Here is a 121,896-nt window from a genome sequence, read left to right as displayed (position 1 = left end):
ATTCTGTGTGGAAAACTGGTCAATCTGTGTGAAACGGTTCTGGGAGACCAAGTCCCTGCAAACATATGGTCAACCCTGGAATGAGTTGAATTCCACACCATAAACTGGTCAACCTGCTTGGAATGGGTCTAGGAGGCTAAGTTTGCATGGTCAACATGTTGACCATGGAAGACCAGTTCTGGGAGACCAAGTCTGCACAGACCACTCTTCGACCCTGGTGGAGCAGGTCCAAGAAACCAATTCCACTCAGAGAAATGGTCAACCCAGGCAGACCATGTCCAGGGGACCAAGAATGGGCTGAAAACTGGTTCACCCATGCAGACTGGGTCTGGGAGAACAAGACCACATGGACAACTGGTCAACACCCTTAGACCAGGTCTGAGAGACCAAAACCGCAAGGACAACTGGGCAACCCTGGCAGACCAGGTCCTAGAAACCAATTCCGTGGGCAGAATTGGTCAACCTGTGTGGAACGGGTCCTGGAGACCAAGTCTGCATGGGCAACTGGTCAACCCTGGCTTCCCAGTTCTGGAAGAAAAATTCCATGCTAATAACTGGTCGACCTGTGCAGACTGGGTCAAGGAGACCAAGTCCATGCAGACAGCTGTTCAACCCTGGCAGAGAGGATCTGAGAGACCAAATCCATGTGGAGGACTGGTCGACCTATGTGGTCCGGGTCTGGGAGACCAAGAACAGGCAGACAAATGGTAGACCCCGCAGACAGGGTACTGGAGCCAATGTCACAGCAGACAACTCATCAACCCTTGCGAATCACGTCTGAGAGACCAGGTCCTGTGGCCAACTGTTTGACCCATGTGGACTGGATCCAGGAGGTCAAGAATGCTCAGACAACTGGACAACCCCATCAACTGGGTCCAGGAGACCAAGCTTGTCTGGACAACTGGTCAACCCATGAGGACTGGGTCCAGGAACCATGACCACATGAATAACTGGTTGAACCTACAAAGTCAGTTCTGGGAGAGCAAGTCCACATGGACAACTGAACGACCCCCATGAACCGAGTCTTAGAAATCAAGTCCAAGCAGAAAACTAGTCAACACCTACAGAGTGGGTCTAGGAGTCCATGTCCACATATGAAAATGCCTTCTATTCATAGGTGGGGGAATGTTGCACATAACAAGCTAGGGGGATAATCGCCTCAGGCCAGTCTCACAAAATACAAAACAAGAGGCTGGAAGCTTTATACTTGCAAAGTGTATTCTACTCAGTGAACAAACACCAGCCCAAATGGTGCTTTGCTTCGGAAAGCAACGCTTGGCTTTTTCCTACCTAGACCTCTGTCATGACTAGGGCATAGTTCCGCTCACTTGCCAAATGCTGTCTACAGTAGCTGTTTGCAAGGGACTTCAGCAGCTTGAAACACACTCAGATTGAATTCTCCATTCTGAGAAGCCTGATTTGGTATGAAAATACCTTCTTTTCGCAAGAGGGGTAAAGCAAAAAAAAGCAAGCTAGGGCAATAATTGCCTGATGGCAATCTCACAAATAACACAAAACACGAGACTGGAATCTTCTCACTTGCAAAGTATATTTTAATCACTGAATGAACACCAGCTCCAATGGTGGTTTGCTCCAGAAAGAAACTCTTGCCTTTTTCCAACCTAGACCTCTGTTACAACTAGGTATATTGATGTGCTCCACTGCCAAATTCTGTGTGCAGTAGGTGTGTGCAAGGGGCTTCAGTAGATTTAAATACCCCCAGACGTGTTCTATTTTCTGGAGAAGCATGAATTGGTATGAAAGTGCCTTCTTTTCACAAGCAGGCAAAAATCTGCACATAGCCACCTATGGCAATAATCGCCTGAGGGCAATCTCACAAATGACAAAATACAAGAGGCTGGAAGCTTCCTATTTGCAAAGTATATTCTACTCAGTGAACAAACACTAGCCCAATGGCAGTTTGCTCCAAAAAGCACCCTTGCCATTTACCCACCAAGTTGTCTGTCATAACTAGGGAGATTGATCCATTTCCCTGCAAAATGCTCTTTCTGCATTAGGTCTTTGCCAGGGTTTTGAGCAGCTTGAAACACACTAGAATGTGTTCTCCTTTCTGGAGAATACTGATTTGGTATGAAAATACCTTCTTTTCCCATTTGGGGAAATGATGAACCTAGCGAGCTAAGATGATAATCAACTGATAGCAACCTGACAAATGACACAAAAGAAGAGGCTAAAAGATTCCTTCTTGCAAAGTATATTCTACTCAAGGAACAAACAGCAGCCCCAATGGTTGTCTGCCCCTTAAAGGAACCCTTGCATTTTTCCCACTGAGGATTCTGTGATAATAATCTTGATAGATGCCCTGTCTGCACTAGGTGTTTGCAAGGGGCTTCAGTAGCTTGAAACATATTCAGAGTGTGTTATCTTTCCAGAGAAGCCTGATTTGGTATGAAAATGCCTTCTTTTCACAAGCAGGGTAAAGCTGCACATAGCAAGCTAGGGGATAATTGACTGATAGCAATCTCACAATTGTACAATGCAAGAGGCTGGAAGGTTCCTACTTGCAAAGTATATTTTATTCAGTCAACAAACACCAGCTCCAAAGATGGTTATCTCTGGAAAGCAACCCTTGCCTTATTCCCACCTAGACCTCTGTTATAACTAGGACATTTGATCTGCTCCCCTGCCAAATGTTCTGTTTGTGCTAGGTGTATGCAAGGGGTTTCAGGATCTTGAACCATACCCAGAACTTTTTCTTTTTTGGGAGAACTATGATTTGCTACGAAAATACCTTCCTTTCACTAGTGGGGAAAAGCTGCACATTGTGAGCTAGGACAATCACCTGACTGCAATCTGAGAAAATTCACAAAACAAGAGGCTTGAACCTTTCTACTTACAAAGTATATACTATTCAGTGAAAGAATGCCAGCACAAATGGTTCTTTGCTCTGGAAAGCGACCCTTGCGTTTTTCCCACCTAGGCCTCTGTTATAACTAAGGCGATGGACATGCTCCACAGACAAAAGCTCTGTTTGCCCTAGGTATTTGCAAGGGGCTTCTGCAGCTTGCAACATTCAGATAGTTTTCTCCTTTCTGGAGAGACCTTATTTAGGATGAGGCACCTTCTTTTCAGAAGAGGGGATAAGCAGGAGGTAGCAAAATAGGGCAATAATTGCCTGATGGTAATCTCACAAATGACACAAAACAGGAGGCTGGAAGCTTCCTACTTCCCAAGTATTTTGTACTCACTGAATGAACACCAGCCCCAGTGGTGCTTTGCTCCAGAAAGAAACACTTGCCTATTTGTCCAGGACTGTGTGGTAATTAGGGCAAATGAGCTGCTCCACTGCCAAAGGCTCTGTTTGCACTGGTTGCTTACAGGAGGTTTCAGTAGCTTGAAACCTGCTCGAAAATGGTTCTTCTTCATGGAGAAGCCCGATTTGCTATAAAATGCCTTCTTTTCACAAGTGCGAAAAGCAGCACTTATCAAGCTTGGGCGATAATCCCCTGATGGCAATCTCACAAACTCCAAAAAAGAAGAGTCTGGAAGCTTCCTACATGCAAAGTATAGTGTAGTCAGTGAACAAACACCAGCCCCAATTAGGGTTTTCTCCGGAAAGGAACCCTTGCCTTTTTGCCACCTAGGCTTGTGTTATACATAGGGTGAATTAGCTCCTCCACTGCCAAATGCTCTGTGTGCACCCTTCTTTATGGGAGGTTTCAGTAGCTTGAAACCCACTCAAAACATATTCTCCTTTGTGGGGAAGCCTGATTTGCTATGAAAATGCCTTTTTTTTTTTTTCACAAGCAGGGAAAAGCAGCACCTAGGGAGCTAGGCTTTTAATAACCACCTGATGGTAATCTCACAGACTCCACAAAACATAGGCTGGCAGCTTCCTACTTGCGAAGTATATTATGCTTAGTGAATGAACATCAGCCCCAACAGTGCTTAGCTCCAGAAAGCAACCCTTGCCTTCTTCACAACTAGGTCTTTTGTATACCTAAGGCAAATGAGCCACTACACTGCCAAATTCCCTGTGTGCACTGTTCATTACAAGAAATTTCTGTATATTGAAATCCACTTGACCGTGTTCTCTTTTGTGCAGAAACATGAATTGCTACGAAAATGCCTTCATTTCACAAGTGGGGAAAAGCAGCACATAGCGAGCTTGGGTGATAACTGCCTGAGGGCAATCTCCCAAACTGCAAAAACAAGAGGCTGGAAGCTTCCCAGTAGTATATTGTATTCAGTGAACAAACACCAGTCACAATGGGGGTTTGCTCTGGAAACAACACTTTTCTTTTTCCCACCTGAGCCTACCTTATAACTATGGCAAAGGAGCTGCTCCACTGCCAAAGGCTCTTTATGTACTGGTTATTTACAGGAGGTTTCAGTAGCTTGAAACCCATCTTATATGTGTTCTCCTTTGTGGAGAAGCCTGATAAGTTATGAAAATACCTTCTTTTCACAAGTGGGAAAAAGCCACATATAGCAGGCTAGGGTGATAACTGCCTGAATTCAATCACAGAAACTCCACAAAACAAGAGGTTGGAAGCTTCCTACTCACAAAGCGTATTATACTCAGTGAAGGAACACCAGCTCCAATGGTAGATTGCTCCGGAAAGCAACCCTTGCCTTTTTGCCACCAAATGAGCGGAGTGGCAAATGAGCCACTCCACTGCCAAATCCTCTGTGTGCACTGGTTGTTTACAGGATGTTTCAGTAGCTTGAAACACACTCAAAAAGTTTTCTCATTCTTGGAGAAGCCTGAATTGCTCTGAAAATGCTCTCTTTCCACAAGCAGTGAAAAGCAGCACATAGTGAGTTAGGGTGAATATCTCCTGATGGCAATCTCAGAAACTCTGCAAAACAAGAGGTTGGAAGCTTCCTAATTCCAAAGTATTTGGTACTCAGTGACCAAACACCAGAACCAATGGTGGTTAGCTGCCGAAAGCAACCCTTCCCTATTTCCCGTATAGGCCTTTGTTATATTTAGTGCAAATGAGCCACTCCATTGCCAAATGCTCTGTGTGTACAGGTTGTTTACAGGAGGTTTCGTAGCTTTAAACTCATTTGAAATGTGTTCTCTTTGTGGGGAAGCCTGGTTGGTTATGAAAATGCCTTTTTTTCACAAGCAGTGAAAAACAGAACATAGCAAGCAGATATCAATCACACAAACTCCACAAAAGAAGTGTCTGGAAGCTTCCTACTTGCAGTGTATACTGTACTCAGTGAACAAACACCAGCCCCTAGGTTTGTTTGCTCCAGAAAGCAACACTTGCGTTTTTCCACAAATGCCTGTGTTACACATAGAGTGAATGATCCATTCCGCTGCCAAATGTTCTGTGTGTATTAGTTGTTCACAGGTTTCAGTAGCTTGCAACTCACTCAAAAAGTGTTCTCCTTTGTGGAGAAACCTGATTTGCTATGAAAAGCGGGAAAAGCAGCACTCATCAAGCTTGGGCAATAATTCCCTGATGTCAATCTCACAAACTTCAAAAACCAAGAGGCTGGAAGATTCCTACTACACAAAGTATGTTGTACGCAGTGAACGAACACCAGCCCCAATGGTGATTTGCTCCGGAAAGTAACCCTTGCCTTCTTTCCAACCTAGGGCTATGATATACCTAGGGCAAAGGTCCCGCTTCACTGCCAAATGCTCTGTGTGCACTTATTGATTACAGGAGGATTCCCTAGCTTGAATCCCACTCAAAAGCTGTTGTCCTTTTTAGAGACACTCGATTTGCTGTGAAAAAGCCTTCTTTTCAGAAGTGGAGAAAAACAGCACGTAGGGAGGTAGGGTGATAACTGCCTCATGACAATCTCACAAAGGCCAGAAAACAAGGTGCTAGAAGCTTCCTACTTGCCAAATATATTGTACTTGGTGAACGAACATCAGCCCCAATGGTGGTTTGCTTTGGATAGCAACCCTTGCCTTTTTTCCCACCTTGGCCTGTGTTATACCAAGGTCAAATGAGACTCAGCACAGGCAAACTCTCTGTGTGCACTGCTTGTTTGCAAGTGTCTTCAGAGGCTTAAAACCAACTCAAATGTATTCTCGTTTGTGGAGAAGTCTGATTTGGCATGAAAATGCCTTCTTTTCAGAAGGGCGGAGAATCAGAACATGGGCAATAATCACTTGATGGAAATCTCACCAACTCCACACTACAAGATGCTGGAAGCTTCCTACTTGAAAAGTATATTGTACTCAGTGAACGAACACCAGCCCCAATGGTGGTTTGCTTCGGAATGCAACCCTTGCCTTTTTCCCACCTAGGCCTCTGTTATACCATTGTGTTGTATGCAATCCCTATCAAGTTACAGGACATTTTTCACAGAACTACAGCAGAGTCCAAAAATTTATATGGAAGCATCAAAAACCCAGAATTGCCAAAGCAATCCTGAGGAACAAGAACCAAGCCGGATGTGTAACTCTTCTAGACTTCAGACAATAATACAAAGCTACAGAAATGAATAATGTATGACACTGGTACCAAAACCGACCTACATATCAATGGAACAGAACAGAGATCCCAGAAAGAAACCCAGACAACTACAGTCAATTAATATTCAACAAAGAAGGCAAGAATATATAATGTGCAAAACACAGTCTTTTCAGCAAGTGCTGCTTGGCAAACTAGACAGCTGCATGTAAATCAATGAAACTAGAACACACCCTCACACCATGAACAAAAATAAACTCAAAATAGTTCAAAGACTTAAACATAAGTCAAGACACAATAAAACTCCTAGAAGAGAACCTAGGCAAGACATTCTCTGACATCAACCATATAAATATCTTCTCCCAAATCAATAGAAATAAAAACAAAAATAGGAATTCCCATCATGGCTCACTGGAAACAAATGTGACTAGTACCCACGAGGATGCAGGTTCAATCCCTGGCCTCACTCAGTTAAGGATCTGGTGTTGTAGTAAGCTATGGTGTAGGTTGAAGATGTGGCACGGATCACACTTTGCTGCAGCTGTGGTGTAGGCTGGCAACTACAGCTCCAATTCAACTCCTAGCTGGGAAACTCCATATGCTGCAGGTGCAACCCTAAAAAGACCAAAAAACATAAATAAAAAAATTTTTAAAAAGAAATAAAAACAAAAATATACCAATGGGACCTAATCAAACTTACAAGCTTTTTGCACAGCAAAGGAAATCATTTTTTTAAAATGAACAGAATGATAGAAAATAGTTTCAAATGATACAACTGACAAGGGCTTAATCTCTAAAATATACAAACAACTTATACAACTCAAGAGCAGAAAAAGAAGCAATCCAATTGAAAAACGGGCAGAAGAAAATCATGGACTTGGAGAATAGACTTGTGGCTGCCCGGGGGGAGAGGGAGGGAGTAGGAGGGATTGGGAGCTTGGGGTTATCAGATGCAAATTATTGCTCTTGGAATGGATGTACAATGAGATCCTGCTGTGTAGCACTGAGAACTATGTCTAGATATTTACATCACAACAGAAAAATGGGAGGAAAGAGAATGCATACATGTATGTGTAACTTGGTCCCCATGCTGTACAACAGAAAAAAAAAAAAAAAAAAGAATGAGGAAACCAAAAAACAAAACAACAAAAAAATGGGCAGAAGACCTGAATAGACATTTCACCAAAGATGATATACAGAGACTCTCATACTAAGTGAAGTAAGCCAGAAAGAGAAAGACAAATATGATATGGTATCAGTTATATCTGGAATCTAATATACAGCACAAATGAACCTTTCTTCAGAAAATAAAAAAACTCATGGTTTGGAGAACAGACTCATGATTGCCAAGGATGAGGGGGAGGGAGTGGGATGAACGGGGAGTTTGGGGTTAATAGATGCAAACCTGCCTTTGGAGTGGATAAGCAATGAGATTCTGCTGTATAGCACAGGGAACTATATCTAGTCACTTGAGATGGAACTTGATGGAGGATAATGTGAGAAAAAGAATGTGTATGTATATGTATATGTATGACTGGGTCGCTTTGCTGCACAGCAGAAATTGACAGAACAATGTAAATGAAGTAGAATAGAAAAAATAAAAACCTAAAAAAGAAAGTGAAGGAATGGAAAATATATTTCATTCAAATGGAAATGACAAGAAAGTATCTCAATAATAATGTCAGATGAAATAGACTTTAAAACAAAGGCCATTAAGAAAGATAGAGAAGGAGATTATTTCATGATTAAAGGTTCAATTCAAGGTGAGGACATTACACTCATCAATATATATGCTCCTGGAGTTCCCATTGTGGCTCAGTGGAAAACAATCTGACTAGTATCCATGAGGATGCAGGTTCAACCCCTGGCCTTGCTCAGTGGGTTGAGGATCTGACATTGTCCTGAGCTATGGTATAGGTTGCAGACACAGCTTGTATCTGGTGTTTCTGTAGCTGTGGCATAGGCCAGTGGCCACAGCTCCGACTTGACCCCTAGCCTGGGAATCTCCACATGCCATGGGTTTGGCCCTAAAAAGACAAAAAAAAAAAAATCCTCCTAATATAGGAGCACCCAATAACACACAACAAATACTAAAAGACATAAAAGGAGAAACTATGGGAATACAATAAGAGTAGAAGACTTTGGAGTTCCCATTGTGGCTCAGTGGTAAAGAACCCAACTAGTATCCATGAGGATGTAGGTTCAATTCCTGGCCTTGCTCAGTGGGTTAAGGATCCTGCACTGCTGTGGCTTTGGCGTAGGCCATCAGCTGCAGCTCTGGTTCAACCCCTAGCCTGGGAATTTCCATATTCTGCAGGTGCAGCACTAAAAAAAGCAAAAAAAAAAAATGAGTAGGAGACTTACACACCACTCACAGCCATGGACAGATGTTCTAAACAATAAATCAATAAGGCAACAGAGATTCTAAGTGACACAATAGAACAGTTAGAATTAATTGATATTTCCAGGACGTTATATCCAAAAGAACCAGGGAGTTCCCATTGTGGCTCAGTGGTTAATGAACCTGGCTAGCATCCATGAGCTCACAGGTCCAATCCCTGGCTTCGCTCAGGGGATTAAGGATCTGGCCTTGCCGTGAGCTGTGGTGTAGGTCACAGAGGCAGCTCAGGTCCTGAGTTGTTATGGCTCTGGCATAGGCCAGCAGCTACAGCTCCAACTGGACCCCTAGCCTGGGAACCTACATATGCCACAGGTGCAGCCCTAAAAAGACAAAAACAAAAATAAATAAATAAATAGATAACAAAAAAAAGAATATACATTCTTTTCAAGTGCACAAAGAACATTCTCTATGACTGACCACACACTGGGTCACATAACTAATCTCAATAAATTTAAGAGTTTAGACATTATTTCAAGCATCTTCTTTGACCACAATGGTATGAAACTAGAAATCAACTATAGGAAAAGAAATGAGAAAAAAAAAATACTGATTATATGGAGACTAAACAACATGCTACTAAAAATCCAATGGCTTAGAGTTTCTGCTGTGGCCTGGCACAGTGGGTTAAGGATCTGGCATTGCTACAGTTGCAGCATAGGTCATGGCTTAGATCTGATCCCCGGCCTGGGAACTCCATATGCCTATGGGAGGCCAAAAGAGAAAGAAAGAAAACTAATGGGTCAAAAAGATGTGAAAAAAATTTTTTTAAATAGCCTAAGGCAAAAAACAATGAAAATGCAACCATTGAAAATCTATGGGATGCCATAGATTTCTTAAGCAATTCTTAGAGGGAGATTCAAAGGCCTTCCTAAAAAAAAAAAGAAAGAAAGAAAGAAAGAAAAACCTCAAATGACCCAATCTACCACCTAAAAGAATTCAAAAAAGAAGAACAAACAAAAGCTAAAGTAGGCAGATGAAAGGAAAACATAAAGCTCAGAGAAGAAATCAATAAAATAGATTTTAAAAAAATAGGGGAGTTCCCACTGTGGTTCAGAAGGTTAAGAAACTGACTAGTATACATAATGATGTAGGTTCATTCCCTGGCCTTGCTCAATATATTAAGGAACCGGCATTGCCACAAGCTGCAGTGTAGGTCTCAGATGTGGCTAGGATAATTATATGCCAAGAAATTTGACAACCTAGAAGAAATGGAAAACTTTTTAGAAACAAACAGCTCACCAAAATCGGAGCTTCAGCTCCGATTAGACCCCTAGCCTGGGAGCCTCCATATGCCACGGGTGCAGCCCTAGAAAAGACAAAAAAAAAATTCTTAGATCAAGAAGAGATAGATCATTTGAACAGATCATCACTAGAAATAAAATTGAATATGCAATAATTTAAAAAAAAATCCCTACACACAGAAGTCCAAGACCAGATGGCTTCACAGGTGAATTCTATCAAACATACAAAGAACTTATACCCATTCTTCTTAGACTCTTCCAAAAGACTGAAAAAGAAGGAACACTCTCAAAGACATTTTATGAAGCCACAATCACCCTAATACCAAAACCAAAGATACCACTAAATAAAAAAATCATAGGAGTTCCCATTATGGCGCAGTGGAAATGAATCTGACTAGGAACCATGAGGTTGCAGGTTCGATCCCTGGCCTTGCTTAGTGGGTTAAGGATCCGGCATTGCTGTGACCTGTGGTGTAGGTTGCAGACTCGGCTCAGATCTAGTGTTGCTGTGGCTCTGGCATAGGCTGGCGGCTTCAGCTCCGATTAGACCCCTAGCCTGGGAACCTCCATATGCCACAGGTGCAGCCCTAGAAAAGACAAAAAAAAAAAATTCTCAACAAAATATTAGCAAACAGAATCCAACAACACATCAAAAAGATCATACACCATGACCAAGTGGGCTTCATTCCAAGATCACAAGGATGGTTCAACATACGCAAATCAAGGTAATACACCACAGTAACAAAAGAAAAGTAAAAAAATACATGATCATCTCAATACATTCAGAAAAAGCATTTGACAAAATTCAACATCCATTGATGATAAAATAAAAACTCTTACCAAAGTGGGTATAGAAGGAACATACCTCAACATAATAAGTCATTCATGATAAACTAACAGCAAATATGCTCAATGGAGAGATGCTGAAAGCCTTCACACTAAAATCTGGAATAAGACAAGGATGCCAACTCTCACCACTTTTATTCAACACAGTGTTGGAAGTCCTAGCCACAGCAATCCAACAGAGAAAGAAATAAAACGTATCCAGATTGGATGAGAAGATGTAAAATTGTCACTCTACGCAGATGACATGGTACTGTATGTGAAAAACCCTAAGAACTCCACACAAAAACTACTTGAACTGATCAACAAATTCAGCAAAGTAGCAGCATGCAAGATTAACATTCAGAAATTGGTTGCATTTCCATATACTAACAAGGAAATATTAGAAAATTAATATTTAAAAATAGCTTTTAAAATCACACCCCCGGGAGTTCCTGTCGTGGTGCAGTGGTTAACAAATCCGACTAGGAACCATGAGGTTGCGGGTTCGGTCCCTGCCCTTGCTCAGTGGGTTAATGATCCGGCGTTGCCATGAGCTGTGGTGTAGGTTGCAGACGCGGCTCAGATCCCGTGTTGCTGTGGCCCTGGCGTAGGCCAGTGGCTACAGTTCCGATTTGACCCCTAGCCTGGGAACCTCCATATGCCGCAGGAGTGGCCCAAAGAAATAGCAAAAAGACCAAAAAAAAAAAAAAATCACACCCCCGAAAATTAAATATCTAGGAATAAACCTGACCAAGGAGCTGAAAGACTTGCATCCTGAGAACTACAAAACATTATTCAAGGAAATTAAAGAGGACTCAAAGAAATGGAAAGATATTCCATGCTCCTGGGTTGGAAGAATTAATATTGTTAAAATGGCCATACTACCCAAGCAATCTATACACTTACTGCAATCCCTATTAAATTACACATGATATTTTTCACAGAACTAGAACAATAAATCCAAAAATCTACATGCAGCCATAAAAGACCCAGAATTGCCAAAGCAATCCTGAGGGAAAAAAAACAAAGCAGGACATATAACTCCCAGACTTTAGATGCTCTTACAAAGCTACAGTAATCAAAACAGTGTGATATTGGTACGAAAAACAGACATACAGATCAATGAAACAGAAATAGAGAGCCCCAAAATAAACCCAGACAACTACAGTCAATTAATCTTTGACAAAGGAGGCAATATATAAAATGGGGAGTTCCCACTGTGACACAATGGGATTGGCAGCAACTCTGCAGACCCAGGACCCAGGATCCATCCCCATTCCAGCACAGTGAGTTAAAGGATCTGTTGTTGCTGCAGTGTAGGTTGTAACTGATCCCTGGTCCAGGAACTTCCATATGCCACAGGGTGTCCAAAAATGTGTTCAAAAATACTATATATACATAGTTCAAAAATACTATACACACACACACACACACACACACACACACACACACACACACATATATATGGTAAAAATACAACCTACAGAACGGGAGAAAATCGCTGTAAACAATGCAACTGGGAGGTTCCCGTCATGGCACAGTGGAAATGAATCTGACGGAACCATGAAGTTGCGGGTTCGATCCCTGGCCTTGCTCAGTGGGTTAAGGATCTGGAGTTGCCGCAAGCTGTGGTGTGGTGGTAGATGTGGCTCAGATCTAGTGTTGTTGTGGCTGTGGCATACAGCTCCAATTGGACCTCTAGCCTGGGAACTTCCATATGCCACGGGTGTGGCTCTAAACAGACAAAAAGGAAAAAACAAAACAAAACAAAGCAACTGACAAGGTCTTAATCTCAAAAATATACCAAAACTCATACAACTCAACAACAAAAATGCAAACAACCTAAGTGAAAAATAGGCAGAAGACCTAAAAAGTTTTGTTTTGTTTTGTTTTTTGCTTTTTAGGGCCACACCTGTGGCATAAGGAGGTTCCCAGGCTAGGGGTCTAATCAGAGCTACAACTGCTGACCTATGCCAGAGCCATAGCAACGCCAGATCTGAGCCACATCTGTGACCTACACCATAGCTCACAGTGACGGCAGATCCTTAATCCACTGAGTGAGGCCAGGGATCAAACCTGAAACCTCATCATTCTTAGTTGGATTCGCTGTGCCACAACAGGAACTCCTAAAAAGACATCTCTCCAAAGAAGACACATGAATAGCCAGTAGGCACATGAAAAGATACTCAACATCATTAATTATTAGAGAAATTCAAATCAAAACTACAGTGAGGTAACACCCCACACCAGTCAGAATGGCCATCATTAGTAAGTCTATAGGAGTTCCAATAGAGGCTCAGCAGGTTAAGAACCCAACTAGTTTACATGAGGATATGGTTTTGATCTCTGGCCTCACTTCATGGGTTAAGGATCTGCCATTGCTGTGACATGGGCGTAGTTTGCAGACATGGCTCAGATCCCCCACTGCTGTGGCACAGGCCAGCAGCTGTAGCTCCAATTCAACCCCCTGGCCTGGGAACTTCCATATGCTGCAGGTGCAGCCCTAAAAGGGAAAAAAAATCTACCAATAACAAATGCTAAAGAGGGTTTGGAGAAAAGAGAACCCTCCTACACTTTTGGCAGAAATGTAAATTGGTACAACCACTATGGAAAATCATATGGACATTCCTCAGAAAATTAAATATAGAACTACCATATGATGTAGCAATCCTACTCCTGGGCATATTATCTGGACAAAATTAAAAAATATACATGCACCCCTACGTTTGCTGCAGCACTATTCACAATAGCCAAGACTTGGAAACAACCTAAATGTCTGTCAACAGATGACTGGATTAAGAAGATAGTGTGTGTGTGTGTGTATATATATATATATATATATATATATATATATACACAATGGAATACTACTCAGCCATAAAAAAGAACAAAATAAGGCTTTTTGCAACAAATGGATACAACTAGAGATAATCATACTAAGTGAAGGAAGTCAGAAAGAGAAGGACAAATACCATATGATATCACTTATATGTGGAATCTAAACTACAGCATAAATGAACCTTTACAAAACAGACTCACAGATATAGAGAACAGACTTGTGGTGCCAAGGAGGAGAGGGGAGAGAGGGGGATGGACTGGGAGTCTGGGGTTAGCAGATGAAAACTATTACATTTAGAATGGATAAACAACAAGGTTCTAATGTATATCCAATCTCCTGGGATAGACCATGATAGAAAATATTTTAAAAAAACAAAAAAAAAGAATGCAAAAAAGAGAGACACTACTGACAGAGTCAAAAGGAAAACCAAGAGAATGGTAGAAAATATTTCCAAATCACTTATCTGATAAGGGATTCATATCCAGATTATATAGAGAACCCCTAAAACAACAAAAACAACAACAAAAACCTGATTCAAAAATGGGCATTAGGAGTTCCTGTCGTGGTTCAGCAGAAAGGAATCTGACTAGCATCCATGAGGACATATGTTCGATCCCTTGCCTTGCTCGGAGGGTTGAGGATCTGGTGCAGCCATGAGCCATGGTGTAGGTCACAGATGCGGTTCGGATCCTGTGTTGCTGTGGCTGTGATGTAGGCCAGGGACTACAGCTTCAATTGACCCCTAGCCTGGGAACTTCCATATGCCGCAGGTGCGGCTCTAAAAAGACCAGAAAAGGGGGGGGAGCATCATATAGAAATAAAAAGAAAGCAAAAACAAACAAAAGAAAAATATGGGCATCACATCCACCTCACAAAAATGAGCAAAGAACTTAAATAGACATTTATCCAAAAAAGGTGAAATGAATGGCCAATAAGCAGATGAAAAGATGCTTAGTATCAGTAATCATTAGAGAAGTGCAAATCAAAATTACAATGGTATAAGTTCACACGCATTAGGATGGCTACTGTAAAAATAACCAGAAAACAAAGTGTTGAATGAAGATGCAGAGAATCTGGAACACTTGTGCACCATCTGTGGCACCGTTCAATGGCAAAGTCACTTTCGAAAACAGTATGTAAGCGCCTCAAAGAAATTAAGAATAGAATTACCGTATGACCCAGCAACTCCACTTTTGGGTATACACCCAAAAGAATTAAAAGGAGAGTCTCAAAGAGATATTTGTAAATCCGTGTTCACAGCAGCATTAGCCACAAGAGCTAAAACATAAAAACAACCCAGGTGCCTACCAGCCAATGGACGGATAAGCAAAATGTGGGATATACACACACAATGGAATATTGGGCCTAAAAAGGAAGGATGTCACGCTAAGTGAAATAAACCAGTCACAAAAAACAAAACACTGCATGAGTTCACTTATATGAGGTACTTAGGGTAGTCAAAATCACATAGACAGACAGAAGGGATAATGGTGGTTGCCAGGGGGTGGGGAGAAAGGAGAACCGCAAGTTACTGTTTGGTAGGCATAGATTTTCAGATTTACAAGATGAAAAGAGGCGGGAGTGGATGGTGGTGATGGCTATACAACAATATGAATATATTTCATGCCATTGAACTGTACAGAGAAAAATGGTTTAGTAAATATGTGTGTGTGTGTGTGTGTATATATATATGTAATTTCTCTCTCTCTTTTTTTTTTTTTCTTTTTAGGGCCACACCTGCAGCATATGGAAGTTCCCAGGCTAGGGGTCAAATCAGAGCTGCAGCTGCCAGCCTATACCACAGCCACAGCAACATGGGATCCAAGCCACGTCTCAAGCTACACCATAGCTCACAGCAACGCCGGATCCTTAACCCACCGAGAGAGGCCAGGGATCGAACCTGCGACCTCATGGATGCTAGTCAGACTTGTCAACCGCTGAGCCACGACGGGACCTCCAATATTATGTATATTTTAACTCAATAAAAAAAGAAAAAAATTACTATCAACGAGAGAATATATACCTTGAGATATAGGCAGACAATGGAACGCCATATAACTGTAATAATAAATGAACTGCAGGACGCCGTAGATGAATCATACAGTGTTGATGAGAAAACAAGACATGGAAGAACATATACGGAACTAGTCCCTTTATCTCAAGTTCAAAAGCAGACAAATTAGACTGCATAAAGATGCATACCAGGAATGGTACCATTCAAAATGAAACCAGGTGAGTGAGTAACAAAATAAGATGATTTCTAGCAGTTCCCTGTCACGAAACATGTTTCTACAATATTTTCTTAGCTTCTTTACTGAAAAATCCCATCATCCTGCTTTACTTTATCCCACCTTCCAGCTTGAAAAACAGTCACAGTGCTGGTAAATGACTTAAAGCTTAAGAACAAAGACCTAAAGGCATAAGCTATTCATAGGGTAAGCTGAATGAGGACATAATGCGTTGGTCTAGGCATGCTGGACCTGTGCAGATTGGCACGCCATTTGCACAAGCATGATATGTCCTCTAAGGAATAAGAGAAAGAGGAACCTCATGGCCAAGTGGTTCACAAGCAGTCTCCCGTTGGCAGAATATGCATTAGCAGAGAACCAAGGTGCAAACCTAAGCACAGTGAGGATTCTCTGGAATGCTATGCATAGATAGCTAACTCAAATGCTGATGATTGTTATGTGCCTAAAGGTCAGAGTAAAAGCTTAACCTTTTACCAGCTAAGTGACTTTTAAAATAATAAAAGAACTTACACAATAATAAACAAACCCTATATCAAAAATAATAGTAATAATAAACAAACCCTATATCCTCCACCCATAGCCCCCTCCACACTTGAGGAGCACAATAAAAGAGCACAATAAAAGCAGTGTGGTTTCTTGAGGCGGTGCTCTTGGCCCCTGAGACCTTGCTTAAGAAAATGTCTCTGTGTCTTGTTTTAACTTTTTTTCCTTAGGTTTCACAGCACCCATTCTTCAGCCCCATCCTGTTGAGCTGGTCTCAGTTCCCCATCTTGGCACTACCTCGAAATCCCCCCAGGGTGGGGTCAGGTGGGGCAGCTTTCACATCTGCCCGTGTCTAATTCTGATTTCACCCATGTCTGCGATGCTGGCCTTAGGCATCCATTGCCAAATCTCCAGGGGCTTCTAATTTGAGGACCAAGTCGAGGACACTGCTCTAAGTTGGAGCAAGAGGGCTGTGATGGGGAGGGAGGGGCAAAGACGAGGCCTCTGGAGAGCAGGCTCTGGTTTTCCTTGACCTGGGCAGGAGTTTCACAGACGTTAGCTTTCTTCTTCTTTACTGCCCATTGATTTCATGCCCTTATTTACATACGTCGGCTCTTCTCTTTCTCCACAGTGAACACGTAGGTGTTCCAGGGCCCACAGCTCACAGTCCTGACTTGGAGTTGCTTATCTACAAGTACTCCACACGGCAGGGCCGATCCAAGCTGGTCGTGTCCTTGTGGCCAAGCTGTCCATATTTACCTAAAGGGAAATGAACCCTTTGCTATCCTCTCCACAGGGCCATGGCCTTCGGCCCCAGGAAGGAAAACCAGCCTATCCACTGAAGTGTGGGGCTTAAGCCACCACGCTGCTAGTGTCTGCCCTGTGAATTCAGGAGACCAGAAACACAGAGCCCCAGGACCAGGCAATCCCCCAGGTCCCCAAGAGGCAATGCTCCTCCAGGCTCCCCAGCCCAAAGCTCAGATGCTCCGAGCAGAGCTTTTCATGCGATCTTTTGCTCTACCCAGTGCCAGACCAAAAGAGGTCTCCTCAATGCTAGAGAAACATTCCCTTAAGAAATAATACTTTTTCAGAAAGGTAGGTGGAAAGTAATGATATCTCCTATTTCTCTCTTGTCTGGTCTGTACCCTTCTGAGTGTGCCTAGACCCCTTCCAGAGAAGGGAACAGGCAGCTTTTCAGTCCCTGTCTTCCCAGTGGTTTGTCAGGCCGAGGGCATATGCTTCCACTGGTCTGCATGGCTCTTGTCACCTGCCCTCTGCTCCCGGGTCTTTTCTCTCCTTAGTTGAAGCATCACAAAAAGCAAGTCCTTTACTTACCCCAGCCCCAGGTGTAGAGCTCGCCGGTTCCTGTAACCAAAAGGACAGTAAGGGGCTGTTGCCCCTGCTCTTCGATAAGTCATTTGTCCTGCCCGGCCTGCCACAACCCACAGCCAGCACTTTACAGTTGTCATGAGATTCGCTTTGCATAGCACAACACATCCTCTTTTTTTTTTTTTTTTTTGGTTTTTTTAGGGCTCCACCTGAGGCACATGGAGGTTCCCAGGCGAGGGGTCAAATCAGAGCTACAGCTGCCGGCCTACACCACAGACACAGCAACGCAGGATCCAAGCCGCATCTGCGACCTACACCACAGCTCAAGGCAATACCTCATCCTTAGTCTACTGAGTGAGGCCGGAGATGGAACCTGAGTCCTCATGGATACTAATAGGGATTGTTACCTTGGCACTACGACGGGAACTCCTCCTCTCTCTTTTTGACAGCTATCTAGTTGCATTTGATGTGGCAGAGGATCCAGACTGAAAAGCTTCTCCTTGCTCTACACCTCATGGTTCCTAGTTGGCTGATTGGCCTGCAACTTGCAGCTACTACGTTCAGGAGCCTTAGAAGCAGGGCAGGGTGGGGCAGGCCCTGCTGTCAGAAGAAAGATAGGCAAACACGAGCCTCCCTCCAGAAAGAAGAACCTTCGAGGACTGATGGGCTGGGGAGCCACTGTTAAAGCCACATGGGGGTGTAGTCAGTGAGGCAGCTACTCAGTACATGCCAAAGACACCTAAAATGGTAGTTTTTATGACGTTCCCATGTGGTGCTGTGGGTTAAGCATTTGCATTGTCGTAGGTGAGGCACAGGTCAAAACTGTGGCGAAGGTGTGATCCCTGGCCAGGAACTTCCACATGCTGTGAATGTGGCAGAAAAAAAATGGTCGTTTTTTAGGCAATCGCCACCCTTTTCTGCAGCTACTAGCCAGAGAGTTGGGGTGAAGGGACCTCTGGACCATCCTGAACCAGCCTACCCAGCCCCACTCACTTGTCACCACCGCTGTGTGCCGGGATCCACAGCTGGCCTTGACCGCATCTGAGCCGAGGGGGAGATCCAGCAGGGCCGGGAAGGGCTGGACAGCTATGAAGGGGGCGGGGCCTCCATCCTCACCCTCTGTGGCTCTCTTTGCTTCAGAACCATCTTCGTTCAGTCCTGGGGCTTCAGAGAAGCAGTAAGAGTGATGAGGATAACGATGGTGAACACTCACTGAGCACCGATCTAAACCTCATTCATACACCAACTCTGTACAACAGCTGAAGCACATACTCTGGCTTGAAGGCCATCGCTCCCGACCCCACATTTCCCAGGAAGCGCTGGAGTTGACAGGTTTGTGGAGCATGTAGCACTGGCATTGGCATTAGCCTTGCCATGATCCCTCTCATAAGGGGCTCAGAGACCTTCAGTGTGTCCTGGGGTCCTGAGGATGTGACACACCCCTTCCAAGCACTGTGTGGTTCTCAAGCCAGAAAATAGCCAGGAGTCAGGAATGACAGGTATTATGTGTGACCCTCGGAGTTCCCATTGTGGCGCAGCAGAAATGCATTCAACTAATATTCATGAGGATGTGGATTTGATCCCTGGCCTCGCTCAGTGGGTCAGGGATCTGGCACTGCCGTGAGCCGTTATATAGGTTGAAGATGCAGCTTGGATCCTGGGTTGCTGTGGCGTAGGCTGGCGGCTGCAGCTCTGATTCAACCCCTAGCCTGGGAACATCCATATGCTGCAGGTGTGGCCCAAAAAAGCCAAAAAAAAAAGAACTGACACTCTGTGGTTGCCAAGGGGGAGGGGAGGGAGTGGGATGGACTGGGAATTTGGGGTTAACAGATGCAAAATATTGCCTTTGGAATGGATAAGCAATGAGATCCTGCTGTGTAGCCCTGGGAACTATATCTAGTCACTTATGATGGAGCATAATAATGGGAGAAAAAAGAATGTATACATGTATGTGTGACTGGGTCACCTTGCTGTGCAGTAGAAAACTGACAGAACACTGTAAACCAGCTGTACCGGAAAAAAATAAAAATCATTTAAAATAAACTTCAAAAATTAAAAAAAAAGAAACTGACCCTCACCAACAGACTTGTGGTAGCCAGGGGCAGGGGGCTGGGGGAGGAAGGATGCACTGGGAGTTTGGGATTAGCAGATATAAACTGTTATGTATAGAATGAGGACACAACAGGGTTCTACTGTATAGCATAGGGAACTATATTTAATATCCTATGATAAACCATAATGGAAAAGAATATGAAAAAGAATGTATTTATATATACATATATATATTACTGAATCGCTTTGCTCTATAGCAGAAATTAACACAACATTACCAATCAACTATACTTCAATAAAATAAACTAAAAAAAAAAAAAAAAGGCACTGGGACTCTCACCGTCTCCTGTGATTGTCTTTCCATCCTCTGCCAGGCTCCTGGCAGGCAGGGCCAGCTGCCCTGATTCATTCCAGCCCCAGATATAAATATCCCCAGTCTCTGAAAGAGAGATAAAGGGGCCCCATTAAACAGACTGAGAACACCCCCTCCACCTCCTAAGCCCCCTGCTTTCATCCAGACTCCCCTGCAGCCCACTGGCTCCCTGGAGACAACTCCTGCCTGCCCTCCCAAGTCAGCGCTCCAGCAATGTGCCTCCCTCAGGCCCGCAGCTCCCTGGTCTCAACAGGGCTCTTTCCTCCTAAGTGCCTTCAGATCACTTCCTTCCTCCCTTTTTTGGCTTTTCAGGGCCGTACCTGTGGCATATGGAGGTTCCCAGGAGAGGGGTCAAATCTGAGCTGCAGCTGCCAGCCTAAGCCACAGGCACAGCAACTCGGGATCCGAGTCACATCTGCAACCTACACCACAGCTCTCGGCAACGCCAGATCCTTAACCCACTGAACAAAGCCAGGGATCAAACCTGCATCCTCAGGGATACTAGTTGGGTTTGTTACCATTGAGCCACGATGGGAACTCCAGCTCACCCTTTTCTTAAAGGACCTCTCTTGCATGATCTTCTGCTCCACTTTGACTTTTACCTTTGCTGTTAAATTGCACTCCTCCCACCCCGCACCTCCACCCTGGCCCCCATGCGTGCAATTTGGAAATGTGTTCCTCGAGGTTCCCCAATGGTCTTTCACATCCACTGAGCCCAGGCTCCTTTCTTCAGCCCCACCCACCACTGGTCCTATTGAAGACCTTTTAGGAAAAATGTTTCACTGAGGTAGCACTGGTTTCTAACATTACATGTTTCACAGGTACACCATTATATATTGACTTTTGGAGGCACTCCAGCATGCCTATCACCCAGAGGTTAGCTTCATCTGTCATCACACAGTTGACCCCCTTTACCCATTACACCCTCCCCTCCCTCTCCCCCCAGAAGGCCTCTGGAAACTCTCCCACAACACTATAGTTTGTTAATTGAAGCAACAGCCTTAATACGAAACATTCGTTAACAGGAGTTCCCATCGTGGCTCAGCAGAAACCAATCTAACTAGTATCCATGAGGACACAGGTTTGATCCCTGACCTCGCTCAGTGGGTTAAGGATCTGGCATCGCCATGAGCCGTGGTGTAGGTCACAGACGTGGCTCAGATCCTGCACTGCTGTCGCTGTGGTGTAGGCTAGTGGCTATGGCTCCAATTTGAGCCCTAGCCTGGGAACCCCCATATGCCACGGGTGTGTCCCTAAAGAGACCCCCCAAAAAATTTATCTAACAGTAGTAGCTAATTTGTATCAAGTGTTTAATCTGTGCCAGTGTTTGAAGCACAATATCGCTATTTTATTCAAGGGAAAACTTGAGGTACAGAGAGGTTAAGCGCTCTGCCCGAGACCGCAAGGAGCAGAGGGATGATTTAATCTAGGAAGTCTGAATGAGGCATCTGTGCTCCAATCACTACACCAAGGCCTCCAAATCCTGTTGGACCTCAAGCGTGAGACTTCCCATTGCATTCACTTTCCAGCGCTCTTTTCTTCCCTCTAGTCCGGTAGCTCTCAAGCTTAGCTGCCAACCCAGGCCCATTACCTGAGAATGTGGAGGGGAGAGGGCAGGAATTGGGAGTTTTTAAAGACCTCTGATGATACTGAAACCACGGCCCATAGAGTTAGCTGATAATAGAAATTCTTGAACTTGTCTTACAGGACAGCAGATAAGGGAACAGCCTGTTCATACCCTTTGGCTTGTAAACTGTCTTCACTGATTAAAGTTCACTTTAGGGCTTTTTTTTCTTTTTTTTTTTTTGTCTTTTCTAGGGCCGCAGCCGTGGCATATGGAGATTACCAGGCTAGGGGTCAAATCAGAGCTGTAGCCACCAGCCTATGCCAGAGCCACAGCAACGAGGGATCTAAGCCGAGTCTGCAACCTACACCACAGCTCACAGCAATGCCGGATCCTGAACTCACTGAGCGAGGCCAGGGATCGAACCTGCAACCTCATCGTTCCTAGTCAGATTCGTTAACCACTGCGCCAGGACGGGATCTCCTAGTTTTTTTCTTTCTTGCTTCCTCCCTTCCCCCTGCCTTGCACCATGCTCCACCCTCCACCCCAACTCACTCCACTGCTTTTTAGACCCACACTCACGGCATATGGAGGTTCCCAGGCTAGGGGCTGAATCAGAGCTGCAGCCGCCAACCTATACCACGGCCACAGCCACGCAGGACCCAAGCCACATCTGTGACCTACACCACAGCTCATGGCAACGCTGGATCCTTAACCCACTGAGCAAGGCAAGGGATCAAACCTGTTTTCCTTATGGATACCAGTTGGATTCATTTCTGCTGCACCACAACAGGAACTCCCTCTTTCTTCCTCTTTATTATTACTATTTTTTGTCTTTTTCAAAAGGGCCACACCTGCAGCACATGGACGTTCCCATGCTAGGAGTCTAATTGGAGCTGTAGCCACTGGCCTACACCACCACCATAGCAACATCAGATCCAGGTTGCATCTGCGACCCACACCACAGCTCATGGCAGATCCTTAACCCGCTGAGTGAGGCCAGGGATCGAACCTACAACCTCATGGTTCCTAGTCGGATTCGTTTCTGCTGCGCCAGACGGAAACTCCCTCTTTCTTCCTCTTTAATTGCATACCTTCCCAACTTCACCCAACTCAGGTGTTTTATAGGAACATGGAGTCAGCTCCCGCCCAGTGAAAACTGGCTGGGGGCTGGTTGGGACCACCCTAAAACTGGGCCTGTGCAGACGTTCAGTGAATGGACTTTTGACATCAGAGGGCTGGAAAACTCCACCCTCAGCTCGTGCTAGGTGCCTCCAATTTGAATATGCAAAAACATGTGACCCCAACAGTCCTGCTCAGAACACTGATTAACTCACCTTTTTTCTCCTACCTCCAATCACCTCTCCCCATGCCTAAGACTGCCCTACTTATCCCATCCCTTCAGGGAGGTGGATCCGAGGTTTATTCTCCCATCTCCCCGACAGGCTGCCTTGTGAATAAACTCTTCTCAGCTGTAAACCTCAGCATCTCGGCCTTTGGCTTGCTGGCATCAGGCAAATGGACCTGGTCGGTAACAATGTAAGAGGCGTCCAGAACCCCAGGTGCAGATTCTTGCAAAGACCATCTGCTCCCAGTTCCACCCAACAGCCTAGGAATCAGCTGCACCTGGATGGCCTGCCCAAGTGGTGGACTCAACACAATCCAAAGTGAAACTCCTCATTCTGGTCCTAGGTCACCAGCAATGGCACCACCAGAAGTCACACTCACCACCATCATCCTCCCTGTGGGCATCTAAGTGTCCACTGTGTACTACATATCACAGCCACCTGGGCAACTGTCACCTTTCTTCTTCATTCTCCTTGGCTCGGCTGCCCCTCACCCCTTCATTCTCCCTTGGGGAGTGTTTTAGAAAGACAGCCCTGGCCAGAGGCTGTATCCTGATGGAGAGGAAGGGTAGTGAGACTAGTAACAAAGACAGGAAACAATTGCCATGGCCTGGGTGTGAGTGGGTGATGGTGGCGGCAGAGGGGCTGGCTCTGAGAGACATTGGCGAGTCATGAACCACTGGGCTGACTGATCTGGGATGAGCTTGCAAGGAAGCCTGGCTAGACCACCCATCAAACTGGGAGAGAAGGAGGGAGGAGGAAGATTTGGAGCTTACCAGACACTGAGCTAGTTTCAGAAAAGCAGTGGGTCACTCACCACTCACACACACAGAATGCCAGCCACCTGCGGCCACCTCAGCCATGGGTAGGCCCTGCAGCGCTTCCAGCACCCTTGGCTCCCGCTCTGCCTCCAGAGTCCCGTGGCCCAGCTGTCCGTGCCTGAGCGAGGAAGACCATGGTCGCACCAAGGGTTCCTCTCCGCTTCCTTCCGCACTCTCTGCTGCCCTGAACGCTCACCTCCCACCCGTCCACCTGGCCCAGCCCCCACTCACCTGCCCCCGCCCCAGGAAAACACCTGGCCCGCCGCGTCCAGCAGCAAAGCGTGCTCAGCGCCCAGCTCCAGCCGGCGCGCCCGCAGCGTAGGAGCCAGAGGCCGGTAGAAGGGCGGCTGCGGGCTCACGTAGGCGCTGGCGCAGGGCAGCAGCGGCAACGGCCCAGCCTGGGTCTCATCGCCGCCGGGTCCGTCCTTCCGCTCCACCTCCAGCACCACGGTCTGCGCCCAGAGGGGCTCCCCGCGCAGAGACGAACCAGGGGCCCAGGCCTGCAGCTCCGCCCCGGAATCGGGTCCTGTCCCCGCGCGCAGCACCACGAGGAGCGCCTCCGATGCCCACGCGTCCCTGCAGCCTCCTGCCGAGCCGCTCGCGGAGCCTGACAGCTCCAGCCGGCCTCCACCTACGGGGCGGAGAAAGGGCTGTGGAGGGGGCGGGCTACGCACCCTGGGCTGGAGGCCGGGAACTGGGGAGGGGGCAGGGGACGGAACGGGGCGCTCACTGGTCACGGTGGCGGTGTAGCTCCAGCTTGCACTCACGCGGCAGACGTCAAGGCTCGTGCCCGGCACCTCCAGCGGCTCCGGGCTGTATACCTGGCGCCCGCGCCCAGAGCCCAGCGCCTGTCCGAAGCCGCAGAAACCGAAGCCGAACCAGGCCCCGGGACGCTCCCCGGCCATGCCCTGGCAGCGCCCTTTTCTGGCTGCGACCTGGCTGGGGTGGCCAGTGGGATGGAAGGTTAAGGAAGATTCTTCCAGAGAAGACCTTCCAGGACACTGCAGCTGCCTGGCCTGCAAAATGGAGAGAATGCCATCGTCCTGACTACGGAGGCAGATAGTATATGCGTTCCACCAGCGTTCTTTGAGGGGGTCCCTTGGGTAAAGTCCTACCAGATTTAGGAAGATTCTTAGCTGTTTGGGGCACTTTCCCTGTGCTCCCTTTTTACACGAGCAAGTTCACTGTCTCACAAAGTGGGCATGAGGTATTTAAGTGGCCTCTCCCTTAGACACTGGCCGAGGATCTGAGTCCTTCCCACTCCAAATTCCCAGGGACATGAACATCATCCCAGGTAATCTTTGGAACTAGAATTGCCCTCATTTGACAGCGGAGACTCCCAGAGAAAGTAACCTCTCCACAACCACTTAGCTTGGGATGGAGAGGGCAGAGGGCTGAACCCAAGGCCCATCATTTCCACATACAGTGCTCTTCCCTCCACTGGAAGGCAAAGCATTTGAGAGACAGTACCATGCAATAGTTCGGACCTTTCCCTATGCGGCTAGCAGTGACTATGTCCTTAGCCAATTTCCTTAAGCTCTCTCAACCCAATTCGGTTCTTCTTCAGTTTTACAAAGCTGGGGAATAGGGGAAGGTGATATTTGTACCTACTTTGTAGAATTGTTTGGAACAGATGCAAATAAAGAGTTCAAGTGCTGGCACATACCATGGGAAACACACAGTATCAGCTTATTAAATCTAGTACTTCGAACTAATAAAAATGAGGCTTTAGGGACCTATATAAACACAATTTCAACTGGACTTTGCCTAGTCATTTATTCGTTTCACACACACTTATTGATCCTTTATTCTAAGCCAGTGAGAAGGATGGCTGTCTGCTCCTAAGGCGCTCGCGCATGAATGGGGAGACACACAGTCGAGTGGTACAGTAAGGCCACTTTCTCCATACAACATGTTTGGCTTCGTCAGATGCTCACTGGCATTTTCAAGCCTTTGAAGTCAAATCCTGCGTCTCTCCTTAACTTGGGCCTGGGCTGCTAACCCCTTCCGGCATCAATCTCAGTCCAAATAAGCCTTGATCTTGACCCTGTGCCCTCCACTCTCTCAGGCAGTTCCTTCTGAAGGGGAGGATCGAGTAAGAAAAGACGGGGACGAAATACAGCCGCCCAGGAAGAGGGTCGCCAGCTCAGGACTCGGCAGCAGCAGCAGGAAGCAAAGATTTGAAGCGCCGCGCCCTGGGCGCGGCGCCCATTGGCTGCCCCAGCCTCCGCTGGGCCAATCGATAGCGAGATCGGTAACGTCACTGCATGGGGCGGCGCTCACCTGGGCGTTCGCAGTCCCTCCTTCCGCTTGTCCAGTCCTGGGTGGAACCGGTCCTGAGGTCTACGCTCGACAGCTGCGGCCTCGGGCGTGGAGTGGGTCCGCCGGTGGGCGTGGGCCCGAGACAGAGGTTGGACCAGACAGTCCCTACCCACCCCCCCCCCCCCGCAACGCGCGGGGCTGTGATGCCTGTATTAGAAGCACTTGAGGAGCACTCAGAGACAGTTAAAAGGTTGGCAAAAAGCGACCCCACTGACTGGTGCAGCCTGTTATTCCTCTCAGTCCGGGACAGAGGCAGCTCGCTATTGGTCACGTGGATGCCCAACAAGGCGGCCGTATTATGCGAGCGCCGGTACGTTTCACCTTCCATTGGCTCAGGATATGTCACTTATCTTTGTTGAGCCAACGAGCTTTCAAGCTGGGCTTACCGCGCAGAGCGGAAGCAGACTCTGGGGAGACCCTCCCACCCTAGCAAGGAGAAGAGACATTTGCGGCCCAGAATTTTCTTCCACCTGGTTTGGCTACTGGAGCTTCCTTCAGGATTTTCCTAGCCTCAGGTCCCAAGCACTGCCTGAGTGGAGGCCCCTGAGAACTGAATACAAAAGCAGAAATACTGAAGGGTTTAGGAGTTCCTCTCTTGGCTGAGCAGTAATAAACCCAACTAGTAACCATGAGGTTGCAAATTCCATCCCTGGCCTTGCTCAGTTGCTTAAAGGATCCCACTTTGCCATGAGCTGTGGTGTAGGTTGCAGATGCAGCTTGGATCCTGTATTGCTGTGGCTGCGGCATAGGCCAGTGGCTGCAGCTCCACTTTGACTCCTAGCCTGGGAACTTCCATATGCTATACATGCAGCCAGCCCTTAATACCAAAAAAAAAAAAAAAAAGAAAAAGAAGTACTGAAGGGCCTAAACGCATTTATTTCCACATGACTATAGAATTTATTGTTCCGCTTCCTAGGTTTACCCTTTGACCCTCTAACAGGATTAAGAAGCAATTTACCAGAGTGGGTGGGGAATCTATTGTGTTCCTTTCTTTTTTTTTTTTTTTTTTGTCTTTTTAGGGCTGCACTTGCAGCATATGGAAGTTGCCGGGCTAGGGGTCGAATCGGAGCTGCAGTTGCTGGCCTGAGCCAGAGCCACAGCAACTGCAGATCTGAGCTACATCTTCGACCTCCACTGCCCTTTTCGATAATGCCCGATCCTTAACCCACTGAGCGAGGCCAGGGGTCGAACCCATATCCTCATGGGTGCTAGTTGGGTTCTTATGGGCTGAGCCATAATGGGAACTCTGAATAGGTTCCTTTCAAAGAGGTGGCTACGCTGCACATTCAACCATGTCTAGCTCCTGCTCCAGACTCTGGCCCACAGCCAGCCCTCCCTGCCCAGCAACAGGACACACACTTGAGTTCCACACACTTTTATTCAAGAATCGGAATGGTCCTGTTAGCAGGCTCGGGTGTGCTCACGGCTGGTGAGGCTGCTTGCTGTGTCTTTCCCAAGGCTGGGAACCTGTGGGCTGAGTTAGCACCTTCCCCATGCCCAGCTGTCTACAGTAGCACAGGAAAAGGGCCCCGCTGTGTGAGGCTGGAGGCAGTGCTGGCAGGGCAGGGCTGTGAACGTGGTCCCTGACACAGAACAGAGGACAGCAGAGGGCGGCTGGGGAGAAAAGACCAGAGGTTCCACATCCCAGCCCCCATGAGCCAAAGCCACATCTGTCCTTGCTTCCTGGGCTGCAACAGATAGCGTGTGCGTACGGCAGGTTCTCACTCTCCGTCCTGGCTCGGTTTGATAAGCCCATATTCCACTGCTTTCCCTAGGGAAGCTGCGGCAGCCCTGGCCACGGGGCCCTCCTTGCCCTTAGCCAACACTGACAGGATCTCCAGCACCTCGCTCTCCATCAGGGTGCTGGCCATCTCTCGCGAGGCCTCCACCATGTTCAACACCACCACGGCGCCCCGGTGCTGCAGCTCCTGGTTGGGGCTCAGAAGCAGGGCCTGTAGGATCTCCAGCCAGTGTGTCGTCTGCAGGAAACAGGGCAGTGTGACCAATGAGCAGCAGGGAACCCTGGCAGGGAACACACTCACATGCCCTGGGACTGCCCTCCACCAACCACCACCAGGCTGGAGGTTCCTGGCCCCCCTTCCCCCCACTCCGCATCCCAGGAAGAGGCACTGACCACTTGGGGGATGCGGCTGCAGAGTGAGGGCCGCATGGAGGTGAGCATAGCCAGGCCCCCAGCAGCCGCCCGCCGTAGCAGCTCGTCATCCTCCCCACTGTAGAGAACCAGCAGCTTCAGCCGGTCATTGCCTGTGGCTTCAAAGAGGTCCTGCACCTTTGGCCAGAGGAGGGGAGGGGACCAGGTCAGCTGGGACAAAGCCCAGCCAGGGACAGGTACTTCTGCATGAGACCCGCCTGCCATGACCGCCTGGACCAACCCTCACCTCCTTGCTCATAGCCAAGTTACACATGCACTCCGTGGCTGCCCGGCGGATCATCTCATGCTCCTCAAACATGTAGCCCTCGATCATGGGCACGGCTTTCTCCTTCAGGATCTTCTGCCTGTGGGGCCAAGGGTGGAAGGGTCAGCAGCATCAGAGCCTTGGCATCTACCACGTCCACCCCCATGTCTACATACAATCCAGTCTTGGGCCAAGGATTTCCTAGGGGAATATGCAAAGGATCCCACCCCCCACCCCAAGTATGAGATGCAAGGGTTTCCAGACTTCTTTCTTTGGTGTTTTTAGGGCGGCACCCATGGCATGTGGAGGTTCCCAGGCTAGGGGTCAAATTGGAGCTGTAGCCACCGGCCTACACCACAGCCACAGCAACGTCAGATCCAAGCCATGTCTGCGTCCTACGCCACAGCTCACGGCAACGCCGGATCCTTAACACACTGAGGGAGGCCAGGGATCGAACCCGAGTCCTCATGGATATTAGTCAGGGTCATTAACCATTGTGACAAGGAGAACTCCAATGGTTTCTAGACTTCTAGCCTGACCCTGAAGACAGCACAGGACCTTGGAAAATGCTCTAAACTAGGAGCTAGGAGACCCAGGTGGTGGTGATGGGGATGTGAACACCTAACCTTTGAGCACTCACTGTATCCCAGCACTCAGGCTATCTCACTCCTCTCCACAGCCCTATGGTGAAGGTGCAGGTGTGGTCACCATTACTATTGTGCAGAAGAGACTGAGGCTAAACACTGAGTAACGTGCCTAAGGTCATAATTAGCAGTGACAACTAATACGTGGGGATCGGGCACCCTGCTCAGAACCAGGCACCTGTGTAGTAAGTAATTTCACATTATTTTCTCACTTAATTCTCTTCACCACTACTCCATGAGGTAGGAACTAGAACCAACCCAATTCGCAGAGGGGAAAACTGAGGCACGGAGGGGTTCAGGAACTTGTGAGGTTGCACACTAGTAACCAGCGGAGCCAGGATTTGAACCCAGGCAATCTGACTACAGGGCCTGCACTGTTATCACCCAGTTCCTTGCCCTCTCACGGAACATGGCACAAGTCACATCTCTTGGCCTGTCTCTTCGGCTGTGATGCAGAGGAGACAAATAAGGGAGTGACTGAGGACTGCTTTCCAAACTGTAAAGTGCTTTCTCAGGGATAGTCTGAACTTTGATGCCCTGCTCAGGCCCCATATCCCGAGGGACTTTACCGAAGCCTCTCGCTGATCCCTGCCAGGTTCGTTAGAGCCATGAGCGCCTCGAAGTTCTGCAGCCCAGAGCAGTTGAGGTGCAACAGGGAGACGAGGGGCCGGACCACTTCGTAGATCTGCAACACGCACCCACCTGTCAGGGCACACGCCCCAGCCCCCCCGACTCCAGCAGCCCCCCAGATGGGAGTCCATCCCGACAAGGAGGCTACCCTCCCCACCCTGAGGCTCAGCAAAGCCCTTTGCCAAGGACGAGCCACAGCCCCCATCAAAAGCCATCAGAGCCAGTGAAGGGGAGGAGGACTGGCCAGGGCTGGGGCAGGAAGACACGCACCCGCTCGCCAGGAAAGGTCATCTCTGGGTTGGAGGTGATGGTAAGCTTGGCGAGAGCCTGGGCGGCCTTTGTCTGCCCCACGTCAGTGCCTTCCAGGGCCAGCGGGATCAGAGCCTATAGGGACAAGCCTGGCAGTTCCCCGATATGGCCAGGAACATAAGGCCCAAGCCATGAGGCTCTGAGTCCCTGGCTGTGCCACCCTCACCTTTTACCCCCACTCCCTCCCCAGGCTTGACGATAATCCCACTCAGAGCCCCTCACCTCTCTGAGGCTTCCCAGTAAGCTACCCAAACACTTCCCGAAATTCCTATTAAGGGCTGGACACCAGGCCATGATTTCTATGGACTGTGCTGGGCACTGGGCCATGAAGGTCAATGACACAAAGGAAAAGAGGAGAGCTCACGACCCTGATATGCACAAAGTACCGGGACTCTGAGACCCCCATACCCCTTTTAGCATCATTCATTAGCAGGAAGACATTCCTGCTGGTCACTAACAATATTTCTCTGTCCCACGGCTGACACTGATCTGTGGTGTAGCAGCCACTGAGTCACGTTTTATAGACCATGGCCAGCTTACCTTGCCCCCTCCCTGAGCAACCACAGTGCCACGGTCCTCCACCTCTTCCACCAGAGCCAGGAAAACCCTGCGGGGAGAAGGCGGTGCTGGGCGGGCCGAGCCGGGTGTCTGGCAGGCAGACCCTCCCCTCCCGGGCTCCGCAAAGCAAGGCTGCTGAGCGGGTGGCTCCCCTGCTCCAGGGACCCACCGCACCAGGACCCGCTCCCTCTGGGGTTCCGTCGGCAGCCTGCAGGCGGACAGGCTGGGGTAGGTCTGGCAGGGCCTGGGCGGGCTCACCTGGAGAGCAGCTCCCTGCAGGAACTGGTCAGCACGGGGCTCTCGGTCTTCACCATGCAGGTCATGGCTGACACCACGCCGGCCGCCAGCAGCTTCTTCACCCGGGCCCGCGTGAAACTCGGTTTGTCCTGGGGAAGGAGGCAGCTTAGCAGAGGGGCCTTGGCTGATTAGGTAGGGAAAGGGGGACCCTCCTCATGGCACCAAGTGATGAAAGTGAAAACAAAGGGAAAAGAAACCCACTTAGGGAGTTCCCGTTGTGGCTCAGCGGTAATGAACCCGACTTGTATCCATGAGGTTGTGGGTTCAATCCCTGGCCCCACTCAGTGGGTTAAGGATCCCGCATGGCTGTGGCTGTGGTGTAGGCTGGCAGCTGCAGCTCTGATTTGACCCCTAACCTGGGAACCTCCATATGTTGTGGGTGCGGCCCTTAAAAAAATAAAAGAAAGAAAGAAACCTTTAAAGACAAGGCCATCTGCTGTGGACACCTTGAGTCAACTGGCCCCAATGACAACAAGGCCCAGAAGCCCCTCCTAGCGGCCCCCTCACCTTGGGGTGCTGCTCAGGCACGTGCTGCTTGGCATACTTGGCCAGCTCCACCATCTTGGGGTCGGGTTCCTCGTAGTCATAGCTGTTGGTGCAGTTCACCAGCGCCGAGGCCACTGCAAAGAGCACCGACCTCTCCTCCGACTGTGGGGAAGAGAGGGGCCATCTGTCGTCGGCCATCCCGGGGGACAGAGCAGCACCGGGATAAGTGCCGCTCAGGTTCCTGATTCTACCCTCGGCTGGACCCCCTGGGCACCAAGATGAATCTAGAAAACTCCCCAGCCTCGGTGGGGGGAGGGGGGGGCAAACTTTGGGAGCTCACACACTTGACCCCGCCCCCAACTCCTCCTAAGAGATCACCCTTTCTGACACCGCTGGCGCAAGTCAGCAGGCCCACGCCACACATAGCAGCCACTCAGGCCACCAGCCCTCCTCCCTCTCTGGGGTCATAAGAGCCACCGGCCACGACCTGCCGAGAAAGCCCCATAAGCTCTAATCCCAGACAGCATCCGCAGACTGTAGGAACCCTAGAGCCACCTTGCTGAGCTGGAACAGAGCCTTCAGGGCGGCCTCATCCTCCACAAACTCTTCCTTCACATCGGCATCAAAGGTGAGGTAGGCCAGGCCCTCCACTGCCCAGCGCCGAGTGCCTGCGTCCATCTGGTCATTGCACAGCCACCTGGGGGCACGCGGGGTAGTGATGTGACAGTCAGAATCAGCGTACGGGGTGGGGTGGGCCACACCAGGACCAAGTGGAAAGCCAGGGGCTGGGTCATCCCCGCCACATTTGGAAGTAGTTCATGTGGCAGCACAAGAGGGTCTGCCTGGGGAGACCCTCCTGTGTTGAGGTCGAGCCAACCACTGGGGAGCCGCGACAATGCTAAATGACTCACTTTCGACACTGTTTGGCCAGTTTGAGAGTGGAGCCTTCTGCAAACTGTTTCATGCTAAAGTCGGTCCCTCCGGCCGAACCGAGCTTGCAGAGTCCCTGGAGGAAGGAGCAAGAACCAGCCGTTGGCTTAGGGATGGGGGCAGGTCGGGGCTCGCCCACTGCTAATGTGGGCTCCCCTCTGCCCCCGGCACTCTGCCAGGCTCTCTGGAGGCCATGCACACCCCCACAGGCTACCACCAGGAGCACTGGGCAGCAAAGTCGGCTACCAGTGTGGCCAGGGGACACAGCATCTGGGAGAGACTGACATACGGAACAACGTGCTGGCCTGGGCCCCAACCCCTCCTGTCCATACCAGAATCTGCTCTGCTCCTTTCCATGAAAAACAAGAAAGCTCTTTGCAGGTGGAGCGAGGATGAGGTGCATAGAGAAGACAATGCCTCCGCCAAGACCAAGATCCTCATGGCATGGACAAACCCAGGACTAAGTGCCCCAAAGTGGAGGACCAGCCTCCTCAAGGTGCAGGGCTGAAGTAGACTCATGGAGGCCAGGCGGTCCCCGAATCACCAGCGCCTGAGGCCACCTGCCAGCCCAGTGTCTCCACCCAGCCCTCTGACCTGCCTGGCACAGCGCATCCTCCAAACTCCTCCACAATCTCCAGGAGCTGCTCCTGGCGCCCACAGGGGGCAGCACATGCCGCCCTGCATTCTAGGTTGTCCTCTCTGTACATGGCTCGTTTCCCTGACCCGACCACGAGCCCTGTGGGAGGAGCCAAGACCCCTGCCTCTGGCCTTGACCGGGCCACATGCCCCCTATTTTCATCTAGCATGTGCTGGGGCTGCACCCTGAGACACCAGCCAGCCCGGTGCCAGCTTGCCCAGCCCAGGCCTGCCCCTCTCACCACCAGTGCCCGGATGCGGATGCGGTCCTTCTCGCTGCGCTTGTATAGGTCCTTCAGCAGCGAGACGCCGTTGGCCGTGATGAACGAAGCCCGCTTGGCCTTGCCGGCCGCGTGGATCAGGGCCTCCACGGCCACCAGCTGCTCTTCCTCCTGCTCCGAGGCACACAGAGCGATCACACTCTCCATGACACCATTCAGCTCCAGGGCCCGGTTGCCGGCGTCACATGGGCCCTGCAGGAGGCAGGACACCGTCTGGATGGCCCGCAGCTTCCCGGCCAGCCCTTGGCCCTCAAACCAGCTCCTGAGGGGCACAGGGTGGCAGCTGTCACACCAAGGCCAGCAAAAAGGGACACTCTTTTCCTCCTTCTCACTGGCCAGGCATCTGTACTCCTTGGGCAGTAACAGCAAGAAAAGCTGCCAACGGGAGGACACCCCCCAGACAGCAGTCCCTGATCTTCACCCAGGCTTTTATTCGACCCTCCCCTGATGACATGCCACCTGATCGAGGTCACTCTCACTCACACCACCCTTGTCTGTCTCCTTCCCTGCACTGAGATCTGATCTTAGCTGCTGCTGTCATTTCTCATTCTCCATCAACCCTCTCCTAGCTGTGAGGCACCCCACAGGGTAAGGACTGTCACGGGGCATGACGTGTCAAAAGTGACACACAATAAGTGCCAGGTGAACAGCATGTGCCTGAGGACATTTGTTGCACTGGAGAACTGACGTAAAATGGAACGTCCTTAGTTGGGGGCAGGGGGGTCACTCTGGAATAAGAAGTGGGCCTTGCGACCATGCTGGCCCCCGCTAGCCCTCCCCAAGGGCTGCCCTCCTGGGGGGAAACCTTCCACTGCAGTCCTTCCCCCAAGGAGTCAGAGCTCTCACTGGAACCCTGACCACAGGAGGCGGGCCAACTCCCTTACTTGATGTAGTTTTCACAGAGTCGATGGAAATTCTCCCTCTCGGCATCACACCTCAGGTCATCGAAGAGCTTGCTGAGGAGAATGGAGGCGCTCATGCGGCTGTTTGCCGTCACCGTGAGCTCCCCAGGGGGGTCCTGCACAGAGCCCCCCACCTCCAGAATCTTTTTCAGACCTGAAAAGATACCCCATTTAGACAGCAGAACATGAGGTCCAACCCCCATGGGCAAAGCGAAGAGATTTCCTGGGAGATGCACAGAAAGGCTGGATCTCTCTTAATTAAGGTCACAGAGTGCAGTCAGGTTCAGAGAATCTGATTGGCTGCCAAGAGCAGCGGGAAGGAGCAAACATGGGGTCAGGGAAAGACCTCAGAAGTAAGGTCTGCGGTCCAGCCCTACCCATGGGGCCAAATGCTCTAGGGCTTTGTGGTTCCTTAATATAAAACTGAAGGGGGGAGTTCCCAGTGTGGCGCAGCAGAAACAAATCTGACTAGTATCCATGAGGATGAGAGTTCGATCCCTGGCCTCGCTCAGTGGGTTGGGAATCTGGCACTGCCACGAGCTGTGGCGTAGGTCACAGACACAGCTCTGATCCTGAGTTGCTGTGGTGTAGGCTGGCAGCTGTAGCTCCAATTTGACCCCTAGCCTGGGAACTTCCATATGCCTCAGGTATAGCCCTAAAAAGCAATAAAATAAAATAAAATAAAACTGAAGGGGAGGAGTTCCCATTGTGGCACAAGGGAAACCAATCTGGCTAGTAACCATGAGGACCTGAGTTCGATCCCTGGCCTCACTCAGTGGGTTAAGGATCTGGCATTGTTGTGAGCTGTGGTGTAGGTTGCAGGTTGCAGACTCGGCTTGGATCCAACGTTGTTGCTGAGGCTGTGGTGTAGACTGGCAGCTGCAACTCCGATTAGACCCCTAGCCTAGGAACTTCCATATGCCACAGGTGTGACCCTAAAGAGACCAAAAAAAAAAACCTGAAGGGTAAAGTAACACCCATGCCTCAGGATAACTGGGATGACAAGAAAAGATGAGTAACCAACAGATGTGCGCATGCTGGCACTTTTGCCAAGCTTTCCTTACTTATCTTTTAAGAGAAATGAGAAGTACGGATTTATTTATTAAACCTTGAGAATATTTTCTTGCATACAGAAGTAATACACACTCACTGAAAAACACTACCCGTACAGAAAGCTGACCCGGCCTTGTTAACCTGCTGGCAGGCCTGCTCTTTGCGCGTGCACGTGCACACACACGCAGCTGCATGGCCCAATATTCCCTGGGGCCAATGTGGCACAGGCCACACATGCACTTTGGTGGAGCCACATGCTGAATGCAATCACTCCTGGGGATAGGCAGGCCCAGCCACCTGAGCAAGATGCAACACAGGCAACTTGGTCTCTTTATCACTTACCTTGATCAATGACCCAGAGTGTGAGGCTGTTGTTGGGGTCCTTAGGAGACTTCCGGGGCACCACTTTAATCAAGAGGGTCAGGGCATTGTCACGGCCTTGGCCGGAGACCCCAACCTCAGTTAGTAGCTCCAAGAGGTTACTGATGAGGACTTTCAGCTCCCGGGCCGGATCTGGCAACACAAAGACATTACTGGTCTCCGCAGGGGCCCGGCTGATTTTTGACCCTGAAACTGCCCAGTGGTGGGGGGGGGTGTGGAACCTGCATCCTGGACTCCGTGGGCTCCAGCCTTGCCCACGGGTACTGCGGCTACTTGGAACTTTGAGTAAAATACTGCCACCAAGCCATATTCCTGAACAACCTGCAGCTGCAGCTGGCCTGGCCGGCTTGGCCCCTTCCCCTCCACGATTGCAACACCCAGAGGACACAGACCTGCTTCCACTCACCCACGATGATGGCGCCTTCTTTGCCACGGAAGCCTTTCTTGACACCTTCCTTGAGGGCATCAAACATAACCTGAAGCAGGTGGCAGGCAGCTAGGGACACGGCCTGGTTTTCCACGCCCAGGATGGAGACCACCCGCCGAGTTCCCAGCACACTCAGGGTTGCCACGGTCTGGGTGGGAGAGAGGTAGACAGAGCCTCCAGTTGGTGAAGGGCAGCTGTAGAGATCCCCAACCACAGGTCGGAGAGGGTGGCCAGCGGGGAGAAGACGGGGTGGAAGGAGCATCTCCCCGGGTGAGCGAAGTAGGCCTGCCTGAGGGTGTGGCCAGGGCAATGCCAGGCTTATCTTGCTGGCAGGGCTTCCTAAAGAAAACACTCCAGGAGTTCCCATTGTAGTGCAGCAGAAACAAATCTGACTAGGAACCATGAGGTTGCAGGTTCAATCCATGGCCTCACTCAGTGGGTTGAGAATCTGGCATTGCCGTAAGCTGTGGTGTAGGTCTTAGACATGGCTCAGATCCCATGTTTCTATGGCTGTGATGTAGGCCAGCAGCTGTAGTTTCAATTTGACCCCTAGCCTGGGAACCTCCATGTGCCCCAGGTGTGGCCCTAAAAAGCAAAAAAAAAAAAAAAAAAAAGAAAACACTCCGGGGAATCCTCCACTCTCTGTCTCCTCAGGTCCAATCAAAGAAGACAAAGACTAGTGTGGCCCCAAGAGCAGCTGCTCTGGTTCACCTGTCCCCAGCAAGGAAAAACCTAAGCCTGGACAAAGCCATATGACTACCAGGCCCAGGGAAAACTAGTTCCTCCCTGATACCAACCCTGAGGCTTTGTCCACACCCTGGGGATGCAGACATACATGGAACAAACCCATGAAGCCTTTCCACCCATTTCTAAGCTGGAAAAACCCGGAAGGTCTACTTAGCTCCATCCCTGTTCATACTGGGATGGGCAGGAAGGCTGTAGGAGGGAGTCAGAATTCACATGGTTTTCTCATTCTTAGTGCTGGGGGACCCAGAAATCAAGCCCAAGCTTGGCCTGAAGAGCTTTCATAGATTGTTTCCCAGTTCCACCTCTCATCTAGGAACTGTGGGCTCCTCTGAAAGCAACCAAGGGTCAAGCTCTCTCTTCCCGGGGTCCAGCCAGCTCAGGCAAGAGCCAGAGCATGGACTTTGTGACACTGGCCCAGGGCAGGGCGGTCCCTACTGAACTGCCTGTGCAGGACACCCAGAGTCCACGCCGAGACCGTCTCAGGGTCCCACCCTACGTATCTGGTCAGTGGTCTCGATGGTAAAGACGCTGTGGGTGACATGACTGCATCACACACCACGAGGACCCCTGTCCAAGGGGAATGCCCCCTTGATGGTAAACGATGGACAGGTGCCTTGTTCTTTGCAGCCAGCTTGCTTTAACCACACGGTCAATGAGGGGGCCAGTGACCAGCAGTATCTCTGATTGGCTGCAGGACAGCTGAGGCCCACACTTGGGAGCCCACCCAACACAAGTGCTCAGGGTGTCAGTGGGCGGTTTTTGCTCTTTCCTGGCCCCACTCTGTCCCAGATCATGTTCGTCTTTCTAGTGTCATTTTAATTGCGCCTTTCTTGTTACCTATCTCCTTACGCTTCACCTTATAAGATGAGAGGTGGGAGGGTGGATGACGGACAGACAGACTGACTGAGGCAGTAACTAGACCCTCCGCCCCACCCACCCGTGACTGGTGCTCAGAGCAGATGCCGACTAGGGTGCGCAGAGCTGCCAGCATCAGGTCGGGCTCTCCTGTGTCCAGCAGGCGCTGTAAGAGCTGAACCCCATTGCTCCGGAAGATCTTCTCAGCTCCAGCGTCCTCCCGGGCCAGCACCACCAGGTTCTGAGAAGCCTGCGTCAAAGGAAGCGCATCATGACATGAACATGCACACAGCAGGGGACAGGGCCAGGAGCCCGCCCTGAGCTCCGGACCTCATTGCTTCCACTGAGCCGCTGAGTGACCTTGGCCATGAACTTATCCACTCAGAACTTCAGCTTCCTCCTCTGTAAACAGAAAAGAGCTTGCTCCTAGGGTTGATGCTTAGAGGTTGTGGAGTCCCGAGTCCCTGGCAAAGCCTGATGGGCAGAGACAGCCCATCACCTCTGTACACCCAGGTCTTGGCACAGGGCCTGGCTGACAAGGTGCTTGGGTGGCGGGGTGGTTACTGGTTCTCTCTCCTTGGCTCACACTCAGGCTCCAGCTCTCAGAACTCCCACCCAGGTGCTGTGGGCCCAGCCGCTGCACCTAAGGAGCCATGCGTAGCAGACCAGCAGGGGCTCCCAGGGCCGACAGCAACACACGGGGGTTGGGCAGCAGTAGAGACTTCAGCCCGCCCGCTCGGTCCTATACCTTCTGCTTTTTCTCAGTGCCTTTTTCTTGCGGGTCCAGCAGTATCTGAAACATCTGTTCCACTTTGGCATCCGTTGAGGACATGTACCGTACCTGGAACAAAGCAGCAAAAGCATGGGAGGAATCACCTCTCTTGGCCGGAGACAACACACTCCCTCTTAGTTCTCTTGGGCTCCTCACCCTGGAGGAGGCACAGCGAGGATGTCTGGGCTTAGGGCTTGTACCAAGCTACCTTGGGCAGGAAGAGACTTGCCTGGCAGCTTGTTCCCAACTTCCTGCGGCTGTTTTCTTCTCTGAGCTACTTCCCGCTTGGGCAGCGCGGGCAGCGCCGATGCTGAAGGCAGTGCCATTCAGAAGGGGTGGCGTCCTGTTAGCCACGAGGCAACCCACACCTGGGGGGCCATGAATGCTGTGGCAGCCTGGGTGCACCACCTGTGGCACTGAACCAGCATTTATACCTCCTAAAGGAAGCCAGCAGAGCCTGAGGTAGTTGCTAAGACTGCCTCGTAGGTCAAGGAGTCTCTCCCTCTCTTCTTTTTGGCTGCGCCCCTGGCATACAGAAGTTACGGGGTTGGGGACTGAACCTGCACCACAGCAGTAACCCAAGCCTCTGCAGTGACAATGCTGGATCTTTAACCCACTAGGCCACTAAGGAACTCTGAGAAATTTCTTTCTGCTTTTTTTTTTTTTAAACAGTCACAGCTGTGGCATATGGAAGTTCCCAGGCTAGGGGTTGAATCAGAGCTACAGCTGCCAGCCTACACCACAGCCACAGAAACGCCAGATCAGAGCCATACCTGTGACCTACACTATAGCTTGCAGCAACGCCGGATCCTTAACACACTGAACAAGGCCAGGGATTGAACTCACATCCTCATGGGTCCTAGCTGGGTTCTTAACCCACTGAACCACAAGAGGAACTCCTGGATGTTTTCTAAAAATGATCTGGGAGGAGTTCCCGTCGTGGTGCAGTGGTTAACAAATCCGACTAGGAACCATGAGGTTATGGGTTCAGTCTTTGGCCTTGCTCAGTGCGTTAAGGATCCGGCATTGCCGTGAGCCGTGGTGTAGGTTGCAGACGCAGCTCGGATCCTTCGTTGCTGTGGCTGTGGTGTAGGCCGGTGGCTACAGCTCCGATTAGACCCCTAGCCTGGGAACCTCCATATGCTGTGGGTGCGGCCCTGAAAAGACAAAAGATAAAATTAAATTAAATTAAATTTTTAAAAAAATGGTCTGAATGGGAGTTCCCATAGTGGCTCAGCAGAAACGAATCTGACTAATATTCACGAGGATATGGATTTGATCCCTGGCCTCGCTCAGTGGGTTAAGGTTCCAGGGTTGCCACAAGTTGTGGTGTATGTTGCAGGCGAGGCTTGGATCTGGTATTGCTGTGACTGTGGTATAGGCCAGCAGCTACAGCTCTGATTAGACCCCCTAGCCTTGGGAACCTCCATATGCCACAGATGCGTCCCTGAAAAAGACCGGAAAAAAAAAAAAAAAAAAGATCTGAATGGCTATGCCTATCCTAGGTCCTCTCCCTCCCCAGTGTCCTGGGCATAGACAGTAGCACATGCCTAGCATGCGTGTCCTCCTCATTTTCCCTCTTGCGTCCCTGGAAACATGTTCTCCTCCTAGGCCCGGGCAATAAGCTTCCTAATCCTTCTCAACACAGGGCTCTAGACAGTCCCTGCTGATCAAACAGAGATGACACTGAGAGAAAAATAATTTGCTTTCCCAGCTCTCAATTTTTTGATAAGGCGTTTGCCATCATATTACTTATTTCCACTGTGTAAGCATTTTAACGCCAAATTATCTGGCTAATTCAAGTTTGATTATTGTTCATGAAGATCTTTAGATTCTTTTCTCCTAAAGTGACTTTTTTTTGGTCTTTTTTTTGTCTTTTCTAGGGCCGCATCCGCAGCATATGGAGGTTCCCAGGCTAGGGATCTAATCAGAGCTGTAGCGGCCAGCCTACACCACAGCCACAGCAACAAGGGATCCGAGCCGCATCTACAACCTACACCACAGCTCACGGCAACACCAGATCCTTAACCCACTGAGCGAGGCCAGGGATCGAACCTGCAACCTCATGGTTCCTAGTCGGATTCGTTAACCACTGAGCCACGACGGGAACTCCTAAACTGACTTTTAATTGTATGTATCACACAATGTCTCTTCCTTAAAAAAAAAAAAATGAATAGATGAAGCCACGTCTCTTTGGAAAAGCCCTCTCAATTTCGTGTCTTTCCCCAGAAGTCACACTGTTAACATTTTGATGAATGTCTTTTAAAATATTTTTCTTTATGTTTACATACCCAAGTGTACCTACAGAAAAAAAACATATTATTTTGGGTGCACAGACAGGGGAGCATTTTAACATAAACGTTACCATACGATTGTGTTATGGCATATTTTGCTTTTTCTTCATTTCACATGTTATCAGCTTTCCACATCCACACATGTTGATCTGCCTATTCTCAGTAACTCCAACATAGGAGTCTGCAGTAAGGAGGTCACTCAGTTTATGTAGCAATTCCTCTACTGCCAGGCATTTAAGCAAGTTCCAATTTTTCATTACTACAAGCAAGGCTGAAACAAACACACACCTGCTTGTGCACATGGGCAAGGCTTCTCTAGGATAGACAGCAAGAAGTAAACATCCTGAGTTATGAGGTTGCTTCATTTAACATTTTAGGATATATGCTAAAGGACCCTCCGAAGGAGCTGAACCAATTTACACCCCCTCCAGCAGTCATCAACGAGCCCACCTCCCCATCAACCTTACCATTGAAGTGTCTGTCTCCCTCCTTCTAGCAGGGTGTACAAACTGTCTGCCCAACAGACCACTGAAAAAAACCAGCACCTTGCTGTTATTTTAATTTGCTTCTTCTTAACCACCAGCAAGGTTGAGCATCATTCTATAAGATCCCTCACCATCAGCATCCCCTCTCCAGAGAACTGGGTGTATACCTTTGATCCAGATTCACTTTCCAGTGCCCCCCCCACCACAGGTCAATGTCTCATTCTCTCAGTTATTCACATACCTTCTCCTGAATCTGGCCTGCGATGTTCCGCAGGGCCTCCTGGAAAACTTTGTTCTTGGGCTCCAGGCTCACACACCTCTGCAGGTCGAGGACTGCCTGGTCAAGACGGCCCAGCTTCTCCAGGGCTTGGCTCCTCCGATAAAGTGCTTTGACATCCCCTCCGTCCTTGTCGATGGCTGAGCACAAACAGGAGCTCTGTCAGCCCCCATGAGGCCACCGTCTCCAGGCAAGAGCAGTAGGGAAAGATCTCGAGGGCCAGAGAAAGGTGGGGGAACGGATGTGGGGCTCAGAACTTCAGCCTCAGAAAAGGTGAGGGTAGCTGCAGAAAAGGAAATGCCCAAGGAAGTGGGAAAGAAAGAAGGCAGATATGTTGCAGGGATGAAAGGAGTTAGAGAAAGTGATGGTGCAGTAGTCCCAGAATCTTTGCCCACCACAGAAGCCCCAGAGCTCCCCACAAGGGCCCACATTCCCCTACCTTTGGAGGCCTCAGATTCTGCTTTGTCATAATCCTCCTGCAAAAGAAAAAACACAGGCCGGAGAGGCTGGTCATCTCCTTTTGGGGCACGAGTAGAAAACAGAGTTGTTCCCTTGACTCACCAGATCCCCCACCTCCTAGAGGCCCAAAAGACATGTAACAAGTGTGGGTGGCCTGGGAAGGTAAATGCCTAGTCGGGGCCCAAGCCTTGGCCTGGTGGACAAACCGGGGCCCAGGCAGGCCAAGGGAAGAGCAGAGCAAACGGCTCCCTCACCAGCTTGAGGTGGCAGGCGGCCCGGTTCCGGTGCAGAACCGCTTGGTCCTGGGGCGTTGCGCCCAGATCCAGGGCCTGGGTATAGGCCGTCAAGGCGCCTTCGTAGTCCCCGCATTTGAAGAGCTCGTTGCCATCTTTCCGCAGCTGCTCCACTGAGTTGGCCTGTGGAAAGGGGTGGAAACGTCGCAGGGGGGCTCAGGGTGAGCCGGGGAACTGGGGGAGAGGAGGCTGGGGGTCTGGGGAGAGTGCCATGGAGGGCCAAGGTTGAGGGAGGAGGAGGCCCGGGATTAGTCAAGAGTAGGCGAGAAGTGGTGATGGCGCAGGTGGATGGGCATGCACCCCGGGGTCGGCGGACTGGGGGTCGGGGGTCCCAGGACCACTCACAGTCATCGCGGAGCCGAGGTCCCGGGCGCACGCACGCGCAGTCTCTGGGGCGGGGTGGGTCTAGGCTTGGGAATCCGCCGCCGGCTGCCCCGCCCCCGTCTTGCGTCAGCGGCAGGCGGCAGGGAAGGGGCGGGGCCAAGGCGAGTATGCTCCGGCGGGGGCGGGGCGCTCGGCCTGCGTCCGCAGGCGCAGAGAAAACCCGGGAGCGCTTAGTCTGTGCCTGCCGAGACCTGCAGGGGGCGCGCGGCGGAGGACACAGAGGGACGCTCTTGGCTGCCCGGGCCCGCGTCTCGGCCCTGGTCCGGGACCTGGTCTCGCCTTTGGCCCCGGCCCCGACTGCGGCAGAAGTGTACAAAGTCTGCGGTCATCAGGGCCAGGAGCAGCAGACTGTAAAGGCCCAGCGCTAGGAGCGGACCCGGACCCCTGTGGGAGAGCAGAGTATCAGGATGCTGTCCCCAGCCGTTCTCTCGCTGCTGCAGCCTGTGGGTTCCAGAGCCCTGAGATTCTGGAGAAAGCTCAGGACCCTCAACCCAGAAAAATGTAGAATTTGTCAATCAAATTCAGGGAGCTCACAGGTACCCTGAAGTCATCCATGGACAGCGTTCAGGATTGAAACCCCTGACTGTAGTGGGTGAAATCCACAGGCCACAAGATCCTTTCAATAGTGACACCTGTCCCACCCCACCCCACCCCACCCGCCCCATCTCACCCCACCTATTACCTGCTTTCGTAACTCCCTGTTACCTGCTTTCATACCTCCCTGAACTTTTCCTTCACAGAATTGCTTGTAATCACATATTTATGTGATTTATATTTGAGGTCTGTCTGTCCACTAGTCATTAAGCTTACAAGCCTCCCACTCCAGAGACTAGGAACCAAGCCCCCAGGTACTGGAACACCCTATCAGTGTTCCAGTGGATCTGGGGATGGAGTTCTCACCTGAGGATGGGAGGAGGTTCAAGGGCGGACAGATTGACCTGGTACAAGGCCTCAAATTCAGCCCGGGTGCAGCAGGAGCCGCCTGCAGCCAGCAGGTGGCAGCAGTAGGCTTCCTCTGGGGTATCCGTGAGCCGGGGACAGAAGAAACCCGTGTAGCGACGGCCATCAGCATCCCAGGAGGTCTGGCACAAGTGGGGGTAGTGGACCAAGGCTGAAGAGAGGGCAAGGGGGCTGGAGACAAGCAGCAATGATCTACCTACACCCCACTCCACCTCTTTCGGCGAGTGAAAGGGATCAGTCACTATCAGATGGGCAGGCTTCTTCCCTCCCAACCAGCTGCCCAGAGTAGCCCGTACCCTGCTAAAAGAGTGGGGTAACCAGCAGGGTGGTGAGCAGAGAGTACAGTACCTGAGAGAGAGGTCGGCTGGGCAAGCGTTGTCCAGCTGAAGAGCAGCAGTAGCCCCGTCGACAGGCCTGTCAGCAAAGAGCCTGGCCTCTTCTGGAAGCCCATGAGAGGTCACCTCCACCTTAGCCCTGGTCCTAGAAACCCCAACATCTCTATTTCTAAGCCCTGGCTTCAGACAAAAAGGAAATAAAAATCAAAGCCCCAAAGCACCATTAACACAAACCTGAAGCTTCTCTGTCACAGAACTCTAGAGAGAGATGAAAGTGACTTTCTATCTTCTGTTGGAAAATGCAGGGACTGTGGCTCCAAGCTGACAGGCTGAAGGGGAAAAGGCTCAGAATGAAGAATGAGAGAGAAGTTGAGCCGTTAGCCTGAAAAACAGACAAGCAATTAGAACCATATATGTTTTCTCTCCACTCTCTCTCAATTTTCAGGCGGCAGTGGAGCCCTGAGAATTGATTGTTCCATTTCACGCCCCAGAGACCTTAGTTCCAGCATTGGGAGCCTCCCTCCCTAATATCTGCATCGTGGCAACCACCAAGACTAGCTGAAAAACCCAGGGAGAGTGCTTTCACTAACTTTTCCCCTGAGCCCTCATCTGCCCCAGCTACCAGCCAAAGTACAAAAGCTTCCAGTATGACTGGAGGGAGTATACTTAGCAACCAGCCAAGCCCATATCACAAGGAATGCTCTTCCAATGTCCCTAGGTCTGTCTTGGCCCTCATACATCATAGATGCTGTCTGCTGAGACATGGGATTTCTCCAGAAGGCCAAAGGCTCCCAGCAAACAGTGTTGTGTTGTTCTACTGAGGCCTGACAATGCCATGCTCCCAGAACAGCAGAAGCAACACTCCAGGGGCCTGGCCCAGTGGCTGGGGACTGAAATAGGAACACTTATGGCACAAGAAACAAATGCAAATTTTTGTTCCCAGCACTTGAGAGCAAAGAAGACAGTTCCTGCAGAAATAGCACTGCTATTTAGACATAGGCCTGGGAGCCTAAGTCTGAAGTAGTTAGGGAGGGAGTTCTCCCAGTGTAGGCCCCAATTTCCAGAAGGTCAGGTCCTAAGGTCTTCTGGCCCAAAGGTGAAGTTCCCATGCCCATAGCAACCAGGCCATCCTTGCAGGGAAAACTTTTTTTTTGGCTTTTTAGGGCTCCAACCACGGCATATGGAAGTTTCCAAGCTAGGGGTTGAATCAGAGATACAGCTGCTGGCCTACGCCACAGCCACAGTGACGTGGGATCCAAGCCACTTCTGCCACCTACACCACAGCTCACGGTAACACTGGATCCTTAACCCACTGAGCGAGGCCAGGGATTGAACCCGCATCCTCACAGATACTAGTCGGATTCGTTTCTGCTGAGCCACAACAGGAACTCCCAGGGAAACAATTTTTAGAGAGCTTTGAGAATTTTCAGAGCCCTGACAGGTTGAAGATTATCTTTTCATGGCGGGAGAGGCCCAGTCCTGGGAGAAGCCGTCCCTGGCCAGGAGGCTAGGTGAATTGGCCTTCCTCCAAATTTTCATTGTCCCCTGCCTTCCTGCCCTGGACACACTTTGAGGCCACAGTCTTATACCTTGTCTGTTTTCCTCCTTCCCTTAGGCTCTGGGCTCCCAGAAGGCCAGGCTATATTATTCTGGCACCCTCAGCAGAGCGCCCTTAAGCAGGGGCTGAGATGCCTCCCACACCCACTTCTCCTTGCCCAGGATGTCAGCCCCAGAAGAACCCGTCAGGCTCAGACTCCGCAATCCTCGGGCCTCCGCGGCGCCAGGGGGCGCTGTCGACGCTTGGTCCACGTTCCCCGGACCGAAGTCCCCCGCGCGATGGGTTCCGAGGTGGCCCAGCTGCTGGAGGCTGCTGACTTCGCGGCTCGCAAGCACCAGCGACAGCGGCGGAAGGACCCCGAAGGGACCCCTTACATCAACCACCCTATCGGTGGGCGCGCCGCTGGAGAAGCAACAGCAGCAGCTTCTAGGGAGTGGGATCCGGGAAGGGAACGCGGAGGGAGTATACTTCATTGAGCGCCTAGTCTGTACCAAGATTTGTGCCAGGCACTGTTCGTGTTTAAAATTCACAACAGCCGGGGGCGGTAGGCTTGATGTTCCCTTTGTATGCAAAATAGAGTAAAGAACTTGCCCAAGGTTCCCCACAACGTTTGTCTGGCTCTACAAACCCCACAACGTGCCGCCCTGGTGACTCCCTCCTGTCTGACTTCCTGCTTTGCCCCGTCAGGTGTGGCTCGGATCCTGACCCGTGAGGCGGGAATCACTGACATTGTGGTGTTACAGGTAACTTTCCCCCTTCTCTGCTAGGAGGCTGGGGAGGGGTTCAGGAGCCCCATTCAGCCCTGGGGCTGGCGTCACAGGACTGAATGGAAGCCTGTCCGCAGGCAGCCCTGCTCCATGACACGGTGGAGGACACAGACACCACCCTGGATGAGGTGGAGCTGCACTTTGGGGCACAAGTGCGGCGCCTGGTGGAGGAGGTAACAGATGACAAGACTCTGCCCAAGCTGGAGAGAAAGCGGTTGCAGGTGGAGCAGGCACCCCACAGCAGCCCAGGGGCTAAACTGGTGAAGCTGGCAGACAAGCTGTACAATCTGAGGGACCTGAATCGCTGCACCCCAGAGGGTACGCTCCCCAGCCCCCTGCTCTGAGGGAACGGGAAGGCACAGGTTGGTTAGTTCCCCTGGGGGAAAAAAAAAGTCTGGGTGTTCTTGTTAGTTCCCTAGACCAATCTTACTGGAGCACTCTGATCTTTCACACAGTAGATTCACAGCAACTGGGCCAAGGGGTGGTTTTCAGGACAGATCCTTCCATTAGGAACTCATCTCACAGCCCAGCACCAAACCCCCCAGAAGTGGGCAAATACACTACTGTCTGAACGTCAACATGAGCAGTTTTCTGTCCGTTCTTAATGCAGGATGGTCTGAGCGCCGAGTCCAGGAATACTTTGAGTGGGCAGCACAGGTGGTGAAGGGGCTTCAGGGGACAAACCAACAGCTGGAAGAGGCTCTAAAGCAGCTGTTTAAGGAGCGGGGACTGACAGTCTGAGCAGTACTAGGAGCCATCCGATGGTACAGACTCCATCCCTTTGCCCAGGCCAGAGAAGAGTCATGGTCCAGCCTTTCAGTGCCTCCCGAGCTCCCTCCTGGCTTTGCTCAGCCCAGATATTAGATCATAAAATACTTGTCTTTTCTCACTCTGAAGATGTCCTGCCAATGAAACTGAGCCCAGGTTGAAGGATGATGCACCCTGTCCTTTTTTTTTTTTTTTTTTTTGCTTTTGCTTTTTAGGGCTGCATGTTTAGCACATGTAAGTTCTCAGGCTAGTGGTGGAATTGGAGCTGTAGCTGCCAGCCTACTCCACAGCCACAGCAACATGGGATCTGAGCCTCATCTGCAACCTACACCACAGCTCACAGCAACGCGGGATCCTTAACCCACTGAGCAAGGCCAGGGTATTGAACCCACAACCTCATGGTTACTAGTCATATATGAACCTGAATCCTCCTAAATACTAGTCGGAGCCACAACAGAAAGTCCCACCCTGTCCATTCCTAATGCCGTCAATGTCCTCCAGGCCTTGGGTCTGTTTCTTGTTTTGCCTGATGGGCTATCAGGCCCCTCAGGGACTTGGGCTTACATATATATAAATGTTAGTTGGAAAGTCATTATGCAAAATAAAGCCTTTGGATAAAGCTTTGTGTCTGTGCTGCTCCTTCTCCTGCCTCCCCAGTGGGGAACCAGCAGGGCAGGGTTCCAATATGCATGAGGCCTCGACCCCTCAATTACCAGGGTTGGATTATGTGACATGCCTGATGGGCCCTGAGATTTAGGTGCTCAAAACCTGGTAGACGTCCTGGGTGGAGAGGCGTGCTAGCCTGCTTACTGACAGCTCTTCTGAGCCCAGCAGCAACGTGATAGGGCCGTTGAGGGGCTGCGGGTCCCTCATAGTCCCGGTTGCAGTGTAAACTTGCCAAGGTTTGCAGCCATCCCTAGGCTCATCCCTGGTTTTGTTGGTTACTAAGCGATAGGAATTTCCGGATGCCTGAGGAAGTCCGCCCCCCGACCTGACCCACCTTTGGAGACAGGCGGTAGGCGGGGTCTGGGGGGTGGGCGGAGCTCCTCAAGGCGTCCCAGCGGAGGGATCAAGGAGTGATGGTACGGTTTTGGTGGCTGCTGAGCAGCTGAGGCTAGTAACCCACTTGGAAAGGGTAAATCTGGGAGGTTGAGGAGGTTGTTAGCTAAAAGGTGATGTTTTACAAACCCCTTCAGGTGTTACCCTCATCTGTTCTTTATAATAACTGGATGAGATAGGCAGGATGGGGATTGTTCCCATTTTACAGAGATGAAATAGAAAGCTCGGAGAGGTGATCAAATAGACGGAACGAACAGTGACAGAATCGGGACCAAAATCCCTCTCTGTTTTGGCCATAGCGCTGTTTTTTTTTTTGTTTTTTTGTCTTTTTTAGGACCACACCCGCGGCATATAGAAAGAAGTTCCCAGGCTAACAATCAGAGCTGTAGCCCCCAGCCTACCCAGGGCCACAGCAACACAGGATCCGAGCCACATCTGCAACCTACACCACAGCTCACCGCAGGCCGGATCCTTACTCCAATGAACCCAAGTCCTCAGGGATGCTAGTCAGGTTAACTGCTGAGCCATGACAAGAACACCTGCTGGGCCTTTTTCACCAGACTAGAATGACCACAACTGAAGTTAGCTCCAACCACACTGGACATAGTAAAAGTCTTAAGAAGCTAGTGGATCTGGATTATAAGTATGAGGCCTTCCCAGATAACCTGTTTGATCTGAGCCAATATAGTGGATTTTTTAATTCAATATCAGAATTTAAAAAATTATTTTTTATTTAAATCAGAAATTTATGGACAGAGTTCCCGTCGTGGCGCAGTGGGTTAACGAATCCGACTAGGAACCATGAGCTTGCGGGTTCGGTCCCTGCCCTTGCTCAGTGGGTTGACGATCCAGTGTTGCCGTGAGCTGTGGTGTAGGTTGCAGATGCGGCTCGGATCCCGCGTTGCTGTGGCTCTGGCGTAGGCCGGTGGCTACAGCTCCGATTCAACCCCTGGCCTGGGAACCTCCATATGCCCCGGGAGCGGCCCAAGAAACAGCAACAACAACAACAACAAAAAAAAAAAAGACAAAAGAAATTTATGGAAAGATCAGAAGTACAACCTAAGTAACCTTTTTCCCTGAACCACTCGAGGTTAACTTGCTAAACTGAGGCCCTATCACCCCTAAATACTTAAGTATTTAACACAGAAATTCTATATAAACCAAACTATAACCATCAACATCAGGAAATTAATGTTATTACTATCTTAAGTCTCTGACGATAGAAGTCCGCACAATTTACAGCTGTTATATTAGAAATATGAGCCAAGAATCTGCCAGATTTCTGGGTTTTCTTCCCCCCACCCCCCACCCCCTTTTTTAGGACTGCACCTGCTGCATGTGGAAGTTCCCAGGCTAAAGGTTGAATTGGAGCTGCACCTGCAGGTCTACGCCATAGCCACGGCAATACAAGATTCAAGCCAAATCTGTGAACCACACTGAGATTTGCAGCAAGGCTGGATCCTTTACCCACTGAGCAAGGCCAGGAATCGAACCCACGTCCTCACAGACACTATGTTGGACTCTTAACCCCCTGAACCACAATGGGATATCCCCTCCTTTCTTCTTACGCACTGTCTTCCTGTCTTTTTTTAATACTGTAATGACATTTTTCTGATAATTTTAAATAATTGCATTTCTATATTTACATAAGTCTATAGAGATTAATGTAACAAACATCAGTCCTTTCACCCAGAATTTTTCCTTTTGTCCTATGTGTGTCAAATCTTTTTATTGGAGTTCCTGCTGTGGCACCGTGGGTCAAGAATCTGCAGCTCAGGTCACTGGGGGGAGGGGGGGGCAAGGGTTGGATCTCCAGCTCAGTTGCAGTTAAAAGGATCTGGTGTTGCTGCAACTGTGGCTCAGATTCAATCCCTGGCTTAGGAACTTCCATATGCCACAGGTGCAGCCATACAATCAAAAAAAAAAAAACCTTTTTAATAAAATATATACACCATACACTAAAAATAAAGTCCTTTGATTCTTATCCTCATTTTTCAGTGTTCCCTTCTGTAGTGTTAACATTATTATAAATGTGAGGTGTCTATCTCTAGTCAATTTTTATACTTTTGTAATATCAGATTTTTTTGGTGAATACACAATACTTGTTTCTTATTTTAAAAACTTTATGGATGTGAGAAAAAGAATGTATACATGTATGTGTGACTGGGTCACCTTGCTGTGCAACAGAAAATTGACAGAACACTGTAAATCAGCTATAATGGAAAAAATAAAAATTATAAAAAAATAAAAACTAAAAACTTTATGGAGTTTCCTGGCAGCTCAGCAGGTTAAGGACCCAGCATTGTCACTGCTGTGACTCAGGGGTCACTGCTGTGGTGTAGGTTTGATCCCTGACTTGGGAACTTCCACATGCCACAGGGATGGCTAAAAAAAAAAAAAAAAGTGATAAAGTGTATCATTAAACATTTTTTTTTTTTTTGCTTTTTAGAGCCCCACCCACAGCATATGGAAGTTCCCACACTAGGAGTCCAATCAGAGCTACAGCTGCTGGCCTATACCACAGCCACGGTAACTTGGGATCGGAGTCATGTCTGGGACCTACACCACAGCTCACAGAAACACAAGATCCTTAACCCACTGAGCGAGGCCAGGGATCGAACCCACAACCTGATGGTTCCTAGTCAGATTTGTTTCCGCTATACCACGACAGGAACTCCCCTTTAGACAACAATTTTAACCTACCGTTAGGTGGCAAGAAGCATATTCACATTGTTGTGAAGCCATCACTGCCATCCATCTCCAGAATCCCTTCATTGTGCAAAACAGAAACTCTGTACCCATTAAACAGTAGTTCTTCACTCCCCATTTCTCCTGGTCCCTGGCAACCTCCATTCTACTTCCATCTCTATGAACCTGACCGCTCTAGGTACCTCACGTGAGTGGAATTATGCTTTTTTGTGACTGGCTTATTTACATTTAGCACAGTGTCTTCAAGTTTCATCCATGTTGTAACATGTGTCAGAATTTTTTTAAGGCTGAACAATATCCTATTTTATATATACATATATACACACACACACATACACACATACATACACCATATTTTATCCCTTCAGGCAAAAGTTGGTCAAGCCAGGGAGTTCCTGGTTGTAGCTCAGTGAACACGAATCTGACTAGTTTCCATGAAGATGCGGGTTCGATCCCTGGCCTCATTCAGTGGGTTGAGGAGGCGGTGTGGCTGCAAGCTGTGGTGTAGGTCGAAGATGCGGCTTGGGTCCAATGTTGCTGTGGCTGTGGTGTAGGCCAGCAGCTACAGCTCCAATTTGACTCCTAGCCTGAGAACTTCCATATGCCATGGGTGTGGCCCTAAAGAGATAAAAAAAAAAGTTGGTCAAGCCAAGTCAGAGCACTGTCTGGGCCTGGCCTACCCTGCTTGGGGGGACCCAGATCTTCATCGTTTGAGTCTGCCTTTCCCTTTTTGGTTTTGGTAGCCGCACAGCCTTCCCTTCTTCATAAACAGAATGGTGGGGTTTTTTTTGTGTGTGTGGGTTTTTTTGCTGCACCCGAAGCATGTGGACATTCCTGGACCAGGGATAGATCCCAACAGTGCCAACACCAGGTCCTTAACCCACTGAGCCAACAGGGAATGCCCAGAACGATTCTTAGTGGATGGAGAACTGCAGAGAGGAATAGAATCCTATGCATTTCCAGTGGCTGAAGTTGCTTCTGTGTTATATCCTGGTTCCAGTTTTGATTGTAACCCCCAGAACTCTGAGCCAGAGCTCCGAGGGAAAGGGTTGCTGCTAGCCTTAAAATAGTAGGTCCGTTCCCACATCCTGTGTCAAAGACTCACCTGGGAGCTTGTTAAAAATGCAGATTCTTTGGCCCCTACTCCCACAGATTGGTTCAACATGCTGTGCCGAGGAACCTGCTTCTCTCCAGCGCATTAAGGGAGGGTTTTGTTTCCAGAAGCTGGACTTTCACCAAGCAATTCCAGTGACGCTGGACCACACCGTGAGCAACTGCCTTAACGCAGGTCTAAAAAGCCAGTGTGTAGGAGTAAACATTTTAATTCCTGGCAGATGAATAATTTCATTGTGCCTCTGAGACCACCAAAGAGAATAGCCTTTATTCTGCTAATGTCCTAGGGGGTTCACAGATCCTGCCTTATGATTTGATTACAAATTGCATTATACTAGCAAATTTAGCACATTACACCAGCTATAGTGACAGTACCTGCTCAGCATCCTTTACTAACATGACTGGAGCTCACCTCTATTGTGTACCAGGCCTGTGCTAAGCACATCACACTGATAATCCTCATTCTTCCACTGTGCTGCAGACAGGATTCCACGTGCCCTGGCCTGATCCTGGCAACAACCCTGGATGACCTGGAAGAACTCAGCTGGTCACTCGAATCTTTTTTTCTTTTTTTGGTCTTTTCTAGGGCCGCTCCCCAGGCATATGGAGTTTCCCAGTCTAGGAGTCCAATCGGAGCTGTAGCCACCGGCCTACGCCAGAGCTACAGCAACACGGGATCTGAGCCACGTCTGTGACCTACACCACAGCTCACGGCAACACCAGATCCTTAACCCCCTGATCGAGGCCAGGGATCGAACCCACGTCCTCATGGTTACCAGTTGGATTTGTTACTGCTAAGTCACACAGGAACTCCCTCACTCTTGAATCTTTAGCAGGCCCCAGTGACTTGCTCTAAGGAGCCCAAAGGAAGCTTTTCTCCTTAAAGTAATTATACTCACCAATTTTTGAAGTGCTGCAAATATCTTCTCCTAAATCTGTCTTTTGTGTTTTAACCTTGGTGGTTCCCATCATACAGAAACTTTCAATATATTTTGGTGGTAAAATCTGTTTATCTTCTCTCTTATTGCATCTTTTGAGGTTCATGTTACGCTTAGAAAAGACCTGCCCACCCCAGGGGTACAAAAACAATCCTGTATTTTCCTCAGCACTTTTCTAGTTTAACCTTTTTCTCCCCCCTCTGGCGCTAATTTTTGTGGAAGCTGCGAGGGAGAGATCTTTTACTTTGATAGGCAGTTGTCATAAAGTACTGTTTATTAAATAATCCATCTTTTTCCCACTTAAAATACTCCTTGTATCTTGTAACCAAGTCCCCACACCCTTGCGTCTGTGGCTAGGCTCCCTCTTTGGTTCCAGCAGTCTGATCCCACTCCAGGTCACACCGACTGAACGAACGGTTGGTCAGGAGTCCTTCTGGAAATTCCACGGGATGAGTGCCTTTTCCCCACACCTAGCACCCCTGCCCCCAACTCATCATTCAGAATTTTCTTATTGTTCTCATACAGTCCCTCCTTCAAATGAACACGAGAACCTGTCAAATTCCAAAAAAGATCAAGTCTCACTGGAATGCACCAAATGTAGGAGCTGACTGGGAGAATCTCGACAGGAACGAGACATCCCCTGTGGGCGCTGGCCCAGCGTATGCTCTATTACGGCCTTAAGTTGATCTTCTCTGGCTGTACAGGTTGGCCGGCTGTCACCTACAATAACGACAGGTGCAATCCTTCTCAGCTCTCTCCTCTGCCACACTGCAGGGGGTAGCAGTGTAGGAACCTCCTGAAAACAAGAGTATGTCCTTGGCTAATTTCAGAATTTATGGGGACGCCTGTGGTGTCTGACTCTTTAGAATGCCACTGACTGTTGGTTTCAGATGGAGACACCTTTATCTAAATCCAGATGTTTCTTTCTCGTCTTAACCTATAGAGAGTTCAGTAAGGGATGGATTTTAAATTTACTGGTTATCATTTCAGCATCTATAGAAATGATCATAAATGTTTCTCTGCTAATCCAAGCTGCAAGGAAGGCTGACTGGCAGCCGGGGTGCCTCCTAATTTAGTGTACAGAGCCCTAGTCCTGGTGCCAGGAATCGGATACGTCCATAGAAGGGTGCATGAAGGTGAAGCTTCCTGCCTGGCTGCAGGGGGGGGTGATGAAAGCCTTCCCCAGTTGCCCACCACACAGGCTGCTGTGGGGGCTTCACTTTCTTCCAGGGAAAGGAAATTCACCCGAGCAAAGAGCCCCATGATAGGAAGGAGCTCTTGGGGACAGTGGTGTACAGAGTGCTGGAACCTAAGAGAAGTCATGTAGGGGCCACCATCCCGCAAATCAACACATAGGCCAGGTGTCCAGTATAAGATGGGGGTTTTGGTACCTGAAGTGTCCTATGACCTCTGGCCATGACAGACTTTGCGAGTCCTTCCTGCCACACCGTAGCCCTGGGCTAGGGCATGCGGGTCAGGGAGTGCTTAGAGTGGAGCCGTCACAGAAAGCAGCAATTCCTCCTACTCCTCTGCCCCACTGCCCGTTCGGGGTTCCCATCCCCTGCCTCCCGGCATCACTTTGCTGCCGCTTGTCACACGAGGATAGGTGGATCTTACACAGCCACAGGACTGCCCTAGAGCCAGCTCGCACAGTGACCCTGACGTCTCCCTTGCTTCTCCTCCATCCCACTTGGGGGAAGGATGAGGGCTTGAGCCTGGGCCCGACCAGGTGGACACTCACGACTCAAAGCAGAGGCTGGCACCGCCCACTCTGGCCAAAGGCCATCCCGCCTGCATCTCCCTGGCACCTGCCCTGGCCGCCCAACACTGCGCTTGTGGGTTGCCCCCAAATGCAGAAGCAATGAGAAACAGAAATTGAGGGCAGAGCCCAGTCTGTCGCGGTTCTGAGAGGTAGATCGGGAAGGGATACCCGAGGCGGCTGGCCCAGCCCGACCTTCTCGGAAGAGGCAGTCTCTGTGGATGGAGCTTCTCTTCAGGCCACGAGAAGCCCTAGCCCAGGCGGAGGCAGAAGGTGGCGATCTCCATGGGCTCCACAAAGATGTCAGTGCTGTTGGATGGTGAGGCCAGAGGGTACAGCAAAGTCAAGGAGGTTGGCTGCAGGAAAAGCACGTCCAGCCCATGGAAAAGGCTCCCCAGGGCCACCTGTGGTGAGAAGAGAAGGTGCCCAGCAGTGCTGGGGGCTGCTACGCCAGCTGCTGCCTCCCTTCCTCCAACCACACGCCTGAACCTCCCAGAAGCTACGGGGCCTCCTGGTGGCCCAGCATCTGCTCAAGCCTGAATCCGGCCCATGGTCCTCAGGGCAGGACCTGCTGCACAGAGGACAGGGACCATGTCTTGCCTCATTTCTGAATCGCTGGCGCCCGGCACATGGAGGCATTTATCACTGCCAGCATTTGCTGGCTTAAACAATGAATAGAGCATGATGGCTTTCAGTTTGGTTTGGTTTTTGCTTTTTTACTTTCTAGGGCCGCTCCAGCGGCATATGGAAGTTCCTGGGCTAGGGGTCGAAGTGGAGCTGCAGCTGCCAGCAGCTGCAGCTGCCAGCCTACACCACAGCCACAGTAACGCCAGATCCAAGCGGTGTCAGCGACCTACGCCATAGCTCATGGCAACACCAGATCCTCCCACTGAGTGAGACCAGGGATCACACCCGCATCTCCACGGATACTAGTCGGGTTCTTAACCCACTGAGCCACAACAAGAACTCCCGGCTTTTTTAATTTCTGGTGTTTCCATTTGTTTGACAGAGTTCTCCACCTGTAATATGGAACTGGCCCCAGCCAAGCCTCAGAAGCTTTGAAAACACATGTCAGCAGCTTCTCTCTTTCTCTCTGTGAGGCCCCAGAGTGACCCCGTCCACCTCCCTGCTCTTGGGGCCAGCCCCACCCCCAGGCTCCTCCCCCAGCTCTGCCTGCTGCCCCGGGGGCTCTGTTTCCACCCTCCTCTCTCTTCCCACACCTGGGGCCTGCTCACCTTGCCTTGGCTTGTGGTGCAGTTGAAGCCCAAGTTCTTGGCCTCCAGGCCACAGTCAAAACCCTTGCGGTGTAAGATGAGTGCGGTTTCTGCTGCGGGCACGTTTTCATCCTGGTGACAGACACATGGAGGGCGGGAACGGGTGGGACGTCTCTGCAGGGCTCACGGGGCAGCAGCACCTCTGCCCGGAAGGCAGGGCTGGGACAGGATGCTGAGAGGCCACCATCTGGTCCCGGGGGAAGAGTGCTGCGTGGGACACTCACCTTGGCCTGGAGCGAACGCAGGTTGAGCAGGTGGAAGTCACAGGGCACTGAGGATGCCAGAGGGTGAAATGAGCGCAGAGCAAGACCTGGGGGCTGCTTCTTGGCCACGGGCAGGGCAAACACAGGGGTATTCAGGTACATGGAGGTCAGGTGGCTGAGGAGGGACGGGTAGCTGGTAGGGAGGCCATCGTGAACCTGAAAGATGGGCCCGAGACGTGGCTGAGGAAGTGGAGCTGGGCAGGAGGATAACAGCACATCCAGGTCAGCTCCTTTGGAAAGACCTGCCCTGCTGTGTCTGGAGACAAGGGTGCCTGACTCCAGGGCCCTTCAAGTGCGGTCACGTCCCACCTCGCACAATGCAGGAAGGGCTATTTCGCTAGACCATCCCTCCTCTTGCATTGCGGCCTTTTTGCTTCCCTAACGCTGTCGTGAGCCACACACTCGCATCGGCAACATCTCCTACCACACAGAGATGCTCAGTGCAGGGAGGAGAATGGAAGAAAGACAGATGGATGTTTTGTCATGGAGGATGGACCTCTGATAGAGAAAGTCCTCGGGGCAACCTTGCGGTTTCAGGCAGGACCCTGTATCCACAGCACCAGCCCTGATGCTTGGGCCCAGTGGTCCCCACCACTGTGCCAACTAGGAAGCTGCTCCCTAGATGGCCAACCCAGACGTCACACTTACGGTTGAACTTGCCTCTGTGGTGGCCGTATTCTGGCTTTCTGTCCCTGGTGCCACCCTCCTGCCTACTGTCCAGAATCTCCCACTTCCCTTGGCCCCGACCCCATCCCCGTCTTGGCAGTATCCTCACATCCAACCCCTCTTCCCCGTCCAGTGGCTTAGTTCAAGCCACCCCCACTTCCTGCTGAAATAGCCTTTAAACTGTCCCCCTGCCTCCGGTCTCCCTGAAGATCCACCCTAGTCCCTGCTGTTGGAGTGACATGCTTATAGCAGAGCCCTAACAGTGTCCCTCCCAACTCAGATCCTTCGCTGGCCTCCAAGAGGAACCCAGACTCTTTGCTGGGCTTTCAGGGCCCACTACAGTCTGCCCTAGCCTACCCCCCACAGCAGCCCAGCAGGGGCCACTAGAACCTTCTGCAATCATGGGACTCTGCTGCATCTGCACTACTGAACACAGTGGGTACTAACCACCTGTGGCCATTGAGCCACATGAAATGAGGCTAGTTTGAATGAAGAACTGAATTTATTATTGTATTTAGTTTTAACACATTTAGTTACTTATTTTTTGCATGTTAGGGCCGCACCCGTGGCAAATGGAGGTTCCCAGGCTAGGGGTCGAATCGGAGCTACAGCTGCCGGCCGACGCCATAGCCACAGCAATGCAAGACCTGAGCCGCGTCTGCAACCTACGCCACGGCTCATGGCAACGCCGGATCCTTAACCCACTGGGCGAGGTCGGGGATCGAACCTGCAACCTCATCGTTCCTAGTCAGATTTGTTTCCACTGCGCCATGATGGGAACTCCAGTTTTAAAACATTTAAATGGTCACATGTGGCTAGTGGCTATCACACTGGACAGGCAGCTTGAGCCTAGCTGAGTGAAGCTCGAGGCTCTTCCTGTATTCGCGTTGTTTTCTCTGCCTCCCACCCTGTACCTTGGTTCAAGTGTGCAGAGCAGACCCACATTCATCCAAGAGGCTTGGGGACGACTCCTCCTCCAGGAAGCTGCCCTTGATCCCCTTGGCCCACTGTGTTCTCCTTAGGACCAAGGGACGCACCCACGTTCTACCTCCTACTTTCACACACTAGCTTGTCCCTGCCCCTACTCGTGGGTAAATTCCTAGAGACCGGAGTTAGTATCTTACAAGCGTGCGTGCCTCTCCGTCCTCACGGCACAGCAGGTGCTCAGCAGCTATGTGATGAGTGAGTGACTGAGCCCCCGTGTGCAAGATGGAGCAGCAGGCTCTGCCATCCACGGGCTCCACCTCCAGCTACGAAGCACTAAGGCTAGTTCAACGCCCCATTGCTGGCCCTTACCTCGTGGTTCCTGCTCCTGCTGTTGTGAAAGATCAAGCCCCTAAACATGGCTGCCAGTTTGGAGAAAAAGCCAGGCTGGTGGGGGCAAAGAAAGCCATGAGATGAGCGGGGCAGGAGCAGAGAGGGTTAGAGGACACGGGGGTGGGGGTGGGGGTGGGAAGATGGGAGATGAGCATGAGGAAGGCACAGGCGACAGGGTGCTGTGGGAGAGGGAGGTGCCAGGCTGCGTGAGATGGACCAGCAAAGCATCAGGCTCACTTCCCGCCAACCCGGGAACCAGGCCCTGCTCTCGCTACCCCCTTGCCCACCTCTAGGATGCTCCTCAAGCCCTAGGCTGGAAACCCAGGGCCACCCACGGGGCCTAGCCTGACCTGGCTCCCTGCGGGGGAGGTCCAGAATTTACCTCCCTGACCGGGGTTCGCCGTTCCAACAGGAGGCGGAAATGGTTGCAGGTTCTCTTGTTGTCCTTGAGCCCCTGGCCCAGGCCCCGGTTGTCATCCTGCATTAGGCGCCGGTCCAAGATCACCTCAAGCTGGCCTGGGGAAGTGAACCGTGAGCCCCCGGCCCGCCCCCCTCATCCCCAAGCAGACACCGACCTCTGGAAGAAGAATCCCAACCACGGGCACGAGGGAAAAGCCCAGGGAAGTGGCTGGAAGCTGTGAGTTCCACAGGGGACAAAGCAGCCATGGCACCTCAAGGTGGAAGGCGCCTGGTGAAGGACTGGCTTTGCAGAAGTGGAAACAAGAGGCCAGTGGGCAGGGGTTGGGGGGGTGCAGCTCGACCCTGGCAGTTCACCGCCTGTGCTCTGTGGCTCAGGAGTGGGGGCCACCCCAGGTGCCCAGGTGGGGAACCATCTCTAGAGTGGCTACATAAACAGCAAATAAAAATGAACAGCAGGAGTTTCTGTCGTGGCGCAGTGGTTAACGAATCCAACTAGGAACCATGAGGTTGCGGGTTCGGTCCCTGCCCTTGCTCAGTGGGTTAACGATCCGGCGTTGCCGTGAGCTGTGGTGTAGGTTGCAGACGCGGCTCGGATCCGGCGTTGCTGTGGCTCTGGCGTAGGCCGGTGGCTACAGCTCCAATTCAATCCCTAGCCTGGGAACGAACCTCCATACGCCGCGGGAGTGGCCCAAAGAAATAGCAAAAAGACAAAAAAAAAAATGAACAGCAAACGCAAAACCCTCATCAACAACCATCGGCAGCAGCTGCAGAGACCCTGACCCCGGGGCAGGTTTGCTCAGGCCGGGCAGATTCTGCTGTGACTAGAACACATGCCCTCCAGCTCTGCCCGCCACATCTGTCAAAAGAAGGGCAGCGAGAGGACAGCCAGATAGCACATCAGGCGGAGGCTCCAATTAGGTGGCACTGGGGGCTGCCCTGGGGACGAGAGATGGCAGATGACATCTTTGCTTTCTTTTAAAAACATGCCTGGGAAGGAGCTCATGGCAAAGCTGACATATGTTGGAAGGGAGATTTTCCCCAGCACCTGTTTTTTTAAGAATCTTCAGAGGAGCCCACATAGATGACTCTGTCTGTCTGTCCATCTCCCCAGCCTGCATCCTGACTCTGTAGTTCCTTAGTCTTTACCCTGAGCAACCACAGAAAAACTCCCCCAAATCCAAAAATGGACTCCTTGCATGTAAAACGATCCCATTTGCACACAGCCTTCCAGAAGGGCAGGGAGATAAAACAATGCCCTGTTTGCACACGGCTTTCCAGAAGGGCAGGGAGAAGCAAGAGTGGACACTGGGCTGGCTTAGGACACTGGGCGAGGTGAGCCTGGGCGAAGGGGCAGCAGGGCCACACACCTTCCAGCAGGAAGTCGGGTCCCCACTGTGCTCGCCACCAGCCCTGCAGAGCCTGGACTGGGCACCCCTGGCTCAGCCCTGTGCAAAGGATCCATCCAAAGAAGGACAATCTAATGGCGGCAGAGGCCACCAAGTGCAAACTGTTCCCATATCCCTGAGGACAGGGAAGCCACCCAGGCTGGCCCAGTGTGACCAGCTCCAGGTCAGTCTCATGTCCTTGTTTGGGTTTTTTTTTTTTTTCTTTCCTTTTTGCCATTTCTTGGGCCGCTCCCGCGGCATATGGAGGTTCCCAGGCTAGGGGTCCAATCAGAGCTGTAGCCACTGGTCTACTCCAGAGCCACAGCAACTTGGAATCCGAGCCGCATCTGCGACCTATACCACAACTCACGGCAACGCCGGATGCTTAACCCACTGAGCAAGGCCAGGGATGGAACCCACAACCTCATGGTTCCTAGTCGGATTCATTAACCACTGAGCCATGACGGGAACTCCCTGTTTTGATTCTTAAGTATCAAAACATTCTGTGAACAACCATTAGTAGGAAAGTAGGACATATTTTCTCCTTTGTTAAGTATTTCATTATAATGCTGAGTGCGCTCTGCCAACCACTGTCCCAACTCCCATCCCTGCCAGGAGAAGGAGGCTGCACAACTCAGTTGAGAATCATCCTTCAACACCCTGATATTTCTTGAGAGAATCCAACAGGCCACCCCCGACCCCCTCGTCGCCTCCATGGCTGCCTCCACTAGGGAAGCGGGTGACAGCAGGCATCTGCCTTCTCCCAGCGCCTGCCGCTGTGTGAATGACAGGGCTGTTAAAAGGTCCGTCTGAAGAGAGGACAGGCTTGGGGGATGGATGGGGATGGGCTTCTTGATCTTGCCATTCCTCCCCACACCCCCACTCCTGACAGACTCTGTTCCCCCCTCACCACTACGGAGGCTGGAGACACCCAGGGCCTGGGCGGTGTGCAGCGTGAGGCGGTTCTGAGCGTCCTGGAGGTAGGCCATGACCGGCATGGGGTAGAAGTTGGCCTGCAGGGGCAGCTTCTTCAAAAACCGCCGGGGCTGCACCTGCGGGGGCAAGGCCAGCAGATGGAGTGCATCCGGGCACCACCTGGGCCCCCCGATCCCTCTGGCCTCTGCTTCCTCCACCTCCTCCTCCTCCTCAGGACAGGCCACCCGCCAGGGCCCGTGACGGAGGCAGTACACACGGTCCGAGTTCTGCTCTGTGGGGTCTCTGGGGCCCCGGGCATCACCTGAAAGCCGTTGAGGTCCGTGAAGAAGGTAGCCTGGCTGTCGATGTCTGTGTGGATGCGCAGGGCCAGCTCCTTGTTGATGTAGTCCCGGATGTCCACCAGGAAGGACATGTCCAGAGACAGCCCCTCCACCCCTGGGCACAGGGCACAGGGCAAGGCCAAGCCGCGTGAGCGTGAGCCACAGTCTGAGAGACCGGGCTGGGACGAGACTGTGACCCGGCATTTCTGGACTGGCCCTACCCCAAGTGAATGAAGCATCCCTCCCGCCTCAAATAATACGTGTGAGGCGACAACGGGCAGAAGGAAGAGTGTGTCACGGCCCACGGAGCCTGCACCTCCTTCCAAGCATCCTCGCCTGCAGGGCTCACCTGGAAGGTTATAAAGCCGAACTATCTGGTGAACGTGCTCGTAGTGGGCAACCACCTCTGAGAAGAAGGGGCCCTCTGTGATGCGCAGCACGGGCGGGTCCTTGGGGACGTAGGGCTGGGGAGAGAGCAGATGGCAGTGAATCCCGAGCGGAAGTGCAAGGGGGGTGCCAGATAGGGGTTGGGTAGGAGGACTTGTTTCCAGCAGCCTCTGGGCCGAGAGCCCTGGCTGAGCCAGGCCCCCAGGTGGCAGTCCTCAGCCACCTGCCCCCCACCCTGGGGGTGACCGGGGCATGCAGGGTGTCTTGAGGGTACCTTGGCCTCGCCATCAGGAAGGAAGAGGTAGGCTCCACTCTTGTCTTTGGACGTGCGGGTGCCATAGATGAGGAACTCCGTATCCACCCGCTGCTCCTGCTCCTCGTCCACTCTTTGGATGCTCTGCCAAAAAACACAGCCCTGACCCCTGGCCCCACGCCAGCATGTCAGGCCTGCCCCCTGGGAGGGCGTGGACGAACTTCCCCAAGAGGTCAAGCCCAGCTTTCCTGTGCTGTCAGCTTGAGGCCAGGACGGCCCGCTCCCAGGTCCACCATCAGTCGGGAGGCAGCTCGGCACAACCCCCCGACACGCAAGCTGTCCTCCAGCTCCCAGCCCCTGGCCCTTTACCTTGAGGAGCCCGGTAAGGCCTGAGAACCAGACCTGCATATAGCGGTTGCTGAGGGCAAAGTCACTGGTGCCAGAGTCGATGACGCGTATGGGGAACGCCTCGTGCCTGCTGACAGACAGCTGCCGCCCATAAAGGTAGACACGCACGGAGGAGGGCAGGGTGCGGGGCCCATCCAGGCCCAGCTGCAGCTGCAGCACGCTGAGGCCCAGCGCCGGCAGGCGGACAGGCACAGACACCTGCAGGTGCATGGCGGGTGTCAGTTCTGACCCAGGCCAGGGGTTGTGGTCCTGAGAGCTCAAGCAAGTCCCTGCACCCACCGGGCCTCTGTCCTCTCTGCCCAGAGTGGAGGCGATGTTACTTGCCCCTTGTCAGACTTTCAGGAGTCCCAAGTAATATCTGAATAACTATGAAGTGGTACCTGCCCATTTAAGCTTTCAAAAATACTTCTTTTTTTTCCTTTTAGGGCCGCACCTGGAGCATATGGAGGTTCCCAGAGGGGTCGAATCGGAGCTACAGCTGCTGGCCTACACCACAGCCACAGCAACATGGGATCCGAGCTGCACCTGTGACCTACACCACAGCTCATGGCAGGATCCTTAACCCACTGAGCAAGGCCAGGGATTGAGCTTGCATCCTCACAGACACTATGTCAGGTTCTTAACACACCGACCCACAATGGGAACTCCTCAAAAATGTTTCCGGAATGTACGTGTGATGGGGCAATCTAACTGCCACTTTTACCATCATCATATCTCCCCCCAACTTCCCCTTCCTTTCAAGGAGAAACTCAGATCCCAAGAGTGACTGTCCTGTGGGCACCCCCCCCTCCGAGAACTCCTGTCCCCAACCTGGGGAGTCAGCAGGGGGTGCAAACCAGAGGGTGAGAAGCTGGTGTCGATGGGCAGGGTGAGGCCCCAGGGAGAGGCCAAGGATTAGCACCAAGGGCTGAGCCCCGCCTCACCTGGTAGACGTCGGGGACCAGGTCGGTGGCAGAGCTCCAGTGCACGCTGATCTGAATGGCTAGGGGCTGACCCTCCTCTGAAAGCACCCGCACCCGGGGTGAGTTGACTAGCAGGGACACCAGGCTGAGCCGCTCCTGTTCCAGTGGGTTGAAGAGCACCACATACCTGTGAGTAGAAGGTAAGCTCACCCAGGAGGGCACTGCTCTGGGGCAGCTGAAGCAGGAACGGTGGCCAGGCCAAGGGTCCCTGGTGGTTCTGCAGAGGCGGGGGTGGCCATGGAGCTGGGAGGGTGTCCGCAGCTGGGGAAGGGCTTTGCCTCTGGGCCTGGCCCAGCCCGGCTCACCTGGGTGAAGACTCCAGCTGGATCACTGTGCGCTCTGGTAGGGCATCGTGATTTGTGCGGCTGTCATCCTGGAGAGGAGCAATGGGGAAGGGAAGAACCGTCGTGGGGGCTTGCCCTGACTTGGGGACTTGCCCCCTCCCCGGCCCCCCACCTGTCCTGGATGTGGACCACCAACTGCACTGGACACAGAGCTTTCACCCCAGGACCGAGAAGGAAAAGAGCAACAGCTTTTGACACAGCACTGCACACGCCAAAGGGCGCCCCCTAGCCCTGAGCAGATGTCAGAGCGGGGCTCACCATTTGCAGGAAGGGAGCCTCAGGGTCAAAGTGGTAGGTTTCCTTGTCCCCCAGCACCAGATAGTGAGCTGCGTTAATGATGACCTGCTTCAGATTGACAAGGGAGCGCAGAAGCCTGGGAGGGCGGGCAGGAGAGGGACCATGGGAGAGATGACCACCGAGAGACTGTCCACCTGCCAGCAGGATGAGCCCTTGGCAGGCCTGCCCACGGACCGCCCAGCGCATCCTCCTCCTTTTGGGGATGATGGGCAGAGGCACGGAGCTGATGGGGAAGAGAGGGCTCCCACCTGACCCCATAGTCCACCACGACTGCCTCCTTGGCGGTGCCGGTGATGGCATCGTGGTGCTGGAAGAGCCCCAATGTGCGCCGAGCTTCCGTCAGAAGGGCCAAGTTCGAGAGCGGGTAATGGCTAGCCAGTCCAGAGCGGCGGGCGTGGGCGACAGCCAGGCTGTACAGAATCTCTGCCCCCCTGCCAGAGAGAGGAGCCAGCCTCCTGTCACAGCTCCGCAGCCCCCCCTGCCAACTCTGCAGGCCCCACTCTTCTTCCTTCCCCCCTTTCTCCCCGTGGCTTGGTCTCCGGGCCCTTCCAGTCCCCTCCGAGCCAATCCAGCCCCTGTTTAAACCCCAAAGGCTTACTCTACTCCCTCCAGCCTGGAAGGGGGCGGGTCTCACCGCAGGTGGGCTTCCAGGACACGGTCCAAGCCCTTGTAGAAAGGCCGGGAAGTGTAATAGCCTGTCCAGTAATGGTCTTCCCGGTCCGCGTAGGAGAAGAAATCGCCACTCAGCACAGGGAAACCGGGAGGCCGGGCCCCCGGCTCCACCCCTGTCCTCTTGTAGAGAGCGTCAAAATAGTCAGAGAGGGTGCCAAACTGAGCCTGTAGGGACGCCAACACCCCACTTCCATCAGCTCCAGAGCCTTTCGGGACCGTGGCCCTTGGTGCTGCAGCTGGGGCAGGGGCAGGGGCAGGGATTTTGCCTACACAGAGGAAGGTCACTGCCTAGCCCACCCTGTGGACCTCACAGAAGCCGGGGAGCCCGGGGAAGAAGCATGACACTGAGCCTTGCTCACAGGTTGGGAACAAAGCCCTGCGTTGGCGCTGTAATGGGGAGCACAGAACCTCATGGGAAGGGTTGGGCTGCAGCACTGCCGAGGCCCCCGGGCCCCCAGCCCAGCACCCTTCAGACCTGCACGTGGAGGTCAGGCTTGCTGTTGAGGAAGTCAAAGAGCCGCTGGTAGTTGAAGAACTGGGCGTCCCACTCCTGGGGCTTGTCATAACGGAAGTCGTCGCCCAGCGGCACCAGGAGGACGTTGCTTCGGAAGAGCCGGGACTTCTTCCTGTACTGGTCCAGGAGCAGGCCTGCCCTGCAGGTGGAGAGGTGCACAGGCCCAAGGTGGAGCCTCCAACTACAGGATCCAGAGCAGAGCCAGACTGAGAGAAGCCCTCCCATGTAGAGTCACGTGGCTCCATGTGGGATGGGAGAGCAGGGCACAGCGGAGGGGGGCCCAGGGTCCTCTGGACTGCTAGAGAGTTCCTCTGGATGCATGGCTTCAGTTGCCTGGCCTGCACTCTGCCCTCAGACACCGTACAGAACAAATTGGTCTTCCTTCCCCGTGACCGGCAGGCATAGCCAAGCGTGCTCCACCCGCCGTGTTTTCTCATCACCCTCTACCGACCCAGCTCCTCTACTGGGTCCCTATGCCGCAGTGCAGAACCCGCTCACCAGCAGTTCTCCGAAGAGCCCCTCATCAGGATCCCAGAGCGGGGCTCAGCACTGAATACAGGAGTCTGGCGGAAATCAGGCAACACACACACACACACACACACACACACACTGCCACCCCCCCCCAACCCTCCGAAGAGCCCCTCATCAGGATCCCAGAGCGGGGCTCAGCACTGAATACAGGAGTCTGGCGGAAATCAGGCAACACACACACACACACACACACACACACACACACACTGCCACCCCCCCCCCCCAACCCTGGTCTGGCCAGAGTTGCCATGGGAGCAGTGTGGGTCTACACAGGCCTGTTTGGCAGCCGCAGGGTCACCCCACCACGTTGACATCAGTGACCATGTTTTCTGTGCATGAGGCCCAGCAAGATTTTTCTCAGCCTGATCTTTCCTATTCTGTTGGTGGAAGAGAACCATATGTTTATCTCTAATAAATCTTATCTGGTTCGATTCAACCCACATCCCAATTTACCGAGGTTTTTTGGGATCCTGACCCTGACACCCTAGTTTTGTTTTGCCACCAATTAGTGAAGCGGCACAGCTCTGGAGTGAAGGGCCTGGACTTGGCGGCCAGACTCTCCCGATGCCAGCTTCCCATGCACCCACTGTGTGACCCCAGGCAAGTGTTTTAACCTCTCTGGGTCTCAGATTCTATAAAATAAGGATAACATCAGTACCTACCATCATAATATTATGAGAATTAAAATGAACTGAATGAATTAATATTTGTTAAACACTTAAAACAGTTTCTGGGAGTTCCCTTCATGGTGCAGCAGAAACAAATCCAACTAGGAACCATGAGGTTGCGGGTTCGATCCCTGGCCTTGCTCAGTGGGGTAAGGATCCGGCGTTGCCATGAGCTATAGTGTGGGTCACAGACATGGCTCGGATCTGGCGTTGCTGTGTCTCTGGTGTAGGCCAGTGGCTACAGCTCTGATTCGACCCCGAGCCTGAGAACTTCCATATGCTACAGGTGTGGCCCTCAAAAGACAGGGAAAAAAAAAAACAAAAAAAAACAGTTTCTGGTATGTAATAGGACCTATATGTAAACACTTATTATTTTCCTTTTCATACAAGTCACTAATATAATCAATAAAATTAAAACAGAGCCCTGTGGCATTAAAGCCTCTTTCTCTTTTTAGACGAGCCTGGTAATTGGCTCGTTATGGGTGGCACAGTTCAACTAGCTGCTAATCTACTTTACCATGCTGGTCCAGCTTGTTCTTTTCCACTTTGGTCTTGAGAAGGGACTCCTCAAATACCACCTTCCCTTAATTTGTCAGCCTAGTAACCCTTCTTTAAAGGAGAAAATGAGGTTATCACCTGTGACTTGCACAGTAAACCTGGCCTGGCATCTGTAGACCATAGCTGCTGCTTTAAGAAAAAGCATGCCTTAAAAGCCCTAGATTCTTGCTTAGAATCAGCTTTTAGATTTCTGGAGTCTAGAAACAAAAGACCACTTTCTTTCCCTTCTGGTCACATGTTTCACCGCTTGGACATCATGGAAATAGAATATTGTAACATGAAAACCAGTTCAACTGGTTATTTTCTGCAGTCCAGTCCAGTTCTGGCTAAATCACTGTTGAGCTCTTTTCTTCTTTTTTTGCCTTTAAAGGCCGCACCCAAGGCATATGGAAGTTCCCAGGCTAGGGATCGAGTCAGAACTACAGCTGCCGGCCTACACCACAGCCACAGCAATGCGTGATCCTTAACCCACTGAGAGAGGCCAGGAACCAAACCCGAATCCTCATGGATCCTAGCCAGGTTTGTTACCGCTGAGCCACGATAGGAACTCCTGCTTAGCTCGCTATCAATCCACCCTTTCCTCAAGGGAGCTGATTTGGGGTCCCTAAGGATTCTCTCAGAGGGAATAGAGGCTGGAGGTGGTTGGGAAGCACAAAATGTGCATGTGAAAGGGATCCTGGGTGTGCAAAGCCCTGAGGATCTCAGCTGACTTTAAGCCAAGGCAGGAGGCCCGAGCTAAATGAAGGAGTATCAGGCTAAAGGCTGTAAGGCAATGCAACTAATTTGAGAATTATCAGCCTCTGAGTCAGTCAACTAGCTTCAACAGTTTGTTAACACACTGGAAAACATGCTCATTTGGGGAAATAAAACCATTTGGGAGAAAGGTGGTTCCTGGAGTTCCCGTTGTGGCGCAGCAGAAATGAATCAGACTAGGAACCATGAGGTTGCGGGTTCAATCCCTGGCCTCGCCCAGTAGGTTAAGGATCTGGCATTGCCGTGACCTGTGGTGGAGGTCCCAGATGCAGCTCGGATCTGGTGTGGCTGTGGCTGTGGCTGTGGCATAGGCCAGCAGCTACAGCTCTGATTTGACCCCTAGCCTGGGAACCTCCATATGCCATGGATGCAGCCCTAAAAAGACAAACGAGAAAAGACCAAAAAAAAAAAAAAAAGAAGAAAGATGGTTCCTTGGAACTACGCTAGTTTTCCAGGGAGACACAGTAAAGGACCTGCCCAGCAGGGGCTGTGGGCCTGAACTCAGCACCCGAGCCCACACCCCTTTTATGAATGTGGAAGCAGAAACCTCCCATGCAGCAGAGCCCAGCCCAGAGGCCAGGTCTCCGGACTCCTCCGCAGAATGAAAATGGCACTATTACACCCAGAACAAGGCTGGGAAGCAATACCTCTCGGCCACGTTCGCCTCGGTGATAGCCCGGGGTGGCACCTTCCAAGGGCAGTTGATGCGCCCACCGGGCAGGCGCTTGAAATCGAACTGGCAGCAGATCTTGGGGTCTGGGCCACACGTATGGGGGACATCGTAGCTGTAGAAGGGCATCATGTGGCAGAAGATGTCCGTGCTGGAGTCCGAGTCTATAGAAAGTACACTGGGGAGTCAGCCCCGGGGCTGGGCGCAGGCACCTGCTCCAGCTAAAGGCAGCCCTGATAGGAAGGGGGGCATGAACAGGACTCAAGGCTGCAGAGGACACGCAGGCCAAGAGTCAGGACACAGGGAGGGCTCCAGAGCCCATGGATCCTCCACAGGACAACAGGCTCAGACCCTTGGGACAGACAGCAGGCCCCAGAGAGGCCAGAGATCAAGACGATCCCCACCTAACCCAATGGAGAGCCTCTGATGGTCAGCACCAGGCTGGCTGGTCTGCTCTGAAGAACATGTAGAGTTTTGTTTTTTGGTTTTTTTCGGTCTTTTTAGGGGCCACACCGCAGCACATGGAGGCTCCCAGGCTAGGGGTCTAATCGGAGCTGTAGCTGCGGCCTACACCACAGCTCACGGCACCACCAAATCCTTAACCCACTGAGCGAGGGCAGGGATCGAACCCACAACCTCATGGTTCCTAGTTGGATTTGTTTATGATGCACTACAACGGGAACTCCCACATATGGGTCTTATCTCTGACATCCCTGCCCTTCCACAGTGAGAACTGCAGCCGTGACCCCCTCCACCCTACCTGGCCTTACCCCAGGTCTGCCTCCACATGAACTCCAGGCTGTGGGTGGCGGCGAAGTGCTTCTTGATGGTATAATGCACCCTCTGGATCAGCATGCTGGTCAGGTTGGCACGGCGCAGCAGGTAAGGCATGGTGGAGCTGTATCCAAAGGGATCCACTGCCCAGCCTGAGCGCGGGGTTGCACCTGGGCAGGGGCACGGAAGCCACAGGCCCGAATGCCTCAGGGCCTGGCCTCCCAGTTCTGGGGCCCCGGGTCCCCTCCTGCCATCACACCAGATCCAGGATGGCAGAATCAGCCTAGAAAGGAACGGCCCCCTTCCAGTCCCTGTGCCTCGCGGCACCCCTGCTGTCCCCTGGGCTCAGCTATGGGGGGGGGGGCAGACTCCCACTCATGAGCCCAGACTCACCAAGGTTTTTCTCCAGCCACTGGTGTCCCTCAATGAGCTGGTCGATCAATGCGAAGTAGTGGGAGTTGGCCTCGTCTGGCATCACCCAGCCTCCTGTCGCAATCTCCAGCTGCCCATTGCCCACCAGCCTGGAGTTGAAGACACACACTCAACAAGGGGGAGAGGCCCTTGGTCCAGTCCTGCCAACCAGAGGGTCGGGACCCGTGTACTGGCCTGGCCAAGCCAGCTCACCTGAACCCAGGTCCAGGAGAACAGACAGGAGCCCTCCTGTCCCGCCAGACAACCTCCATGCTGCCCTCGCTCTGCTTGTCCCCGGATCTGTCTGTGCTTCCAGGGGCCAGGCCCACGCTTCCGCTGCCCTCGTGCTCACATTACTTTCATTTCTCCTAACGCGAGTGCCCCTCAAACCAGCTCTTGCCCTCTCATTCCCAGCCCCTCTACCATCACTCCTCAGCTCTGCCATGGTTCCTCTTGCCTCTTCCCTGGCACCATGGCATCCACGGCTCTAGGAGAGGACCTCATACCCACCCTAGCCAGGGCTCAAAGGAGAGCCTCCCCGCCCCCACCGCCCCCCACCTCCCCGACTGGCACTGGCCTTCGGACGGCGGCTCTTTTTGGGCGTTGATGTTGTCCCACCACTTGGCGAAGAAGGAAACTTCAGCCCAGAGGAATCGCCGCCGGGGGTCCTCCTGCAACTTGGATAGCATGTTGTTGAGGATGTGCTGGGTCTGTTCTGTGTAGTACTTGTCAAAGGTCTTGAGCCAGCCTGGGGAGCCAACACAGGGTCCCCTGAGGAGGCCACCATCTGCAATGGCTCCCCCCCCTCACCTTTGCCATTAGAAAGCCCCCTTCACATCCCGGCTCCCAAGGCTCTGCTGGGCCCTCACCTGGGTCATTGTGAGAGTGGGGGACCACAAACACCTGCAGGTCTTCGGTGTCCCAGTCGTGTGGGCTGTAGGAGATGTCAAAGCCTTGCTTCCACACGCCGCCGTCCAAGTTGTCAAATGGTAACTCCTCTGATAGAGCCAGCATCTGACGGGAAGGAGAGCAGCTCAGTGCCCCAGCCACGGCCACTGTGGGTCCCTGTCAGCTCTCACTCTTACCTGCAGCTCTGGCTTCTGGCCCCGGCTCCCCAGAGCAAACTGGCAGTCTTGAGGGGAGACAGAGAAGAAGCTGGGCCGGGGCTCTGGTGGCACCACCCAGGAGCCATTGGCCATAGAGTAGGGCAGCAGGGCAGGTGGGCCCTCCACGTTGGCGGTCAGCTCCAGCACAGAGTCCTTGATGTGGCTGATGATCTCATGGTTCTCCTCCAACAGCTGCTCCAGCTGTTCAATGCGGTTCTGCAGCACAGAAATTTGACTCTGCCAAAAAAAAAAAAAAAAAATCAGAGAGCCACCACCCCAAGCTCTTATGTCACATGGAGGATCTCTGCTTGGGGCCCACCATCTGATGCCTGACTCTGAGCCTTCCCTCCCCCAGTCGAAGGCAGGGCCATGGGCCTACAGCACTGTTGGCTCTGTTCAGATAAGAAGAGGTGAGAAGCACTACTGAGGACTGCCATCTGCTTGGAGTGGGAGTCCCCGCACTCCCTAGCTCATGGGTGGCCAAGATTTCAACTCCCATGTCTATTTTCAACAATCATCGGGAGCAGCACGCTGACAAGGACTGCCCTGGGGCTTAGTAGGAAAGACTGCTGTGAGACATTAGCAACGGCCGCCTAGAATCCAGAACAGAGCGGCAGTATATGTTGCCATTTTTCCTCCCATCTTTCTTTCTTTCTGTGATATAGAGAGGTTCCTAGGCTAGGCGTCAAATAGGAGCTGTGGCCGGCAACCTATGCCACAGCCAAAGCAACTCGAGATCTGAGCCAGGTCTGTGACCTACACCACAGCTCACGGCAATGCCAGATCCTTGACCCACTGAGCAAGGCCAGGGATCAAACCTGCATCCTCATGGATGCTGGTTGGGTTCGTTAACCACTGAGCCACAATGGGAACTCCGTCTTTCTTTTTTGGCCATCACTGCTTTCAGCTTTGAGGTTCCAGAAAATCTGCCTGTTGGGAAAGAATGCTCCTGTCCTGGGCTGACATGACTCTCCAGCGGGGGCAATAACCTGTGCCCAGATGATCTGTACACGCAGGGATTAGAAATCAGGCAGGACTCACCCGGGGGAAGTTGCCACCGTTCTGGTGTCGGGTGGGATCATGCTGCACTCGGTCCAGCATGAGGTAGAGTGAGAAGACCGCCACACAGAAGATCGCAGCCCCACACACTGTCACCTGCTTTTTCAGCTTCATACTGGCCTCCACACAAACCTGGCCAGAGGGACACCAGAGGGAGCTCCGGCAGGCAAAATGCCCCTGGTGCTCTTCCCACCAAAATGCCCCACTGAGTTCCTCCAAAGGGCTGCTCCCAAAGAACACCTATTTTGTCTGACTCCAGAGAAAATGAAGCTTCTAAGCACCAAATCCCAACAATGGCTATGGAGCCTGACCCAACCTGGACTGTCTTCTCTTGGCTGAGACAAAGAAAGCACTAGCAAGAGGCACATCTGAGACTGGTCCTGCCTAGTCCTGGAGGCACTCTGTCCCTAGGGTGAAGATGATGCTCTCTCCCAGGTAGATGCTATAAAAAAAAACAAAAACACGACCAGATAACAAACTTCCCAGCTGTGGCTTTTGAGTTAGCCATACAATGTCCTGATTATCACCAGCTGCCCACAGGACTTGCCTACAAGAAAGACACAATCACTTAAAGGAGGAGGGTGTCCAGGCTCCCTGCCCATATGCTTCTATTTTCAAAGGAATACAGTGGTATCTGTTTTGATTTAAAGGATACAGCCAGGAGTTCCCGTTGTGGCTCAGCATTAACAAACCCGACTAGTATCCATGAGGATGCGGATTCAATCTGGGGCCTCACTCAGTGGGTTAAGGATCCAGCACTGCTGTGAGCTGTGGTGTAGGCTGACAACACAGCTCCAACTGGACCCTAGCCTGGGAACTTCCCTTCCTTCACAGGTGGGCCCTCCTCCAAAAAAAAAAAAAGAAGAAGAAGAAGAAAAAAGAAAAATAAGGAAAAAAGATTAAAAAAAAAAAAAGATACAGCCAAAGCCCCCAAAGACTAACAAGAAAGTTCTTCTCCCTACCCTCTTGAATCGAACTGGTACTCACCAGAAACAGTGCCTGGCACAGCTCCTCTCTCATTCAGAAACATGGAATGAATTTAAAAAGAAGCCACAGCTGACGTTTCTAACATGAAGAGCCCTACGGCTTCTGCCTGATAGTTCTAATTCCTTCAGTGGGTAACTTTCGGCCACTGCTTTTAAAGCAGGACCCCCTGAGAAGCCAGCAGTGATTGATGGGTAGCGAGAAGCTAGGCACGGCTGCGGTTGTGGGGCAACTTCAGAGAACCACTGCGGCCCCGCACTTGCCTGCTGGGCTCAGCGAGACCGCTAGCCGCCGAGCGTAGGTGGGAGCCGCTGCTCAGGAGTCTTCCTCCAGCCCCGGGGCCGAAGAGCTAGCTCGGTCGCCTCTGCAGCCTTGTGCCCTACTTAGCACGATCTGATTCCGCTCAGGAGCCTCGGGGCAATATTTTTAGCCCTCGGAGGCTGAGTTCAGGCCAAAGTAGGTGGAGCTGGGGAGAGAGATTTGGATCCCAAGGGGGTCCCGGCACCTGCAGCTGGGTCTCCGGGCGCTCGCCTGCTCGCCGGCCCAGCCCCCTCCCGGCCCTCCTGGGCTGCGGCCCTCCCTGGCTCTGCCGGCTCTGGGACCTCAACGACAACTGCCCGATGCGGGATCTCCGGCCGCCTCTGACCCCGAAGCGCTGCCCGCGCTCCTGCTGCCCAAGCCTGGACACGGCCAGGGCAGCCAGAGCCCTCCCCGCGCCCGCCCAGCGCGTTACCGTCTGCGTCCGCTCTCCGCTCCACTCCAGGCCCCGCCGGCGGAGCTGCGGCCCTCACATCCCGGGGGACAACGGCCCGGGGGAAAGACAGCGATGCAGGCGAAGGCGGGCGTCCGCCCACCCGTCGCTCCCGCTGGGGCCAGGGCCGCCGGCGCGCTCCGCTGCGCCCACCCGGCGCGGGTCCCCGGCCTCTCGCGGCCGCCGGGCCGAACGGCATGCGGGGCGGGGACAGGCTCGCCCGCCCCCGCGCCGCCTCGGCCCCTCCTGCTCGCCCAGGCCCCGCCGCTGTCTGCGGTGCGCCCCTGCCGAGCCGGGCGAGCTGGGCCCCGGCTACTGCCCTCGCTCGGCTCCCGCTGGCCGGCCGGGCGCTTCCGGTGCGGTCAGGACCGGGGGCCCCCTGGCGCCGGCGGCCGGGCCGCAGTGCGCAGCCGCAGTCGCGACCCCGGTCTTGGCGCGCTGCCTAGCTGCCTGGAGCGGAGCGCAACTTGATGTTTTTTGAATCTTGCTAGAGTAAGCGCCTTGTTATCTACCAGCAGTAGAAACATTCCTCCTTCGTTTCACCAGCCAAACGATGGAGCACATTTTCCGGCCCCCTCCCCCGCTCTGGGGTAGGTATCCTTAATTCCATACAGTTACGCTTCTCAGGCAAGGGGGCGCTGCCTTCTCTTGGTACCGTGCGTTCATCACGATCCCTTGCCGTGCTTGCCACCAGTGAATAAGATCTATACTTTCCTTTTCTTTTTTAATTTTTAAAAATTTTATTATTATTATTATTATTTTAGGGTCGCACCCTCGGCATATGGAGGTTCCCAGGTTAGGGGTCCAATCGGAGCTACAGCTGCCAGCCTGTGTCACAGCCACAGCAACGCCAGATCCGAGCCGTATCTGCGACCTACACCACAGCTCTTGGCAATGCCGGATCCTTAACCCACTGAGCAAGGCCAGGGATTGAACCCCAAACCTCATGGTTCCTAGTCGGATTTGTTTCTGAGGCGCCATGCCGAAAACTCCAGATCTATGCTTTTCTTGCTTGTTCTTTGACTGGGCATCTGGGTTGTTTATAATCGTGCAGCATAATAAGTCACACATAATAAAACATCTCCATGAATTCCACATTTGTCTTCTTCTAAAATGATTGTCTTAGGACAAATTTGCGGCAGTGAAGTTACCTGGGCACAAGATTAGGACTTAGCGCATTCTGTTGCGCCCCAAAAGGACTGTGCCAGTTTCTACCGGCCCTCCACAAACTGTTGAAAATTGCTTAAATGACTTTTTGGTTGATTAACCACACTTAACAAAACCATCTTATTAGTTTGACTCCCATTTTGTTTATCACCATCAGAAACAGCTTTCTAGGTTTATTTGCTAACTAGAATGCCTGTTATTAAGGTGTGAGACCTGGACTGGTTTCATCATCCTCTGTATCCCTGTGTTTTGCCCAATGTTCTGGGAAATTTATCTTCTGATCCTTATACTGAATTTCTCATTTTGGCAATCATAATCTTATTTTCAAGAGTTCTTATTAGTTTTCTGGTGGGGTTTTTTTTTAATTGCGATACAACTTATATGGCACAAGTCTTAAGTGTACTTACTGCTTGATGAGTTTTAATAAATGTGTATACAAGTATAACCACCATTCAGATCAAAGCATAGAACCTTTCCATTACTCCCCCAAAATTCCCCTCTATTAAGATGTCAAGCAGTCCCTAAGTGCAACATGGCATCTAGCAGGACCCCAAGGATCACCATGCAGCTGCTCGGTACGCCTGCCACATTTCCATGAGACCTAGCCAGTAAGACAACAAGCCACACTGGAGCCAGACAGATATTACCCAGCTAACAAAAACAAGACCAGGAGTTCCTGTTGTGGTGCAGCAGAAACAAACCCAACTAGCATTCATGAGGATGTGGGTTCAATCCCTGCCTGGTCTTGCTCAGTGGGTTGGGGATCTGGCATTGCCGTGAGTTGTGGTGTAGGTCGCAGACGTGGATGGCTTGGATCCTGAGTTGTTGTGGCTGTGGTGTAGGCCGGCAGCTGTAGCTCCTGTTATTCAACCCTAGCCTGGAAACTTCCATATGCTGAGGGTGCAACCCTAAAGAAGCAAAAAAAAAAAAAAAAAAAGAAAAGAAAAGAAAAGAAAAAGAAAGAAAGAAAAGAAGAAGAAAAACCAAACAAAAAAAAAACCAAGATCAGAGTGGTGTCACCTTTCCCTAGTCACAGGACAACAGTGACCGGAGGAAGCTTGAGACAGGCCAGATGGTGGGAAATCTCTCATTGGCTGGGAGCCAACTCAACTACAATCAGACAATTTTATGGCCTGCAGCTACACTCTAAGTGAGGTGAAGAGGGAGGGAATATGGCAGAAAGGCCTGCACTCAACTGAAACTATGAGGATAAGAAATGGCCTTGTGAGGAGTTCCCATTGTGGCTCAGTGGGTTACAAACCCAACTAGTATCCATAAGGATGCAGGTTTGATCTTTGGCATTGCTCAGGGGATTGAGGATCTGGCGTTGCCATGAGCTGTGGTGTAGATCACAGACGTGGCTCAGATCTGGTGTGGCTGTGGTGTAGGCTGGCAGCTGCAGCTCTGATTCAGCCCCTAACCTGGAAACTTCCATATGCCGCAGGTGCAGCCCTGAAAAAAAAAAAAAAAGAAAGGAAAAAAGGAAAAGAAACGGCCTTGTGGCATCTCCCACAAAAGAGGGTAGCGCCTCATCAGGCTGCTTATCTCACCCTGTTCCAGGAAGAATTATATTATATTCTGCCAAGATTTAGGCTGGAGAGTTCCCATCATGGTGCAGTGGAAACAAATCCAACTAGGAACCATGAGGTTGCGGGTTCGATCCCTGGCCTCACTCAGTGGGTTAAGGATCCAGTGTTGCCGTGAGCTGTGCCGTAGGTCACAGATGCGACTGGGATCTGACGTTGCTGTGGCTGTGGTGTAGGCTGAAAGCTGTAGCTCTGATCCGACCCCTAGCCTGGGAACCTCCATATGTCATGGGTGCAGCCCTAAAAAGACAAAAAAAAAAAAAAAAAGACTTAGGTTGGACTGTGCTCAAGCCTAGCCTACATGGCAAGGTCATCAGGGCACTGTCAGAGCTGTTTCTAGAAAGTTTACTTTCTGCCACCCCAACCTTCCATGTATCCAGCTAAGAATTCTTTTTTTAGGAGCAAAAGTCACCCCATTGATAATCCAATTCATTGTCCTGATGGGAGCTTGGACCAAATCCTTTCTATTCGTCTTAGGCAACATCAGATGAGAGTGACAACTCTGCCTCCCAGCGGGATGATCAGACCTACTTGCAGGATGGACCACACACAGCTCTTACCTGGAGCCAAACCACGATGTCCCAGATGCCACTGGAGATCAAGCTTAGAGATCACCCTGTTTATGAGTCAAGAGACAGAGTGCTCCAATCTTCCTGATACACTAATCCAAGTTCAGCAAGACACGTTGGCAAAAACATGCTTGTTGCCTTGGCTGACCAGTGTGAAGCCTGGGGTGCTGTGACTGTCTGTTACCACCTCCACTACAGAGGTTCGACTACCTGATATTTGGACATAGGCCTGATGTCCATAAGCGTAAGCAGGGTAGTTGAAGAAGCATCAGGTTATAATTTCCCACCCCCAGCTCTTCCTTGCCACCATGATTTTCCAATAGCCTGATTTCCTAGAGGCAGGCATGTGTGAGAAAAGGGAAGAAGAAGAAGGACTAAACATGTGGTTTGAGTCTCTCAGTGCCGGCCGGGGCCTCTTCTCTTCCTCTCAACCTTAGAGTGAAACCCTCCATCCAAATGAGAAGCGCCTTTAGAATCCACACCTCCTTATCTCAAATGTGTGGTCTACTTTGAGTTGCGCTTCAGTTGTCCACTTATCTATTTAATTTAACGTAATTAATTCATTTGTTTATATTGTTTTTCTTTTTAGAGCCGAACATGTGGCACATGGACGTTCCTGACCTAGGGGGTCACCTCGGAGCTGCAGCTGCCAGCCTGCACCACAGGCCCAGCAACGTGGGATCCGAGCTGCATCTGCGACCACAGTTCACAGCAACACTGGATCCTTAACCCACTGAGTCAGGCCAGGGATTGAACCCGCATCCTCATGGATTCTAGTTGGGTTCTTAATCTGCTGAGCCATAACAGGAACTCCCCCTTATTATTTTAGCGTCTTCATTATTAGCACATTCCATCTTTTGTTGGCCCCTGTCACTTGTTGGTGACACAGGGCATGATATGTTCAGCAAATGCCCAGGTAGTTATCTACTGCTGCCTAGTCTTGTTTATAGAGACAGTGCCATTGCCTGACTGGATGTGTTTAGAGAGCCAAAATATGCAACATAGCCCATTTGGGAGTCCGTGATGTTTTTGGCCCACATGCACTGTGCAAACAAGAATCGCTGCACCATATCCAGAGAAGCTGCTATTGTGTCAATGCCCAGCAGTACCCTCAAGGGGAAAGTAGGAGGCGGATATAATCTTTTTATCAGAACCTACCAGGTTCAGTGCCCTAGATTCTGTGCCCCAGAGTTCCCTCTGCCACTCTACTGTATCTAGTAATCCAATCACATTAATTAGCCAAGCCTTGGATTATGGACAGGCTGCCATGTCCTGCGTGACTGTGTATTTAAGTGTCTGTGGTTCTTACCTGGGGTGTATAGTTCTGACCAGCCTGTTGGTTCCACTGATGCTCACAGTGAAAGAGTCCTTCTCCATGGACATCCCTATATTAGTCAGGATTCTTCAGAGAAGAACCATTCAGGGATAGACACAGAGAGCGAGAAAGAGGGAAAGAGAGGGGGAAATACATAGATATATAGACACAGATTCTTTTTTTTTTTTTGTCTTTTAGGACTGCACCTGCAGCATGTGAGGTTCCCAGGCTGGGGGTCTAATCAGAGCTACAGCTGCCAGCCTACATCACAGCCCCAGCAACTCAGGGTCTGAGCCGCGTCTTCAACCTACACCACAGCTCACAGCGATGCCAGATCCTTAACCCACTGAGTGAGGCCAGGGATCAAACCTATGTCCTCATGGATCCTAGTCAGATTTGTTTCCCCTGAGCCACAATGGGAACTCCTAGATTCATTTTAAGGGATTGGCTTACAAAGTAATGGAGAGCATATGGAGGTTCCTAGGCTAGGGGTCAAATCAGAGCTGTAGCCACCAGCCTACGCCAGAGCCACAGCAACGCAGGATCTGAGCCGCGTCTGCAACCTACACCACAGCTCATGGCAACTCCGGATCGTTAACCCACTAAGCAAGGGCAGGGACCGAACCCACAACCTCATGGTTCCTAGTTGGGTTCATTAACCACTGCGCCACAAAGGGAACTCCCGATGCTACACTTTAAGTCCAAAGGCGTTCTGCTGCCAAATTCCCTCTGAGGAGAGGTCAGTCTTGTTCTGTTTAGGCTTTCAGCTGATTGGATAAGGCCTGCTCAAATTATAGTGGGAACTCTAAACTTTGCTTTACTCAAGGTCTACCAGTTTAAATGTTAGTCTTGTAGTTTCCATTGTGGCGCAGCGGAAATGAATCTGACTAGGAACCATGAGGTTGTGGGTTCGATCCCTGGCCTCACTCACTGGGTCAAGGATCCGGTGTTGCTGTGGCTGTGGTGTAGGCCAGCGGCTACAGCTCCAATTAGACTCCTAGCCTGAGAACCTCCATATGCCATGGGTGTGGCCCCAAAAAGACAACGAACAAATAAATAAATAAATATTAGTCTTAACCAAATATACCTTCACAGAAACATCTAGAATAAATTTGACCACATATCTGGGCACCATGGCTGAGCCAAGCTGACATAAAATAACCATCATGACCCCTATGACTTATGAACAGGGAACATGTGTCCCACATAATCTGTTGCCATCATCCTTTTTTATATCCCTGTGCCTCATGGTAACTGCTTGGCTAGGTCAGAAGAGGTGACCACTTGTCCCTATGCTAGTTACCACTATCCTTTTGTGTGTGTGTATCTTTTTTGCCTTTTCTAGGGCCGTTCCTGCAGCATATGGAGGTTCCCAGGCTAGGGGTCGAATCGGAGCTGTAGCCACTGGCCTACACCAGAGCCACAGCAACACGGGATCCAAGCCGAATCTGCGACCTACACCACAGCTCACGGCAACGCCGGATCCTTAACCCACTGAGCAAGGCCAGGGATGGAACCCACAACCTCATGGTTCCTAGTCGGATTCGTTAACCACTGCGCCACGACAGGAACTCCTAGTTACCGCTATCCTAATCATGACATTTCTTCATTGGAAACATCCCTTACAATCAAAAGAAGTATTACACATACTTAAAACATCTATTCCCACCATACATTCAACAGTGTTCATTACGACCTCTTGGGTGTGTATTGGCTCAAAAGGTCCTGCCCCAAATTACCTCAATCCATTGTCCAATTCCAGAGCTATCTCCAAATCTAGTAAGAGTGAGCTTTCAGCCGCACTTGTTGGCACAGCCCAGTATCCCAGTGGCCTGTGCTACCATGTTTAAGGAGGCTGAGAAGGTTTGGCAACCATGGTCTCTGTCTATTTCCAACACACCTTGTTCACTGCATAGGGCCTGTGGTCTCCCCTGGGAATTGAGAGATTTTTTTTTTTTTGGCCTCTAACCTAGTCCTGTTTGAACTCTGAAGGGGTTCAGGAGCAGTGCTGAAAGTATCCGGTCAAAGAGCAGTCCAGACAGAGCAAACCTCATGTTTCCACAGGAGTTTGGGGCTCTCTTGGCATCCTTCTTATCTGCCCACAGGAACTGCCAAGACTAGCCCAATTACAGCCCACATCCCTTAAGTCCATGGCCTTCCCAGAGCCCAATAACAAGAGGGAATTTTTCTTCATGGGAACACTATCAATTTCCTCCTTTGAACCCAGTAACCCCACTCTTGGGCATATATCCAGACAAAACTTTCCTTAAAAAAGATACATGCACCCACATGTTCGTTGCAGGCACTACTCACAATAGCCAAGACATGGAAATAACCCTAACATCCATAGACAGATGACTGGATTAGGAAGATGTGGTATGTATACACAATGGAATACTACTCAGCAATAAAAAAGAACAAAATAATGCCATTTGCAGCAACATGGATGGAACTAGAGACTCTCATACAGAGTGAAGTAAGTCAAAAAGAAAAGGGCAGGAGTTCCCATCGTGGCATAGTGGTTAACGAACCCGACTAGGAACTATGAGGTTTCGGGTTCGATCCCTGCCCTTGCTCAGTAGGTTAATGATCTGGCGTTGCCGTGAGCTGTGGTGTAGGTTGCAGACACGGCTCGGATCCCGCGTTGCTGTGGCTCTGGCGTAGGCCAGTGGCTACAGCTCCGATTGGACCCCTAGCCTGGGAACCTCCATATACCGCGAGAGCGGCCCAAGAAATAGCAAAAAGACAAAAAAAAAGAGAGAGAGAGAAAGGCAAATAACATATGATATCATGTATACCTGGAATCTAATATACAGTACAAATGAACCTTTCCACAGAAAAGAAAATCATGGACTTGGAGAACAGACTTGTGGTTCCCTGGGGGAGGGGGAGGAAGTGGGATGGATTGGGAGCTTGGGGTTAATGGATACAAACTACTGCTTTTGGAATGGATTAGCAATGAGAGCCTGCTGTGTAGCACTGAGAATTCTGTCTAGTCACTTATGACAGAGCATGATAATGTGAGAAAAAAGAATGTATACATGTATGTGTAACTGGGTCACCATGCTGTACAGTAGGAAAAAAATTATATTGGGGGAAATAACAATAAAAAAAAAATTTCCTCCTTTGGGACCCCTGGCATAGAAGCCAGCCACGTGGCCTTATGGCTAGTTTCTTCCCCTACCTTGGCCTATAGTGCATGACCTTGATCTTTGCCAAGGTTTCCATTCTGGGAAAAGTATTGCACAGTAGCTGAAGAATTTCTCAGAGACAACCCTAAAGAGCAAAAGAAGATGTGGTTTCACCCACAGCCTGGTGGTGTTAAGCAAATGTTCAGTCTGACTTTGGGTGAGTTTCATCATCTAGGCATGCAGGATCTCCATGATGAATCCAGGCTGAGGTCGCAGTGAACTAAAAGGAATGAGAGCTTTTCCCAGCATTGTCCAACAGTGCTTGCCAGATGACAAGAATCATCCTGGACAGGCCACTGTTTCATTACAGTTGTAAAGATTCACTGCCACAAGCCTTAAGTTGTCCACATATTTTCCTCCTCCATGCCTATGCCACTGGCCAGAATGGTTGTGGCCTAAGTGGCTTGGAGCATGGCTTGTTAACACCCAAATGACTTCCATTCTTTGTCATCTTGTATTAGAACTGGCATAGCTCTTAGAGTTACCGCTGTGGTGCAAGGGAATCGGCAGCATCTTGGAAGTGCTGGGATGTAGGTTCAATCCCCAGCATGGCGCAGTGAGTTAAGGATCTGGTGTCACCACAGCTGTGGCTTAGGTCTCGACTGTTCCTCAGATCTGATCCCTGGCCTGGGGAACTCCATATGTCATGGGGCAGCCAGTAAAAGAAAAAAAAAAAAAAACTTTTGTAGCTCTCGCCTTTGCTAGTCAGAGACCGATGCTTCCATGGACTTCATTGGACTTCTGCCCAAATCTGTCTCTAATTTCCCTTCTTTCTCACTCATCATAAGAGTGGATCTCAGCACATTTCTGAGTAGTGAACTGCCCTTGCTCACCAGGTGGTGTTCTATCTATGGTCACAGTAGCAGGGTGAGCAGTAACCACTAGATGATTTGTCTAGCTCTGCAAGACCCTCTTTGATTTCTTTTTTTTTTTCTAAGATGCTTGTTTTTTCTACTGTAGTTGATTTACACTGTTCTGTCAATTTCTGCTGTACAGCAAAGTGATCTGGACACATATATATATTTACATTCTTTTTCTCCCATTATCCTCCATCATGTTCCATCACAAGTGACTGGATATAGTTCCCTGGGAAGACTCTCTTTGATTTCAAACGCCAAACACCAATGGAGCTCCTTTTGGATCAGGGACAATGGTCATGGGGCACTTGCCTTTGTCACCAAACCTCAGCAGTAAGTGGACATTTAGTGGACACTATGTCCACCAGAGTTCTACCCCATGCTTGACTTGGCAACCCAGAAAGCCCTGTCTTTCCTCCAAAAAAGGGTTTGTGACTGTATCATCTCCACTGTCAGTGCCAAATTGGTCCAGCGGTCAAGCAGTCCATAGGCACAGTGTGGTGGCTAACAGGGCCACCAAGATCTACTCCTGCAGCCACTAAGTGGGCCTACCACACTGCCACAGACTTAGCTGGTAAGGAGATGACAAGTCACAATGGATCCAGACAGCTTATGACTCACACTGACAGCAAAGGCCAGACCAGCACCCCTAGTTCCACAAGATGACATTGAACTGGAAGGACCCGCTGATAGGAGGCATGATGGAAGGTCACTTTGTGGCTAAGGAGTCAACTCTAACCCGTGGCCAAGCCATTGTATGGCCTGTGGCCACACTCTGTGAGGGGAGGATGGACAGCTCTGAACATAACCGAAATTAGAAAGAATGGCCTCGTAACCATTTCCCACAAGACAGGGAGGCTCTTCTGTCCCCCTCGCTCCAGGAATAGTGGCAGTGTATTCTGCCAAGGCTCAAGTCACCAGGCTTAAGCCTTGCCACGTGGCCAATGTAGAGACATGCAGGGCTGTGAGGACGTCACGGCGGAGCTGTTACCCTACGTGCTCACAACACTTCCCATCGGTACCCCTCAGGCATAACTGCTATTTTCATGTCTCTATTTCTCCACTTAGTTTTGCCTGTACTTTTATTATTATTTTTTCTTTGTCTTTTTGCCTTTTCTAGGGCTGCTCCCGTGGCATATGGAGGTTCCCAGGCTAGGGGTCTAATCGGAGCTGTAGCTGCCAGCCTACACAAGAGCCACAGCAACTCGGGATCCGAGCCACATCTTCAACCTACACCACAGCTAACAGCAACACCAGATCCCCAACCCACTGATCGAGGCCAGGGATCGAACCTGAAACCTTATCGTTCCTAGTCAGATTCATTAACCACTGAGCCACAACAGGAACTCCTGTACTTGAACTTTAGAAAATGGAATCACAAGTATGCACTCTTGGGAGTTCCCATCATGGCTCAGTGGTAACAAACCCAACTATCATCCAGGAGGATGTGGGTTCGATCCCTGGCCTTGCTCAGTGGGTTAAGGATCTGGTGTTGCCGTGAGCTGTGTGGCTTGGATCCTGTGTTGCTCTGGCTGTGGCATAGGCCCCTACCTGGGAACTTCCATAAGCCTCCCTAGAAAGACAAAATAAATGAATGAATAATAAGTAAATAAATAACCCCCCCCCCAAAGAAAAAACACTCTTGGTGTTCCCATAGTAGCGCAGCAGAAAGGAATCCATCCAAATAGGAACCGTGAGGTTGCAGGTTCAATCCCTGGCCTCGCTTGGTGGGTTAATGATCTGGTGTTGCCGTGAGCTGTGGTGTAGGTTGCAGACTCAGCTCGGATCCCACGTTGCTGTGACTGTGGTGCAGGCCAGCAGCTATAGCTCTGGTTAGACCCCTAGCCTGGGAACCTCCATATGCTACAGGTACGGTCCTAAAAAGCAAAAAACAAACGAAAAAAACAACAAATATGCACTCTTTCATGTAGGGTTTCTTTACTTCACCTGCCCATTTTTTTTTATTTTTGGTTTTTAGGCCAGCACCTGAGGCATATGGAGGCTCCCAGGCAAGGGGTTGAATGTGAAACTGTCATGCTATCACTTACATGTGGAATCTGAAAAAAGGACAGACTGAACTTCTTTGCAGAACAGATGCTGACTCACAGACATTGAAAAGCTTATAGTCTCCAGAGGAGACAGTTTGGGGGGTAGGGGGGATGTGCTTGGGCTGTGGGATGGAAATCCTGTGAAATCAGATTGTTATGATCATTATACAACTACAGATGTGATAAATTCATTTGAGTAATAAAAAAAAAAGTAGAGAGAAATGGACCTCATTGGCATGGGCCTTCACTTAGCATGATAATTTCTAGGTCCATTCAAATTTAGACACTATTAATCTACCTTTCAAGTTCGCTAATCCTGTCTGCTGGTTAGAGAGCCAATCCTGAGACTGCGTGTTGAGTTTCTGTGATCGTGATTTTATCCTTTAGCTTTATGAATGTTTATGAAGCCCATTCCACACGCTTGTAATTTCAGAGATGGCATTTTTGGCTCTATGTGCTCCTTTGATTTTTTTTCAAATAGATGTCAACTGCCATATTTGTATGTATTTTGTCCAGCTTTTTGTCTGTTTAACATATTTAGCAGTTATTTTTAAATCCTTATCTGCTGATTCTAATATCCAGATCACTTGTGGGTCTGCCTCTATTGTTTATTTTTTCTCTCCTTTATTGGCCCTATATTTTTCCCTCTTTGTATTGTTTTATAATACTTGATCATATGCTGTATACTGGGTATAAAAGCAGGGGAAAGTATTATGTTATGTTATTCCTCTCCCCCACTTCTCCCTGGGGGTTCCTGGGGGAGCTAGTTACCTGGAAGTGATCAAGCACTGAGCTGAGCTGCAGTGGAGTACAGTTGTGGTAAAGCTTAGTCCTCCTCTGGATGCCCCTTTCCCTTGGGCGTGGCCCTCGATAAGATTTGGGGTTGAAAGCTTGGCCAGTCTGTCTCTTTCACGCCTTCAAGTTCTGTTCTAGAGAGATTTTGAGGTTAGCTCTTTGGCCTCCCAAACACACAGGTTCAAATCTGGCTAATACCTTGATGGGGAGACCAACTTAATTGTTTGTTTCAGGCCCCCTCCCTCTAAACATCTGCCTTTCCAGTTCAGTCCCCTCTGAGTTGCCTAAACTGCTCCAGAACTCAGCAAATGTTCTCTGGGGGACACCCGGCTTTGCAGTTCAGGTTCCTCCAGATGCCAATCCATAGCACAGTCCCTGTTAGCACCAAACACTGTTCATTTCTCCCCCCACCCCCCCAAGGAGAGTCTCTCTGGGACAATTCTCATCACCAGAGGTGTCATTCGGAGTCAGCAAATGTCTCAGGGAAGAAAATATCCACCATCAACCATTCAACTTGGAGGGGCTTTTCTCCTCCTTGAAATTTTTTTTTTTTTTTTTTTTGGTCTTTTTGCCATTTCTTGGGCTGCTCCTGCAGCATATGGAGGTTCCCAGGCTAGGGGTCTAATCTGAGCTGTAGCTGCCAGCCTACACCAGAGCTACAGCAATGCAGGATCTGAGCCACATTGCAACCTACACCACAGCTCACGGCAACGCTGGATCCTTAACCCACTGAGCAAGGCCAGGGGCCAAACCCGCAACCTCATGGTTCCTAGTCGGATTCGTTAACCACTGCGCCATGACGGGAACTCCTCCTCCTTGAAATTTTAATTCATATGGTTTCTCTTTCTCCCACCACCTAACACTGTCTTTAAAAATTATCATTTTCATCAGATGTTTCCTCCTAGTTGTTGCAATGGGTGTGGGATCCTGCAGAGACCTACCACATCCTACCCAGAAGCAGAAGTTCTTCAGTTCTGCTTTTTACCACTGCGAATGGAGGTACAAGATGAATTCTTAGTATTTTCACTTAGTCACACTCTCACTTGATTTGCTCTTGTGTAAGCAAGTTTTAGTTCTTTCATCTCTTTGAAAATAGGTGTCAAGTATTTCCTGACCATTCTTGAGGGATGGCCATTTTACCTGAAAGATCTTACCATTCATTCGTTGGTGCTAAAAATACTTCCTGGTTTCTGTTTCTCAGTTTGTTTCCTACTTCTTTGGCTTCTCGACCTTCACCATTGCTGCTGGAAGTTTCAGAGAACTTTATAGATTTCAGGGGAACTTAGGGCAGAAGCTGAGGCTTCCCTGCTCTGCCATCCCATTGCTCAGTAAATTTGTCTTTTTCTTTCTTCAGGGGGCCGAACCTGCGGCGCATGCAAGCTCCTGGGCCAGGGGTCAAGTCAGAGCTGTAGCTGCCGGCCTACGCCACAGCCACAGCCACAGCAACATGGGATCCAAGCTGCATCTGCAACCTTCATTGTGGCAATCCTTAACCCACTGAGCAAGGCCAGGGATTGAACTTGCATCCTCATGGATACTATGTTGGGTTCTTAACCTGCCGAGGCACAGTGGGAACTCCAGAGAGAAAGGAAGCATTTTCTTTCGCTTCAGCCACTCCAGACCTGTTTACATGGAACCCTGACTTTCCTGGACACTCCTCTCTTCTCCTGCTCCCATGTGTTTACATATAGCGTCGCTAACATTTGTAGGCTAATGACTTTCTTTCCTTTCCATTTTTTTTTTGTCTTTTTTTTTTTTAGGGTCGTACCCATGGCATGTGGAAGTTCCCAGGCTACAGGGTCGAATCAGAGCTACAGCTGCCAGCTATGGCCACAGCAACACCAGATCCTTAACCCACTGAGCAAGGCCAGGGATCAAACCCGCATCCTCATGGATACGGGTCAGGTTCATTACCACTGAGCCACGACGGGAACTCCAACATAAGCTAAGGACTTCCAAATCTCAGTTATCAGCCTTTACTTCCACCCGAGCTTCCGATCCTATTTGTCACACTTACCTCCCCACAGTCCCCTCCCATGCAATGTCTCTAATCTCACCATCTTTCCCGCAGCTCTGCTCCTCTGCCTGTGATCCTAATTCAGAAATAACACCACCATCTGCTCAGACGCCTGTATATCCTCATCCTCATCTGCCTCCCTCTTCCTCAGGTCACACAACCAAAAACCACCCAACAATGTTGGTTTTGCCCTGCAATGCTGCCCTTCCCCACCCACCCACGGGCACGGTCCAGGGCCTCACTTCCTTCTAAGACCTGCCCCCCAGAGGAGCGCACATGCCAAGAGCACTTGATGGGCACAAGTGGTTTTATTATTTTTGCCTTGAAGAGGAAGCCCTGGCAGGAGCCAGGCTGCCCAGCAGACGTGGAGCTGCCTCCCTGCTGGCAGCATGAATACCAGTGGCTGGAGTCCAGGGCAACAAGGAGCTGTCTGATGGTGTGAGCTGGAGCTGGTGAGGAGGTACGGTCTGGCCTGCAGAGGCCACTGGCTTGAGAAGTGGGGCTCCAGCCTCACCGGTGCCGCTTTCGGATGCTCTGCAGCTCCTGGTAGATGGTGCTGAAGTTGGGCCGCTGCCCGGGTTCGTAGGCCCAGCACTGCTCCATGAGTCTGAATACAGCATCGGGGCATAGCTCGGGGCAGGGCAGGCGGCCCCCTGTGAGGAGAGGCACAGCCCATCAGGCCTGAGGAGGGGGTGTGAGGGCCCCTGACAGCCCCTGGGGGTATACCATGAGCCATGGGAGCTGCTTTGGGCACAATGTTTGTTTTTTTTTTTGTCTTTTTGCCTTTTCTAGGGCCGCTTCCCAGGCTTAGGGGTCTAATCGGAGCTGTAGCCGCTGGCCTACACCACAGCCACAGCAACGCGGGATCTGAGCCACGTCTGCAACCCACACCACAGCTCATGGCAACGCCAGATCCTTAACCCACTGAGCAAGGCCAGGGATCACACCTGCAACCTCATGGTTCCTAGTTGGAGTCATTAACCACTGTACCATGACGGGAACTCCAGGGCACAATGTTCTTAAGGAGACCCTTTTCTTCACCAAAAACAGATTTTAGTCTCAAGCCACCATGTGCTAGTTGTGTAAACTTTGCTTTTTTTCCTGTGCGTGTGTGTTTGCTTTTTTGTGTTTGTCTTTTTAGGGCCGCACCCGCGGCATATGGACGTTCCCAGGCTAGGGATCAAATCGGAGCTGCAGCTGCCAGCCTACACCACAGCCACAGCAACGCCAGATCTGAGCCTTGTCTCTGACCTACACCACAGCTCACAGCAACGCTGGATCCTTAACCCACTAAGCAAGGCCAGGGATCAAACCTGCATCCTCACAGACACTATGCTGGGTCCTTAACCAGCTGAGCCACAGCGGAAACTCCTTGTGTAATCTTTGCAGACCTCAATGTTTCCTCCTGCAAAGGGGACTCATTAGTCCCTACCTCACATGTTGTGAAAAATAAATGAAATAAATGAATGGCCTGGTACATAACAGGATTCACTCAATGGCAGCTGCAGGATTATTCATATTCTGCCCCAGTGGGAGGGTTAGGGGGCTTGGAAGAGTCCAGCTGGAACACTGGGGAGGGGGCTTGGCTCTGAGGCGGCTGTCACTGCACAGGGTCCCTTACCCTTTTCCACGAACTCCCGAGTCTGCTGATTGCTGAGGTTGGGGTAGGGGGAGGCCCCCAGGCTGAAGGCCTCCCAGAGCAAGATGCCAAAGCTCCACACGTCGCTCTCGGAGGAATAGCGACCTGCAAGGAGGTGAGGCAGTGTGAGTGGGCAGCCCATGGCCATTGGCCAGAGAGGGGCAGGTGGCAGGACCCACAGCCCAGCCTCGGGCCTTGCAGCCAGGGTGGGTCGGGCCCAGGTACCATAGTTAAGAGCTTCCGGTGCCGTCCACTTCACAGGGACTTGTCTGAGGCCCCCGGAGGCCGCGTAGACTCCGTCGGCTTCCTCCCGTGACATCCCAAAGTCGCTGATCTTCAGGACATTCTTCTCTGTTACCAGGCAGTTCCGAGCAGCCAGGTCCCTGGTCCGAAGCAAGACGGGGCTCATTCAGCCAGCGTCCACCCAGCACCTGCCACCTGCCTGTCCGTCTAGACACAGTCATGAACCAAAGCCGCTCCCTGCCCCTGGGACGCCTGGTCTGTTGGGGAGGCAGATGCCACCTCTGGGGCTGGTGCCTGCTGTTGAGGGGAGCATGGGGCAGCGTCTGCACCTGGGTGGGGGGCACGCGACCTGCTCGCCACTCCCCCTCACCGGTGGATGCAGCACTTGCTCTCCAGATACTCCATGCCCGCTGCAGCATCCCCCACCATCTGCAGCAGCGTCTTCATCCGCAGGCGGGCTCCCTCTGTCCGAAGGAAGGTCAGGAAGTCGCCCCCTGGGGGTAGGCGGTGTGTGTGTGGGGGGCACTCGTTGAGCCTTCTGGGCGTTGGGGAGGGGGGAGACCTGGCCGGGCTGAGGACCCCCCACCCTTGGACATCGGCTCCCTCTGCTCACCCTGCACAAGCTCCATGACAATGTAGATCGGCTGCTTCTGGGTGCAGACGCCAATGAGACGCACGATGTTGGGGTGGCTATACTGCTTCAGGATCCTGGGGCAGGGGGGTGCTGTTGCTTAGGCTCATGACGCAGGCCAGAGGTTGGAGGTCGGGGGGGGTCTTACGCATTCACTTCCTTGGCCCCGGGAACCCCACGGAAGCCCAGGGAGCCCAAGGGAGGAAGAGAGAAAGGCAGCAGCCGAGAAGAGCTCAGCCTCCAACCCTGAGGCCAGCAGACCTGGAAGTGGGACTTGGTGGGACCCTGAGCCTCTCCCCCTCCCACTGTGGGGGGCCCTGAGGATTCAAGGACACCACAGAAGTCAAGTATTGTGGGAGTCAAGCATCCCATCGTGCCCAGAGAAACCCTTCGCATGGGTTCTTTTATCACATGATGGTTCTTTTATTACCCACCTGGCTTCCTGCAGAAACTTGGCCTTGAGGTCAGGTGGGAGCGTTTCTCGGCAAGATTTCACCGCCACCAGGGTGTTATCCGCTCGCAGGCGTCCACTGAAGACTTCGCCAAAGTTCCCCTGAAATGGCCTGAGGCTCCTACCTGTCTTCCCTGGCCTGCGGTCCTCTTCTGCGCCGAGGGCACAGGCCACCGTGTCCCCACCTGCCTTCCATTCTGTGATCTTAAGCTCAGACCTGCTCATCCCTGCTCTCTGGTCAGGGGACCAAATGTACCCATGGGGCAGGCAGAGAAAGAGAGAAAGTCCTTTTTTTTTTTCTTTTTAGGGCCTCACCTGAGGCCTATGGGGGTTCCCAGGCCAGCGTTGTTGAATGGGAACTGCAGCCACTGGCCTCCACCAGAGCCACGTCTGCGACACCACAGCTCATGGACATGCCGGGTCCTTAACCCGCTGAGCGAGGCCGGGGACTGAACCCAAATCCTCACAGACACGATGTCAGGTTCTTAACCCACTGAGCCACAACAGGAACTCTGAGAAAGTCACTTCATTTTTTGTTTGTTTGTTTTTGTTTTTGTTTTTGTGAGAAAGTCACTTCAGATTTGCCATATTCACTGGGAAGTAACATGGAAAATCCAGAAATCACTTTCACTCAGGTTGGAAAAGCATTTTGTTTTTAGGAAAGACTCTGTTCTAAGCAGCTATTTTATAGCTCACACGAACTGTGTCTCCCAGCCCTGCACAGGCAGCGTGTGCTGGGGGGAGTGGAGTGGGTGCTGGCGTCAGATGGTCTCTGGGGAGCCTCCAGGGCCAGTATTTTCCCTGTTTCCTGAAGGACAGTGTACAGTGGCGGGGCTGGGGGTTGGGGGTACAACCCCCAGCCCCGCCACTGTACACTGTTGAGAATCGGACTGAGGCAAGTGGGGGGTACGACTTGGCCCGGGGTTGGGGAGGGAGAAGCAGGCAGCCAGGAAGCTGCCCTCGGGCACTCGACTTACCCTCCCGATCTGTTCGCCCAACACCAGGTCCTCGTGGCTTAGTGCCCATTTGTCCTGGGGAAGCGGGGGGAGTCGGAGGGGTCAGAAGTCAGGGAATGAAGGATGTGCCCAATCCTATGAAGGACTGAACACCCCCCACCAACACTATGTGGTTCATTTCTGTAAAATGGGTTTGGACCACATCAGGCTCACACTCAGATGGCACTAAGTGGGTGAGTGCCAGCCTGGTGTGTGAGGCCCAGGGAATGGGAGTGACCGTGACATTCCAAACTAGAGAGAGGCTGGCCTCCTGGGGAGTGAGGAGTCACTCTGCACCCTGTATGGAGACTGGGGCCCTTCCTGCTCCGATTCTGCATGGGTGGCGAGGCCTGGCTGGGCGCAGATTCACCTTGGGCACTGCCCTGTTCAGGACGATACCGCTCTTCTTGGTGAGGGGCTGCTGGGAGTGCAGCAGGTGGTCGATGAGCAAGGGGATGCTGGGAAAACCGTCTCCTTCCAGTCGGTACAGGTTCTGTGGGGCAGGGGGAGCTGGGGTCAACAGCCTCCGCTGCTGAGGGGGCTTGAGCCCTGGGATAGGAGAGGAAGAGCCGCGGGGAGAAAAGGCAGAGACCTGCAGCAAAGGCACTACCTGGTGGTGCACGCCAAGTCTGCTCCCCTATCCTTCAAGAGGATGCACACAGGAGGCTTAAGCCACTACTGTGCGGCAGGGCCTTGGTGGTCTCTGTGGCCCCTTTCAGCTCTGCCAGGGAGGCAGCTCCTCTTTTACCCTCTCAAGGTCATTCCCTTGAGGGGAGGCGGGAGAGGAAGAGGGGAGGGCTCGGGTCCAGGTCCCACTCACATCTGCGGACTGGATGATGAAGTGTCGGGGCTGGCCGTCCCACAGCACGGACAGCACGTACTCCTGCTTGCCCTGGCTTTCCCGGACCAGGAAGTCCCCAGAGTGTGTCAGCAGCTCAGCCACCTCTGCCCGTGGGATGGCCCCATGGTACCACAGCTGCTCGTGCAGGGGCTTCTGCACCTCTGGAACGAGCTGCAGTGGTGGGGGGAGCTGGAAAGGGGGAGGGGCACGGAGGGGTCACTCAGGCAGCCCATCAGGTGAGGCCACAAGACCAGCCAGGGGGGCCACTTGTCGGGTGTCTGTTTGTCTCTTTCCTATGAGCCTCATCCTCACCAATCACCTGACTGTCACTTAGAGCCAGCTGCAACTCTTGGAGCAGCAATACACTTGAGGAGTGCTTACTGCAGAGCTGGGATGGGCAGCCCAGGCTGGCTGGTCCCAAACCAAGCTTTTGCCTTTTCCACCAAGGCCACAGCTTGCAATTATTCCTGGAGCAGGAAGGGCTGTGGGGGTAATAAGGCTGGAGGTCCCTTTGGCACAGAGGGGTGGAAGGATCTGGAATCCCAGCGAAGAGGGGCTCCCAGTAAAAGCGGCCTGGGAGGACTTCTCTAGGGCAACCTGGGGGCTAACCCCAAAGCACCCTGGTAGGAAGGGCTTGGGGGGGCCATCTCCGAGGCCCCTGGCCTGGCCCACCCCTTAGAGGAAGGCAGACACTCACCGAGAACTTGGGGCGGAAGATGCCTGAAATGTGGCTCTTAAGGATCTCCAGGGTGGGTGTCCTTCCCCCTTCTCGCTCCTGCTCCTGAGGCCAGGGACAGACGTCAGCGGGTGGCCAGGCTTGGGGAGGGGGAGGGCGAAAATGAGGAGCGCGCCCCCGGCGGGCAGGCGTGGCCAGCGGCGCGGGGCAGCAGGTGGGCGGCTCACCGAGGACGAGGTGGAGTGGCGGTCATCCTGTAGGAGCAGCACGGGCGGGGGCTCGCCAGGGCCCAGCTGCTCCAGCTTGGCATGCAGCAGCTCCTGCTGGGCCTGGAGCTTGGCCTGGCTGCACACTGCTACCTGCAGCCCCTGCAGTGCCTCCTGAAGCGCCTGCTTCTTGCTCAGAAGCTGCACCCTGCCGGCAGGGTGGGCAGGCAGGGTGGGGGAGAGAGAGAGCAGGGTTCAGCCTACAGCTGGTGGCCGGCAGTGGGGCAGTGGGGCAGGCTGGAGGGAGGGCCAGGTGGCTGCAGGAGGTGGGCCCCACTCACCGCTCCCGGGGATGGGTGCTCTGCTCCTCCTTCCAGAGCTCCCGCTGCAGCTGAGTGACCCCCTCCTGCCGGCTGAGCACCATCTCGGTGGCCTCGGCCAGTTCTTCTGTCACTGAGGTCAGCCTGTGCCCGGAGGGAAGGGCCGTATTAGCTGTGCCCCTCAGCCACCTCCCTGCACAGCCCAGCAAGCCCGGCGGGCTGGCCACAGTCCTGTGTGCTCAGCATCCGCCCCCCGGCCGGGAGCCGAGCCACCACACACGTGTGCTGCACGCTCTCCACAGTCAGCTCATTCAGCTGCAGCTCCCCGGGCTCCAGCAGTTCAGTCTCTTCAAGCAGCGACTCGTCAAAGGTGACGCAAGGTGGGACATCAGGTGTGGACCTGCGGAGGACAGTGCCCTGTCAGTGAATAGGCCAGCAGCCCTGGTGGCCGGCTGCTGCAAGGAGGGGCTTACCCATACTGTTGCAGGAAGCCTTGGTACTCGGCCTCAGGCTGGATGCGGGCAGCCGCTGCAGCCATCTCCCGGTGAATGGCCACCACCTCGTCTTGCACCAGGCTGCTGATCTCCAGGTATTCCTGCAGGATCTCCTTCCTGCACCCAGAGGAGCCCCCCAGTCAGGGGGAGCCTCAGGCTGGGCAAGGCTAGGAAGCTTGGGTCCTGGGGTTGACTGCCCACCCCACAACCATCATTTACCAGCCAAATGACCACAGGCAAATTACTTAGCCTCTCCCGCAATAAGGACCCGGTGAGAGCCTATATGCAGAATATGTGGCATGAGGAAGTGCCTGGTCCGTGTGAGCTGTAAATTTGCCTGCTCTGGGGAGGCAGCCCAACAGCTGGCGCTCCAGGGTTCTGATACACACATAAGCCACCTGTGTGCTGGTGACCCCACGCTTATACCTTCAGTCCCAGCCTCATGGAACCATCCACCTATTCAAAATGTCTCACTGAGCCTGTCTCAGATACCCGACTCCACCACCCAGCTCCAACTCCTTCCTAGTCTTTTTTTTTTTTTGTCTTTTGTCTTTGTTGTTGTTGTTATTGTTGTTGCTATTTCTTGGGCCGCTCCCGCGGCATATGGAGGTTCCCAGGCCAGGGGTTGAATCGGAGCTGTAGCCACCGGCCTACGCCAGAGCCACAGCAACGCGGGATCCGACCCGCGTCTGCAACCTACACCACAGATCACGGCAATGCCAGATCGTTAACCCACTGAGCAAGGGCAGGGATCGAACCCGCAACCTCATGGTTCCTAGTCGGATTCGTTAACCACTGCGCCACGACGGGAACTCCCTCCTTCCTAGTCTTGTCTCCTTCTTCTCCCATAACCTTCCCCACATAGCTGCCACCTCCCAGGTCCTCCGAGTCAAATCCTTGGAGCCATCCTCTTTTTTTTTTTTTTTTGTCTTTTTGCCTTTTCTAGGGCCGATCCAGAGGCATATGGAGGTTCCCAGGCTAGGGGTCTAATCGGAGCTGTAGCTGCCAGCCTACGCCAGAGCCACAGCAACGCAGGATCCAAGCTGCATTTGCTACCTACACCACAGCTCATGGCAATGCGGGATCGTTAACCCACTGAGCAAGGGCAGAGGTCGGACCCGCAACCTCATGGTTCCCAGTCGGATTCGTTAACCACTGCGCCACGACGGGAACTCCCTTTTTTTTTCTTTCTTGTCTTTTTAGGGCCGCACCTGCAGCATATGAAGGTTCCCAGGCTAGGGGTTGAGTCAGAGCTACAGCTGCCGGCTTATGCCACAGTCACAGCAATGCCAGATCTGAGCTTCACCTGTGACTTACACACAGCTCACAGCAACGCCAGATCCTTAACCCACTGAGCGAGACCAGGGATCGAACCCACAACCTCATGGTTCCTAGTCAGGTTTGTTTCCCCTGCACCATGACGGGAACTCTGACCTGACCGTCTCTCCCCTCCATTGCTACTGCCTTGATCCAATGGCCGTGGTGGATGGTCTGTTGTCTAGGTCACTGCAGTAGCCTCCCGTCTTGTCTCCCTGCTCCTGTTCTTGCCCCTAGAGTCTGTTCTCACATGGCAGCTAGACTGACCTTATTGAGAGGGCTTGGAACATGTCACTTTTTTTTTTTTCCTCTTTAGGACCGCACCCACACATGGAGGTTCCCAGGCTAGGGGTCGAATTAGAGCTGCATTCTGCAACCTACACCACAGCCACAGCAATGCTGGGTCCTTAATCCACTGAGCGAGGCAAGGGATCGAACCTGAGTCCTCATGGATACTAGTCGGGTTCGTGACTGCTGAGCCATGCCGGGACTTTCCAGATATTTTAGTCTACATTCTCTACTGAAGCACAGGACCTACCGTGGTATTCAGCAAATATAATAAAAGCCTGCAATAAGGGGTCCTGGAATGATGGAATTTGGATGTCAGTTAACTGGCCCAGAGCATGTTCTCACATGATGTCATGACGGGGTCACGTTTACAGGGCTGGGTTTGCTGGATGCTGGTGGCAGGGCTTCGGGGCTGTGCTGGGGGTGGAGCAGGGCTTGGGCTTACAAAATGTTCGCCATCTCCTGGTGCAGGTCCTGCAGCGACTGGAGCAGGCCAGGCAGCATGAGCTGGTGGTGGTGCTGGTGGTGCAGCTGCGCAGCCCGCACACCTAGCACGTAGCGGTTGTGGTGAGCGAAGAGCTTCCACAGGCTGCGCACGTACTTGTCCTTGGCCTTGTCGCGATCCTTGTCTGCCAGGTGGGGGGTGGGGGGGAAGGGAGCATGGGTGGCAGCACAGAGGCCTGGGCAGCCCCTCTACCTCCCTAGGTACCTGTGGACAGTTCTGGGCTGGTTTTGAATTCCCCTCCCTGGCCAGGGAGAGAAGCCCCAGACCTTTGCTGGCCTCCTGGTACTTGCGCCGGGCCTGGGCACTGTCCCGTGCCAGGGCTCGGTACTGGCTCTTCAGCTTCTCAATGTCCTGGCTGTGTGTCTGGAAAGAGAAGAGAGACCAGCATGGGAGAGCAGGGCCCCCAAGCATGAAAGATTCCTGCCCAAGGTGAAGCCCAGGATAGGTCCTGTAGTCCAGGCAAACTAATCCAGAGAGTCTGGATTAATCCAGGAATTAAGTCTGGATTAATCCAGGAATGTAATCCAGGAAGCACCCTCCAGGAAGGGCCTGGAGACCTCGGGGACCTAGCCTCGGCTGCTGAGGATAAGGTCTGGGGAGCTGGGTTAAGGACAGGCCCCTGGGAGCAGCAGAGATGGACTAGACAGGCTACAGCTGTCCCTTCTTGGCTGGAGTGGTATCTGGTGGCAGGCAAGGTACAGAGGCTGGTGTGTGTGTGGGCCATGCAAATATAGCACAGAGGTCTGCACTTCGAAGGGCCCCATGCTTGTTTAATTGTTAAATTCTTAGTAATTTGTTGACAAGGGGCCCCGCATTTTCATTGCGTATTTCATTTACCAGGAACAATAGATGATCAAGGCCAGAGTTTTCTGAGTTCCCATTGTGGCTCAGCAGGTTAAGAACCGGATGTACAGTCCATGAGGATGCGGGTTCGATCCCTGGCCTTGCTCCGTGGGTTAAGGATCCATTGCCAAAATCTGCGGCATAGGTTGCAGACACAGCACTGATCTGGTGTTGCTGTGGCTGTGGTGTAGGCTGCAATTGCAGCTGCAGCTCTGATTTGACCCCTAGCCCGGACACTTCCATATACCATAAGAAGAAAAAAGAGAAAAAAGAAAAAAAAAGACTAGAGTTCTCATCCCAGTTCCTCAAGCTCCACTACTTTTCTTTATCTTATTTTATTTTTTTGTCTTTTTGCCTTTTCTAGGGCTGTACCTGTGGCATACAGAGGTTCCCAGGCTAGGGGTCGAACTGGAGCTGTAGCCGCCGGCCTACGCCAGAGCCACAGCAATGCGGGATTCGAGCTGTGTCTGCAACCTACGCCACAGCTCACGGCAATGCTGGATCCTTAACCCACTGAGCAAGGCCAGGGATCGAACCCGCAACCTCATGGTTCTTGGTCGGATTCGTTAACCACTGCGCCACAATGGGAACTCCTCCACTCCTTTTCTCTGAACCTCAGCATCCCCATCTATAACTACGCTAAATACATGGAACTAGATCAGCCTTTTTCTTAAAGGCCAGATCGTAAGGCTTGTAGTCCATGCATTTTCTGTTGAAATTACTCAGCCTTTCCACTGTAGCTCTTTGGTAGCCATAGATAATGTGAAAACATATGGGCGAGGCTGTGTCCCAGTAAAACTGCCTGCAAAAGCAGGCTGACCCCTGGATTAGATCATATAGAGAGAAAGAGGCAGGGATGAAGACCAGCCACCAGGGGCTGCTGTGGGTCTATGGCAAGGCTGGGGCTTGTGCTGGTACAAGGGGTGTGGTGCCAGCTCTTGCCTGCCACATTGAATAAAGAGGCCAAAGCATCCACAGACATAGCGCTGATCAAACAGTTTCTAGACCCAGGAGCTGAGCAGGGTTCAACAGCAGGAAGGCCCACTTCACAGCCCTGGTCCTTAACCTCAGGTTTGAGGTTAAGCCAGCTGCCTTGTAAAGATTCTAGGTCCCTGGGAGGGGCCATCCTGGGCCCAGGGCAGACTGAGTAGCCGTCATGCCTCTGTCTCTCGGACCCCAGGGCCAGCTGGTGCACTGTAAGAGGTAGGTCACAGATCCTGCACTCCTCCCACCACTCCGCCCAGGCACACAGAAGGATGACAGAAAATGCACGGAGGGGCCCCACTGCCAGTCCAACATGGGGCGGGGGGAGTGAGGGAAGCTGCAGCAGGGCCGGGGCAGGCCCTGGGGCCAGGCCTGTGGTCAGATACTTCCACTTCCCCAGTGAACCCCAGAGCTCCTTGCAAAACCAGCCCTTTTAGGCTTAAGATGTAGGCAGAAATGACCAGGTGAAACCCCAGTGCCACCCACCCACCTTGGTGAGCTCCTGCTGCAGGTGCTGCCACTGCTCGCTGTAGGTCTTGCGCAGCTGCTGCCGCTCCCGGATCAGCAGGCTCAGCTTGCTCAGGGGCCCCGAGTTCAAATCTTCAGCGTGCTGCCTCAGCAGTCGGCTCAGGCCCTCTGTCTGGCTGGTGATATCTGCCCAGGACTATAGCACAGGACGGGTGAGGCAGGGAGTCAGGGACAATGGTCCCAAGCCTGGGCCTGCCGAATCTCCAGCCCTCCCCTGTGGGCGCCCGGAAAGGAAGGCACTGGCAGATACATCGGCACCCATAGGAATTCCTTGGTCGGTGAGGGCAGGAAGGAGGTGAGGGGCCCAGGGCATTGTGGAGTCCCACCTGACTGATGGGGCTGTGGAAGCCAGTGCTCCGGCTCTGGGCACCACTGTCCTGTAGTGACATGTGGTGCAACAACCCGGCATACTCCCTGTCGCTCTTGACTCGCTGGGCCATCCACTTTCTCATGCCCTCCAGCAACCGAAGCTCGGCCTCCTGCATCTGTTGCAGGGCCCCATGGCCCTGGGGGCTGCATAGCTCCGAAGAGAAGCCCATAGTGTGGTCCTGGGGACAGAGAGGAGAAGCCACCAGTGGGGGCAGGGCAGGAGCTGGAGACAGACAGAGGTGTGGGACAGAGACCCTAGGGGCTGCCTGACTAAGAGGGGCTGCAGACAGGCGGGCGGTGGGGGTCTGTCCCACTGAAATGCAGCCAAAGGTACAAACTTTGGCCTGGCCTGGGAAAGCCCTCATTGCTTCCTGCATCCTAGGCCGAGGACTAGTGCCAGGGGTCCTCTTTCCAGTCCTGGGGCAGAAACCTCCTGGATCTTGCCTCCCTGGGTCCTCCCACCCAGCACCCAGCTGCAGGGGCGCGGCACGATCAGGGCCCTCGGCCCCTCGGCCGGGCCAAGCCTGCCCCTGCTGGCGCCCCAGGCAGCCGCAGCCCAAGCCCCTACCCTTCCCCGGCCCCTGCCCAACTGTGTCTGCTCTCTGATCGCCGCCGCCGCAGGCAGGGCTCCTGCCTGCTTCCCACTCCCCCCCACCCACCGACACCCTCCCCTGGGGGCAGGAGTTACTCGCGTGGGCAGCTGCTCCTAGGGCCGCTGAGGACCAACTCAGACTCAGGCCCCCGCACCACTCCGGCCAGTTCCTGATTCCGCGCTTCCTCCTCCTGCGGTTTCAGTTGGCCCAGGCCCCTGGGCGGGCCGGCGGAGGGGAAGGGGCGGGCAGGAGGCCCTGACGCCTGTCCGCCCCCCCTTGCCCAGTGCAGGCCGCTCAGCCAGCCACACCGCTCACAAGGCTCGCGGAAACGGAAGGGAGGAGGGGGCTGAGAAAGAATGGGCCAGAAGAGAGCAGCCTGGCTGGGCACTCCCCAGGTCCCGGACAGCGCCCAGGAACTGGGGGAAGCGGCCCGCGGGTGCAGTAGTGGGCGCCTGCCCAGGGCGGAGCAACAGGCTTGCACTGGGTGGGAGAGCCTGCGGGTCCAGAGCGTGGGGCAGACGGGCCACCCCAGCAGCAGCCCCAGAAGAAGGGGGAAGCCTGGTGCAGGCCCTCCCCTCCCCACTGGATTCCCCAAGGCGAGCTCAGGCGCCAGTCTCCATTTGAATAAAATCTCCAAGTAAATGTCTAGAGGGGAGGCCTGCTTCTCCCGAACAGGTCCCCTGGTGGAACAGGCACCGCTTACCTAGCCGGGGCTGGGGCTTCCTGTTTCAAGGGAAACCTGGGGCAGGTAAGGGGTCTGGGCAAGGGAGTGGGACTCGACTTCTCTCCCTGCTGGACTCAAAGCCTGTGCGGGTGGAAATGCTCAGCCAGTCCCACCTCCGGGACTTGTGCCCAGCTGCAGTCCCCTTCTACACCCAGCCCGAAGGAGGCCCTGAAGCCCTCTGGGCGATGGACCGTGGGCAGGAAGGTCACAAGGGCGTGTAGGTTGCCCCGATCCCCACCCCCACCCCCACCCCATCCCGGAGGCAGCCCCAGGGCCCAGGGAAGAACAATTATCACCACACTGGAGACCAGGCCTGGTTTGCATAGTCTGCAAGTTTAATCACTTTAAAACCTAACATTATTTCGAGTCCGTTAAATAGAACCAACAATGCTGGGCCTGTTTAAATTACAAGAAAAAAAAAAAATCACTGTGCACCAACCCAGTATCTTACAAAACCAGCTGGGCTGGCCACAAGGGTGGGGGTGGAAGAGGAGGGGGCACCCCTGGGCAGGTGGCTGGGTGCGGGGGGGGGGGGGGGAGAAAAAGGGGCTCCCAAATGGGAGCGGACTGATTGTCCTAATGGGAGGGGTGCAAAAGGCACGTCAGAAGAGGGGGACCTGGGGGGCCGGACAGGTCAGCGCTTCCTCCACCAGGGCACAGTGTTGGAAGGGGCTTGGTGCCACCACCTGCCCACCCCTGGCACTTGGAGAACCAGTGACCCGTGAGCCCTTGGCACGACCAGCCCCATCTGAGATGGACAGCCTGCCCGCCCACCCCAATCCTCCTTTCCTAGGGCCCGCCTGGCCTGGCCTCCTCTTCAGGATTTGGGGCTCAGCTATTCCTCAGCAACAGGCCGTAGCCCCCCACACCTCAGGGCCTGCGCAGCCGGCGGGGGGGAACAGCAGGGTGGACAGTGGGTGTGGGAGAGTGGATGGTCCAGCTGCTACCCCCGTTAAAAATACCAAAAAAAAACCAAAAAACAAAAAAAAGTCAGCATCTAAAGTGAAATAATCACAAAGTGAAAATATAACCTCAAACAGCCCCTGAGATCCCCACAGGGGAAAGCAGCATCGGGTGGGAGGTGGGACAGGCCGGCTGGGCCACCGTCCCTCCCCACCACCCACCCAGGGGCTCTGGGACTGCGAGTGCCAACAGCCCAGGTGGCCCCGGGCTCAGAAAACAGGGACTTGGGCCCTGGCGGGAGGGAAGGGTGCTGGAGAGGGGAGGGTGGTAGGGGCACCAGCGTGGGGCTGGGCCAACCTTGCTTGGCAGGCAGCCAGCGCAGTAGACAGGGGCAAAGGGACAAACGCGCGTGGACCCACGTGCGCGCCCCGGAGGTGCCAGCCTGGCCTTGGTCCCTTCCTTTGCTCACTGCTTCCACCCGAGGCTCACCAGAGGTGGGGGGCGGGGTAGCGGATGCAAAAGCCCTTGGAGAGGTGGCCTCCTCCTTCAAATACCCGCTAGGCCAGCCTCCCTGCTGCCTGGATGGGAACCATTATTGCTTTAGAGGGACGGGGAAGGGCCGCCCCCCACCCCCTTCGCTTGGCAGGGAGCTCTGGCTGGGGCCCGGACCCTGGAAAGCTGCCCTAAAGGTTTCACTCTGTTCTCCACTTGGAGGGGCTCTGGGGGTGGGGAGAGGCCCCCTCCCCCTGCCCCCCACACCCCGGCTGGTCCTGGAGTCCCACCTCAGGCAGCCAGGGGGTCCAGGGGGAGGCTGGGAAGCCCTCTCTGCCCCTCTCGCCTCCCAGCTGGGATCCAAGCCCAGTCTCGAGATAAAAAAACACTTTGGTGAAGTAACAAGTGCCCGAGGAGGGGCGGGCTCGGGGAGCGGCAGGCGCTGTCAAAGGGCGCTCTGGTCTTTGATAAAGGCGGTCCTCTCGCCCCGGCCCTCGTCCTCTTCGGAGTCGGATGGACACTCCTCCTGCCAGGCTTCGGGGGGCAGCCCCTTGTAGGAGATGAGGCCACGGTCCATGGTGTACACCTTCACCCCTCGGAAGCTGAAGCCCGAGCGCAGCTGCAGGACCAGGAAGACAGTGACGAAGACCAGCACGATGAGGGCGCAGATGAGGCCGGCCACCACCTCGGGCAGGTGCGAGGGCAGCTGCCCCGCCCGCACCCGAGGTTCTGCCTCCTCCTCCTGCGGGGGCGGTGGCGGCAGCGGCGGCCGGGGCAGCTGCTGCGGTGGGGACTCGCGGCTGCTCTGGCTTTGCCGGGAGCACGTCTGCTCCACGGGGTCCAGGGATGCGTGGCTGGGGCAGGTGAGGCAGTCCGTGGGGGCTGGCCCCTGGCACGTGGCACACGAGGCGTGGCAGGGGACACAGACGCTGGCCCGGATGATCTCCACGTCGTTCTCAGTGTTATAGTGTGTGTCAAGGACTTGGGGAGCGAAGCCGGGAGGGCAGTGCTGGACACAGGTCTTCTGGTGCAGGGAGAAGCCCTCCTCGCACACTGCCGGCACCGAGAGAAGGCGGGTGTCGGAAAAGCCGCCCACGGCCATGGCTCTGAGCCCCAGAACCATGGTAGCCTGCGGACCCCCCGCCCCAAGCACAGCCACCACCGTCCCCAGAGGCTCTCAGCCTCAGAGCTGTGGTCATGCCAGGGGCCCCCAGGGTCTCTGCACACCTGTTCCTCCTTTAGGACAGGCCCCCTCCGTACCCCAGCCTCAGGTCCCCAGACCCCCACAGCACCCACGACTGACCCACACAGGCCTGGCCGGATGTGAGGGTCTTGCAGCCGATGCTCTCGGGAGGTGTGGGCAGCCCCTCGGGGGCCGTGCCGTACAGCACGAGGGTGAACTTGGTCAGCGTCCCTGTTGATGGGCGGAGGAGGCAGCAGTTGGAAGGTGTGGGAGCCCACCAGGTACCCCAGACCCATCGACTCCTCTCCTCATTTCCCGGCCCCAATACCATAGTTGTTGGCTTCGCTGGTGTTTTCAACCTCCAGGACCCACTCGCCAGAAGGGTCCTCATCCCAGGAGTGGGTCGTCATGAAGGCCCAGTCGTTAAACCCGTCTGCCGAGTAGTCGTGCGGCCTGTGGAGAAAAGCACACACAGCTGCCGGAGGCCTCTGGGGGACCCCAGCCGGGGGACACTGAGCCCACGCCACACAGACCACACGACTTCCCCCAGGGCAGCGCCAAGCCCACTGGGCTGGAAATGCCTCTGGTTGTTTCCCAGAAGGACGAATGTTCTCAACAAGAACACCCTGGAAATGTGCAAGGGGGCTACACACAGGAAGGCACACACATGTCGCCTCCAGCGAACAGAATCGGGGATTCCTGTTCTATGGGGACCGCCCCATAGAACAAAACCTAGGCCTCTCAAGACGCCAACAACGCCCCGCGGAGCAGTGCTTGATTGACGTCAGGGCTGTGAGAGTGAGTGGCTGAACGCACACGGGTGTGAAGGCAGGGATGGGCTGGGCAGTGGAGAGGGCACGCACCTGGCGGCCAGCAGGGTGGATCGGGTGCCCATGGGGCTGACCAGGTGGATGGCAAGGTCACCGCGGCGATTGTAGGACAGGGTGAGCCGCGCCTGAGCATGCTCCAGCCGCGTGATGTGGCTGGGCTCCCCCAGGCAGGCAGTCACTGTCTTCCGCACCTCCAGCCGCTTCCCGATGTCCCTATGCAGAGAGCACCGTGATGGTCTATCAGCCTGGACCAGCAGGACCGGCTGGGGCCCCTGTGTCCCTCAGGTCCCCCCGCTGCCTCCCAGCCAGGGTCGAGTCCTCACTTGGGCTCAGTGAGGATGTCAATGATGCACTTGCGCTGGGGGTCCACTGTGGTCCAGTTCTGGGCCAGGGCCACCATGGCACCTGCGTCCAATAACCCGTAGCCGTACGAATGGCTCACTGTGGGGAAGGAAGGCGGGGTCAGCTGGGTCCCAGGGCGTGCCCCCACCAAGCCGCAATCCAGCCCACTGACCACCCTGTCCTCACCTTTACGGCCCACGCCATTGGTGGTCCAGTCATTAGCGTTGAGGTGGGCTGGCTTTGAGGTCTGTACCACCAGATGCTGCATGTCCCGCCATGTGAGGTTCTTACTGCAAAGGAGGAACACAGAGACTTGGGGGCAGGCTCTTCGGAGACCAAGGGCTGGCCTGCTGAGGACGCTGGTAGGAAGAGGGCTGCCCCCCAGCCTCCAGCACTTACTTGGCCTCCAGGGTGAGAGCGATGATGCCCGCTGCCAAGGGGGCAGAGGCAGAGGTGCCTGTGTGAGACTCCGTACACTTCTGCCGCAGATCGGTGGTCACCTACCAGGAGAACAATGACATTGGGCCTGTGATAAGTGAAGGGCGCCGGAGAGGCCACCTGGGAGTTCCCGTCGAGGCTCAGTGGAAAGAAACCCACTAGTGTCCCTGAGGATACAGGCTCAATCCCTGGTGGCGCTTAGTGGGTTAAGGATCTGGCGTTGCCCTGAGCCGTCGTGTAGGTCATAGACACAGCTTGGATCCCATGTTGCTGTGGCTGTGGTGTAGGCCGGCAGCTACATCTCCGATTAGACCCCTAGCCTGGGAACTTCCCTATGCCTCAGGGGCAGCCCTAAAAAAGCAAAAAAAAAAAAAAAAATACTTGGAGTGGGGAGCCAGGGCCAAGACACCTCCATCCCAGCTGCTGCCTTGCTAACTTGCTAAGGACAAGCCAATGCCTGGCCCTTTCCAGGCCTCAGTTTCCCAAGGACCAAGGGGGTTGAACAAGAGATTGGAGATCTCTTTGCTTTGGAGGTCCCTTTGTGGCTCAGCAGTTAAAGAACCCAACTAGGATCCAAAAGGATGCGGGTTCAATCCCTGGCCTCGCGCAGTGGGTTAAGGATCCGGCATTGCCCTGAGCCGTGGTGTAGGTCGAAGAGGCAGCTGGGATCTGCCATTGCTGTGGCTGTGGTGTAGGCCGGCAGCTGTAGCTTCAATTCGACCCCTGCCCAAGAACTTCCACATGCCATGGAATGAGGCCCTAAAAGAAAAAGGGTAATGCATGCTTTTAGGGAGAGTCTACATGGCCCCCAAGAATCTCAGAGAGCCCCCCAACTCTCACTCCATGTCTTAACCATTACCACCCAGCCGCGTGTGCGTGGAAGGCAGATGGGGTTAGAGAGGGGGCCCTGGGCACAGCCAGCAAGCAGCCCCATTTCCCCAGCCCCCCATCCAGGGCAAGACTCACTATCTGCTTCTCGTTCTGGTTGCCGCTGCTGTAGGTCGTGGCCAGTGTAGACGAGCAGGCCTCACTGTACCAGGGTACGTTGCCAAATTGCGTGGCGCTGCTGATGGACAGCGTGTAGATGCTGTTGGTGTAGCCATCGCAGTTGCAGCTGTCATGCTCCCGGCCCCCATTCCCCGAGGCCCAGACAAAGATGGAGCCTAGCCCTCCACGGCCCTGTGGACAAAGTAGGCTGGAATCACTCGAGAACAAGACTTGGGGAAGGCCTGGCAAGAAGACGCTGCTGGAGACTGGGTAGGCTGAAGCCTCATTCTCAGGGGACCCAGCCCCTGTGACCCTGGGAGGTCTCATCTGTCTTTGCACACACACAAAAAAAGAGACCCGGATGGGAGTTCCCGTCATGGCGCAGCAGAAACAAATCCAACTAGGAACCACAAGGTTGTAGGTTCGATCCCTGCCCATGCTCAGTGGGTTAAGGATCTGGTGTTGCCATGAACTATGGTGTAGGTCATAGGAGTGGCTCGGATCTGGCATGGCTGTGGCTGTATAGCCAGCAGCTATAGCTCCGATTTGACCCCTAGCCTGGGAACCTCCATAAGCCACAGGTGTGGCCCTAAAATGCAAAAAAAAAAAATCGGAGAGAGAGAGAGACCCATACAACCAGAGTGTTAACTCCAGACGGTAGTATTATGGATGATTTTTATTTACTGTCCTGTTTTTCTATCCTTCCAGACACTTAACATTTTAACAGGCATTCCTGTCATGGTTCAGTGGTTAACAAATCTGACTAGGAAACATGAGGTTGCAGGTTCGATCCCTGACCTTGCTCAGTGGGTTAAGGATCCCGCGTCGCCATGAGCTACAGTGTAGGTCGCAGACGTGGCTCGAATCTGGTGTTGCTGTGGCATAGGTCGGCAGCTGCAGCTCCGATTGGACCTCTAGCCTGGGAACCTCCATATGCCATGGGTGCGGCCCTAGAAAAGACAAAAAAAAAGACAAAAAAAATTTAATAAACATGCTTTGTATTAATGAAAATTAAACACAAGAATAAACAAACAGGAATGGAAAAACACAAAGAAGAAAATGTGGAAAAGACATCGCCCAGCTTGCCCCCAGAGGTGGGCCTGGTTTCCAGGGCTGGGTCAGGAGCCTCCCTCACCTGGCTGACCCCCCGGAAGAAGGCCTCCTCAGCAAGGCGGGCTGGCCCGTCCACGGTCTTGCCATCGTCCTCAGGGCCCCAGCTGGCGCTGTAGATGTGGATGTGGTTGGGGTTCAAGCCCAGCGAGCGGGCCTCCACTGCATCCGTCACTTCGCCGTCCAGCATGCGCACCCCTGGCCATGGAGGGGGGTGGGGAGAGGGATGCTGCGTGGGTCCAGCTGCCAGGGGCACCTCCTGGAGCACACCCAGCCCTGCACCCAGAGGCTGGGCAGGGGAGGCAGAAGCTGGTGCTGAGAAACCCAGAGCCCCTAGCTCCCTGGCTGCCTTCTGCCTTCCAAAGACCAGACCCGGAAAGGGAAAAGGGGGAGAGGACCCCAGACCTCAACCACACATCTCTGGGGTCCTGCAGGAGCAAAGCCTGCCATAAGGACTCATCATGGGCAGTGAGGACTCAGGGAGACTCCTGCTAAGAAAGCCACAGCCCAGGGCTGTCAGCATGGGTGGTTCAGCTCCTTGACCCTCTAAGTGTCCCATGCCAGGTCCCACAAGCCAGCTAAGAACCCTCTAAAGACAGCCATGTGTGGGGGTTCCCATTGCAGTGGAATTGAATCCAACCCCTGGCCACGCTCAGTGGGTCGGGGATCTGGCATTGCTGTGAGCTTATTTTGTAGGTCACAGATGAGGCTTGGATCCTGCGTGGCTGTGGCGGGTGGCTACAGCTCCGATTTGACCCCCGAGCCTGGGAACTTCCATATGCCACAGGTGTGGCCCTAAAAAGACAAAAAAAAAGAAGAAGAGGAGCCATGTGGTCAGAAGTAACCACTGCAGGAAAATGACAAGACACTATCTGGGTGGGGAGTAGAAAAGTAGCCAACCCAAAGGGTTCCCCAAAAGACAGGGTGGCCAAGGCCCACACAAACCTCCAATGCGGGCATTGTAGGCCACACCTACGCCACAGACACCGTTGTTGGCCACAGCAGCCACCTCACCCGCACACCGTGTGCCATGCCTGCCAAGAGCACAGCATTAGTGAAGCCTAAGGAGCAAGAAGGATCACACGTCCCTCCACCCTTGAGGGCTGTCCTATGTCTGTGCACAGTCCCCATAACACACACTCCCCTTGGCCCAAGGCTGCCTCCGCTCTGACGGATCCCTCCCTCAAAGCCCCAGCCACACTGGGAAAGCCTTTAGCCTCTCGGGCGGGACATGTCTGCTTCTTAGGGACACAGAGACCAGGGAGCTGCCAGTTCTTACCTGTTGTCATTCATCTGTGTGTACCGAGGCTGGGGGTCCGGGTCCTGGTCGTTGACATCGAAGCTGGCCCCAGGATCCTGGAAAGGACATGGCCACCATCAGGGTCAGCCTGACCACACAGGTAGAACGGGACGGGACACTACACTCTTCCGCCCCACCCTCCCACCCCCCCCCGCCAGATGCCGCTCGCCGGGGACTGCTGCCTCCCTCCTCCACCTCCTCACATAATTGCCTGCCAAGTCCGGGTGGTTCTTCTCGATGCCATCATCCAGAATGGAGACCACAATGCCACGCCCCGTGTAGCCCTGGGCCCAGGCCTCCTTCACGTTCAGGTCCCGCTGGGTGACGCCAGACTGCAGAGACACCCACTCCCATCAGCTGGCACTTACAAGATGTGGTTGCTGGGTGAGGTTACAGGAACCCTGAAGAATCCCCTCTGCCACCCAAAAACTCCTTCGCCACCCGCTCCCTGCTCCTGAAATGCTACCATGGGCTGCCTGGGCTCTGAGGAATTATGAAGAACTCTGGGAGGCTACTCCCCAGAGCTCAGAGGGATGGGCTGGAGAAAGATTACTCAGCAGACAGAGCAAGGCTGAGAGCAGGCCTCGAAGTCAGGCTCAGTCAATCACCAGAGGCTGTCAGTGGATGAATGGAGGCGGCAAGAGAGGCAACGTACCAGGTACCACTGCTGGGGAAACTTAGGGTCCGTGGGCTCCAGGTACACGTCCCGTTTGGTCCGTCGCTTTGCCACCTGCTGCTCTAGCCACTGTATCTGTTAGGGAAGGTGGGAGATGGCGAGGGCTGAGCAGCGGGGAGGGAGAGCGAGGCCGCCTGAGAACAGGAAGGGGAAGGTGGCAGCAGGAGGTGCCGGGGCCGCACTCACTTGAGGCTCCCGCTGCAGCCGGCTGTGCCGCAGGCGGTGAGGCGACAGGGACCGCTTTGTCACTGCTCGATGCCAGAAGTGGTAATAGTCGCCGAAGATCTGCAACAGAGCAGGGAGACTGAGCTGGGCTTTCCATCTGTCAGTCCCCAGGGAGGAGGGGGATGGGGGTGGACAACAGTGGAAGCGGGTGGTGGGCATCTGCTCGCTGCCCAGGACCCAGCAGGGAGGTGCAAGGTGCTCGGGCAGACACACCCCCTGGGACGCACTGGTCCACCGAGCAGCCTAGGCTAGAAGCCCAAGGGAGGACAAGCCATGGCTCCTGCCCCCCGCCACCCAGACACCCCTGAGAAGACAAGAAGTCCTGCCCTCACCGGCCCCACCCCCTGGCAAGGTCCTGTGCCTAAGCCAGAGGTGGGGAAGAACACCTACCTGGCCCAAGTTGACGAAGCCATGCTTGCGTGCCACTCTGTCAGCCACAGCTGGACCTCCAGGAATGTGCACAGCCCAGGTGTTGGTGAAGACTTTCTGGCCACGGGCATCGGCCGCCAGCAGGACCAAGGCTCCTGCTGCTGCTACCACCCATAGCAACCAGGGCCTCAGCTCCATGGGGGGGACAGGTGGCCGGGACCCCGGAGCCCCTGTCTCCTTGGCCTGGTCACAGGGCCTCGGGTTCCGCGTACCTGCTCACTGCCTGTGGCCGGGGGCTGACTGGCGGGGGCATGGGGCCGAGACGGGCAGGGCTGTGAGGGGAGGATGAAGGCTGCCGGCTCTGAGAGAACAAGGGAGGAAAAGGGGGAGGGTCAGTCCCTCCCCAGCCATGCACCACCCCACGGCTCAATCCAGGCCTGAAAGGGGCCCTGGGGGACAGAGATCTGTCGGCTAGATGGCCAACGGGACCCCCACCACATTCAAGAATACGGAAGTGGGGTGAAAAATGATCAAGGCTTGAATCACTTAAAATTGGAAGCAGCAAGGAGTTCCCATTGTGGCTCAGTGGTTACTGAATCTGACTAGCATCCATGAGGACACCGATTCGATCCCTGGCCTCGCTCAGTGGGTTAAGGATTCAGCATTGCCGTGAGCTGTGGTGTAGGTTGCAGACACAACTCAGATCCTGCGTTGCTGTGGCTGTGGCGTAGGCTGGCAGCTACAGCTCCAATTCAACCCCTAGCCTGGCAATCTCCATATGCCACAGGTGCGGCCCTGAAAAAAAAGAAAGAAAGAAAAAATCAGAAGCAGCAACTGAATCAATGCTTGCCAGAATCAAAGTCCAAAAGCAGTATGTACACATGATCCCTTTTTGTTTTTTAAAAACCATACATGTATATTTACATAAAGCCACAAAACAAAATCTGGAAGGACACATGCTAACATGTTAACAATGGTTCTCTCAAGATGGTGAGAATTATGAGTGATTGTTATTTTTTTCTTTGTGTCATTGTATATTTTCCAAATTACCCAGGTAGAGTTTATAAAGGAATAAAAGGTTGGCTTTTCTAAGTTTTTGAATGGGCAGCGTCTGTGCAGCTCACCAGGGCTTTCTGGCTCAGCAAAGCAGATCCAGCTACAGTTACTGCAAAGACCCACAGCCCTTGGCAAGAAAAGTGGGCAACCCAAGACAGGATGGGGGCTTTGGGGACTGAACACAGGGAACTGCAGCAGCGTCACCCTCCCTCTATGGCCCAGGCCATTAGCAAAGTCAGGGGCCCAGACTCTTTTTTTACCCAGTTTCCTGGGAAACGCTGGGGCCACCCACCCCTGGCCTGCAGGCCTCCAGCAGCCCCCTTGGTTGTTCCACGCCCACCAGCTTTGCGTAATCTGAGCCAGGGCAGCCAGGGCAAACACTGGCTGCTAAGCCAGGAGCGCCAAGGTGAGGCTGAATCAATAGTCCGAGTGTTGTTTTTCCTCCTTCAGCAAACAGACAGCGGGACCTCTCTGCCCAGGGCCACATAACTGTCCCTACACAGGGCCCCTGACTAGCCAGAAGCCATGCCCCTGGGGTGAGGAGAAGCTGGGGAAGGTCTGCTGGAGGTGTCCCGTCTCAGCACCAAGCTGGTGGAGTGCAGTGCCTGCCCATAGGGCCCAGCCCCAAAGGAAGCCCCTCTGCTGGATGGCAAAATGAAGTTTCCCAGCTCCCCCAGGCCCTGGAGAGCTGGGCTGGTGGCCTCATCAGTGGGAACCCTCGCCTCTCCAGGGGCTGACCTCAGCCACAGCTAGCCTCCCTGCCTGCTCCTGCGGCAGTCCCACCCTGCCCGCGGAGAGACTCAACACACAATTCCTGGAGTATTTTCAGTTTACACCAAAATAACCTGACAGCTGATGGCAGGAGGCTTCCACAATGCAGCTCCTCCTCATCCCAGAGGGGCAGAGTCCACAGGGTTCCTGGACTGGCCTGGAAGCCACAACCCATGATACCTTGGGCGGCCAAGTTCCAGAAAACTGGTCTGAGCAATGGCTAGACAGCCAGACATTTACCCAACTTGTCAGGTGAGGGGACCTCAAGCCCCTCATTTATTTACCAGAGGATGTGGAGCCCCAGGGGGCAGAACCTGATAGAAACAAGCCCTCTTCTCCCCTTCTTGCACAACAGCTGCCTCTTGGGTCCAGATGTCGAGCAAGGCCACCTCCTGACCAGAGTGCTGTGAGCCATGCTGGAGCCCCCAAATCAAAACTGGGCTCACCTGGGTCTAACCCAAGTTCCAGCACATTGTGGGTGGAGCTGCAGCTGCTTGGCGTTAAAGGTGATTAACTATTTAATTACCTTGCAGCACCCAAAAAGAAAGCAGGCTTCAGGCACAACCAATCTCCCAAGAAAGGACCAGCCTTCGTCTGCCCAGCATCCCCAGCCACAGTGAGTGGTGGACAGAGTCTCCACAGAGCCCAAAGCCCCCGGACGGCCCTGCCTCAGCATCCTGGAGGGAAGACCCCCCTCCCAAAAGAGCAGGCGCTGAGAACAATGAATGAATGGACTTCTCCCCACCCCCACCCCAGACTCTGACTCACCCTCTGAGTCCCAGTTGAGCTCAAACCCGGAGGCTTGCTGTATTTCTAGCCTCCTCTGATGCCCTCTCACATGGGACTCAGCTCCAGGCTGCGGCCAGAGAGCTGTGAGAGCGCTTCCTTGCTGTGTTCTCGGTCAAAGCCCTTCTCTCCCGCCCCAGGAACCTCCAGACACACATGGCCACCCAAACTGAACCTACCCCCAGGTCCAGCTGTTGCTTCCCAGGCACTAGGGGTCTGACATGGACAGGGCTGCCAGGGAAACCTGGTCCTGTTTCTGTTTCCAGCAGACAGACACCAAGCCAGGTCCTTTAACAGGCACTACAGACGGTGCTGAAAGTCAGAATTCCAATCCCTGCTCAACTAACTGATCATTTGCTGTGTATTCGTAAGTCACTTTCTGGGCCTGTTTCCTTGGTGGTAAAAAAAACTGCTAGACCAGAGGTTTTCAAACTTTTTTTTTTTTTTTTAAAGCCACAGAATCTTAAGAAAGAAAGAAAGATCCATCAAATCTTATGGGGAAGCCCAATATAGGAAACAGTAAAATTGGGGCCGCTCCCGTTGAGATGGGTTAGACTTGGCTACTCGCCTATGCTGTGTCCACACCTGGCCAGCAGCTAGCTACCCAGCCCTCACTAGGCCACATCACCTGGGTTCCCGTCGCACTTCCCAAGTCAAAAAGACTTCCAGCACCCTCCGGTGGAGAAGGGTCTGCAACCCTAGGCACAAGGGGCCGGGAAGGGGGGGGGGGGGGGCGCGGAGAAAGCAGGAACTGACCTGACAAGTTCCTGCTGTGGGACCTGTCTGCCCCGCAGGCCGCCCCCCAAGTCCAGCCACCCCACGGGGGCAGCAAGAGCCTCGGCCAGGCCTCCGCCAGAGGCAGCCCCCGAACCTACCTGTGCCAGCCTCCCAGCTCCCGCGGATGCCGCACCTGAGTCCCTCGCCGCCCAGGTGTGTATGGCGGGGGCGAGGCACGGGCGGTGAATAATCCCCTCCGCCTCGCCGACCGCCGCTCCGCCCCTCCCCCGGCGGGAGCGCAGGCCCTCCCCGGCGGCGGAGTGGGCGAGCCGGCGGCGGCCCCCGGAGGACAGCGGGGAGGCGGGAGCACCCGGCGCCTCTGGAATTCTCTCCCCATCCCGCCCCCGGCGGGGGCCCCGCAGGCGCTTCCTGAGGTCAGAGGGCTTGCCCCGGCCCCAAGCGGAAAAGTACCGGCCGATAGGGGCCGAGGGGCAAGGCGGCGCCGGCGCGCTCAGGTGGGCTGCTGGGCGCCCTTCCCGCTCCTCGCAGCTCCAACCTCGGGGCCAGCCCGGGGACCGGTTCCGAAAGCCGGGCGGGCTGCAGCCGGGCCCGGGGGTCCCAGGTCAGGGCTGCCTCGGCACCAGCGCCCCCGATCCTCGCCCGCCAGGGCGCCCGGGCCGCAGAGCCCGCTCCTCCGGCAGAGCGGCCCAGGCCGGCCGGCTTCCCTTGGGCCCGCTCCCCAGCGCGCTGCCTCCCCGGGGCCCCGAGCCCTCGCGGCTTACCCCAGGGAGCCCGGACGGGGAAACTTTTCCAGGCGAGCGCCGCGGCGGCTCGGGCGCCCCTCGGCCGAGCGGAGAGCCCGGCGGCGGGGGCCTGGGCTCGGCGCGGTCCCCGCGCCTGGCAGCAGCGTCACCGCGCGGAGGCGGGGAGGCGCGGCGGCGCGGGCCTCGGCCGGGCCGGCGACCAGGGTAGGGCTCGGCCTCGGCTCCGGCTCCGGCTCCGGCGCGGGCGGGGGCAGCGGCCCGGCCGCGGCGGCGCGGCTTGTTTACTCGGGCCGCTGTCAGACGCTGCGGCGGTTCGGGCTCCTCCTCCTCCGCCGCCGCGCCCCTCCCCCTCGCGGCGCCACCTCCGCGCTCCCGGGTTGCCGCCGCCGCCGCCGCCGCCGCCACCCGTCCCACGGTCCTGGCCAGCCGCGCGGCCCATGCTGCCCGGGCCCGGGCCCGCGCTCCGCGCTGGAGCGCCGCCGCTCCTGAGCGGCGGCCCTGCGGCCTTCCCGCAGCGCCTGCTGCCTCCCGCGCTGGGTCGGGGCAGGTAGGAAGTGGGTCCGGCGATCCCACAGCCCTCGCGGCCGCCGGGCGCGTCCCCCAGGCCCCACTGCCCGCGCCCCGCTCCGGGGCCGGCGGCCGCGGAGACCCGAAGTCGGAACCCTCGGCAGGGGTCGGCAAGGGGTCGAGGCGTCGCTCCCAGTCCAGTCTCGGCTGGATTCTGGAGGAGCTGGCCTTCTCCCCCTACTTCCTCACTCGTAAGCCACGAGTTTGGGCACGACCGGGTTAAGTGCCCTGGGATGACGCACCTGGGGTACCCCACCTGAGGTCAGACTTCACCGCAGCTGAGCAAACCTCCTCCTGTGGCCTACGGTTAGAGGACTCGGGATTTTATTTGCGTTTATATAGACAGGTGGCTAAGCCAAAGAAGTAGCCCATCCCCTTTTAATGTTTAAAAACTTTTTTTTTTTTTAACTAATCGCCTGCCAGGCACCAGGGCAGTCACTTTGTAGCATCTCCTTCTTATGTACATTATTTAATCGACGTAATCCTTTCAGACTGACATTATTAACCCCGTTTTGCAGATAAGAAAACTGAGGTGCCCCAAGTTTAAATAATTTGCCCAGTGTCCCACAGCTAGCAGGCCTCAAAGCCTGGAAGAGATGTAGGGCTTTGGCAGAGCCTGAATCTGAGCTACTTGCAATAAACCAGCAGGCCTCTCTCCCTCCCTGGGTCCCTGCCCTAGAAAACGTCTGTGCGACTTGGCGGAGGCCACTACTGCTTGAGCTGAGAAAGAAAAGGGGGAAATGGGGCCAAGGGCTTCCGAGGCTGGGTTGTTCCAAGGTCAAAGAGCAGCCTCTGTCCATCCCTTCATGCTCCCTTTGAGATAACCTGGCAGCACAGTATTATGCTGTGGGCCTCCTCAACACTGGTTTGGGGGATAGTGACAAAAAAAACTACAAAAAAACAACATCAGAGTGTGTCCTCTGAGCCAGGAGCAGTTCTCAACTCTTTGCGTGTGTTAGCTTATTTTGTCCTTACCCCAAACCCTGTAAAGTGGATACAATATTCCTTTAGGCACCTTTCATGTGTCCCTATTTACATTTTACAGAGGAGGAAACAGACCCAGAGAAGTTCCTGACGTAACTCACTAGGTGACAAGTCAACCAGCAACTAGTTCAAATCCCCAAGGCATTGTTTTATACCATGCCACCTGAGACAAGTTACTGAATTCTCAGAGCCTCAACTTACCCTTCTGTAAAATGGAGATAATATCCAACCGATGGGACAAGGTACCATTTGGGCACCTGTCCAAATAGTGCAAAAACCGGAAACAGGGAAGAATATGGGGTGCTGGAGTTCTTGTTGTGGCTCAGCGGAAACGAATCTGACTAGCATCCATGAAGACGCAGGTTCGATCCCTGGCCTCCCTCAGTGGATGAAGGATCTGACGTTGTCATGAACCGTGGTGTAGGTCACAGACAAGGCTTGGATCTGGCATTGCTGGGGCCATGGTGTAGGCAGGCGGCTGCAGCTCCAATTCAACGCCTAGCCTGGGAACCTCCATATACTGCGGGTGCGGCCCTAAAAAGACAAAAAAAAAGAATGTGGGTGCTGAAAGTTGGTTAGGGAGGTATGTCCGGTTGGCCCCTTCTCAGAATGGGAACTGCCTCCCACATGGAGCAGACTCCTAGGGGCCAGCCTGGGGTAGCCCCATCCAGCAGCACCAGCCACAGTGGGAGAACAATAGTTCTACAGTCAGACTGAGGGAGGAAGTGAGTCACGGTTCTTCCTCAGTCTCTGTGCAAGAGAACACTATTGATGGGAAATTGGGATAGGGCTGGCCCCACCTAGCCTCAGAGTCCCCCCAATGCCCGTCCCACTTGTCATCTGGCCTACAAGAAAGGTCAGTCCATACCTGCAGCTTAGGTTGCCCCTGTGGCTCAGATGTGATCCTGGCCTGGGACCTCCGTATGCTGTGGAGCAGCCAAAAAAAAAAATTAAAAAGATAAAATAAAATTAAAAAAGAAAGAAAGATCAACCCAGAAAGCAAGCAATCCTGTCTGCCTCTGGGTGCCCCGCCCATCCTGGCGACTGGCCCCAGGGGAGCCACAGCGGGTATCAGGAAGAGGAGGGACCAGCCCTGTCTCAGAGGGCTGAGACCGCAGCCACCCTCAGAGGAGCTGGAACTTCCCAGTTTCTCCCGCCAATCCTGGCTTTGGCACAAGGAGGATTCTCTAAACTGTGTTGCTCAGAGGTGCATCACGAGGGGAGGAGCAAAGAGGAGAGGTCTGAGTGAGTGGGCGCCCGTCCTTGCCTGCCCCGAGTGGCTCCACCTCAGCCCTGCTCCCAGTTCAGGCTTCCACATACACTTGTAGTTTACAACACTTCTGTCCTTAAAAAGAATATAGAAGCCACTCTTTTTTTTTTTTTGACTGTGCCTGGAGCCAGGGAGCAAACCTGAGCCACAGCAATGACTTGCTAGATCCTTTACCCACTACGCCACAAGGGAACTCCCCTGGAAGCCGCTCTTCTTGAGAATGGGGCGTCTGGAGGAAATCCTAGCTTGCCACAGCTGGTAACTGCTCCTTTTATCTCCTGGAACAAGTCCTGTTGGCAGGTTTTGTTCTCTTTATCGCTCCCGACCATTTATCTGAGGCCTTAAGGCCAGAGGGAGCTAAACTGAGCCTTTGACTTAGGACTCCAGGAGTCCAGAAACCTCTGGATCACAGTTATCAGTTTTACACAGCAGTTAATAGGCAGTGTGGCGCCACGTGACAGAAGACTGGCAACAGGGTTGGGGATGCCCTATGGCTTGGAGCAGGGCCTAATGGGAAGGGCCTGAGGGAGGAAGGGGCTGGGAAGAGGTTCCCACCTTCCTGGCAGGGGTCCAGAGGAGGGGGAAGGGTCTAGCCAGCGAGGCCTCTGTTTATTTTGGATTTGGGCTAATCTGGGAGTCTCCCAAGAGCATCGGTTGTCCCATGGTAAAATCCGCTCAGTCACCCTCACCCCAGGTGCCCCCATTGCTCCTTGGTGTGCTCTGTGGCTCCCCTTCTCTCAAAATCTCTTCCTTGCTCTCAGGCCCCTCAAACAAAGCCTTGGCAGCATCACCCACACCTGGTTTTAATCAAAATGTCTACACCACATCCATCCCTACATAGAAGGGCAATCACATTTAACTGGTGTTTTCTCTAAAAGGGTAGGATTTGAGAGCTTTTTTGTTGTCTTCTTTTTGCTTACCTGAGTTCTCAGGAATTTCGGCAACTTAGAAGAAGTGAACTAAACTTTTAAGTCATGCACAACTGAATAAAGCATGCTCATACTTCACCATCTAGCTCCAGAACACCTGAGGTCCATGGTGAATGCTGTTGGGGCAACAGTCAGGCTCCTCCTATCCCATCACAGGACAAGGTCGTTCTAGTTCTGGCTAAACCACTTTGAGAAAAACCTCCTTTATAGGACAGAGTGTCTGTGGGTGGGGGGAGGAGCTAGAAGGGATGCGGTGGGAACGGGATCCCAGCACGGCCAGCCCTTCTCCTTTTCCCAATTAGTGGGCTGGGTCTGCACTTACCTGCTCGGTCTGCTGAAGCCCCAAGTCAATGGTCGGTTCAGTGGTTCCCTTTTGCCGGCTCTGTGTCAGTGCCCAGTCAGTACTACCCACACCTGGGTACCTAATGGGCACTTTGGGTGCAGTCTACTCATGCAGACATTCATTGAGCACCTGCTGAATGCTGGGCCCTGGGGCCTCAAGCTGAGTTTCTTAGAGCTTGTCCTCAGGAAGGCAGTGAGCCCCCTGTGGGAGGGTTGGAAGATGATCCCCAAGACATGCCAGGAGCTTCCTGAAGCTGCGTCCTCCCTCCTGGCCTGGCAGCTCCAATGAGCTGAGCTCTGCCCTTCCTTCTCCCTCTTGATGTAGAAAAGTAAAAGTGGAGTTCCCGTCGTGGCGCAGTGGTTAACGAATCCGACTAGGAACCATGAGGTTGCGGGTTCGGTCCCTGCCCTTGCTCAGTGGGTTAAGGATCTGGTGTTGCCGTGAGCTGTGGTGTAGGTCGCAGACGCGGCTTGGATCCTGTGTTGCTGTGGCTCTGGCGTAGGCTGGTGGCTGCAGCTCCGATTCGACCCCTAGCCTGGGAACCTCCATATGCTGCAGGAGCGGCCCAAGAAATAGCAAAAAAAAAAGAAAGAAAAGTAAAAGTCTGTTAACACGACTGGCTGTTGAATTTTACAATCAGTTTGGTTATCCGGAGCAGCGTTTCTCAACCTCCGCACTGTTACCATCTTGGGCCAGATTATTCCTTTTCGTGGAAACTGTCCCGTGCGTGGGAGGAGGTTTAGCAACATCCCTGGTCCCTAAACACTGGGGGCCAATAGAACCCCCGCCCTGGTTATGACAACCAAACATGTCCCCAGGCATTGCCACACGCCGGGGCGGCGGGGGCAGGGGGTGGGGGGAGGCGGGGAGTGGTATAAGAAGAGGAAGTCGGTGTGCCAGGGTTCAAGGCCACAGGCATGGTCTGCTGGGAACTGTGCACTGAACAGCCGACAGCAAGGGCGAAAACTCCCAAAGCCCAAACCACCTGGCATAGCAGCACAACAATGGGGCCATTTAGTGTTCAGGGCAAACAAGCTTCTGTATTTCCAACGACCTCTGAGGACTGAGGACGTGGCTCTCAGGAAAATTAATGATAATGCTGAATTGAAAAAAGGAACAATCGGAGTTCCCGTCGTGGCTCAGTGGTTAACGAATCTGACTAGGAACCATGAGGTTGCAGGTTTAGTCCCTGGCCATGCTCAGTGGGTTAAGGATCTGGCGTTGCCGTGAGCTGTGGTGTAGGTTGCAGACGTGGCTCGGATCACATGTTGTTGTGGCTCTGGCGTAGGCTGGCAGCTACAGCTCCGATTAGACCCCTAGCCTGGGAACCTCCATATGCCACGGGAGCAGCCCAAGAAATGGCAAAAAGACAAAAAAAAAAAAAGAAAAAATGAAAAAGAAAAAAGGAACAGTCACGTTGATCACACTCTGTTTACTGAGGTGGGAAAGTGGGTGAGACAGCTTTGCATTAAATATGTATTTAGAAAGCAGATCAGTGGTTCAGTGGTTGCCCAGGAAGGAAGGGCAGAGGACTTTGAGGAGTGATGGATGTGTTCATTAGCCCGACGGGGTGATGATTCCATGGGTACACAGCAACATCAAAACAGATCAAGTCATACCCTTCAAATACATGCAGTTTAGAGTGTGTCAAGTATACATCAATAAAGTGGCTTTTAATTCTTTTTGTGTGTGTGGGTATGTCTTTTTAGGGCCGGACCCGAATCATATGGAGGTTCCCAGGCTAGGGGTCCAATCAGAGCTGCAGCTGCTGGCCTACACCACAGCCACAGTCACACCAGATCTGAGCCACCACGTCTGCCCCCTACACCACATCTCACAGCAACACGGGATCCTTAACCTGCAGAGCAAGGCCAGGGATCGAACCTGTATCCTCATGGAAACTAGCCAGGTTCATGACCACTGAGCCACAACAGGAACTCCTAAAGCTGTTTGTAAAATGCATTTCATTGTTTAAAGGTTTAATGCTTGAAAGGCATGATTTTGAAAATTTACTCACGTGAAGTAGCCATTTCTTGACCATGCCAGATAAATGAGGGTGGTGGGTGTGTATGTGTGTGTGACTGTAGTACAGAAAAAGAAAAGGAAAAAAAGGCACAAATGAACCTTTCCACAGAAAAGAACATCATGGACTTGGAGAATAGACTTGTGGTTGCCTAGGGGGAGGGGGAGGGAGTGGGATGGATTGGGGAGCTTGGGGTTAATAGATGCCTTTGGAATGGATGAGCAATGAGATCCTGCTGCGTAGCCCTGGGAAGTTTGTCTAGTCACTTATGATGGAGCAGGATAATGTGAGAAAAAAGAATGTGTACATGTATGTGTAACTGGGTCACCATGCTGGACAGTAGGAAAAAAATTGTATTGGGGAAATAACTAAAAAAAAAAATAAGAAAATGAAAAAAACCCAAAAAACAAAAACGACTGTGAGCCTCAAGGCTAACCTAAGGAAAGAGGGACAGGGATGCCGAGAACATAGAGCTCAGGCGTCCCCACCACGAAGCCAGTGAGTGCCTGTCCACCAGCATAGGAGAAGCCTTGGAGAGTTTTTTCCATTGGATGATGCTAGCAACCGTCGTGTCTGCAATGATATTATCAGGGGCTTGGGAAAATGAAATAACAAATGTAGTGCTGGCTGCCAGGAAAGGAACAGATGACTCTGGAAATTACAGGCTCCTCCACTACCTTTAATCCCTAAAACAAACATTGCTGGGGAAAAAGCCAGTTAATACCTGGCAGAGGGAGGGTGCTATCCCTTAGTGGGACTGGTACACTGGGGAAAACTTTATAGGAACAGGCTGCCCAGGAAAGGCGCCAGCACCCACTGTGCATGGTGGCAGGGGGAGGGGGGGGTGCACTCAGCAGGGAAGGGTGCCAGGATGCCCAGGAGGGAAACTGTGGGCAGCCAATTATGAGGGGCAGTTAGCTGAGAGTTCAGATGCTTTTTTTTTTTTTTTTTTAAGGGCCGCACCCACGCTATATGGAAGTTCCAGGCTAGGAGTCAAATAGGAGTGGCAGTTGCTGGTCTATACCACAGCCACAGCAATGCCAGATCCTTTAACCCACTGAGTGAGGCCAGGGATCGAACCCGCATCCTCGTGAATACTCGTCAACTTTTAAGTCACTGAGCCATGGTGGGAGCTCATGTCCAAGTGTGTTTTAGCTGATGGAGTCCACCTAGATCCTCAGGAGCCTGGAGAGAGGCAGGGGAGCAAGGAGAGGTCTTGCCATGGGGATGTTACGTGTGCCAATACAAATCTCTGTTTGCAGAGGCTGATTGTGCACTGAGGCACTGCATTCATTTCTTCCTCCAATACTGATGGAGGACCTGCTGAGTGCAGGACCTCCTCCCGTGTTCCAGGTGTGAGGGAGGCCAGGCAGGTAAATAAGCCAGTTTATTTATCTTTATTCTTTGTTCTTTAGGGCTGCACCCATGGCATGTGGAGTTTCCCAGGCTGGGGGTCAAATCGGAGCTACAGCTGCAGACCTAAGCCACAGCCACAGCCACAACTATGCCAGATCCAAGCCGAGTCTGCGACCTACACCACAGCTCACGGCAATGCCGGATCCTTGACCCCCTGAGTTAGGCCAGGGATTGAATCCATGTCCTCATGGATACCACAACAGGAACTCCACATTGGGTTATTTTTTTCCTAGGAGGAGAGCGGCCAGCATCTTTGCATTGCTGCTGCAGAGCAGCTTTTGGTGTGGCCTGGTCCCTGGGTGGCCCAGAAGGTACCTTGTAACCATTTGAAAGCTGCCTTCTCCTTGACCTCTTGCCTTTGAGGTCAGAGGTCAGCAGACAGGCCTCTGAGGCCAGGCTTGGCAACATGTTCACATCATGACACGCAGACAATGTGGGCAGCCGCTGGGGTAAAGGGACCAGTCTGATTGAGACTGATGGGGTCTTGCTGGCAGCTCTCACCCTACGCTTTGATACCTGCTTGGGGGCTGGGGGCTTAGAACCCGTTTCAGGCATGTAAGTGGGCAATGCTCTCGATAGGGTGCCTGGTTGGCAGCCTGGCCACATGGGGACTGGTGGCTACTCTTTCTCCCAACACCGGCCACATCACTGGGCTTGCTAAGTTCTCCTTACACAGTCCCGCAGGGCCGATCTTCCTGACCTTCTAGAGAAAAGCAGAAATGTTTTCTTATAAAGGAAGAGCAGCCTCCTTGAAAGAACGGGGGCTTATCACTGACAGTGGGTTTCTGAGTCTTGTACATTTCCTTTATGTTATTATTATTATTTTTTTTAATTTTCAGGAGGAGGGGGAGGGAGTGGGATGGACTGGGAGTCTGGGGTTAATAGATGCAAACTATTGCCTTTGGAATGGATAAGCAATGAGATCCTGCTATGTAGCACTGGGAACTATATCTAGTCACTTATGATGAGCAGGATAATGGGAGAAAATAGAATGTGTACATGTATGTGTAACTGGGTCGCCTTGCTGTGCTATAGAAAACTGACAGAACACTGTAAACCAGCTGTAATGGAAAAAATAAAAATCATTATAAAAAAGAAAAAAATTTTCGGTGCCCATAGCATGCAGAAGTTCCCTGGCCAGGGATCAAACCTGTGCCACAGCAGTGAAGTGACAACACCAGATCCTTAACCCTCTGAGCCAACCATAATCCCCTTATGGGAAAGAGACCCCTGTAGCCTCCCCAGGGCTGATTGAGGCAAATTATTTTTGTTTTATTAGGTACACTCCTTCTAGAGTTCCCAAGCAACCATCAATCCAAAATGATTCAAAGGTCAAAACCAGATAGAAAAAAACACTTAAGCAATCTCGCTCCTACCTCCACCCCTTCTGTGCAGCCCCCTTCAGTATCGATTTTCATTAGCTCTGATTTATCCTTCCAATTTTTCTTTCTGGAAGGAAAAAAAAAAAAAGAACAGGAGTTCCCATCGTGGCTCAGTGGTTAAGAACCCAACTAGCATCCATGAGGACTCGAGTTCACCCTGGCCTCGCTCAGGGTTAAGGATCTGGCATTGCCGTGAGCTGTGGTATAGGTCGCAGAACGAAAATTCTATGTACACACATTTATTCCTATTTATATACTTCCTTTTTAATCAAAATATAGCGTATTAATATTTGTTGTTTTACTTAGCAATGTATTCTGGAGAAGTTTACATAATAAAAATAAACAAGGGATGTACATGTGTCTGTACTACTACACGTAAAATAGGTAACCCACAAGGATCTACTGTATAGCACAGGGAAAGATGCT

General features: G+C 52.7%; 7 protein-coding genes across 16 annotated transcripts; 1 reads left to right on the top strand and 6 right to left on the bottom strand.

The window, feature by feature from the left end:
- Nucleotides 1–16,493: 16,493 nt before the first annotated feature.
- RCCD1 (RCC1 domain containing 1) lies at nucleotides 16,494–26,349 on the bottom strand. 2 transcript variants are annotated; one of them, XM_047796629.1, is made up of 8 exons: nucleotides 26,211–26,349; nucleotides 24,658–24,943; nucleotides 24,159–24,558; nucleotides 23,924–24,045; nucleotides 20,164–20,262; nucleotides 18,765–18,935; nucleotides 17,778–17,807; nucleotides 16,494–17,201 (listed from the first exon to the last, which is right to left on the bottom strand). In XM_047796629.1, the coding sequence occupies exons 2-8, from the start codon at nucleotides 24,830–24,832 to the stop codon at nucleotides 17,131–17,133; spliced, it is 1,068 nt and encodes a 355-aa protein (XP_047652585.1). In that variant the 5' UTR covers nucleotides 24,833–24,943; nucleotides 26,211–26,349; the 3' UTR covers nucleotides 16,494–17,130. The 2 variants fall into 2 exon arrangements, with proteins under 2 accessions (XP_047652585.1, XP_047652584.1); XM_047796628.1 differs by lacking the exons at nucleotides 16,494–17,201; nucleotides 17,778–17,807 and having other exon boundaries at nucleotides 17,971–18,935.
- Nucleotides 26,350–27,608: 1,259 nt separating this feature from the next.
- Nucleotides 27,609–42,832, bottom strand: UNC45A (unc-45 myosin chaperone A). Of its 2 annotated transcripts, XM_047795532.1 has the most exons (20): nucleotides 42,728–42,831; nucleotides 42,344–42,505; nucleotides 42,070–42,106; nucleotides 41,595–41,770; nucleotides 38,551–38,643; nucleotides 37,885–38,052; nucleotides 36,180–36,348; nucleotides 35,735–35,905; nucleotides 34,322–34,493; nucleotides 33,399–33,699; nucleotides 32,502–32,596; nucleotides 32,146–32,287; nucleotides 31,612–31,752; nucleotides 31,066–31,193; nucleotides 30,790–30,856; nucleotides 30,211–30,324; nucleotides 29,880–29,995; nucleotides 28,649–28,766; nucleotides 28,384–28,539; nucleotides 27,609–28,228 (listed from the first exon to the last, which is right to left on the bottom strand). In XM_047795532.1, exons 1-20 carry the CDS (start codon nucleotides 42,731–42,733, stop codon nucleotides 27,971–27,973), a joined length of 2,790 nt encoding a protein of 929 aa, XP_047651488.1. In that variant the 5' UTR covers nucleotides 42,734–42,831; the 3' UTR covers nucleotides 27,609–27,970. The 2 variants fall into 2 exon arrangements, with proteins under 2 accessions (XP_047651488.1, XP_047651489.1); XM_047795533.1 differs by lacking the exon at nucleotides 30,211–30,324 and having other exon boundaries at nucleotides 42,728–42,832.
- A 101-nt stretch (nucleotides 42,833–42,933) lies between these two features.
- LOC125135407 (protein shisa-like-1a) lies at nucleotides 42,934–44,209 on the bottom strand. The gene is made up of 3 exons (XM_047795534.1): nucleotides 44,075–44,209; nucleotides 43,667–43,877; nucleotides 42,934–43,150 (listed from the first exon to the last, which is right to left on the bottom strand). The coding sequence occupies exons 1-3, from the start codon at nucleotides 44,175–44,177 to the stop codon at nucleotides 42,937–42,939; spliced, it is 528 nt and encodes a 175-aa protein (XP_047651490.1). The 5' UTR covers nucleotides 44,178–44,209; the 3' UTR covers nucleotides 42,934–42,936.
- Nucleotides 44,210–45,858: 1,649 nt separating this feature from the next.
- On the top strand, nucleotides 45,859–47,773 carry HDDC3 (HD domain containing 3). The gene is made up of 4 exons (XM_047796982.1): nucleotides 45,859–46,009; nucleotides 46,307–46,362; nucleotides 46,464–46,704; nucleotides 46,997–47,773. The coding sequence occupies exons 1-4, from the start codon at nucleotides 45,898–45,900 to the stop codon at nucleotides 47,125–47,127; spliced, it is 540 nt and encodes a 179-aa protein (XP_047652938.1). The 5' UTR covers nucleotides 45,859–45,897; the 3' UTR covers nucleotides 47,128–47,773.
- A 5,451-nt stretch (nucleotides 47,774–53,224) lies between these two features.
- MAN2A2 (mannosidase alpha class 2A member 2) lies at nucleotides 53,225–73,758 on the bottom strand. 2 transcript variants are annotated; one of them, XM_047794805.1, is made up of 26 exons: nucleotides 73,398–73,758; nucleotides 72,668–73,130; nucleotides 71,663–71,812; nucleotides 70,601–70,858; nucleotides 70,385–70,529; nucleotides 70,107–70,263; nucleotides 69,779–69,793; nucleotides 69,498–69,625; nucleotides 69,101–69,274; nucleotides 68,308–68,494; nucleotides 65,112–65,289; nucleotides 64,599–64,801; nucleotides 64,213–64,395; nucleotides 63,926–64,040; nucleotides 63,629–63,696; nucleotides 63,285–63,450; nucleotides 62,323–62,559; nucleotides 61,975–62,097; nucleotides 61,663–61,777; nucleotides 61,295–61,428; nucleotides 60,968–61,109; nucleotides 58,635–58,768; nucleotides 58,232–58,306; nucleotides 56,231–56,425; nucleotides 55,968–56,078; nucleotides 53,225–55,136 (listed from the first exon to the last, which is right to left on the bottom strand). In XM_047794805.1, exons 2-26 carry the CDS (start codon nucleotides 72,698–72,700, stop codon nucleotides 54,984–54,986), a joined length of 3,579 nt encoding a protein of 1,192 aa, XP_047650761.1. In that variant the 5' UTR covers nucleotides 72,701–73,130; nucleotides 73,398–73,758; the 3' UTR covers nucleotides 53,225–54,983. The 2 variants fall into 2 exon arrangements, with proteins under 2 accessions (XP_047650761.1, XP_047650760.1); XM_047794804.1 differs by lacking the exons at nucleotides 69,779–69,793; nucleotides 70,385–70,529; nucleotides 70,601–70,858; ... (1 more) ...; nucleotides 72,668–73,130; nucleotides 73,398–73,758 and having other exon boundaries at nucleotides 70,093–70,226.
- A 13,491-nt stretch (nucleotides 73,759–87,249) lies between these two features.
- On the bottom strand, nucleotides 87,250–99,192 carry FES (FES proto-oncogene, tyrosine kinase). Of its 4 annotated transcripts, none has more exons than XM_047797700.1 (19): nucleotides 98,979–99,192; nucleotides 98,248–98,469; nucleotides 97,884–98,057; nucleotides 95,833–95,929; nucleotides 95,507–95,690; nucleotides 93,436–93,573; nucleotides 93,243–93,362; nucleotides 92,984–93,106; nucleotides 92,664–92,850; nucleotides 92,458–92,541; nucleotides 91,740–91,949; nucleotides 91,290–91,412; nucleotides 90,902–90,955; nucleotides 89,908–90,158; nucleotides 89,456–89,550; nucleotides 89,213–89,336; nucleotides 88,825–88,982; nucleotides 88,582–88,704; nucleotides 87,250–87,613 (listed from the first exon to the last, which is right to left on the bottom strand). In XM_047797700.1, exons 2-19 carry the CDS (start codon nucleotides 98,458–98,460, stop codon nucleotides 87,471–87,473), a joined length of 2,601 nt encoding a protein of 866 aa, XP_047653656.1. In that variant the 5' UTR covers nucleotides 98,461–98,469; nucleotides 98,979–99,192; the 3' UTR covers nucleotides 87,250–87,470. The 4 variants fall into 4 exon arrangements, with proteins under 4 accessions (XP_047653656.1, XP_047653657.1, XP_047653653.1 ...); XM_047797701.1 differs by having other exon boundaries at nucleotides 89,908–90,026; nucleotides 98,979–99,188; XM_047797697.1 differs by lacking the exon at nucleotides 98,979–99,192 and having other exon boundaries at nucleotides 98,248–98,826.
- Nucleotides 99,193–99,921: 729 nt separating this feature from the next.
- FURIN (furin, paired basic amino acid cleaving enzyme) lies at nucleotides 99,922–113,427 on the bottom strand. 4 transcript variants are annotated; one of them, XM_047797705.1, is made up of 16 exons: nucleotides 113,380–113,427; nucleotides 108,484–108,823; nucleotides 108,055–108,153; nucleotides 107,848–107,943; nucleotides 107,396–107,524; nucleotides 107,172–107,248; nucleotides 106,838–106,926; nucleotides 105,918–106,090; nucleotides 104,762–104,974; nucleotides 103,757–103,857; nucleotides 103,544–103,647; nucleotides 103,339–103,456; nucleotides 103,049–103,228; nucleotides 102,514–102,638; nucleotides 102,306–102,416; nucleotides 99,922–102,055 (listed from the first exon to the last, which is right to left on the bottom strand). In XM_047797705.1, the coding sequence occupies exons 2-16, from the start codon at nucleotides 108,658–108,660 to the stop codon at nucleotides 101,448–101,450; spliced, it is 2,400 nt and encodes a 799-aa protein (XP_047653661.1). In that variant the 5' UTR covers nucleotides 108,661–108,823; nucleotides 113,380–113,427; the 3' UTR covers nucleotides 99,922–101,447. The 4 variants fall into 4 exon arrangements, with proteins under 4 accessions (XP_047653661.1, XP_047653660.1, XP_047653658.1 ...); XM_047797704.1 differs by having other exon boundaries at nucleotides 113,366–113,426; XM_047797702.1 differs by lacking the exon at nucleotides 113,380–113,427 and adding an exon at nucleotides 112,575–112,831.
- Between the last annotated feature and the right edge of the window lie 8,469 nt (nucleotides 113,428–121,896).

The sequence above is a fragment of the Phacochoerus africanus genome, chromosome 9 (genome assembly GCF_016906955.1).
Source record: "Phacochoerus africanus isolate WHEZ1 chromosome 9, ROS_Pafr_v1, whole genome shotgun sequence".
In the NCBI taxonomy this organism is placed as follows: domain Eukaryota; kingdom Metazoa; phylum Chordata; class Mammalia; order Artiodactyla; family Suidae; genus Phacochoerus; species Phacochoerus africanus.
The sequence above is the reverse complement of the archived record's forward strand: the minus strand, read 5'-3'. Positions and strand labels throughout refer to the sequence as shown.

What these genes read in the sequence shown, in the direction of transcription:
- RCCD1 (XM_047796628.1), bottom strand. Translation starts at nt 24,832, where the DNA reads ATGGCCGGGGAGCGTCCCGGGGCCTGGTTCGGCTTCGGTTTCTGCGGC. An exon ending in CTACACCGCCACCGTGACCA is followed by an intron (nt 24,559 to 24,657) that starts GTGAGCGCCCCG and finishes TCCGCCCCGTAG; the next exon opens with GTGGAGGCCGGCTGGAGCTG. An exon ending in AAAGACAATCACAGGAGACG is followed by an intron (nt 18,936 to 20,163) that starts GTGAGAGTCCCA and finishes GCTTCTCTGAAG; the next exon opens with CCCCAGGACTGAACGAAGAT.
- UNC45A (XM_047795532.1), bottom strand. An exon ending in CCGCCTGCCACCTCAAGCTG is followed by an intron (nt 42,107 to 42,343) that starts GTGAGGGAGCCG and finishes TTTCTTTTGCAG; the next exon opens with GAGGATTATGACAAAGCAGA. An exon ending in AGAAGGCGCCATCATCGTGG is followed by an intron (nt 35,906 to 36,179) that starts GTGAGTGGAAGC and finishes TTGTGTTGCCAG; the next exon opens with ATCCGGCCCGGGAGCTGAAA.
- LOC125135407 (XM_047795534.1), bottom strand. Translation starts at nt 44,177, where the DNA reads ATGGGCTTCCAGAAGAGGCCAGGCTCTTTGCTGACAGGCCTGTCGACG. An exon ending in CCAGCCGACCTCTCTCTCAG is followed by an intron (nt 43,878 to 44,074) that starts GTACTGTACTCT and finishes CCCTCTCTTCAG; the next exon opens with CCTTGGTCCACTACCCCCAC. An exon ending in GAACCTCCTCCCATCCTCAG is followed by an intron (nt 43,151 to 43,666) that starts GTGAGAACTCCA and finishes GCTCTCCCACAG; the next exon opens with GGGTCCGGGTCCGCTCCTAG.
- HDDC3 (XM_047796982.1), top strand. Translation starts at nt 45,898, where the DNA reads ATGGGTTCCGAGGTGGCCCAGCTGCTGGAGGCTGCTGACTTCGCGGCT. An exon ending in TTACATCAACCACCCTATCG is followed by an intron (nt 46,010 to 46,306) that starts GTGGGCGCGCCG and finishes TTGCCCCGTCAG; the next exon opens with GTGTGGCTCGGATCCTGACC. An exon ending in GAATCGCTGCACCCCAGAGG is followed by an intron (nt 46,705 to 46,996) that starts GTACGCTCCCCA and finishes TTCTTAATGCAG; the next exon opens with GATGGTCTGAGCGCCGAGTC.
- MAN2A2 (XM_047794805.1), bottom strand. Translation starts at nt 72,700, where the DNA reads ATGAGAGAGGAGCTGTGCCAGGCACTGTTTCTG. An exon ending in AGCCTGACCTCCACGTGCAG is followed by an intron (nt 64,802 to 65,111) that starts GTCTGAAGGGTG and finishes GCGTCCCTACAG; the next exon opens with GCTCAGTTTGGCACCCTCTC. An exon ending in GTCCTGGAAGCCCACCTGCG is followed by an intron (nt 64,396 to 64,598) that starts GTGAGACCCGCC and finishes TCTCTCTGGCAG; the next exon opens with GGGGGCAGAGATTCTGTACA.
- FES (XM_047797697.1), bottom strand. Translation starts at nt 98,667, where the DNA reads ATGCAGGAAGCAATGAGGGCTTTCCCAGGCCAGGCCAAAGTTTGTACC. An exon ending in GGCTTCCTGCAACAGTATGG is followed by an intron (nt 93,363 to 93,435) that starts GTAAGCCCCTCC and finishes TGTCCTCCGCAG; the next exon opens with GTCCACACCTGATGTCCCAC. An exon ending in TGAACAGGGCAGTGCCCAAG is followed by an intron (nt 90,956 to 91,289) that starts GTGAATCTGCGC and finishes CCGCTTCCCCAG; the next exon opens with GACAAATGGGCACTAAGCCA.
- FURIN (XM_047797705.1), bottom strand. Translation starts at nt 108,660, where the DNA reads ATGGAGCTGAGGCCCTGGTTGCTATGGGTGGTAGCAGCAGCAGGAGCC. An exon ending in CGGACTTGGCAGGCAATTAT is followed by an intron (nt 107,249 to 107,395) that starts GTGAGGAGGTGG and finishes TGTCCTTTCCAG; the next exon opens with GATCCTGGGGCCAGCTTCGA. An exon ending in ATCCGGCCAGGCCTGTGTGG is followed by an intron (nt 102,056 to 102,305) that starts GTCAGTCGTGGG and finishes CGGTGCCGGCAG; the next exon opens with TGTGCGAGGAGGGCTTCTCC.